Here is a 144,179-nt window from a genome sequence, read left to right as displayed (position 1 = left end):
CTTAGGCAAACACACTATTATTATTGCACATATTTATTAGTGTGGTTGCCTCTGGCAATCACAGTACTATTATCTCACATTATTATTAGTGTGGTTGCCTTAGGCAAACACACTATTATTATTGCACAAATTATTTATTATTATTATTATTATTATTATTATTATTATTATTAGTGTGGTTGCCTTAGGCACTACTATTATCCCACATATTGTTATTCTTTCTTTCCACCCATTTTTTGGACCGCTACTCCTCCCAGAGTTTTCACACCACATACACGTGCCATATGTCAAATTGACTGGCTTCTTTGGGAATCGTGTACTATTACTTTGTGGAAAGTTTCGCTGCACGGTTTTTGAGAAATATGACTTTTTATGGCCAATTTTTTCCCATAGAGATGAATGGGGAACGTGACGTCATACATATGTGAGCGGTGAAGTTACAGCATTGGTCGGCTTAGCACACGTGATGCAGTCCGCTCTACGTTCTCACCAGCCACCAGAAAGGATATAGCTGAATGCGGAAGTGAACGCGATAAAACGGTATTCCAAATGCAAAATTACAAATGAAAATGCTGTCAGCTAGGTATATCAACAAACATATGACTTAGGCATACCCAGAAGACCTCAATAATAATAGTATTTCACAAGATATTACGCAAATTCGTTGACGACGTTTGGTCAGGTGCAGCGTTTTTGAATGCTAGTGCTAACAAAGAGCGAATGCATTTAATGCGATGATGAGAGAACTTTCGGTTGACCTAAAACCGATATTCCAAAGCCAAAAATAGACGTGTTATGCATGGTTAGAAAGCTTATACTGTCACCTATTGAATAAATGAATTCTCAATCAAGCCAGACTGTACTAAAACGTGCAACAACGCCGTCAACAACACGTGTGCAGCAGCTTCTGGTCCGGTCTTACTCCAGAAAAAGACGTCAGCTTGTAATACCACACGCTGCTTTGGGTGTTCTCGAACTTTGTAGTACAAACTGGCTTGATCTACACTTGATCGATCCAATAGGTGACATAATAAGCTTTCTAACTATGTATATGTCAAATTTTACTTTTGTAACACCGTTTAATATCTCAGCGTATTGGAAACTTTGGTCTCATTAGAGCTGCATTACGCATTCAGTCTGTTGTAGCAGGGACAGCAATGATTTCTCACCCCAACGCGTTTGCTAAAGTACACAACTCCACTTGCATGTTGTTGATGCACCCCTTGCTTATACTTATTCACAGAAGCTGTATGCAACTATTTTAACACATATTTCTCGCCTCATTTTCGTTCTTGGAAATTTGTCTCGGCTAACACGTAATAGGCTACTCTGTCTATGAGTTGGTCTCAGACATAACAGATTAGACTCTGAATTACAGCCCAATTAAATGTTTGTCTGGTTAAAATGAGCTGAAATTCGCGCAAAATCATACGTCAATCAAATTAATCTCCCTAGCCCTGTCTTGCTTTTTTTTTTAATGGTGCGATCACGCAGTGTAGACGTAGGGTTTTTCCAAGACCCTCTGAACATGCCAGGTAGCTTTGTGATTCGCCGTCACTCGTCACCGCATACCGCGAGTAAAACACTGAGATCTCAAGTTTTGATGAAAGGATAATTTAGCTCTGAATATATGTTCGCAAATAAACTCGTTGCCGTGATGTTATAGCATGTACACAATACTCTGTCTCTGCTTATACTACAGAAACTGTTCGCTCTGTTCAGCACGAAGTCAACTTTGCGTTGGCGGCAACCACACTTCACAATTTCTGCAGGAATTGTCTAGTTAGTGTGGTTGCCTTAGGCATAGAGAATTAGGGGTCAGCTCATTGGACTCAGTAAAGACCTAGCAACCGCCTAGAACTCCATTGCAACCCCCTAGCAACACCCTAGCAACCGTCTACCAATCCTTAGCAACCACCTAGCAACATCCAGGAAACCACCTAGAACTGCATAGCAACCACCTAGCAACAACCGAGCAACCACCCAGAACTCTGTAGCAACCACCTAGAACACCATAGCAACAGCCTAGAACTTAATAGCAACGACCTAGCAACTCCATAGCAACCCCCTAGCAACACCCTAGCAACTGCCTAGAACTCCATAGCAACCACCTAGCAACACTTTAGCAACCACCTGTAACGCCATAGCAACACCCTAGCAACCACTTACAACACCCTAGCAACTGCATAGAACTCCATTGCAAACACATTACAACACCCTAGCAACCGCCTAGAACTCCATAGCAACCACTTAGCAACACCCTAGCAACCACCTAGCAACCCCCTAGCAACCGCCTAGAACTCCATAGCATCCACCTAGCAACACCCTAGCAACCCCCTAGCAACACCCTAGCAACCACTTAGCAACACCGTTGCAACCGCCTAGAACTCCCTAGCAACCACCTAGCAACACCCTAGCAACTACCTAGAACTCCATAGAACCACCTAGCAACACGCTAGCAACCCCCTAAAACTCCATAGCAACCACCTAGCAACACCATAGACACCACCGAGAACACCCTAGCAACCACCGAGAACAATCTAGCAACTACCTAGCACTGTTCACTCTGTTCAGCACAAAGTCGACTTTGCATTGGCAGCAACCACACTTCACAATTTCTGCAGGAATTGTCTGGTTACACTTATAATTACAAGATAAGAGAAATCTTAGGCCACCACACTTTTCAAACAACAAATTAGGAATATAAAGCCACTGACTATAATTGTTTTGACAAACATTGCTTAGTCCAATTGATCTTGAAAATTTGATTGATTGTTTGAAAATCTAAAGCATTAAAGCCCCCTTCAGAGTAACTTCTAATACATGTTTTTCTTTTAACATACTCAGTTTTGTTCTTCCATATGAAATTAAATAGGAGAGAATCAATGGCTGCACATGTCTTTGGATCAACATAAAGCAAGATTGCATGCCTGGCCAAAATCATCACCACATTTGGAGCTCCGCCCCTCTGCACTCTGATCGGTTGGGAAAATACAACTATCCCGGGAAGGTAGCTTCCTTCGTTTATGCATAGAACGTCAAGGCATCGGCCAGGCTCTGTTGAACGAAGTGAAAAAAGAGACTGGCTCACGAGGCTTGTCTATGGGTAGCCTGACGATAACGTGTGCTGACAATTGCTGCCACCCAGTCTGCGGCGGCGGTATTTATTTGCATTTATTGTCATTTTTTTCGTACGGGTTTAATAAGTACATTTTGTTTTAGGTAACATGGTCAACATTGGATCCATTCTGAAAACCCACTGGGTCAGTGTTCTTGTACCCCTTGGGTTTGTGATTGGGGTTTACCTGGACAGAGTGAACGATGGAAAACTCGCTGCATTCAGGAACAAGAGTGTACTGTACAGCAGGTATGTTTCACTGCTTCGTGCCTTATGAATTTCAAGTGTCATCACCAATGCATTTTATACGATTAATATGTTTTGATCATGGAGATATTAGACTCATTAACAAATGTGTCTACTATGATCCATAACTAAGATGTATCGCAAGTGTTTTATTATACATTATATATCTGCCTGTTAACACTTCGACTGCGGGACTCGCAAATCTAGAACAGCAGCTTTCAGTCAAATGACTGCTGCTCTTATTTTAACAGGAAAGGTGATGAACCATAAATGGGGACAGGCTATTCTTGTTACCAATAACATTTTTGTGTGTATTTGAGCCAAATTATATTTACATAACTTTGATATTTTGAAAATAACAATAGTCAGATTTAAGCACAGTCTGAAATATCACCCCATGTTAGTTTCACTTGTGAAATTTGTCTGCAATAAATATCAGGGCTCAAAAGTGCGACCATTTTGGTGGCATATGCCAGATATATTTGTGATGGATTTCATTAAAATAAATAAATATATGTCACATATATTTATTTATTTTAATGTAACCCATCACAATCTGAAAAAACGACTGTGCTGTTTTCCATATAACAATTCTAACCAACCAAACAGCTTCTTTTTACTTTCCTTTCTGCTGTTTTTGTTTCCTAAACCTGCTGTTTGCTGACTGCAGTTTTTTCCTCATGGTTATAATAAAATGAAATGAACAATCGCATAATTTTTGTGAACATCGATGGTTCTGTAGTGGAATCTCACTAACATGAAGGAAGAGAGACTGTAATTTATCAGGGAAAAAAATCTAACATACTCACATGGAGAGGTCAGAGTAATTTTAAAGAAGGAATGAGAAAACGTACAATATATAGGGAATATCTTGGGCTTTGTCCTGTGAAGTGGTTATAGGTAGCTGAAAATGATGAGCCATTACATTTGCACAACAACAGTTTTATTCACACATTTCCGAGATCTTCCGCTGTTGCTACAGATAACAGCTTTTCTAGCTTGCCTAGATGTTTTATACTTTTTTGGTTATCACTCTAAACTTTGAATAACTCAGAGTTCCTGGCCTTTTCCACTGAGGGCCTGCACAAACTAAAGAAAAGGTTGCTTGACTCTGCTTACTTTGGTAGCACAAAATCAATATCATGCTTATAAATGCATAAATATAACTCTGATTTAACTGTAAAAAAAATTATTTATTTTTTAAAGGTTATTTGGACCAGTGTGCAAAATTGGCGTTAGGAATTATTAGCGCTCAAACAAGTATGTTGGCTATGTTACACACCTCAGGATTTGAGGTGGCAATCAGAAATGGTATGATTCCTGGGATTAATAATAGTAATAATAATAATAATAATAATAAATTTATTTTATATAGCGCTTTTCATGAACTCAAAGATGCTTTACAATAAGTGGTACTTACATACATACAATGAAACATACAATTCAGAGACAAAAAAAAAAGGGGGGGGGAAGACAAACATCAAGGGAAAGCTAGGGAAAAGAGGTGGGTTTTAATGTCAGGGGGAGGGCATTCCAGAGTTTGGGGGCGGCAACTGAGAAGGCGCGGCCGCCAAAAGAACGGCGCTGAGAGGGGATGGTGGTGAGGAGGCCGGCAGTGGATGAATGTAACTGTCTGGGTGGCTGGTAGGGGAGCAGGAGATCAGAGAGGTAAGTGGGTGCGAGGCCATTTAGGGATTTGTAAACTAGGAGGAGGAGTTTGAATGTGATGCGTGATGTGATTGGGAGCCAGTGTAAATCTTTCAAGATAGGGGTGATGTGAGACCGGGAGGATGAGCGGGACAGTATTCTTGCGGCTGAGTTCTGAACCAATTGCAGTTTGTGTAGGAGACGTGAGGGAAGACCAGTGAGGAGTGCATTGCAGTAGTCCAGTCTGCTGGAAATGAAGGCGTGAATGAGTTTTTCTGCATCGGGATGGGTGAGAGAGGGTCTGGAGATATTGCGTAGGTGAAAAAATGACACCTTGACAGCGTTGTTGATGTGCTTTTCAAAGGAGAGGGATGGATCGAGTATGACACCGAGGTTGCGGACCAGGGGGGAGGAGGAGACAGGGGTACCGTCAATGGTGAGAGAGAAGTTGTGTAGTTTTGTGAGCTGGGGTTTTGGTCCGATGAGAATGATTTCAGTTTTTTCACAGTTGAGTTTAAGAAAATTGTGTTGCATCCAGGATTTGACGTGTCAGACAGGTTTCAATGATGGCAGTGGGTGGCTGATTTGTGGATGTAGAGCTGATATAGATTTGAGTGTCATCTGCATAGAAGTGGAAATTGAGACCAAAGCTGCGGAGGATGGGGCCAAGAGGAAGCATATAGATGGTGAAAAGGAGGGGACCAAGAACAGAACCTTGTGGGACACCCTGTGTGACAGTAGCAAGATTGGAGGTGTGACCATGGATAGATATGAATTCTGACCTATTTGTGAGGTATGAGTGAAACCAGTTGAGAGATGGGCCAGTGATGCTTAGGTGAGACAGACGGGTGAGGAGGATGTTGTGGTTGACTGTGTCAAAAGCGGCAGAGGATGAGAATGCTATGTGCACCGGAGTCAGAGGATAGGAGGAGGTCATTTACCACTTTGGTGAGGGCTGTTTCAGTGCTGTGATGGGGTTGGAAGCCGGACTGAAGGGGCTCAAAGAGGTTATTGTTGGACATGTATGAACGGAGTTGGGAAGCAATAACATTTTCCAGAAGTTTGGACATGAATGGGAGGTTGGAGATGGGGCTGTAGTTGGAGAGGGTGCTTGTGTCCAGGTCAGGTTTTTTTAAGGATTGGGGTGACGGCAGCAGTCTTGAAGATGGAGGGGACAGCACAGTGGGTCAGGGACAGGTTAATGAGCTTGGTGAAGTAAGAGCAGAGAGTAGGGAGGCAGGCTTTAAGCAGGGCAGTGGGGGCGGGATCTAATGAGCAGGTGGTGGATCTGGCAGAGGAAATGAGTTTGGTGAGTGAAGCACTGTCAATCTGGGTAAAGGTAAAACCAGGCGGGGGAGAAGTTGTGGTGGCAACAGTAGTAGTTCATCTCAAGGGGGTGTGGATGAGGTGAGAGTTTGGTGTATGTTGGTGATTTTGGTGTGGAAGAACTCTAGGAAGGAGTTGCAGAGTGATGGGGAACCAGATGTAGTATTATTTGCAGGGGGGTTGAGAAGTTTGTTAACAGTGGAGAAGAGGGTGCGGGGGTTTCCGTTGGAGTATTGGATTATGTTGGAATAGTGAGAGGATCGGGCAGCGATAAGGGCATCTCTGTATGTCTGAATGTGGAGTTGGTGGGCTTGGGCATGGACAGTAAGACAAGTTTTTTTGTGGAGGCGCTCCAGGCGACGGCCGGTCTGTTTCATGGCACGGAGTTCGGGGGTAAACCAGGGGGATGGAGTGGCAAAAGTGACCAGCTTAGTTTTGAGGGGGGCAAAAGAGTTAAGGGTACTGGATAGTGTGGTGGACAGCTGAATTGCGAACTCTTCAGGGGAGTGTACAGTGCGGTCAAGTGGTAGGGCAGATGTGGTTGAAGCAGCAAAGTGGGCAGGGTTTATGGAGTTGGTGGTCCTGAAGGATATGGTACGCGACTGTTTGGGCTGAGGGGCAGGGGTGGACAAGAGAAAATTAATCAGTCTGTGATCAGACAAAGTGAACAGAGAGCTGGTGAGGTTTGAGATGTTGAGACCGCTAGAACAGTCAAGGTCTAGTGTGTGGCCCTTGGAGTGTGTGGGGAAGTGTACATGTTGAGTAAGGTTGAAACAGTCCAAGACTACAGAGGCAGGTGTACACCGAGTGGAGTCGCCCAGTAGCAGTAGACGGGAAGACGGAACAGGCAGATGAGAGTAGTTCAGTTAATTCAGACAGAAAATTTTGCTTTGGTTTAGGGGGGCGATAGATAAGAACAGCAATGACATTGTGTAATTTAAATGCAATGTATTCAAAAGATGTAACAGAAATCGGGAGGGAGACTTCGGATCGGGTGAAATTAACATGAAAAATGATTGCGAGGCCGCCACCCCTTCCAGAGTGGCGGGGTTTGCAGTAGCTTAGATTGAGCTGATGTTATAGTGGCAGCGTGTATGTTACGACGACGCCCCTGGTGGAGGTATCGGGTGTGAAGAATACCATACTTTTTGCACTGGAGGAAGAGGAGTGAGTCAACAGTGTAGCGAGAATTGAGAGTGAGAAGTTGCGAAGGGCTGTACTGTAACATTGTCAGTGAAACCTGGGGGTGATAAATCCGGTCGTGGTTGCGGGTGTTCAATAGCAACAGTAGAGTAAGAAAACCAGAAAGAAGCGACTGTGTCAACAGCCGTAGCATAGCGGGCTAGTGGCAGCTGGCTAGCTGACATTAGCGAAGGTCCAACTTTCCCAGACAGGTGGGCCAGAGCAGATCGGGTAGCGCAAACACGGCTGGTAAGACGACTGCAATGAACCTGGCTAAACCGATCACCATGACCAGCCAGCTAGTCCGCACAGCAAGGGAGCAGTAAGCGTACTCACCATGAAGGCTAGCACAGCCAGCAGCTCGAGGACCGGGCGAGAGAGTGGAGACCGACTCGCTGGAACGGAGCCGGGTGATGAAGCAGGCAGCGTTGGATACCAACCGGTGCGGGAACTGACAGCTACAGAATCCGGGGCGGCGGAGAGGCAGACAGGATAGGCAATCCACAGGAAGAAATCCACGGCAAGCGATCGTCCGGAAGGGCGAAAATAGAGGCTGCAGCAGATGGCCGGATCCGGGGTCAGTAGCAGGAGAAAGGTGAGCCGGGGGTAGGAGGCTCAGCAGGGGATCCGGAGAGGAGCAGGCGACGCACACAGGGTTGTAGAGCAAGGCCGAGGGGTGGAGCAGGATAGCAGGTCGATTTGAATCGCTGAACGATTGCACATATAAAAAATAAAATAAGATAAAAAGCAAATGCAGAAGCGCTAGCTAGTGCTCTAGAAGATGTAAATGTGCTGTAGAGTAGGAATATGAACAGTATATTAGCAAGCGATTGCCATGAAATGCAGAGCCAGGAAACACACACAGCTTGGAGGGCGAGGGAGAAGAAGCAGTGGCGAGAAGCGGCAAAACACAGATGCGCACAACGTTCTCTTGACCGGAAGAGGTGAAGAACAATGATTATGTGGAAAGAAATGGAGACTTTCAGACTTCTGCTGCTGTTAAAAAAACTCTTCATCAGAAATGAAGAGAAACTACGGAAGCGCATTGCATTCACAAAAGAAAAAAAAATAGACGTCTTATCTCGTAATTACGTGATCAGGATCTCGTAATTATGAGAAAAGTTAAAGGACCATACCAGTGTTACTACATGTCATTGTCCATTGTCAACATCGGCCACATAGTTTACATAAACCTCAACCATTTTTCCCAAGATTTCTTTAGTTTTGAGATACCGTGTTTGTTTACGCTTTGTCCAGACATACGTCATTCACTGCCATTCATGTTGAAACGGTGTGGAAAAACACTCTACGAGACTTGACAGTTGCTAGGTATAGGTAATTCACCCTTTTGAAAATCACTACGCCGTTTATCTAAAATTACTGTATTACTCTAATACAAGCCATTCAAATTTGCGCATAATATCAAGTTCAAGAGCGTCTCATTTAGGCTACACCAGCCTCAATAACAAGCACCCTCTGTTTCTAGTTTCCGCACAAGGAACCCATGTTTCCTTAGCTGCATCCCATTGGCCAAAGTGTCTCTGGCTGGCTCTGATTGGACTTTCTAACCAGGAAGCGGTAGAGACACAAGTCTGAGGTGTAACTTTCAGCCAATCATTGACCTTGATGCTTGTGCTTGTTTTTTGAGGCATTTTCAATGCCGCTCAATGGACAAGAGCCATGGGCAGGAGACCCATGCAACCATTTGACGTCACTACCCAGAGTGCATTGCGACGATAATAACAATGGCGACCTACGAGTCTATTTTTATTTTATTTTAAATAACTAAAATCTTTTATACGGTTTTCATGACATGTTTATATAATTGAAGGCATTTAGACCTTTTAAGGCCTAAGTGTCTTAACAGGCAGGGTTCCTTTTAATATTTTTAATTCCTGAGAGTTTGTGGTCATTGTGGTTTTTTCTATAGGAAGCCCATAAAAGTGCCAAACTCGGTGCTATGTGGGGCATGCTGTCCTACCAAGGGGTAACTTGGCATACCTGCTATCCCAATTAAGTAGACTAGTTAAGTAGGCTACATAGCAGCTTCCAGGGTAGTATGGTGACATAATGACCTAAATCATTTGGAAGAGAAACTGCTTTTCACAAGCTTTTACTTATTTCTGAAACCTTTAATTCATTTATAATTATTTTTTCTAATAAACTTTGTTCAATAACAAGTCATGGCCTTGAATTAGCTACTTGAAGTGATGTTGCCGCTTAACCAGAACACATAATGAATCTTAGTCCAACTATAACGGATAGAGGACCCCAGGTTCACACTTCGACAACACTTGACTAATTTGTGAAACCCGTAATTCTTTTTGATTGTTTTTCTGATCAGCAGTATAGTCAATACATTGTGGGCCTGAAAGTAGATAATCAGAAGCCAATCCAAGTGTATCTGGAAGAGGGTCCCATGTGCTAACATTCACAATTTTTGTAACTAATTGTGAACAGATATACACTACTGTCCATTGTTAAATATAAAATTGGTGGTGCTCCTTAAATTTTGGTGGGTGCCCCAAAATCTTTGCTGGTGCTCATCATTTTGAGTTTGGGAGTGCGAGTGCTACTAAGTAAAGTTTGAGCACTGTATAAAGTAAAATAGTTTTTAATTTGGAATTTATTCCAGATAAATTGCCCATGAGTCGTGTCTCTCCTGTCAGCGTCTAGTTCCTAATTCATCGAATACAATTGGATAGCAAATTCAGTTCTCTAGCACCTCCCCAAGACACAGAGCAATGAGAAACTTTGCCGGAAATATTTCCAAAAACTGTTTTTGAGCGTGCTATAAATACAAATCTGTTCTGGGTGTAATTTTTGTGGTTAAGGCATTATTTTTTTACAATAAATAATATCAGAATTATTTAAAAGAAGTTATCTGTGCTTGAAAAGTATGGTGTTCGGAGTGTATTCTAGGGAAAAAGCTAGATAACCAAAAAAAAAAACATGATGTCCCTGTCTGTGTAAATGTCACTGTTATGCCACCTGAGTTGCTGTACCGAAAAGGGCAAAGCACAATTCTCTACAATGATGTGTAATAAACTATGTGAGTGCACGTGTGTGTGGGTGTTGTGTGTGCGTGTGCGTGTGTGTGTGCGTGTGAGTATGTGAGTGAGGAGTGTTGGATATTCTCCTACGTGGGGATGGTGTACCGTGGACACGTGTTCACGGAGAACAAAGGAACAAGATGGAGTATAAATGGAGGGGTTTTTGAAGCTAGACAAAGCTAGTGAAAAAACAATGGTGCATGAAGTGTACCAAATAGATGAAGGATATTGGCTATATGGCTATGGGTGTATGTTTTACGAGATCAACATGCCATGTTAAGACCAGTTAGTAATTAAAACAGATCACATGCAACATGTTCTGTGCGTGACATATATTAAAATTAAAGCAGCGCGGTAGATGGCTTAGAGCCAACTGAACATACAGAACGTTTACATTTATCATTAACCTCTTAAGGCACAAGCCAAATTTTGCCAATCCTTGCCCATTTAGGGGGTACCCTATTTAAAGCTTTATAACTCCAGACGTGAACACCACAGAGACTTGAAAAATGGCTTAAATGAAGCAAGACATTTGTACAATTTACAATACTAACACAGATTAGATTATATTCATAATTTTGGAAGAAATAAAGTGCCACAAATGCAATTGTTTTGACAAAAAATCCAAAATAAATTTGCACTTTTTAAGTTCGCAATGAAATACTGCGAGATTGAATATATGCAGGAGGTTAAACTATACATGTGCTAGGTCAAAAACTTCTTGACCACAAGTTCATAAAATCTAAGGGTGGATATGTAGAACTACTATAGATGTATGAAGCAAAAACTAAGCAGTGTACCCAGCATCTCCAAATCTATCCAAAATGTCTAAATTATGCATTGCTGTAAATCATAACATATCCATGTATTTCACTACAAATCAACTGTTTTGACTCAAGAAAATCACTGTTGCATAATTTTCAAATGGGAATTTCAAGCTTTCAGTCAGTACAGTGGTCTAAAATAGCTAGGTGTCCAGAAACATATCCAAAATCTCTCCAAAATTGAATAAAATGTTTTTTGTCCATTATAAAGCATATAAATGAGCCCCTTATGAGGGTTTAAGATGAAACATTGCTATCAGCAAAAATAATGCAAAAACATTGTCACACAATGCGGTACAGTACCTAAATGTGTAATAATTAACTCGTGTGTATTTCTATACTCTGTACTCTCGTATGTTTTATTGTATGGGGATGAGACAACATGAAAACAATTTTCACCCGTCCACCACGTTTTGGCAATGTTCCAGCTCTGACGTCATCACTGTTGCATGCTTCACAAAAACGATTACACTTCCGTCTAACGCTTACATTACAGTGTGAAATATTTACATTATATAACACCACTAACCTATTTAAAAATACTCATTTCAAAAAGAACGTATATAACCGAGATATTTTGAACGATAATACTTACATAGCAATGGTGAAATCTCCTCTATGTTCAGTAGATAGAGACAGAGAGACAGTATCAATTATATTGTTCTATTCGCTTCTGTTTTGCTCCAGAAAACGATGTCAGCTAGGTCTATCAGCAAACATATGGCTTAGCTATGTTCAGAAGTCCTCAATAATAATAGTATTTCCAAGAAATTACGAAATATCCTTGAACATGTTTCGTTAGGTGCATCGTATTTGTCTGCTAACAGAGTGTGATTGCGTAAGTGAATGCTATGCTAAGAATATTTTCTGTTACGCTGACCTATAAAACGCTATTCCGAAAGCAGAATTAGACATGTTATACATCGTTAGAAAGCTTATACTCTCGCCTACCGAATAAATGAATTGTAAATCTAGTCAGACTGTACTAAAAAGGGCGACGACGTCGTAAACAACAGGTGTGGTGTTACGCACAGCTATTTTGGGAGATACCCAGGCGTCACAGATGCGCCTATATTTCCCAAACGGATTGTCCAAGACAATATATGACCACGCAGTCTCCAAAGGGACATCTCTACACGTAAAACCAACAGTAAGGTTTTATATTTATTCAATATTTAGTCCCAGATATTGACTGTAGAATGACATGGTATCATTTTTAAAAACTTTTTCTCGTTTATTTCGTTATTCAGTGAGCAGCGTTTTCACTGCTGTATAGGCATATCTTAGGGCTATTGTCGGGTTTATCTTGTTGCTATGACGGAATACGATTTTTTAGTGGTGAAAGAATATTTTTATGAATGCCAAGATAGACAATATTGTCCATTATGTCAAGGGTGGGGGGTGTTTTTTAGATGAGACTGCAGGGAGGGGGTGTGTGTTAAATGAACGACGGGAGCGACAATGGTGGGGCTGCGAAACTCCGTTTTCGGCATAGTTGTCATGTATCGTCTACTAATGAAACTGAAACAACGCGTTTCTGTTTTCATCTCACACTTTGGTTGCAGTAGCACCGAATGTTTGAGTTTAGTAATTTAGGCACGCGGGCGTGCCCACCACTAGGGGCTGTGCGCTAAGAGGTTAAAACACAATAACCGTTAGCATAGTCATGTACATTTAGTCATAAATTACTATAATCAGTCCGTTGCTAATTATGCCCAGTTACAACCTTACTTGAGTCCTTTGGTTCCATTGTTGGAAATGATTCCTGGTTTCCAGTGCAAATTCCGTGAGTTTCTGGTTCCAAAAAGACGCAGCCTGATCCTTGTCGCAGGTAGCTTTTCTCGTGGGACTAGCTCTGCAGGATCCGTTGGACGTGCGTGGCTCTCCCGGTTCTTCTCCCGTAGCCGGTAGCTGAGGGTATACGTGCAGGGGTTAAATTGGGATTTGGGAGGTGGGTGAAATAAGGTACAAACCAATGAATGTCTCAGCTCAAAATAGTTGTATCTTTAATGTATTGTGCACATAATTGTAATTAAGGAAAACAATGTTTTAAAAAGAATATACTATTGTTGCAAGCTTTTACATAAAATATTTCAAGTTTATTGAGTGTCATTAATGCTGAGAATTTTTTTTACCCATGAAAATAATCTGTCGTCATGCTCTTTTGTCCTCCCTTTCTTCCTCCTTTATCCATTTTTCTTAAACTGTCGAATTGAAACAAAATAAAACCAGCAGTGGCTGGTGAGTTGAAAATTGGTGGGGCGCAAAACTTTCCTTTAAAATAATCATTGATCTCAAACTGTTTTAATTAATTTTCAGTGATTAACAAACATGCAAATCTGACTAATCAATTGGAAAGGGACACACAGCTTCTTCGCATTGTGTTAGGGAGATTAAATGATGAAAGCTATTTAGAAAAATCCATTTTAATCACTAAGCAGTGAGTATCAATACACTTAATCCACAAAATAGGCTACTCAATACTATCATATATAGCCAGCTCTCCCCAAATAGGTAGTTTTATTGAATAGCCTAGGACTTATAGCTTACATGTATTTTAATTTGCAGTGCACATTTTAATAAACATTATTTACGGATACATTCCGCACTTCTTTCTCCACACTTGTTTTCATGGAAAATATCTGCAATGCGTAAATTGTAAACCAAATTGAATTGCAGGTTTTGTTTTTCCTGGTTATTCTGAAAGCTAACACGGTAGATAACAGACTGGTGTATCTTGTTTGTTAAGTGTAGACTACTTGGTGATTAAAACTGATTTTTAAACGGACAAATTGAATTTATGATTTAATCCCCCTAACACGGTATGAAGATGCTGTGTGTTAGACTACTTGCCCATTAGTCTGATCGTTGGCACGCTTGATAATAAAGGAAAATTACTACTGAAAACCGGTTGAGATCAATGATTATTTTAAAGGAAAGTTTTGCGACCCACCAATTTTCAGCTCACCAGTCACCAGTCGCCGCTGAATAAAACGTTATGTGGGAAATAGCTATTCAGTCCTAGCTTAGCTGCTGACCAGCAACCTGATGATTTTGCTCAAGCAATCAAAGTTACCGTTAATAATAGCCGGTGTTCGTGGGGGCTGTTTATTCATCTCTCTTTAAAATGTTGCATAGATGAAATTACATGTTAATGAAATTACCTACCACGTCCGCTTCCAAACAATCAAGACAATCAACGATATTTTTCTTTCTGTGCCTGTCTATATAAACAATGAGTTTTTTTTCTTTGGATTTTTGATTGGTTGAGAAAGTAACTGGCTAGAGGGAACACATGGACAGGAGCATACGAAAAATGGACTGGATTGTCATAGTTATTTGTAAAACTGCCGGTCAAAATTATTTATTTATTTACCACCGCCGTCCAACCACGTCCACCCCCAATTTAACCCCGTATAATACGCACCTTGCATACTCTTCCTGGCATGTGGACTCACACGAGAGGGAGACGAGAGAAGAGTGGTGAGTCCAGGGAGAGAAAAATGGAACAGAGAGGGTGAAACAATGGCAACCTCTGTTTTATTGAAGGTTGCGCGTTTCGAATTTAGAGTAAGCCAATACTGTAACGGGAAAGCTGTGGTAGGAGGCATGGTTAAATGAGTCCCTTGGAGGTGGACATGTGGGGTTTGTAGTTTTAGTGCCTTTTGTAGTACATGGTACCTACAGTAGGCTATCTGCCTTATCAAAGCTTACCTGTGTGTTAAGAAACAAACAAAAATGGCTTCCCTCATTGATTTGGACCTTACCACAACTCACTTCAAGATATGTTACTAGGTTGCTTGTGTGTCATTGTTTATCCACAGGCTTTTTTCATGAATAAGGCCCTGTGCTTCCTAATCTGAGGATGTATGGCTTGTCTCATGTTATAAAACAAGCTTGCAGAGGAGGGGAGACTATTGTGCGACCTTTTTTTTAGCACAGTATGTCAGACAGCCTACAAGAGGGAAATCAATTTTAGATCTGGTGTTATGTAATGACTGACAGAATTTGTAGTATAGAGGTAATGGAACCACTTGGGACAAGTGATCATTCCACAATTAGGTTTGATGTATTTTGGCAAACTAAGAGCGCCCCATTTAACTCCAGGATTTTACATTTTAGGCGTGCCAACTTTAAAAAGATGCGATCGGACTTAAGTAAGGTAGACTGGGTGCAACTTCTTGATTGCAGGACTGTGAATGAAAAGTGGAGCAGGTTCAAAATGGTTATACTTGATGCACAGCGTAAATTCATTCCCAAGGTGCGGAAAAGTAAGTTGAAAAAGCAGTCTCCACAGTGGATGAATAAAGCTTTACGGAAGAGTTTGAGGAAAAAGAATAAACTGTTTAAGATATATAAAAATGACAGTACTGAGAGTAATAAGGCTGAATATTGTAGTATGCATGCTAAGGTTAACAAGACCAGGTTAAAACCTAGTATATGACTGGACCTAACAGTGTTTCCTCTAGGATTTTTTTCAGCAGCGGGGGGAAAGGGATTTGTTGTACCTGGGTGGTGTGCGCGTGTCGCCGGAGTCAGAGTGAATATCAATAGGTCATTCAAAAATATGAAATAAAATGACACTTGACTGCAAAACAAACATTAGGACATATTTATTGACATCTATTTATTCATACATAATGCCTCTTTGACCCACTACTTATAGAGGGCACTGTATATTAGCCTCAGTGGCAAAGTTTGCAGCCTGGCTGAGAGCCATGGATGGAACCTTGTCTTGTCTACCCATTTAGGGTCCCAGCCTGATAGCCTGTGCTTAGTCTTCGTTTTCTCTTCTCTCTCCTGTCCCCCTCCACTCTCCTCTCCACTCGTCTCTTTCCAACCTCTCTCCTGCTTCACTCTGCTCTCCTGCTCCACTAGCCTCCACTAGTCCTGCCTGTGTACTTGTCTAATAAGGTTACATTTGAGAATGAGTAACGTTAGATAATTCTCTCACATCACAAATATTTGATCACGCAACCAGTAAGAACATTAAAATATTGTAGTAGCCACCACTAACGTTACATATTTTAGAACTAGAAGGCATGTCTTTCCCTTCAAAACTTTGGGGCGTAACTAAGAACCTTGAGCCCCTCTCTAGCGAAAGTAACGTTAGAGTGAGAGCACATTATCGACCCCCCGAGGGCAGGACGTGTATCGACCACTAGTGTATTTACTTTGTAATTTATTAGAGAGAACTGGACATTGTTACCTATTCAAATGTAAGTCATGTAAAAATACACATAGTAAACTGTCTAAATGTGAAAAACCAACTTCATACATATACATTTAGTTATATTAATCCAACCTTATTTACGATATCAACTTTAAGACAAGCAACACGCTCAGAATTATCTCATCGCAACCCATTAAACCCAATGGCACAGACGTTGCTTCATAATTTCAAACTGCTTTCTGTATGGCTATTTTGCGTCCTGCAACTTGAATTACAACTGTGAATATGTATGGATTCCTGGACGTGCCGATAGTGACCACCCTTTCTCACAGGACACGTGCCTGGATTCCAGTTGTTTCTGCGAATTGCAGCGATCCATTTGCTTCTATTTTCTTTAGCTTTCGGCAGTCTGTAAAAAGATAGCTCCGATTTCTTGTTGAATCTGTTTGTACAGTCAATCGCACAACAGCTCTTTCCCATTTTAGATGTGTTTTTTGTGTTTTCGCAGCATTCAAGCTGAACGCTAACGCTGCCACTCAATAGTTTTTCTGCCACTCAGTGGGTGTAACCGCAGTGACTTCCACTTACTGTGACGTCATGTGCATACCCTCTATACTTAGATTTCCAAAAAGCATTTGATAAGGTACCACACGACAAACTCATTATCAAAATGAGGGCAGTAGGAATTACAGGAGGCATTTCAGAGTGGGTTCGGAACTGGTTACGGGATAGAACACAAAGGGTAGTAGGAGGGAGGGATCATATCTGCGCAGGGCATTGTGGGAAGTGGAGTTCCACAGGGATCGGTGCTGGGTCCACTGCTCTTCCTCATTTACATTAATGACCTTGACACGGACAGACAGTGGGCTTACATAATGTTTGAAAAAGTCGATTTATTTTAGTCCGGCTAAAACTAGACTTAAAAATCATGTAAACATTGTAGTATGACTGAAATCGTACAAAGTCGATTTTTTCAGAGTTGTACTAACATACCTAGATAATGCGGTTGGGGGTCGATTTACTACGGCATATATATGCTTCGATAGGCCAAAAATTAGCCTAGGCGTTCTGCGCACGATCCGTAATTTACATAGCAACTATACGCTCACTGTGGCCAAGCGGAATTACTAAAGATTCAGAAAATATATAAGTTTTAAAGATTTAATTCAATCTTCTACTGGGACTTTTGCCTTTTATTGAGGATGTGACAGAAAATTTCCGTGCCGCTGACTATAATCGAATGTTTTTCACATTTACCATTCGATTGAGCAAGTACCATTCAAAGTACATTTTTATGGGTTAGTGTTGTCCGATTGTGCTAGCTACTTCACATTAACCTTGTACAGCGATCAATAAAGGCTAACAGCACGTACCACTTAATTATTGTCACTTCTATCACCACTGTAATGAACTAAAAAAGGCGACAAACGACCTTTTCTGTGAGAAATGCATTGTCGAGCTCACGCGCATACACTGCTGGCGACGTTCTAAAGCTCTGTTTTGTCCTCCCTAGTATCATGGCGAGAAAAACACATTTCTGGACGGACAGGACCAACCTCATGCTATCGCAACTAAAGGAGTTAAATATCCTAAAATACATGGATGGAAGAAAAACGCAGAATGGTGAACTAGTCAAAAAAGTTGCAACAAAATTGGAGGAAGCAGGATTTATAAGAAGCCTTCGTCAGACACACCTTGGTCAATAAATCGATTCTTTCCGAGTCATGTATATTGGGACGATGACAATAATCCAATTAAATCTCATCTTTGGCCTAATCAAGCTATTAATATAGATCGATTTCAACTGTGCATGTAAATGCACTGATTGAAAGTACACTAGTTAAATTTGCAGATGATACAAAACTGGGAGGTTTAGCCAAGTTTGGAATCTACTAAAGTAACCCAAGAAGATTTAAACAGAATCCAGAAGTGGGCAGAAACCTGGCAAATGAAATTCAATATAACTACATGTTCTGGACTCAATTTAACTCTGTTGTTTATTGGTTTGACTATACTTGAGCACCCTCTAGTGGGGGTTCCAGTTATTGAAAGTGTGGCTGTTTACTTCCTATGGAACAGGAAGCAGGAAGTGTTATTCTGTTACTGCTACAGTGCACCACTTCTTTTATCTCCATTCATTCTTCTTTCTAAGTTTGTTAGGGGCAACGTCTGTGAGTACTTAAGATCATAATCACTATATCTAAGATATTAGAGCATTTTTTTTATGATCCAATCAATATCAAGAAATTTGTAGATATCTGCTCATTCTTTGTGGTTCCATAGCATGATTTCATTGTGGCTAGTGTATACTTACCTTTTACAAACCTATTGTGTTATCACAAGAGTTTATGCACATTGTGAGACCAGAATCATTGTTTATACATAGATTTTGTTAGTAACTGTCTAAATAGCACTGTGTAAGCTAGGCTACAGCTTCCATATCTTGTAACTCTATGCTTTGTGATTGTTGATGCAGTTTTATAGTTGATTCAGATAAAATCCATAAACAGCACCAGTGCTTCCTGTGGAGTCATTTGAGTCACTGTTTACGGGATGTCTAATGAGACCAGTATACTACATGTAAAGTTCTATATGTAGGGAATAAAAACATAGGGCATGATTACTTTTTGGGTGGTACAAAATTAGAATGTGCACATGTAGAAAAACACTTGGGAGTAATAGTTGATCAAGGCCTATCAGGATCTGGACAATGTGCTGTAGCAGTAAAGAAAAAAGCCAACAGGATGCTGGGGTACATAGCCAGGAGTATTGAGTATAAATCTAAGGAGATCATACTCAACCTATACAATACCCTTGTCAGACCACACTTAGAGTATGGTGTGCAGTTCTGGGGACTGTACTACAAGAAAGATATAGAGGCACTGGAAAAAGTCCAAAGACGGGCAACCAGATTGATTCCGGGTATAAAAGATAAGTGTTATGAGGAAAGGCTTGGGATGCTTGGACTTTTCAAGCTTAGTAAAAGGAGACTTAGGGGAGATTTGATTTCGGCTTTTAAATTTATTAAAGGGATTAACAAAGTGAACTACAGGAAATTATTCAAGTTGAGTTCGGTTCGCTGAATGAGGGGGCATAAATGGAAACTGGAAATGGTAAATTTCACAGACATTAGGAAATATTTTTTCACACAGAGAGTGGTCAATGTGTGGAATAGCTTGCCTGGTCATGTAGTGGAGGCAGAAACACTGAGGGTATTCAAGGCCTGGCTTGATAAAGTGTTAGATACTATTTTGCTATTAGGTAAACTAAGCATAAAGTTTAGTGGTAGGAATGGACGAGCAGTGTTGGGCTGAATGACCTGTTCTCGTCTTACGTTATGTTACATGTTTCCTTGATTAACGACTCAGTCAAGTTAAAAATGTAATTGAAATTGCTTATGTATACTGACATGTCGGAGCTGTTTGAAATCATTTCATAGTGCTAGGCTAAACATTTTCTGAGTAAATGAGCAAAATCCAAAATCTGTAACATTTATAGCGGCTCTCCCCTACTTTATACATTCATGCAAAAACCCCTACAATGTGTATATAGTTTATTCAATATATAATTTTACTTTTCACTGTGTCTCACTAGCTAGGTTTTAAGGTTTTAGCCTATAATAGGGAGGTCAAACTCGTTTTGGCGAATTTTTTCAGAAAAAATATTTTGACAGTTTATTTTTCATGTAGGCTATCATAAATGCTGTAATATAATTGGTATAATCAAAACACAAATAAATTGCTAACTTGCCAGAAAATTACATCTGCTGCTTAAATATGATTTTAAAAGTTAGCCGCTTCCCTCTTCCGTGTAATCGTTGGAGGGATGCACCTCTCCTTTTCACAGTTATTGAGAGAAAAAAACACCCATTTGTCAAACTAAAATACTTTATACCACACTGTAGACAAGATCTTGGTGAAGATCTGCATGTAAATATTTTGTTCTTCAAACAAGGTTTTAAATATAAGTAATAAAGTAATAAATAACCTTTTTAAAACATTTCGTATTGAGTTTTTCTTACAATCAAATGTGTAATATGTCTTCAATACAATTACATTTTTTATAATATCCCCATTGATTTCCGTGCAGCATTATTTGCAGGCACAAATGCTCATAAACAGTCAAATTAGTATAACGTTTTCTGAATGGAAAAAGTCAACATTTTTGAATGGTCAGTGCACTTGTGCAACAATTTAAAAGCTTTATCTACTCTAATTTTGTTAAGTTTTTTGTTAAATAACCTGTTAATGAGAGGCCAGATGCCAATTTTGTTTTATGTTTGTTGAATGCCGTTGAAATTAGGCTACATTGCAAGCTGGACATTCGGTTTAAAACAACAATCCTGTTTCATGTCTTTTTAAAACCAAAAGGTTAAGAGAACCACCTAGACAGTCAAGCATATTGTACACTACCCAAGCTACTTCAACAGAGAAGTCAGTTTCAAGATTTAGTCGGTTATGGCAGTGGCTTGCTAATGTTAGTTCTGCTGCAGCTCTGTAGTGATATTTGGCTTTAAATGAAAGCAGTGATTAACTTTTTTATCCAAGAGAGGTGACTGGCCAATACCGTTAATCTTGCGACACTGAAGCCAAGCGAAGACAGATAAGGAACTACTGTAGTTGTTCGAGAAATGTAAGGGAACTAAAGGTGGCCAAACTAAGTAGTGTCTACTTGTCTGTGATGGTTAATACCTGCCACAGTACAGTACATGACCAAAAGTATGTGGTCACCTGACATCCAACATCTCATCCAAAATTATGGGTATTAATGTTGAGTTTCTTCAACCTTTTCTGCTATATGTTGGAGCATTGCTACAGGGATTTGCTTCCATTCAGCCAGAAAAGCATTAGTGAGGTCGAGCAAGGCTTTCCAGTTGATCCCAAAGGTGTTGGATGGGGTTAAGGTCAGGAGTCTGTGCAGGCCAAGTCAAGTTCTTCCACAAAGTTCTCAATAAAACCATTTCTATATGGACATTGCTGTGAGTCCATGGGCATTATCATGCTGAAACAGGAAATGGCCGTCCCCAAACTGTTGGGGAAGCACAGAATTATTTAGAATGTGATTGAATGCTATAGCATTAAGATTTCCCTTCACAGGAACTAAGGAGCCTAGCCCAAACCATAAAGTAGCCCCAGACCAAGGGGTGTCCAGATACTTTTGGCCTGCCATATTTGTATTTATATGTGAAGTCTGCCATATTGGATTTTCTGCCATTTTCAATTATTTGGAAAACAAAATTTTCCTTAAATGTTTTTCCCGTTCTCACCAAATTTGGCATGATAACGTCCCTGTGTTAAATTGCAAAGAAAATTTCTGTTTGTCTAAAGAAAAGACATTTTGGCCTTATGGAGCCTATGTCCAAAGAAGCACGCCCCCTCGGTCCAAGATTCTTAAAGAAGATGAATATGAATATTCATAAATGTGCAATGTGCAAAATAGATTTGAACACACCTCCTCTAAATCCAGTCTTCAAGTTGAAATGCACATGGGTCTGAACAAAATACTATTAATGGTGTTGGCTGGTCAGCTTGGATCCTGAAGTTGCTGCTTTCAGCTTTATTTATGAGCACCAAGAGTACAGCAGCCCCTTTTGTAATTGTTTGAATTTTTCACTATTATAAGGGGGCTAAGCAGTGAAGCTGCTCAAACCCTGTTGTATTTTCTGGTTTTACTCCTATTCTTATTAGGGGTTCAAACACCACAGGAAGATGCAGGGCACCAGACTAACTTTTGACATTGGTTGCACTAGTGCACCTAACCTTTTCATTTAGGTGCACCAGCACATAATTTAGGTGCACCCACAATTTTTCACCGCACCTTTTGGCGCCGCAGTAATACATTTTAAATGTTACCTTTTTTGTCAGTTCCCACACATTGGTAATTTCTTAACGCATTATGTAAATGATTGTAAACAGGGATAAAGGTGCATATAAATGTTTTTTCTTTAAATCACAGCACAAACAAGAAATCGCAATAACCTCAATTGTCTAAAAAATAAACTTAAGTGCTGATGTTTAAAGTGCTTGATAAACTCAAATAAATAAATCAAGCTTAAATAACTCAAACAAAAGTGTGCGCTGCTCCCGGAGGAGTGCAGGGCGCGGTTTCACACATACACACTAGTGATGCACGGATTGGCTCTGGCGTCATCCGAATCCGCATGTATGCATAACCCCGCCACCCACCCAAACAAATTATTTTCTCAGATTTATCCACAACTTTTGCCCGATGGAAAACCAAAAAAGTTGAGTAGAGTCGAGTCGAGTTGAGCCGGTACCATGCGGTGGAAAAGGGACTTTAGAGACCCGCACCCGATCACACATTACCGTTATTTCTCATTATTTTGCAGCTGTTGCATATGACATACCCAGCACTTGACTCGTCATGGTTAAGTATTTCACTAAATCGCTCCCACACGGAACTTTTCTGTCCTTTTTTTTGTTTTTAATTCTCATTTTTTAATTTTCCCTCGGATCTTTTTTGCCTGCATTGCTGCTTAAGACGAATGGATACTGCAGTTGGCGCAGTCTGATTAGAGTCTAGTCTGCTAATTCGTGCTTGATGAAAAATGAAGCTTAAAATATGTTCACATTTTAGAGAATGTAATTAATCTTTTCCTCATTAATGATGTATTATTTCACCCACCCGCAACCCATCCGCTATTAACCAGAATGTTAATTTTTATGACTCGGCCCGCCCGATCCGCAGATTAACCGCGGTGCCCACGGATATAACTGTGAACCGCGCATCACTAATACACACATTATTAATAATAATATTCAGCGAAGAAGAATATCAGGGTCAGAGCCAATCAGAGGCAGAGTAGGGGCAGGTCTTCACAGAATGCGGGTGGGGAAAAAAAATAAAACGCTACACACATACACACACAGACAGACAGACCTGCGACCAATGAAAATGTTTAGTCGCACTTGACAGATTTTTGGTCGCATATGCGTCCAAAATGGTCACACTGTGGGGCCTTGAGATGGGTAAGTTCTTACTGAAAAAAATGATGGGGGGGAAAAAGAGTCAAAAGAGATGAGACTTTAAAAAATTCTTTACAAGCATAATATAGCCAGCTACCCAACATCTGTGCATTTAGTGTGATGTTCTAAATTGCTTTCAACTCATGAGAGTGACATGTATGACCTACTAGAAGCATGTTATTTGTTGTTATTATTAATATTACCCAGTTTAGTTTTGAGAAAATTATTGGTCCAATTTTTATCTACGAGTTTGCTGCTGTGTTACGCTCTGTTAGAGGCAATGTCATGCTAGGTCTGTCTTCACATATGTCTCCGATTCCCATGGACTCCTTTAAAGGTTCACACTCGTTTAACACTTTTAACATTAGTGTCCTTTATAGACAGGCTATTTAATGAAGTGGTTGTCTCCAAAGTTAATATTTTAGATTGATACAGTGCCTTATATTCGGACCCCTTCACTTTTTCCACATTTTGTTATGTTACAGCCTTATTCTAAAATTGACTGAATTCATTTTTATTCTCATCAATCTACACACAATATCGCATAATGACAAAGCAAAAACAGGTTTTTAGAAATATTTGCTGATTTATAAAAAATCAAAAACTGAAATATCAAATTTACATAAGTATTCAGACCCTTTACTCTTGTTTTTGTTTATATTATTATCATTATTATTATTATTTTATTCTGGGTTTTGGCTTAAAAGGCTTATAACGTCTGCTTGGACTGGTGAAAACTCATGAAAACTGGATGCACTGTTCAGGCTGAGGGCCCCTATGATCAACATAACAGCATAATATAATGACGAGAACAGGCCGTTCAGCCCAACGATGCTTGCCATTTTCCTAACTAAATTAGTGCTCTGATTACCTAGAGACTAGATAGTAGAGGCAGGAACTCCGGGGATTTTCAAGACTAGGCTTGATACAGTGCTAGATACTATGTGACCAGGCAGGCTATTTCACAGATTGAATACATTCTGCGTGGAAAAATTCTTCCTAATGTCTGTATGGAATCTACCTTTTGTTAATTTCCATTTTTGTCCCCTTGTTCTACTAACAGCACTCAACCTGAAGAATCTCTTGTAGTTCACTTGGTTGATTCCCTTTCTGAATTTAAAAGCATCAATCAAATCACCCGAGTCTCCTTTTACTAAGCTTGAAGAGGTTAAGCATCTTAAGTCTTTCCTCATAGCTTTTATCTTTCATACCAGGAATCAATTTAGTTGATATTTTCCAGATATTTTCTTTCTTGTATTATGGTCCCCAGAACTGCACACAATAAAAGTGTGGTTTAACAAATGTATTGTATAAGATAAGTACAACTTCCTTGGATTTATACTTAATACTTTTGGCTATATATCCCAGCATCCTGTTGCCCTTTTTTACTGCAACAGCACAGTACATTGAACCAGAAAGGCTTTGATCAACCATTACTCTGAAGTCTTTTTCAAACTGAGCACATTCCAATTTTGTTCCTCCAATAAAGTAAGCCTAATGTTTTTATTTCCCACATGCAGAACTTTATATTTGGATATATTAAATTTCATTTGCCAGGTTTCTGCCCACTTCTGGATTTTATTTAAATCTTCTTTGATTACTTTAGTAGCTTCCAAACTATTTGCTGCGCCTCCCAATTTTGTATCATCTGTAAATTTGACTAATGTACTTTCTATGTCCCTGTCAAGGTCATTGATATAAATGTGAAGAGCAGTGGTCCCAGCACTGATCCTTGTGGGACTCCACTTCTAACAGCTCCCTGCTCAGATAATATAGGCCTACCTCCTACTACTACTCTTTGTGTTCTACCCTGTAGCCAGTTCTGAATCCAGTCTGAAATACATCCTCTAATTCCTACTGTCTTCATTTTACTAACAAGTCTTTCAGGTGGTACCTTATAAAATGACTTTTGAAAATCTAAATAGATAATATCATACACCTTGCTATAATCAAAACACTTGGTAGCTTCTTCAAAGAATACCAGAAGTTTTGTCTGGCATGATCTTCCTTCAGGAGAACATGCTGGCTATCCCTTAGGATGTTGCTATTTTCAAGAAATACTTGGCTCTAATGATAGATTCCAGTATTTCACATATTATGCAAGTTAAACTTACAGGCCTGTAGTTTCCTGGATCAGTACGGTCCCCTTTCTTATATATTGGTATCATATTACCACATTTCCAGTCCTCAGGTATTTCTCCAGTTTCTAAGGACTGTCTAAAAAATACCTGCCAGTGGTTTAAAAATGATCTCAGCTAACTCGAGTACTCTTGGGTATATTCCATCAGGACTTGCTGCCTTGTTTGTCTTTAGTTTAAGTAATTCATGCAGTGCAGGGGCGACATAGCTCAGGAGGTAAGACCGATTGTCTGGCAGTCGGAGGGTTGCCGGTTCAAACCCCGCCCTGGGCGTGTCGAAGTGTCCTTGAGCAAGACACCTAACCCCTAACTGCTCTGGCGAATGAGAGGCATCAATTATAAAGCGCTTTGGATAAAAGCGCTATATAAATGCAGTCCATTTACCATTTCCATTTACTACTTTGTCCTATATTTTAATATCTGATAAGATTTTCTGAGTACTGAATATGCCTGGACAGTCTATTAGTAACCTCTTCTCGAGTAAAACTCTCAACAAAACTATTTAAGGCATCAACAATATCTTTATTCTTAGAATGCAATGCTTCTTCATTTCTGATGCACTTGATATCTTCTTTGACTTTACTTTTCCTGCTACAGTATTGAAAGAAATGTTTAGGGTTACTTTTTGCATCTATGGCAATTTGCCTTTGCTTCCCGTAGTTCTTTTTTAACCTTAGCACGCATATTACAATATTCAGCCCTATTACTCTCAGTGCTGTAATTTTTAGGTGGACCACAACAGCGGGGCCAGCCCTACAAACGCGAATGTCTGTGACTGACTGAGTAATGAAGTTACACCATTGGTCGGCCGAGTTATGAAGTTACACCATTGGTCGGCCGGAGAGGTCCAGCCATATACTAGGTTTTGTCCTGGTCTTGTTATATATCTTATACAGTTTTTTTTATCAAACTCTCCCATATGGCATTGTTCATCCACTGGGAGAGCGCTTCCTCAACGTACTTTTCCTTACTTTTGCAATAAATTTACTTTGCGCCTCAGTAATAGCCCATCAGTAATAATTTTGAACCTACCTCACTTTTCATTCAAAGTCTTGCAGTTTCACCCAGTCAATATTACTTAAATTTTCTCGCGTCTTGTTGAAATTGGCTCGTCAAAAATTTAAAATTCTGGCCATAGAGGAGGCCTTGTTAATTTGCCATAGTACATCAAATCTAACTGCAGAATGCAGCTAGTCCCAAGTGGCTCAATTACCTCTATGCTACAAATTCTGTCCGGATCATTACATAGTACCAGATCCAGCATTTATTTCCCTCTTTCTCTCTTTTTCCCAAAAAAAAAGGTCATTTATAACATCAAAAAATTCTTCCTCACTTTTCCCTTGTCCTGTCATCATTTCCCGATTAATAGCAGGGCAATTGAAGTCACCCATAATAATAGTCTCACAATCCTGACAGGCTTGTTTTATTTTTCCAAAGAGCGTTGCGTTCACACTACTGTCTAAAGCTGGCGCCCTGTAACACACTGCTATCATAAAGCCCTTTCATGTTCCCCTATGAGCTTTGTCCAAATATCCTCGGTAGGCACAAGCTGGTCGATTTCTGGAATTTTCTGCACATTAAAATTTTCTTTTACATAGAGAGCTACACCCCCACCTCTCTTACTGGATCTATCCTTCCTAATTAGTTTGTACTCTTCTATATTATATTCATTCCCATCCTCTTCTCCAAGCCATGTTTCTGTAATCCCAACTGTCATAACCCTCCCCCCCCCCCCCATTTATAGCAGCCCCAAGTTCCAAAAATGTTTTTTTTATACTTCCTGCACATCCTCTCCTGTTCCCTCACCCCCCGCCGTCCCACGCCATCCTTACTACAACTTTGCTTTAACAAGACTTCATTAGTGTTCACACTATTATATGAAGCCCTGACAGTTTCCATCCTGGCAGTCTGCACTTCCCTACCCTTTTCACTTTCTGACCTTCCTGCCCCCCAAGTCCCTAGTTTAAATAATATTTTGCTACCTTAAGCATATGCTGGCAGCAGTACCCCCTCGGTTCAGGTACAGCCCATTGTGCTTGTAGAAGTCACCCCTGTCCCAAAAGAAGTCCCAGTGCCCCATAAACCTGTACCCCTCTTTCATACACCAGGTTTGCAGCCACATGTTAAACCTCCAAATAAAATGTTGCTTTCCTCTACTTGCACGTGGTACCAGTAGTATTTTATAAAAAACTACCATGGAGGTTCTGCTCCTAATCTTTTCTGCTAACTCCACAAATTTGCCCTGCAGAACCTAAAATTTACCTTTACCTATGTCATTGGTTCCTACGTGAACCATAACCACTGGATCCCTCCCCGCTCTTGCCTGGAGCTTGTCCGCATGCTCCAGGAGATCTCCTACCTGGGCACCAGGCAGGCAACATATCGTACGAGACTCCTTTTCATGCAAACAGACTATGCTGTCTACCCCCCTAATAATTGAATCCCCCACTATCACAAACTCTCTTTTCTGAGAGGATGTGGCCACCTGGGTGCCCAGTGGCCCCTCAGTCCTCCCACTCTCAGGGTCAAGAGCCAGATCGAGTTCCTGCTAGGGTTGGAATCGATTGGACACCACAACCTCTGGAGATGTCTCCCCTGTGTGGTGTGCATGCCCTTTTCTGCGGCTGTGCCCCACTGTCACCCATCTATCTTTCCCTGCCTGCTCTGGCTTCTTCCCCCTTCACAGCTGTGGGGTACACACCAAATCCTTATAGGACACACTACTCAGTTCCTGGAACTCTGATAATTGCGAACTGTGGAGTCCAGCAAGCTGGCCCTCAAGATCAAGATTCTTGCTCTCAAGGTGCTCAACCAGTTGGCAATGGTGGCAGACAAACTTGCCCTGGAAATCGCTTTCCAGAAGCACGATCATCCTGCAACCCTCACAGCTTTGGCCACATTTTTGCCCCCAACTCTATCACCCTATCTCTCCCTATGTCTAGAGTAAGTTACTGCCAAAACGGAAGAACCAAGACCAAACTTTAAAGTGCAGGGGGCTCTGGACAACAAGCAACAGAAACCAGAGAGGAAAAATAAATAAATAAATAAGGCACTTTTATCTAACGTTAAGTGCTGAATAAGTAACAATAAAACGAACTACCCGGAGTGCAATCACTCCAGTTATAATAAACTAACTTAATTAGCTTTAGTAGCAATGACTGAAGGAACACTTGTATTAGGCAATATTTAAATTATATCCCAGAACAAAATACAGCCCAAAATTTAGCTGGGATAAATTTATAATAAACTTATAAATGCAAGTATATAAAAATGCCGAGACAGAGACACCAAGCCCTCAACTTAAAAGTGTGCAGGTGGCTCCAAACAACTAGCAGCAGAATAAATAAATAATTAAAGCCGCAAGCGGCGTTGGGAGGGGTCCAAGCATTGGCACTATCGCGCCCCCTATAGAGCGATTTTAAAATGGCTTTGTCCTCATGACATATCTACAGAATATCATGATAACTGTATGAAATATTGATGACTTATAGCCAATTTTGTGCGAAGAGACGCTGTCGGATGACTTGGTTGCATCGTCATGGATGTATTCTGGCCGCTTCCCGTAAAAGCCTTTACTATGTCGTCACTTAGATGGCCCAGCGTGTATGTAGAGCTGCAGCGCTTCCATGCTGCAACTAAAAAAGGCATCGCACTAGTGTTGTCACGATACCAAAATTTTGACTTTGATACCGATACCAGGTTTAGTATCACGATACTCGATACTGAAATGATACTGATTCAATACTCGGTACCTAACGATACTGAAATTACCTTAATAGATCAGAAACGTAATGTCCACAAGGGTTGACCTCATTTTTGAATTCACGGATTATTAAAAACCTGGTTTATTAACAACCTTTAAGTTGAATCCTGTTCAACATAACAATAAGCATAGGCCTATAGTGTTACAACACTAAACCATAGAAAACTATATTAAATATATTTCAAAAATTAAACAGTTGTAAAGTCTTAGCTTACTTGTAATATGGGGGTTTTGTTTAAACAAAAAATAATATCAAATACACACTTGAAAGCACAATACAATTCTGTAACAAACTTTTTCAAACACTCCTCACTCTTTCCACCACAAACAGGAAGTGCATGTCTGACCTAAGCAATCGAGCAGGAGAGCAGCAATCTCAAGCAAAAAAGTTCTAGAACTCTGACTCAAAAGACCTACTCTTGGAATATTACACAGATTGACCAGTTTGTGGTGCTATATTGATCAATCAAATACGCCATCTTTAAAAAGTCTTAACTTTTGAACCGATTGTTGTAGAAAGGTGGGACTAGTGTCCCTAGATCTCACTCCTCAAGCTGGACAATTATTTTTTCCTGTCAAATTTTCTGAAAAACAATTAACATCTCCAACCAATAGCAACTGACCGATTTGCATGAAACCTGCACTTAAATGATCAGGACACACTTCTCTTTAAACCTTATATAAAGAAAGTTTTCATGTGAAAAATTCTGGCTGCAGTGTTAAATTTTTGTTGTTATGCATGAATTATGCAAATGCCTTGGTTCAGTGGAAGAGGTTTATTTGGATTATTGCAGGGGCACATGTGGCACTGATTAACCACTTTGTGGCCATATAGCATTGAATTGAATTTTCACTACTTATACAGGCATAACTCTTGACCACATTGCCATACAGATATAATTCTAGGGCCCATAAATTCCACTTTGAGAATGAATTTGGCTTTTGCACTTTAACAGTGCAATTTTAAATTCAATTAAGAACACTTCAGCACCATCTACTACACCGATTATGCTATTTACATAAAACTTGCAATAATATCGTCAGTAGACTCTTAACCCATTTGCGCACATGCCAAATCTGGCCAATCCTTGCCAATTTAGGTGGCACCCTATTTAAAGCTTTATAACCCAAGATGTGAGCATCACAGAGACTTGAAAAACACTTAAATGAAGCAAGACATTTGTACCATTTACAGTACTAACTTAAGCCCTGTTTGCAGGGGACTAGTATTACCTGGGGACCTCTAGTAACTTGTAATAATTGCGGAGGTCGTCTGTGATCTTAATCCCGTGCAAATCTGCCATGTCCGTAATTTGTAAAGTAAAAATTCCACCGCAAATTAGTCCTGTGCGAATCGGAATCTCTGTGATTTGGGGTCGTATTTTACTGTTATGCAGAGCAGAGCCTTGACATTTTCAGTCATATCTGGGGGGATAATGTCAGTAAATTCAAGTAAAATATAGACTTCGCTTATCCCGTGCGAATGCGCCACACGAAACACAGACGTGGGGGGTAATTTCTAAATCACATGAGGTCCCCAGGTAATACTAGTCCCGTGCGAATAGGGCTTTAGATTAGTTTATATTCATAATTTAGGAAGAAATAAAGTGCCACAAATGCAAATGTCTCGGCAAAAAAAAAAATAGAGAGATTGAAAATATACAGCAGGCTAAACTATACATGTCCTGGTTCAAAAACTCATTGACCACAAGTGCGTCAAATTTAAGGGTGTATATGCAGAACTATTGAAGATCTATGAATCAAAAAGTATGCAGTGTACCCAGTGTCTCCAAATCTATCCAAAATATCTAAATTATGCATTACTGTAAATCACAACATATTCACATATTTCACTACAAATCAACTGACTCAACAAACTCACTGTTGCATCATGCAAGTGGGAATTACAAGCTTTTTGACAGTGCAGTGGCCTAAAATATTTAAGTGTCCTGAAACATCAAAAATTTCTCAAAAAATGAATAAAATGCTTTTTGTCCCTTATAAAGCATATGCATGTGCCCTTATGAAGGTTTAAGGTGAAACATTGATATCAGATTTTAAAAAATAATGCAAAAACATTATCACACAATGTGGTACAGTATTTAAATGTGTAATCATTAACCCTCGTATGTTTTTCTGTACTCAACAGTATGTGATGTTTCTTTGTATGGGGATGGGACAACATTAAAACAATATTCAACCGTCCACCATGTTTTGGGAATGTTCAAGCTGAGGTCACATCCGGTGCATGAAATACAAACACAATTAGCAAACCAACGAACACATATGTTACAGTGTGAAATATAAAATACCACTAACCTATTTAAAGACGCTCAGTTTCAAAAATAACATATATAACCTAAATATTTTCAGCAGTAACACTTACATTTGGCCAATGAAATCTTATATGTGTTCAGTAGATTGAGACAGACAGAATGAATGCTGTCGGTCCCCAGTTCTAACTTATCCAAATAACAGAATATCAGCTAGGTCTATCACTAAACATATGCCTTAGCCATGCTCAGAATTTCTCAAGAATAATAATATTTTCCCAGAAATGACGAAAGTCATCGATGAAATTTTGCCGGGTGCAGTGTCTTTTTCAGCTACCAGTCGCCTATTGGAACGATTAATTTTCGATCAAGCCTTATTGTAATACAAAGGACGACAACACCATAAACAACATGTGGTATTACGCACAGCTATTTTGGAAGGTACCCAGGCGTCACAAATGAGAGTATATTTCACAACGGATTGTCCAAGACAATATATGACTACTCCCTCTCAAAAGACACATCTCTACACGTAAAACCAATGGTGAGGTTGTATATTTATTCCATATTTAGTCACAGATATTGACAGTAGAATGACATGGTATAATATTTGAAAAATTCCTCTTGTTTATTTCAGTGTTCAGTGAGCAGCGTTTTTCACATCTGTACTCGCATACCTTTGGCTATTGTTGGCTTTATCTTGTTGCTACGACGGAATACAAATTTTTAGTGATAAAAGAATGTTTTCATGTATGCCCAAATATACACTATTGTCCAGTGTGTCATGCGTGGGGGCTGTAGTTACAGATGAGACTGCAGGAAGGAGGTGCTTGGTAAATGCACAACCAGCACGACAATGGTGGCGCTGCAAAACGTTGTATTCGGCATCATCTACTAATAAAGCTAGAACACTGAGTTTGTGTTATCAACTCATAATTTGGTTCCAGGAGCACAGAATGTCTGAATTGAGCAATCTAGGCATGCCGGCATGCCGACCGCTAGGGGCTTTGCGCAAAGTGGTTAAGAATGATGGCTGCAACGTTAAATTTTTCTTTTCCTGCAAAAAATGTGCAAATTTCATGAATTCTAAATCTGGTTAATTGCGTTTTTGCATGCACTACTTCTGTGTCCAGTCTGGAAATTACCATGTGAAAAGAGCAGAATAGAGCGTCTGCTAAATGCCTGTAATGTAATGAAATGAGTTTCCATGGTCGAGCAGCTGCAGCCTAAGCCTAAGATCACAATGTGCATTGCCAGGCGTCAGCTGGAGTGGTGTAAGCACATTGCCATTCGACTCTGGGACAGTGGAAACACGTTCTTAGGAGTGATGAATCGCTATTCGCTATCTGCCAGTCTGATGGACAAATTTGAGTTTGGCGAATGCCAAGAGAACGCTACCTGCCCGAATGCATAGTGCCAACTGTAAAGTGTGGTGGAGGAGGAATAATGGTCTGGGGCTGTTTTTTATGGTTTGGGATTGACTCTTTGGTTCCAGTGAAGGGAAATCTTGATGCTGCAGCATAGTGACATTCTAGAGAATTGTGTGCTTACAACTTTGTGGCAACAGTTTGGGGAAGGCCCTTTCCTATTTCAGCATGGCAATGCCCTTGTGCACAAATCAAGGTCCATAAAGAAATGGTTTGCCAAGTTTGGTGTGGAACAACTTGACTGGCCTGCACAGAGCTCTGACCTCAACCCCATTGAACACCTTTGGGATGAATTGGCCTGTCCTTATCACCCAACATCAGTGCCTGACCTCACTAATGCTCTTTTGGCTGAATGGAAGTGAATGGAAGTGAATCCCTGTGGCCATTTTCCAAAATCTAGTGGAAAGCCTTCCCAGAAGAGGTGGAGGCTGTAGAATAGCAAACCCCATATTAATGCCCATGGGTTTGAAAGAAATGTTCAACAAGCACGTATGGGTGTGATGTTCGGGTGTCCACATATTTTAGGCCATACAAATACATGTAGTGTACTTTGGTGATGCCAATCCAAGTACACACCTTGGTTCTGCTTGGTCAATAGGTGACGCCCATTGCCGGAGAAAATGTGAAAATGCCATAACTGATGAACCAAATGGCTTGAAATTTTGTAAGCTGTGTCTTAGTCCAGAGTAAGGAGTGTCTCAGTTCAAAAAACATGACCGCCATCCGCCCCTCGAATTTCAGCACTCATATGACAGACTTACTGGGGTCCTATATTTTTGGTCTGGGTCTCTATTCCTATGTACTACTGCTAACCCTGTACTAACACACAAAATTGGGTGGGAATCTGCCAGTAGGGGGTAGTAACAGTAATACAAACCTTCAAGTTTTTTCAACAAGGTTATTTCTCAGTCTGTTTGAAATAGTCTCATGAGCTTTGTACAAAAAGATTTGCCTTAGTAACCCACAATGTCCACCGTGTATTTCCGCCATTTTTAATTTTATGAAAATTCTTTAAAATCTATCTCACATTTTGTAATCCACAAAATTCTTCAAAATTATGCAGCTTACCCAGAGTGAAGATTTTGACCTCTTTTAAATAAAAAAAACATAAAGGTAACTCAGAAACTTCCCTCACTGAATGCAAGTGAATGTCACTTGACCCTGCCACGACCCAGCTCGTTGGCCGTGACAAGGAGGAGAATCAGAATCAAGTATAACAAAAGATATTTATTAACTAAGGTAAATAATACTTAAAAAAAGAAATGATTAAGTGTGTACATCAGTAATCAGTGGGGTGAGTGAGGGGATGCATGAGGGATGTTGTAAGGTGCGAAAACAAAATGCCACAAAAGGTTAACAAGTCTAACCTGATGAGTTGTTCGGCCTGCCCACAACTGTCCTGCAGAAGGAAGCAGACACAGAACAGGAAGGAGCCAAGCAGACCATCACAACCCGTAAATGCCGATTGAACACCAAGTAAATTTTACATTTGAAAACAAAAAATAAGTGCAAAAAATGCGTGTGGATATTTGAAAAATAATTTGATTTTTCTATACAAAGTGCGAGGTATTTGTGCAAAAGGGAAAACATGTATTCACCAATATGTATGCATTTGTACAAATTAGTGAACATTCATTTCATTAGCAAACATTCACAGATATGTATTTGTGGATAGTAAAACACAATTGTAATGTCTTATTTATGGATCATCATATGCACATCTGTTAATAATATTGAGACTAATATCTCCATAATATCAGATGTATGTCTTGATTGTTTTCATACACAAGGTCTTATTCCATGTTGTGATCAACGTACTTTGCATTGTAGGGAGCTGAAGCCAGGAGAAGTCGTCACATGGAAGTAATGGATTCTGACGGAGAACTATGATATTTATTAATTTTCCTTTTGATATACCATTTTGTGCAAAGAATGTTTGTTAGAATAGATGGCCTTGTATGTCTCTAAAAACAAGTTACTGTCAATCTAATAAATGTAATTCTTTTGGTGACTTGAGAGTCTTTTGTTCCTCATTTTGTGTGAAATGTTTGCATGAACAACAAAGGTTCATTCCTGCATCTGCATTCTCTAAATGTTGTAAATCATTTTTTATTACAATGTACTAATAATGCATTCTTTAGCTGTGTACAGAATTTGCAGTTGTAGAAACTGAGTTTTAATAATTGAATCAATCTTGACGAGCATAGTACAGAAAAAATAATTTGGACTCGTAGTTATACAACATATCTATTGCAGTGATGTGCTAATAATCATAAAATATGGTTTTACTCACAAGCAATGATTGAGAGTACAATTCAAACAATGTACAAGTGATTTTGAATGAAAATTATTTAAGATCTAGAAATTCCTCATTCCTCCCAAATACTTATTTCTGTTTTTCATCAAACCTTTGTTGATGACTTACTGCAGTTGAACCCTCAAGTGTCGACCATGTTCTCAACAACAAGAAATCTGTAATATTGAATTACTTCGCTTTTGTTTCATGTAGAAACTTTAAATTGCACGGTGAAGCCAAGCCCTCTAGCTACAAGAAGAGCCCACTCCTGTGGCTTCTATATTGACAAGCCAATTGGAGGAAAGTTTTTCTCTGAAGCAAACTAACCAGAGGTGGAAAATCCGGGTTAAAAAAGTAAAAGTCGTCCCCAGTATTTTGTTCCAATCACTTAGATTTGCTAATTAGCTTAATTCTTTAGCCAGGAGGTAGAACAAATTGGTGAAATCAGGTGGCTGAGTTCATGGGTGGAAGAAACATGTGGCAGGACTTTTTTTCTCCTGGACTTTCCACCTCTGAAAGCAACTTGCTATTCATGATGTACATAAAGGAGATAGGCTATGACCAGCTCCTTTCATCTCTCACAGTCTATATGATCTGTTTGGATCTGCTGAAGGCCATAGCACAAAAAACAAACATTGCTAGGTTTTCTGTTGCAAACAACCACCACAGACGGACCAGGATTCAGGAAACAGGAGGTGGCGACACAAACTGCGCAGAAGAGACGAGCCACACATTTTTCTTTTTTAATCTTTTACTATTTTATTATTTTTTATTTTATTATTCCTTTGGTTCTTTGATTGCAACCAGGAAAATGACTGCCCAGCCAGCACCGGACACTATTTTTGATAGCCATGGTAGCCACAAATTGGAGAAGTTACATCGCTGCCAATAAAATTGTTTGGTTATCAAGGTGAGTTGTGGATTTGTAAGTACATTGATTTACTTACGGTTTGTGAAATGAAAATAATAAATTTGGTCTGTTCATTCATTTTATTTTTTGTGTGGTCTAGGGTTTATTTGAAGGCCTTAGAGGTCTTCTATAGGTCTAATATTTCACTGTGAAGTTTTGTCATTTGTCCTTCATAGGAATGGCAAAATGACACCGTCTCCTAACATGGTTCTATGATAAAATAACACACAGGGCACGATTATGCTGAAAAAAAAATGATATGCAACATTTCAGGCCACATATACTTAATTGCAAAAATCTGACGTCACCAAATAACTAGTGACTTAAAGTAGACTGAAGTGCATGGACAAGTGCATCCATAGACAAGTACATTCAAATAGGTTAACCCCTTCTGTTGTGACCTCTTTTTAACAATAGTGTGAAAATGACATACCCAAAATGTCTATAGGCATAATCCTAGTCTGTTCTTTGGGAGTTTGTTTTCCAAGAGTCAGAATTACTCTAAATATTACTGCAACAAAGTAACAGGACACTCAAACAAGGTGGAACTGGGTGCATTTTTCCTCACCTAATGTTTCTCACCTGGAAACCGATGCTTGTGGCTGTGCCTGGTGAATTTATAAACACAGGGCCACAGCCAAAACAATGGACAAAATGGTATGTGGCAGTGTGTTTATGTGGCTCTTAAAATAAGCATATTATTTTGACTACATTCTCTTTCTGATATTTCTACCAATAGCCTAATATTAAAAATGTTATTAGTAGTAGTAGTATTTCTGTCTTTGCATGATGATGGTGCTGATGATCACATATAAGAAATAAATAGGCCAACATAAATTTTAAAAATGAGAATAGCCATATTTAATTTGCTCTTAAATTATGTTTCAAATGATGCTATGGTGCTGATTAAGGTGAAGTGGTGATGATGATAAACGTAATGTAAAAAAATGACAATTGTATGAATGTAAAATAATACATAAACCCAATTTATCAAGATTTTGTCATTTTTGCATGTTGACCATTTAATCAATCGGTCAATCAATCAATTTTATTTGTATAGCGCTTTTAACAAAGGAGCTTTGTCACAAAGCAGCTTTACAGAGAACCAGCCCCCAAAGAGTAAGCCTAGGGCAACAGTGGCAAGGAAAAACTCCCTGAGTGATAACAGGAAGAAACCTCGAGCAGAACCGGACTCAGAGGGGGAACCCATCTGCCCCGCGGCGGGCAGGCACTGGTTTTCTCAAGGTAAAAAATGAAATTAAATCGTAAAATGGTCATGAGGAAAACCGAGCTAACGGGTTTGATAGTAGCAGAGACTATATACTTTTATTCTGCCGTCTCTGATAACAATTTAGCTGGACTAGGTAGCTAATGGAAATTTAGGCTACCTTAAAGATCTGTGGCCGGTTGCATAAAACACCTTAAGTGAAATTTCCCTTTAAGTTTTCCCTTAAACTTAAGGGTTTTTTATGCAACACCCTTAAGTGTTATATAAGGGTTTCCTTAAGTGAAATGATGAAAACCCTTAAGATTTCCCTTAAGTATTGCATTTTCCCTTAAGTAATCCCTTAAAATCCGTTAAGTGTTGCATAAAACACCTTAACGACGATTTCCCTTAGTTTAATTTAAGGTTAGCAACACATTGCCTTAAGTTAAAAAAAACTGAACAAATGGCAGCCATTTTTGAGCCATTGGAGGAGGAAAATGTAGAAAAGAGCTGAAGAAAAGAGAAGCAAATGCATCACTGCAATTCTCAGAAACAACTTGAATCCAGGCACCAAAACGTGGATTTGCGGTTGTCATTCTGTGTCAGGTATGTTGGATTTTTGGGTAAAATCATACCTTAAGTTATGTACTGTCTTGACTACTCATCAATTAAATATTTAGCATCTTTCATTTATATTCTGTGTAACTGTAAATTTTTTGTCAGCATTTAATTAAAAAACATCCATGATGATGAGCCTTGTGTTCTTCAAACAAAGGGCGGATGGTTAGATAGTGTTAGCTAGCCGAGCACATAAATTAAGGTATGATTTTACCCAAAAATCCAACATACCTAACACAAAATAACAACCGCAAATCCACGTTTCGGTGCCTGGATTCGAGTTGTTTCTGAGAATTGCAGTGATGCATTTGCTTCTCTTTTCTTCAGCTTTCGTCAGTCTATAAAAAGATAGCTCCGATTTCTTGTTCAATGTCCATGGACCACTGGTTCTTTGGTAAGTTGTAAGGATCACTGTCGAGTCCAACTGCCTTTAATTTAAGCAGATAATCGTTTGTTTTACTCCTGGTTTTGCAGTTTCCTCTACTAAAGGCAGCCATGTCGCAACATGTTTTGCCACTCAGTCTGACTGAGGGGGCCTATTCGGGTGGGAAAGTGATGTCATTGCATACCCTCTATTTACAGTAAAATACTTAGTGGCAATCTCAAAGATTTTCATTAAAATAAATGTTTAAGTCACTATATAACGCTGAATTAGGTAACACAATGGTTATTGAACCTAAATTAATAACCATAAATTAATATTGTTATTATTATAATTTATGATTAAAGAACTGGGCGTCTATGGCTACATTTCTGGGAAAGAATCACAAGCGGCGCACAGTTAGTGACGCATTTTCCATCACCCATCAGTGGTTGGTCCGCCAGAGAGGGTAGGCGGAGATAACGCAACAGGCTCGCTCTTCAACTCTCTTGTGAGTGTGAGCGGCGTACGGTTATTTTCCGGTGTCTACTAGTGTTATGGAACCCTAAAAAGTTTTTGCGTAACATGATAGTTCATATTATTTGTTGATGTAGATTTCGTATTACATTTGATGACAATGTAACGTTACTAAATTAGTTATTTGCACAGCTAACGCTAGCTACCAGACCATGTCAAGAAAGGCAGCATTAGTTTAGACAACCTTGTGCACAGTCAGTAGCCATCTCTCTACGGAATAGGATTAGGGCCACGTGAAATTTATTTTTTGAGTTCTGACTTTAAAGTCAGAATTCTGACTCATAACCATGCTTACATTTCAGAACCCTCACTAAATTGGTAAAGGAGAAGCCGTGGAACTGGGATCTGTACCTCAGTGCAGCTATGTTTGGCTTGCGAACGAAGGTACAGATCACTACAAAGTATTCTCCTTTCTACCTGATGTTGGGCAGAGAAGCCAGATATCTGTGCGAGGTCCCAGAGACCTTTAGGGTGAGTACCCTTCTACATTTCCTTTTAGATTTATTTTGCTAACTTGTATCTAACAGGACTTTCTTTTCATTCAAGGTACCTGACAACATAGAGGATATTGTGGCAGGGGAAGAGAACATTTTAAAAATTGTTTCAGAAAATGTGGCTAGGGCCAATGAGGATATTGTGGCAGGGGAAGTACTTTCTCAGGGTTTAAAGCTACAAGAGAACATTTTAAAAATTGTTTCAGAAAATGTGGCTAGGGCCAATGATAAAGATAAAAAGAGAAGGGCAGAACAAGTGGGTGAGGTTTTTAAAGAGGGTGACTGTGGTGTGGGGATGGCTGGTTTAAGCAGCCACACCTGCCCTGGGTCAAGCTAATTAGACCTGGCCAATTGGATAATTGGTTAAGAATTAGATAATTGGCCAGGCTAATTGGACCCAGGAACAGGAGTGGCTGCACCTGTGCGTAGTGAGGTAATCAGTGCGCACAGGTTAAATCTGCCATCCCCACCCACACAAGGAGCCTCTCTGTCATGACAGTGTTTTAGATCTGCTCACTTTGGCTGTAACATCTTGCCAAACCCTTGTAAATAAATCTGGACTGTTGGAACATCATCTCCCTGTGTCTCGGTGCTGGAGGGCCCCTAGGAAAGCCACTTCGATGGCCTGCGGCAGGCGTGTTTGCCACAGTGACCTTGTATTATTGGAAAATATGAAAAGTAAAAAAATTAAAGGGGACAAGCTGGCAGATGACAGACTGGGTCCTTACAGAATTCTAAGGCTAGAGGGAAAAAGTGCTGATCTGCAGGCAGACCAAAGAATCATCCGGCAGATAAGCACAGATCATCTCAGCAAATTCATATCATGTGATAGTATGATTCCTTATAAATTACATACTGGCCCATCCAACACCACAGAAGACATTTCCCCTGCACCCTCGCCATGTTCATCCTGTTCAACCAAATCTGCCCCACCCTCGCCATGTGTTCCTCTGATTGAAGAATCAAACCCACCCTCCCCATGTGTTTCTGCCACCCCCCGCCAGTCATCAATCCCTCCAGCCTCTCCTGAACCACTAAATCTTGCAATGTGTGGTGACTGTAAGTATATTTGCCTTGTTGAAATGTCCATTTAAACTTCCACATCTGACCATGTAGTTGATAGATGAAATTTGGGCAGGGAGAAAAAAGGTCATCTGCAGCAAAGTTGGACCATATAAACTCTTCACTCATGATTTAATGAGTACTGCACCAGGAGAAGACTTTGTTGATGAGGTATATTCTTGCCTGCTACTAACCAAAATTTAGTGCTTTGGTTCATTACCAATGTTAAAAATAATTTGCTTATATCCAGGTACTGAATGCCTACCTATCACTAAAGATGAAGCAGAAAACAAAAACTGCTTTCTTGATTGACTGCTTTGCCATGACTGCAATTTGGCAGGGCAAATCAAAGTGTCTGAAAAATGAAAATCTTGCTCAGTTTTCACTTCACATCTTTTCACTTAGATGTTAATGCACTAGACATTTATTGGGTAACATTTTATTTTTCAGCTTGAACCAGACAAATTAGATCTTCTCATTGGTGCAGTAAATGAAAACCACCACTGGACGTTAGTGGTAAGGCTTAACACTGCATGCCATGAAATTATAGTAAATATTTTGATTGTCAAAAACCTATATTGTCTTGGCAGGCAATGTATCCACAGCAGAGAAGGGCAGTGTATCTAGACCCATTCGGGGCTCAGCCAGAAGCAATTGAGAAATGCAAAAATGTGACCAGGTAAGATTAATTGTAATACAACATCTGTTGACTTAAATGTTGTTAGGAGTTAATCTGACCACTGGATTTCTCCAGGGCATTTATAAGGACAAAAATAAATATATCACGCTGAACATGTGGAACTCTGCCCCATCCCACTATCAAAGGGCTATATTAAAAATGAGCATTTTCTTCCAGATTGAGTGCACCAGGGAGGACTGTGGACGCTGATACCATTTGGACTGTGTGGGGAGGCCTCAAGTGGAGGGGGAATGTTTTGCTTGCAGTGATGACTTATTTATTTATTACCAACAAATGTGAATTTGTGGTGGACTTAATAAATATATTGACTTCCCATTATGTTGTAATTTTATTTTGCATTTAGACTGTAGTGGTTTCAGTGCCTAGGTGTTATCAGGGTTCCCCCTGAATTGATGTATTTGTGCTGGGGTGTCTTTCATGAAATGACGCTACTTGAAACTGGCTGAAGGAAACTTTGACAAGGTGGACCCAACAAAGGTTTATAAGCACAGTAATATAACCAACTTAAAGTACTTGGTTCATTTTGAACCATAATCCAGTTAGATTTATACTTTAACTTTGCAGCTTTTTGTACATCAAGTAGGCAGACTATACTCAAGTACAGAAAATGATCGTAAAATACTCAGCTAGCAGTAAACCACTAGTGCTCTGTGGATGTATCAGTTACTTTAGACTTAACTGAAAAGTGGGCCAATTTAGTGCCAAAGTCAGACTATTTGGGCTATATTTAAATTTGACATGCAACTTATAGTTTTATTTATTTTTCGGTAAGGGGGTGCAGGCATTTACAGTTTCGAACGCTCCGCGCTATGACTGCATTATTAATATAAATAGACTGAGCGGGCGATTAAATTTAATGCAAGTGCTAATTTTAATCTGGTAGTTAGACAGCTATGTAGTGACGGCGCAGATTTGTTTCTCTTAAATATGGTATTTCTCCGTAACACTGTTCTACGCTAGCGGTAATCTCTGTCAAAGAATGTGAACAAGTCAGATATTCTTCACGGTAAAGTGAAATTTTCGGACAGCGTTTCCGATACGGTTTGTGTCGAAAGTGCCGTGACGAAAACAGCCAAACCACATCTGTCCAAAAGGTAAACAAGTCATGCAGTATTCACCATAGACATATATACGGTTTTCACGGTCGGGGAAAATTTTACGACAACGTTGCGTTAGCTAGCTAGCTAGCTAATGTAATTAACATAATCTAATGTCAGCTAACAATTAGAAAAAATGCTAGCTAACGCTACCGACTGGTACCGACCTCGCAAACCATCTCTCGAGTGCAACGCTTCCTTGTTGCAACGTAGCTAACTAAAGGCCAGTTCAGATCAATGATTCGCAACGAGACTGGATGCAACCTGCAAAATTCCAGGACGTCTTATTGTTAACGTTCTAAAACTGCACTTGGCGATTTGACAAGGTGGGTCTTTTGAGACCACAGGGCAGGCAACGGCTCTGCTACTAACCAGTTCACACCGCTGCAATTTTCTCTGCAACATTCTAAAACAGTTTCGTCTCGTTGCGAATTATTGATCTGAACTGGCCTTAATGTTACCATTATTTACATTACCATGAAGTTCATCAATATATTATAATGATCGGAATAAAGCCGTCTTTACACAGAGCATTAACCCCGGTATAGGTGGAGCAGAGCTGGGTCTGATTTCTGTGTAAAGATGTCAAGCCGGAGAAAACTAAATAAAAAAAATACGTCAGTATGGATTAGCGTTGTTATTATTTCATTACGCTTCTTCATATGTTCCTTCAGCCTTGATGCCTTTTTTTGATGAAATCTCTTTGTTTTTGTTTTATTCTTCTTGTTCTGATTGCTAATTTAACACTCAGCTGAGCTTTATTCTCGAACAGTTTAGCTAGCAAAACCAGAAACACCAGGGGTAACATTTTGCAAGGCAGTTGTTTCAAAAAATGTCACACAACAATCATTCACGAGAATTTTGAAGGACAACGTGGGGCCACTGAACTGATGGAGAAAAAATGAGGACCACTAGCCAAACGTGTGCTCTGTATTCCCATCCACATCCACACCATCGGAGAGAATATTCTCAAAGGCTGGCTTCATTGTTGGCAAAACCTGAAGTTCACTTCTCCCACGTAACGTGGACAAACTTGTGTTCCTCTCCCACAACATGTCAAGGTTGAAGAACACTGCATAACTTGGGAAAGTAAGACCACCCCCGTTAAATCATTCATTTTATAGGCCTATTATTTATTTTGTTGTGTAGGAAAAGCCTGAATACAAACATTTGCCTTTTCATCTTAAATAATTATAGGCTAATCCTAATTTGTGTTTAATTTGATTATTTAGCCTATTTAGGCTCTTTAACGTTTAGATTTATTAGTTATTTTTTAGGCTGTGTTAAAAGGGAAATAGCCTACATAAATAGTCAGAATATTCTTTTGAAGACGAGAGGTCAGTTATTAGTTCAAAGCAGGCCCAGGTGTTACGCTCGATGTATGCACCGATGGGCCTGGGGGCCCTAGTGGTGAACTCACACTGTAAGCACCCAGGGGCCTGGGGGCCCTAGTGGTGAACTCGCACTGTAAGCACCCAGGGGCCTGGGGGCCCTAGTGGTCAGCTCATGCTTTAAGCGCGGAGGGGCCCAGGGACCCTCACACTGTAAGCGCAGAGGGGTCTGGGGGCAGTAGTGGTGAGCTCACATTTTAAACACCAAGGGGCCCGGGGGCCCTCACATTGTAAGCGCTGAAGGGTCTGGGGAGCCCTAGTGGTTAGCTCATGATATAAGCACCCAGGGGCCTAGCGGTCAGTTTGCGCAGTGCGCACTGAGGGCCCTGGCGTTCAACTTCTTTCGAAAGTCTTGGGCCACACACCGCGCGCAGCTTGAGGCTTGGAGGCCCCCTGGCAGTCCGAGGCCCCGGGGCACTGGCCCGGTCCATAATTCAGCCATGCTGAGCACTGATATCAACGTTAGCAAACTGTCAAATGTTAAATACTGTTCTAGTGTGCTTGCTAGCTAGCTATCTAGTAAACTAAACCACTGCCAGCAAAGACCCTTATTCAGCACAACACTACAACAAAGTACAGCAACAATGAATTAAAAATGACATTTTAACAAGAATGAGCTAATATTCCTCCTCCACTGTCACAGGCGACTACAAATGCTCCGCAGAATGATATTGGAGTTAAGACATCTCCGTTGTTTATTGTTTATACCGTTGGACGGAAAGAGCGGTTGTCTGACAGTCGGAGGGTTGCCGGTTCGATCCCCCGCCCTGGGCATGTCGAAGTGTCACTGAGCAAGACACCTAACCCCTAATTGCTCCCAATGAGCTGTTTGGTACCTTGCTTTCACCGTTGGTGTGTGAATGGGTGAATTAGAGGCATAAATTGTAAAGCGCTTTGGATAAAAGCACTATATAAATGTAGTCCATTTGCCATTTACCATTTTATTCTGTCCAACCAGTAAATCAGAAATCAGGAAATTCTGATGGAGCGAATTAAATAAAAGTGATTGGCAGATTCAAATGGCGCAGAATGAAGTTGACCAATTTGGGTGGGCACTGCCCACCCCTGCCCACTTCTAGATCCGGCTCTGCTGCGAGCTGGGCTGCTGCTCCTCTTTGAGGATTTAGCCTCCACTCTACAATATATTGAGCAAATGTAAGATGGTCTATTAAAACTGTGCACCCCCTGAATTAAAAAAGAATAAATTAAACATTCTAAAATGTATCTGAAGTATGTATCTTTAATGTATTGTGCACATAATTGTAATTAAAGAAAACAATGTTTTAAAAAGAATGTATACTATTGATGCAAGTTTATTGAGTGTCATTAATGCTGAGAATTGTTTTTACCCACAAAAGTAATCGCTCATCCTCCTCCTTTGTCCTCCCTTTCTTCCTCCTTTATCCATCTTTCTTAAACTGTCGAATTGAAACAAAATTAAACGTTATGTATGTGGGAAATATTCAATCCTATTTTAGCTGCTGACCAGCAACCTGCTGATTTTGCTCAAGCAATCAAAGTTGCTGTTAATAATAGCCGGCGTTCGTGGGGGCAGTTTATTCATCTCTCTTTAAAATGTTGCGTAGATGAAATTACATGTTAATGAAATTAGCTACCACTTCCAAACAATCAAAACAATCAACAATATTTTTCTTTCTGTGCCTGTCTATATAAAAGACTGTTCCTCCTGAGTTTTTTTTTTTTTCTTCAGATTTTTCTTTTTTTTTTTTCCTGATTGGTTGAGCGAGTAACTGGCTAGAGAGAACACATGGACTGCAGCATACGACAAATGGACTGGATTGTCATAGTTATTTGTAAAACCGCCGGTCAGAATTATTTATTTATTTACCAAAGGTGGGTGGACGCCGGTGGAGCAGTCCCTCATTCTTCTCTCTTGTTCTGTAGGTGAGAGTCGAGTGCCTCCCAGCTGCATTGGCTCGGGAACTTCTTTGGTGTTTGGGCTAGGCAGGGGTCTAAAAGGGGACAAACAACGGTTGTACAGTCTTTGGGCCAGAGGTCTCTCCCTTAAACGATTGTCCAGGCGCAGAGCCATTTCAATGAGAGCCTCAAGACTGTCCACCTCCTCTCTGGTTGCCAATTCATCCTGGATGTGTTCTGATAGACCATGCCGAAAAACTGCCATCAGTGCTTCTTGATTCCAGCGACTCTCTGCAGCTAGAGTCTTGAACTGGATAGCATAGTCAGCCACACTGCGGGTGCCTTGTTGTAGGAGAAGGAGCTGGTTGACGGCTTCGCGACCACAGGCTGGGTGATCAAATACCCGCCTGAACTCAGCAGTGAATAACTGATAGCTTGCGCAGATCGGGGACTGCTCCTCCCAATTCCCAAACAGCTGTGGCCCAAGCTAGGGCCTTACCTGTGAGCAGGGTGATTATGTAGGCAATCTGGGAACGCTCAGTGGGAAACGAGGAGGGCTGAAGCTGGAAGGTCAATGAGTATTGGATTAGAAAGCCTCGACAGCCACTTGGATTCCCATTGTAATGCTCTGGGGCTGGAAGGTGTGGCTCAACTGTGGGACCTGGGGCTGGGACTGGGCACGTAGGAGAGGGAGGAAGAGGGACAGTAGCTGCATGGATTTGTGATGAAAGATGCTGGATGGTCTTGAGTATTTCACCAAATACCTGGTCATGTCTTGAAACGGCCGCCTCTTGGCGTGCAAGAATATCTTCATGGCGTTGCATCGAAACATCCTGACTGGTCAAAGCCGCCACCAGGTTTTGTAGGACAGGAACCTCGGTGGCATAGTTATCCTCTGCTGGGTTCATTTTTAGGCTCTTTCTGTCAGGACCGGGTCAGGATTCGATCCCCGGTCCTTGTGGTCAGAGTCAAGAGCTCTACCACTGGGCTAGGACTCAAAGACTGATGAACCCAAAAGCAGAGGCAGGCACCAGAAGTCTAGCGAAAAAAGGTTTTTGATTTTCCAAGAACAAAGAACTGGATTCCAAAAAACATGTAAGCAAGGAAGGCCAAAAAATTTCTAAATCCAAAAAACTCATAGAAAAAGAAACTAAACACAAGAGAGTTTTCAAGCACAGCAACAGTCCAACAAAAGAGATCACAAGGTAGCACTTACTCAAGGTAGACAGGACAAAGGCTGAGCAAAGACAGCTACAAAACGGGCAACTTAAATATACAGCACAATTAAGACACAGGTGGAACATATTACCACGACACACTCAAAGACAAAAAAAGGAAACCCAAAGTCAACAAAAGGATGAATTACAGTCCAGATCCTGACACATTCTTATTCTACTGAGAGGCATGATACAAAAATGTCCTAACCTAGATGCTTGATTAATGTATTTTTTTATTAGCTAGTGTTATCTGTATTAATTTCTGGACACTGCAGCAGCTTGTGGGACTGCTCCTCTCGATACATTCATAATCGTCATTAGAATGCAGCCCTCTTTGTCAGCTGTAGCGACTGTAGCCCTACTCTCAGTTTTGCTAGCTCAAATAATTCACAAAACCTTAAAAATAAACACTTTCCCTTTCGTTTTCATGGAAAAAAAAATCACCATGTTGTAGTATGGAAATGGAAGTAGTTGAATCACTCAAACATTTTAAATGCCCTAAAAAAATTTTTTTAATTCGCGCTGTTTTGGCGATTTGCCAACAATACCTTTTCCTTGTCTTTCGGTCGCTGAAGAAAAAAAAGTGACGCTTTGACAGACAGTGCGACCTTTGCGCGCTGCAAATCTTCCGACCACCTCAGAAAGGAGCGAGAAAGGAGCAAGCACAGAGCGCGGGGCCGAGGCTCTTTTTGAAAATAAATATGTGGATGCGACAGTATGGTTTTGAAAGCGCATTTAGGCAGAAATATTTGGGAAGTTTAACGTTTTGAATTTAAGAATTTAATATATAGGCTATGTACTGTAAAAAAATAATAAAATAAAATTTAAAATATATATATATATTTTATTTTATTTTATTATTTTTTTATTATGGTGGCAAGGCAAAACCTTACCAGCGGAAACGTTGATATAGCCTATATATATATATATATATCGTCATATCGCCACCTAAAGTACCGGAGTGTGCCGTATCCAGGCAACCGACTGGAGTGGTCGGCGTAGGCATGCATATATAACCCAAGCGGCCAAAACCAGACTTCGTTTTTGAAGCTCATTTCCTGGTGTTGTAGTTCCTGGTTGCTCACTAGCGCCACTACGGATGGCTCCAGTATAGGTGTTTTCATATCCGGTTTCCATGTAAGTCTACGGTACAAATGCGATCAAAATACAAAGTCAATAATTTTTTCTCACAAGAACAAATAGTCATAATAGGTGTATTTTATTGGTCTTATGACTGTCCATGGGTCGATTTCATGATTTATTGCGTCATTTGGGCACAGTGCCAATATTTGTTCTGGACCAATGAGGTACAGCTTGCGTCACTTCCGGATTACTGCGGAAGACTCAGCTACAGTAGGGGCTACAGTCTATTGTCACTGGGGTGGGCGGTGGCGCTTCTTGGCCTTGCCATTGCGGCTCCGGCTACGGTCCGCCTGTGCTAAGTCTGAAAATGCAGGCATCCCATTTCATGGTGATTTCATTATGGCGTGTGCTATTTACAGCTGCTCTAGACGACCATAAAATAATCCTCCTCTTAAGTTTTTCGGTATCCGAGTCATTTTTACTATTTCCTTTAGCCTACTTAACCAAATAATTACTTGGCAGAAAGCGTAATCAGCTTGCTATATTTGGTAGTCCAGTAGTAGCCTGTGCTAAAACAGTTCGCAACTTCGGCTACCAAGCCATTTGACTAGCTAGCTAACCTTAACCGGCAAACATTCAATCTGTCAAACGTGTTTGGCGGCTTGTCAGTCGTGTACATTCCGTAAATGTCTACCTGGGCCATGCTTCACGCATGTGACAAAGCTACTATAATCCCGATTTTGGGATAAACACCTTTTCAGTTTCACGAAGCGAATTAAGAGTTTCAAGGTTCATTTGCTGAATATACAACACACGATGAAATCACACACACAGAATTTAACGAAATTAACCATCTTGGCATTTAGAAAGGAACATGTTTTTAGCATTTAAGAGACCGACAAGCTAGGCATTTAAGACAGTGGTTCTCAGAATCGGTTCTGGGGGCTCCTTGCGTATATTGGCTTTTCTCCATTGGTTTTGATGATTTACAAGAAAAAATAATAGCCTAATAATAATTAGAAATTCAACGTAGGCTACATTATTTTTGTCTTCATGCACCAGGTGGAAAACTTGCCGTACAAAGTGCGTTGTCATATTTACACGCCTGCAGATCAGTTATTAAAATACTTGGTAGATTTGTTAATCACCGCTGAGTGTTAATTTTTGTTCGGTAGAAAGTGATTTGCGAATGATCGGTCAGCTAGCGTCACCCAGCAAGTGAACACCACAAACGGCGATGGAGTAGCTAGTAGTAGCAGGCTCATTATCTGACTGGCGAAAACCTACGACGATAACTTGCTCGGTTAACAGCAGATCTACCAGACAGTTATACGAAAATTTGCCTAGTCAAATCACCAGTAGCCTACACATCTCCGATTGATTGACCATCAGTGTAGTCAATGTTCTTCCCCTGTGGTTCATATTGCTAACGCGTGAGCTAACCACGGACAGCCTACCTAGCTCACTGGCAAGCTGATATGCTAGCTAAGCATATTCGTTTTGCTGAGAAACATACATTAAAGATAACTGAACATAGCCTAATTGTATTTTTAATGTCATACATATAACGTGATTACATGACACAGTACAGTCACGGATGGAAATTAAACTCCGTAAACATCTGATAATATATTTTAAAACATAACGGCAGACAGTCAGCTAGCCTCGTTCAGGTTGAGAGGCTTTTCCGCACCGGACTGTCAATCAAATTGTTAAAATCACAAGACCGCTTAACTCTATGGTTTTGGCTCCAAATCGAGAAAATGGCCGCGCCCGCCATTGAGCTTCAAAACGTGTTTTAGAGACCCACGGAGAGTCAATGGGTGACGTCACAGTAGCTTTGTCCATATTTTTTACAGTCTCTGATATAACCACAGCCGTAGATATTGTTTATATACGGTTTCAACGGTAACAACATAAACAAACGTTACTGCGCATGTGCGTTGTTCTGGCCCTAACTTGACTTCCGGCAGACTTCCGCAAACAATCAATAACAACAGAGTCCCTCTAGACTATTTCTGATAACAAGCAAAGTAAATAACAAGTAAATTACGTTAGCTAGCTAGTTAAAACTATGTCTAGCCCGTATTATTTGGGGTTACCAGTCGAAGAAAAGAACCGTTACTTGGCCAAACTGAAATGCGATAATGTTACATTACCAGAAAATCAAGTGACAGATAACTGTTCACAGTATTGCACCTTGCTGAGCATCATACATTCCTTACATAAGTCATAACTGTTCTGGGTTACATGCACATTCATTCCTGTATAAAAAGTGCACTCTTTCTATGATATTGCTTAAAAACGATGATTAGAAGCACAAACTGGGGCTAGTGGGCAGCATGTGTAGCCAATGCAATTACTGTAGGTTATTTATTTGTATAGCATGTATTGATGGGAAAACATCGTGGCTCTTATAGTTTGGGTCATCTTGCTAGGTTACCACAACAAAAATGATCAGGCAATGTAACGCTGTCAAGTCATTGGAAACAGGTATCATAACCTTAGTAAAAAACGTAGCTAAAGCGTATGAACTACTAGCATTGAGCTAACGTTACTGTGCATAATTTATAAAATGTTAGCTACGTTTAGCTAGCTAGCTAGTTGGCTAGCTAACTAGAATGAATTAATTAAGCTACAATCAATTTAGTTAGCTAATTCATAACTATTTCAGGCGTGTTACTGGTCAGCTTAGTTATCGCTTATTATGAGTTTGTTACCTGAAACAAAGTGCTAGAGTGAGAGCACCTATTCGACCACCTTCGTCCGACAGACAGGAAAGCGTAAACTGATTCGCAACTATAGGCGAAATATCGGTAACAACCTGTACCTAGTTATGTAGGAAAAATATCCTTGTTATCCTCCTGTGGTTATTTTTTCAGTACTTTCACGTTTTTTGTGTGCCAGCAAATAAGTCAGACGTGGTCCAGCGCTAGAATTTGGTTGCTAAGGGGACGTGTATCGACCACCCCATATAAATGAATGGAACTTGACATAAATTTGCTAGTATCCTGTCTTGCATATTGGAGGTTAATATGAGAAAGGGTGGTCTCTCATCAGCACGTCTAGGAATCCGTACATATTCACTGTTGTAACCTAAGTCGCAGGACGCAAAATAGCCGTTAGGAAAGCAGTTTGAAATTATGAAGCAAAGTCTGCGCCATTGACTTTAATGGGTCGCGATGACATAATTCATTGTCTTAAGTTGATATAGTAAATAAAGCTGTATTAGTATTACTAAATGTGTATGTATGAAGTTGATTTTTTAAAATACAGTTTATTATGTGTATTTTTACAGGACTTACATTTTAATAGGTAACGATGTCCAGTTATTTCTCAAAAGTACGAAGTAACAACGGGCAAGCACCAGCTATGAAAATCGCAGGGATTCATCAATTCGTTTCACAATTTCCTAGTGAGGTTACAAAGTTAAATTATGTATTTTTATTAATTTTCGAAATATAGTTTGTTCCTGAGGTCAGGTTGCACCCCACAGCACAACAACCTGAGCCCAACATCAGTCTGTTCATCAGTTTAACTTTCACTCCATTTGTAATCGGTGCCATATTAGCCAGTAAACACAAACCCAATAATAAACAAACACAGACCGGAAGTTAACTTAGGGCCAAGCGCATAACCTTGGCAACGCGCGTGCCACCGATGAAACCGTCTATATATGTATAAGACAATATCTACGGCTGTGATTATACATGCATGTCTACGCCGACCACTCCAATCGGTTGCCTGGATACGGCACACTCCGGTACTTTAGGTGGCGATATGCACCTTGTACATTGGTTAAATCCCGCCATTAACAAAAAGAAGAACATTTGAAATAGCAGTTAGGTAACATAATCGCCAGATAGCTTCTCGGTGTAACGTTATTCATTTTATACTTTGACGGCAAGAAAGTATCCTTGACCTGATGAGTTCATGGTATGCTACTATTATTCTGTGGTGCATATAGTTAGGTAAGTAACCGTGCTAACTAGCAGATAAATTCACCTAGGCTACGTTTCCAAGCTAACCTTAGCTGCTAGCTAGATTCCTGGTTTCCTTGCTAGCTAACGTTATATGTTCAAAAAGCGTATCTTAAAGTTACTTTGGGTACCGCAGAAGCGAGTTTACAAAGGTGGATACGTTTTGTTGTAGATAATTCAATTGGTTTTCTAAATCGTAAGGTCGCATAGTTCAGTAATATAGGTAAGGTAATATGCCGTTCCATGTGATGCTTAGTTTTACTCGCTTTTTACAACGAAACTAGAATTTTGCCGTTTCTTACTCTACGCTGTAAATCGTGCATGTTAGCTCACGGTAGTTAGTAGAAATCATAGATACTTAACGTTAATTTAGGGTAGATATCTATCTCAGTAATTCTGAAACCGCATGCTGGTATTGTTTCAAGCAGTCTGTTACTCAGTTAAGGTTGCTGAACAAATGTGTTCAACTTTTTCCTTAGAATTTAAAATTAACGCAGTATAGGTTTGGTTCATTATCATTTGCTTTGTCTTTGAATTTTTCATTTTCTATCAAATGGTTAATTTAAATGGCCAGATGTCTACACTTTCACAATTAAGAGCATATTGATTTACCTCAGTCTATGTTGATCAGTTCAATTTTTATTTTTTATGTGATTGTTTACAATGTAGCACAGTGTGAATGTGGGTCTTTTATTCTTAATACCATGCGTTGCTCTTTCTGACATAGTGCATCTTAAAATGACAAATAATCCCATAAAACGTGTCAAGTGTCCAGTTAAAAAGAATAGCCTGTTAAAATTTTGGGATTGAAATTGTGGTTGGAACAAAAACAAACATATAGAAGTATATTTGAGAACCACTAAAGTAGCTAGCTGCATTCTAAACGAAAATGTATGTCTAGAGTATTAGTTTTTGAGTTTTAATTGAAATAAAACAAAGCTTATTTCATGGAAAAAAAAGGCTTGTTTACTTCCAGCAGATGTACTGCCAGTACAACAACTTGAAGTGTGTGTGAAGGCGTAAAATGTTAGTGCATGATGGTAATATTTTGAACAGCTGTACTTGTTATTTCAGTGTGAAGCATCAGCCGCAACTTAATTGATGAAAATGACATCCATTATCAAGCTGACTGCCCTCTCCGGTGTGCAGGAAGAATCTGCGCTTTGCTACCTGTTACAGGTGGATGAGTTTCGTTTCTTACTTGACTGCGGTTGGGATGAGAGCTTCTCTCTAGACATCATCGATGCTATAAAAAGGTATTCTTTTTAAAGCTCCTCTTGATTCTTCTCTTTTCTTGTACAAAATGGGGCTTATTGGTTGTAGAGGAGGAAGGTCTGTGTGGACTTGTGTTATCTGTAGGGTTCCCACACATTCTGGGATTTTCCATAGTGCTTGAATATTCTTGCGGCTTAAGTTCCATCCTTACTGCTAAGGATTTTCACTGAGTACGTTAACCTTTTGACAACATGATCATTTGTAATGAGGGTGGTAATAAGATTGGAAGTTGTCTTTGGGGGGGAAATCGTTGCATTTTGCATTTGAAGTACTGTGAGAACCTGTACTTAGTCAGCGCTGATATCTGGTCTCTTGGTACGGTCTCTCAAGGCATGTTCATCAAGTGGATGCAGTCCTCCTCTCCCACCCTGATCCCCTACACCTTGGAGCTTTGCCGTATGCTGTAGGGAAACTAGGCCTTAACTGCACCATTTATGCCACCATTCCTGTGTACAAGATGGGACAGATGTTCATGTACGACTTGTATCAGGTGAGATGATAGCAGCTGTGTGTGATACTGAAGTCAGGTTCCCATTTCTAAAATTTCTTCCCATCTCTATTGTTCCATAGAAATGTGTTTGTGAAAGCTCAGCTAATACTATAACTGGTAAGGTAACGTTAACACAAATTTTTTTTTTTTGCCGTTCACTTTTTGTTCAACCTCTGCTTTTTGTATTTGAGCCTGAGTTTGTAAGAGAATCATAAATTACACACGCAAAGAACACCTTAAACATTTTCAGTGGATTAAGAATATAAGGAGATGTTTGATGATTTCAGAAACCATTTCCCAGATGTTTAAGTTTGTGTTGGACTTGTTGATTGACAGACAACAAACAAACAAATTTAAGCATTTTTAGTTCTTCACAACAGGGTTTTCTGTAACAGTTTTACAAACTGAACCCAGAACCCAGAATGGGGGACAAACGCATAATACCTGGACATTTGTGGCTGGAAGTTAAATGCAACATTGAGAATATTCATCAAAAAAGGCGGACTGAATAAAAATGATGTGTGGGGTTCATATGGGAATGTAAATGACTGAAGGCACCATTCTGTCCCTTGTTTCATCAGTCTCGTCACAATACTGAGGACTTCACCTTGTTCACCCTGGACGATGTGGATTCTGCCTTTGACAAGATACAGCAGCTAAAGTACTCTCAGATAGTGAATTTGAAAGGTAAGAATGCTGAAAAACATCAAAAGCTGTTTGTCAGGTTGATGTCTGTGTTTTGAAATGGTGTTTGGATTAGCTTTCTTGTAAAACAATGGCAGATTGTTCAGAGAAGTGTCTTTTGCAGGGAAAGGGCATGGCCTGTCCATCACCCCACTCCCTGCCGGTCACATGATTGGCGGAACCATTTGGAAGATTGTGAAGGATGGGGAAGAGGAGATTGTGTATGCTGTGGACTTCAACCACAAGAGGGAGATGTAAGTGTACCATGGAAGTTAGGGGTGGTAGTCTCTAGGCACCTCACAATTTGATTAAGATTTCGATTAATGCAATTAGCACCATTCTCAAAGTATCTTTTTTTTTTTTAAATTTCTATACATGACACATTTTTTTTCTTAGTGTGTCACCACTACTTTTAAAACAATGCATAATCATCAATGTCTAACATAACATATATTTTCTAACATAAAATAAACCCTTAGATGAATTTACTTCCATTATATTTTACAATATAGTAACAAATGGAAGTGTGCCAACTGGCAGGTTACACGTGTCAGCATATTTTCCAGCAAGAAAAAGAAATGAGCCTGTAGTAGCTTCTTTGGCTTAAATTAACATGTCCTAAATTGCCCCTTTGTGATTCAAATACGATGTGCATTCTTGTTTGACATCTTTGGTCATATTGGCTCAATGGCCGCAAAATGCATTTAGACCTGCAGATTAAATTTCTCCATTGATTTTTATTTATTTGTTTTTATTTATTTGTTCTGTATGCATTGATTCAATTTTCAAATGTGACTACTAGGGGTGGACCGATCATGAAATCAGCCGATTCTGATAGCTGATTTGTAAAGTTTAAAAAAAAATTTGTTACTTCAAAGCAACAGGTGACGAAGAAAACCTAAACATTGTTATATTGTTGTCGTAGCTACACAGTGAAGGAGCTCTGATTCAATGTGGCTGTCTTTTCTCAACTGCTTCCAGAAGAGTGCGTTTTGACGGCTTCACACCATTATCTGCCCCAGAGCCTTATCATAAGGAGACGTTTCAGTGCAACGTGGGCGGAATGACATCTACCGAAGTCATGTGTGTTAGAGTCGATTTCTCTAGTAATCTCCTGAAAAGGTGTCAACGTGTTTTAAATTTAATCTGAATCACCTTTATAAAATAATGTAGAAAATACAAATATTGGACATGTTGCACTCAGACCTGCCAACCTGCATGCATTTCGTGTACCAACCACGCAATTGTTGGTCAAAATACGCAGGTACGAAATGCTAGCTGAAACTACGCAAAAAAAAAAAAAAAAATATATATATATTATTGTAATTTAATTACGAAAAACAATCAAATAGTACAAAACAATACAGTACATTTATTCGGTATTTGAACTACATCCCTCGAACTGTGAATTGAACCAGATGCTAACGACCTTGTGCTTTTGGTTCTGTAACCCCTCCCCGACCCACTCAACATCCACTGATACGCAGCGGTACTTTATTATCCACCGAGGCGTAACGCTGCATTGCTGAGGTAAAATGGGAAGTGGGGAATAATAATCAACAAGAACAAAAATGTGACCGTAATGTTAACATATAAAACGTTAAAACATGTTCTGTAACTTTACGAGATGATGCATTTCAAGGGGTATATTGTAATGAGATAAAATAGTGTATATAGTTAGCCGTAGCAGTAGCTCGCATACGATTTAGCCTCGTTAGGAGACGTGCGAATAACTGATGGAGTAATTTAGCTGCAGTAACTCAAACGCTATGGAGACTCCGTGTTCAAACTTTGAATCGCGCACGCTCTGTTGGAGCAAAGTGACCATTGCAAAGGTGTTTGACTATAGACTGCTAACGTAGCAAATAATTCCTATTATTGCAGCCAGTCACCCGACCAGCCTTGCAGTTAGAAAATAATCATGACGTCAGATGACGAGGATACTAACAAGAGCCGCGTTTCCACCGCAGGAACTATACCCCGGAACTAGGAACCTTTTGAGGAACTCGGTGCGTTTCCACCGCAGGAACTAGGGTCTAAATTTAGTTTCGGGGGCTTTGTTTTACCCCCCAAAAGGTTCCTGCTCGGGGGGTAGTACTTTCCGAAAGTACAGGAACCTTTTGGGTGTAGCTTGCAGCGCTGAACATTTCTGATTGGTCGAGTACTCGCAGCATTTTTTTGTGTCTGTTTTCAGGCGCCATGTTTGAAAATATGCAGGCGCAAACCGATTTATTTTCATAATAACTTCAAATCAAACTTGTATGTTATGCGGCGCAGTAGCCTACTTTTGGTTATAGCCTGCCAACGTCTTGGAATTATAAAGTGTGCTCTTCTGTTCTTTTCTTGCTTTAGTATTCGTTTTATAAAATGCTAAGCATTCGTGCTGGGACAGCATATTACGTGCTAAAACATTCAAACGGATTAATTCGGTTGCTGAATATTTTCTTCCGGATTTTCTTTGTTAGCCCGTTGTAATTGACTCAAAACGTTTGATACAGTTATGTGAGGTATGCGGTAGTTCTGCGTAATTCACATTGGTGATACAGTAAAAGCAAACTGGAAATCACCTTCCGCACTTTTTGTCAGGGTAAAATAACAGGTTAATTCTAGTAATCGTACCTTTAGCTTTTTCAGACTGCCATAATTTTACTCTGCCATTCTTCAATTCCACAAAAAGACCAGGAAGACTATGGACTAATTTATGGTGCATGGTTCGCATCTGGAGGGCACACTTCGCTGATCGGCTAGCAGTAACTTCGAAGGAAAACAAACGGTGGCTGTACCACTACTAATTTAAATTTTCACGCAAGTCCGAGTTTTCGTTCTATTCTTGTCATTTTGCGATTAGCCTATATAGAATTGACGATGAGAAAGTAATCAAACAGCAAATTGTTTACAACGTGTGCATGTTTTCTGCTGTTGTTGCCAGTTATATTGGAAATGTGAATGCATTCTGTCGCTTCGGATGTCAAGACATGAAAGCGAATGTTCGCATAAAAACATAATGAATGTGTTTGAGAGGATATATAAAACAGTTACAATCTGACTATTGGCCTGTTATATACTATTTGTTGCATAACAACGGTCCAAGTTCAACTACCAATGACATTTTTGCTTGACAACGGTAAAATATGCCCAAACGGCTGCAGAAGAATATTTCAATTCCATGTGATTAAATCGATAAAAATCAATAAATACAAAAGTAACCATATATAGTCATTGTTGGTAACCCGTTGTATATAAGTGGAATAAACCCTTCCGGGCTGTCCCGGTTATTAGAAAATAATGTAGGCTACTTTGGTGGTAGTATGGGGTTACAGAAGAAATCATATGACAGATGGACCGACGACAACGTCGCTTTTTCATACGTCAGTGGGCTAATTTGCCTAATCTTCGCGGGACTTTAGACCCCGGTGGAAACGCAGACAACCATTGGCTGAAGGAACCTTTTAGTTCCTGGTGAAGTAGTTCCTGGGACTGAAAGTTCCGGGTAATTTTGGTGGAAACGCGGCTAAGGAGAGAGAGAGAGCAGCAGACCTACTAAAAAGAAGCGAGTCCATGCCCCCCAGAAGTTCCTCGCAAAATATCAGGAGCAATGGCCGTGCCTCCGCCCCTCAAAACGTCCGTTTTGCACATTGTGCAATTATGATTTTGACATTAGCCACCAAGGAGCTTCAGGTAATAATTTAGCTAAACCTCTAGTTACAAAGGCCTACATTCCTAGATAATTTTGAATCAATTGAATACTTTTTTTTTTTCATTCGGCCTATTTGTGTGCCTATATAAGCTGATTCAATTATTTGTTAAATAAAAATGGAAATCATGAACTTGGTTTTATTCATAATTGACAGTGTTTTACATTGCAACATGTTTTTTTTTTTTTTTTTTTTTTACAACATAAGTTTCTGTAAATACTTGAAAATGAAAACATATGTTACAATATACAAAATAAATTATTTCAATTTTTATTAAATAATTGAATGCAATTCACTTAGCTGATGGTTATCAGTTTGTATAAGCCCACATATCATATAATGAAATATTAATTATGAAAAAATTGTTTTAAACAGGCATACTCAAACTTTTGACTTGCAAGTGTATCATAATATAGCCCAGTGCAGTGCAAGTGATATTTTAGAATCAGGTCAAATTATACGATTTTGCCTGATCACTTCAACAGTCAAAACTAGAATTATGAAGAAAGGCTTGTGTGTGCGTGCAAAGCGAAGTGGTGCAAAAGCATGTGAACTAAGCGTTACACTGACTATTGTGGTACTCAAAATATTTTCCTAAGGTTGGCAGGTATGTGCACTGGCTGATTATTCATCAGACTATTATGAGGATGTTGTCGAGCGGCTTCATTTTGATGGCTGCCTATATTTATTTGAACTGGAATACCAAGACAAAGACAAAATTTTATCTGTGTGTGCACATAATAGTGTAGCAATCCTGCAAGTTCAGACAATTATTTTTAATTTTGACAAATTTATTTAAACATCCACATTCATTTTCTCTTCCCAATAACATGTTTAGATAAACTGGACTTGCTGGAATGTACATTGAATCTGTAGCCTTAATATACCCCATAGACACAGACACCGTGGTGAAGCTACTAGAGGAAAAAAACGTCTAAAAAGCCAAAACTTGGCAATGAAGCAGTTACATAAAGTACTATCAGAACCTAAAGGATTGATGAAAAACTTTGCAAAAATAAAACCCAGGTTGAAAAAAACAGACTTGTAATATCCGCTTCCCTTTGTATTGTTTTCAGTCAGCTGACATTTTGGGAAATAATCATGATTATATCGCACAATACTTATTGGGTTTTCTGCAAAGCTGCTGGAACCCTCTCTTTTTCTTTTTTTTTCTATGTGGAAAATGCTTGTAGCTCCCAGATGGTATGTTGAAAACTCTTGAAACTTGGGAGGCATGTTATGGATCTGTGAAATTGCAATCTGTTAGAACATAGCAGCAATTGACCGCATGGTGGCACTATAGACCAATTTATAACTTTTTAACATGCACTTGCAGTGGTTTAGAGTTTCATTTGGTGCTGTCTTCCCGAAAGGTCTTCCCAACTGAGGCAAATTTGCAAAAATAAATTTGTTGTTTGAAATAAAAATCTGAAGTGCTAGGCAAAATATTTTCCTGAGTAAATGAGCAAAATCCAAAAACTTACATTTATAGCGACTCTCCCCTACATTAAGCATTCATGTGACCCATAGAAACAAAAAAAGGTTTCCTAATTTTGGAAACTTTGTACACATCCTGCTTGTTTCCCCAAAATGAATGTTTTGTACGTGTTCCACACCAAACATATTCACAACCATGTAGGCCTATTTTGGGCTTTTGTCCTCAGTGCTTTGAGTTATAATTGTGCTTTTTGAGTAGGCCTATTTACATGCATTTGGTTTCACTAATATTAAAGATTTAATTAATTGCTTGTTATATTGCATACTTACTATACATATTCTTACTAGTGTGTTTAATTCAACAACCCAGTGCCTCTTGCATACATGTTATTTTTCTTACTCTTATTTTCTTTTTGCCGAAATTTCTGTCCTCTACTTCTCCTTATAGCTTTTAAGCTAGACATGCGGGGCAACATAGCTCAGGACGTAAGGGCGGTTGTCTGGCAGTCGGAGGGTTGTCGCTTCGATCCCCGCCCTGGGCATGTCAAAGTGTCCCTGAGCAAGACACCTAACCCCTAACTGCTCTGGTGAATGAGAGGCATCAATTGTAAAGCGCTTTGGATAAAAGCGCTATATAAATGCAGTCTGTTTACCATTTACATGCCATTCCAACAAAATGGCAACAGTGGCAAATGTTGAGCTATAGTACATGTGATTCTATTTCAGCCAATTGGACAGTTAATTGGAAAGACACCCTTTTTTATGCCTGCGAAGCAAGCCACTAAGTGTATTCATAACAACCAAATGCGTATAATAGTGGCAGTGAAATGATAACATTACATAACGTAACATAAATGACGAGAAGAGGCCATACAGTCCAACAATGCTTGCCATTTTCCTAACTAAATATGTGCTGATTACCTACATTCTAGATGGTATCTAACACCATATCAAGCCTAGTCTTGAAAATCCCCAGTTTCTGCCTCTACTACAGGCTATTGACTAATCTCTGTGGAAAAATTATTTCTAATGTCTGTACAGAATTAATTTCAATTTATGTCCTCTCGTTCTACTAACAGATCTCAACCTGAAGAATCTCTTGTAGTTCACTTTGTTGGTCCCCTTTATGAATTTTAAAGCCTCAATCAAATAAGCCCTGAGTCTCCTTTTACTAAGCTTGAAGAGGTTAAGCATCTTAAGTCTTTCCAAGCTTTTATCTTTCATAACAGGAACCAATTTGGTTGCTGCTCTTTGAACCTTTTCCAGAACCACTATATCTTTCTTGTAGTATGGTCCCCAGAACTGCACACACTACACAGTGTGGTCTAACAAATGTATTGTATGAGTATAACTTTCTTGGATTTATACTCAATACTTTTGGCTATATATCCCAGCATCCTGTTGGCCTTTTTTTTTTTTTTTTTACTGCTACAGCACAGTCGGTAGAACCTGAAAGGTTTTGATAAACCATTACTTGCAATTCTTTTTTAATTTGAGCACATTCCATATCACCGCAGACAGGCATCATACATTTATAAAAGAGGATTTTCGGTTGCAAACTGGCATTTAGCGACTGGTATTTTGCAGCCAGTCGGCTGTGTTATTGTAATCTAGCCAATATAACTACGCTACATTAATATTTTCAAACTCTATAAATATCACACCCCTAACCACAAAAATGCTATGCTATATGTTATTTGTTATAGTTAAATTATTCACCGGCTAAAAACATTATGTCGAGACCCTGTCCATCCGTCCGTCATCCGTCAACAATTTGGTTTCCGCTCATTTAACAGAAAACGCCTTTGTCGCCTTTGGTGGTTATTTGGACTTGTCCACACAAAGGCTGGTTTCGATCAGTGACGCCACCACTCATTCAATATGGCCGCCACGGCCGCCATCTAGAATTTGGTTTCCACTCATTTAACAGAAAACGCCTTTGTCGAGCGGGCAGATTTTTTGGTGTTGAATTGGACTTGACCACACAAAGGCTGGTTTTGCTCGGTGACACCACCGCTCATTCAATATGGCTGCCACGGCCACCATCATGAATTTAGTTTCCGCTCATTGTCGCCAATCAGGCAGATTTTTTGGTGTTGAATTTGATTTGACTACACGAAGGCTGGTTTTTATCGGTGATTAATGTTTTCTCTTCTACTCTCATCGGATTCTTCTGTTAAATTTTAGTATATTAACAATAAAAACATTACTTAATACTTCAATCATTGTGTGGCTTTTTGATTTTAGGGGAAGGGAGCAGAGAGGAGGAGAGCATGTTATACGGGGGGTGGGGGGGTTACCTACATTATGTGGTTCACAACATATGGTCGGGGGCATATGCCATGCTCTGCAGTGGCCTTGTTAATAAGGTTACAAAAAGACTTGCTGAGAAGGTTACATGGTTTCATTGTTGTGAAGATGCTTGATGTTAATGTATTAGCTTTTCTTTCTTTGTTAGCCTTGAGAGATATATGGCTGCAAGTAATATGATAGCTAAGATGTATCCTTCCTACAATCTCCCGACCGCTCCTAATCTTTATGAATACTAGTGTATGTTTATAAATATGCTAATTCTGATATATTATTGTAAGCCTATGCATACAAACAAAAGAAACAAAACAAGTTTGCAACAAAGTTGCATTTCTGTTAATTCTGTGCAGTTTTACAATAAATTATTGTGCCAGAAAGTACCTGTAACTTCATTACACAAGAGTGGAATTTCATTGGAGCAGTTTACTATCTGCTAGCTAACTCGACCAAATGAATGTGTGATAAGAGGAGAATTGGACCTGTCGCATTTGCTTTGATATGGTTCTTTTTATTTTGTGAGCTAATTGGCCAGATGTCCCGGCATTCTTCAGTAGGCTTCTGAAAGTTGTAGTACATCAGGTCGTAAGTTTTCCACAACTCTGGCGCCTGTTACCATTTAGCTACCTCCAGATAAGTTATTTGGGTATCTTGGCTTTCAAACTGATATTAGTCGATGAGAGAAAATGGAGGCCTCAATAGCTCAACTGGTTTTTGTTAGTGGTAAATCTGGCAGAACACCATGTAACTTGAAACAGTTTTGGAAACATTGGGTAGTCTTGCTTTGGCATACAGCTTGTTTAATCGTGTGAGGTAAACCGATATTGTTTCTTGTAACTTGGCATAATTTTGATATCAATACTTTTAATGACAGGCCTAAATTTTGCCAGTTTGAATTAATTATTTTTAGACAGTGCTTTGTATGTGTGAGTAACTTTTTTTTTGAGCCATTTTGAACGTTGGTAAGTATAGCCTGACCGATGCCAGATTTTTGGGTCCGATGCCGATCCCGATTTTCATTGAATGAAGCCCACCGATTACCGATGTTTTGACCGATATTTTGTCAAAGTGCAACATTTTCAAATCAATTTGAAAAACGTATATTTTATTAAAGTTTCTATATATAAGAACATTTAACTTATAAACAAACAAATAAAAATAAAAATGAACACACAAAGAACTTTTTAGATAAAAAAGTAAAAGATGATATTAAATTAAATATATATATTAACACCATCTTTAAGTGTGTGAAATCAAAATAACTCCACAACTTGCTTTTACTCCTTTCTTTTCCAGCCATCTATAAAAAATTAATTAAAAAAAAAAAAAAGTTTTCCAGTTTCAAACATGTATTTTTATGAATATTATTATTGTTGTTGTTATTCATTTGTTATTATTATTTCTTAGTATATATTCTCAGTACATTAATTGTATTTTCTTATTTTATTACTACTACATGATCTCAAAGAGTAAGACATTATCTAGCAGAGCTAATGAGTGAATCAAGTGTAACGTTAGATGAAATTAAATTGACTGGATGAAATACGTGAAAAAACTACAATGCGCTTTGTGCAGGTTACCCTGCACAACTGTTGGTTGATTCACTTCTCCAACAGCAATCCTTCTCTCATGTTATCACGACAAAGCTAGATAACATGGCTTAAAATGATCCATGTTAGAAGTGTTTTATCTGCGTTTTTACTGTCTGGTTAGCTTGCTACGATGACGCGTGACTAGATGACACACTCGCCTGCAATAACGCGTTGGTTATTGACACAGCATCATATAGTAGCTAATATCATTATCTCAGATAAAAAAACAAATGTGTGATGCATTCAATGACCATTTTATTTTGGCTGGTTATTTATTTGAGAATACAGCGATGTCCTCTGGAAATGTAGATCCTACGCTGCTTATGTGCTCACTGCCACTTCATAAAGGCTTGCTAGCCAGCTAGCTTGCTAAAGTGAACCAAATATGTTAGCTAGCTCGCTCGCTTGATAATGAGGATTGATAAACATAGTGGTCGTATAAACGCATTTAATGACGGAGTGTGGCACAGTGGGTAAGGAACTGCGCTTGTAACCGAAAGGTCGCAGGTTCGATTCCCGGGTAAGGACACTGCCGTTGTACCCTTGAGCAAGGTACTTAACCTGCATTGCTTCAGTATATATCCAGCTGTATAAATGGATACAATGTAAAGTGCTATGTAAAAAAAGTTGTGTAAGTCGCTCTGGATAAGAGCGTCTGCTAAATGCCTGTAATGTAATGTAATGTAATGAAAAACTTTCACAAAATATACATACCTTTATTGCAGCAATCGAATCTGTGCAGACAAGTCTTGCAGTGGAGAATATTGAATGAGGCACGAGTGACAAACGTCTTATTACAGAAGTAGCGCGTCAGCTGCTGCAGTTCGCACTTGTATTAGAGCTCCCTCTACTGGATAATTCTAGTAAATAGCAATTACAATGTTCGAACAGACAAGTACAGATAAATAATAATTGTTTTTTTGTTTATTATACTTATTAAAAAATTGGGACACATCGGCGGCATAACTGCCGATCCCGATGTCGTCAAAAAAGTTAAATAAGGGCCGATATATCGGTCGGGCTTATTGGTAAGCTACCTGGTGAGCTACCAGTGAAGGAGAATAATGAATGTCAAAGTTTTGCTCTTTTAAACAAGTGCACTTCCATATATGTCATATTGTGCTTGCATCCAATGTTTTTATTGGCTGATTTACCTTAAATGAAAAGGCGAAATCCCATTAGTGTGGGGATTTGTGTGGACGTGTGAAGTTGTTTGTGAATTCTGTTTGTTGAAATGGGGTCAGAAGGTACAGAAATGAATGTTTTCAAGGGCTGTGAGTCTGGTCACTGCGGTTAACCCTGAAAAGTGTCTATTCAAGATTAGGAGTGGGTGCCTCACGCTACCACATGCACATACTTCGCTGATCAATTATTCAATTATGAAATTTTGACCATAGGAAATAAGAGAGAGAAAATAAACCAATCGACCCCAACCCCAGTCGCTTCTATTGACGATCTCCCCCCCAAAGCACACATCAGTTTCATGCAGGTGCAGCCATCGGCCCTGCCGTAGTGCCCCTGTGTATATAAAGAGTGTTGGGGAGTAATTTAACTACATGCAGTTAAACTGGTTGTTTATTACGTTTGCAGCAGTTTGTTGGTAGTTAAACTACATACATTTTGTAACAGTTGTTAGTGATTTATTTTGGTCATTTTGAGGTGTAGTTAACCCTCTGGGTTCTAGGCTTATTTTCTCAATTTTTTGTTGCTTTTGGAGTTTTGCTGTTTTGAAAATTTTATTGCGTCCCTAGATTCTGAGCACTGGAAAACAAAGAGCCCATATTGTTTGTTAAACTACGTGGTCGCTCCCTGCACTTGGAACTGTACTTCCCTCTAGGGTTTTCAACACACTTGTTCCTGGTTTTGGTTATTCACTTTGTTGTACGTCGCTCTGGATAAGAGCATCTGCCAAATGCCTGTAATATAATGTTTGTTCTAGTTTTGTTTCTCACCTCTTACATGAACTTTTTCTGTTTGCACTATGTGATTGTAATTATAGTAAATATACATATTTGCGAGACGATATTGTCTGATAATTTTTATGCAGAGTGCACTTTGCATCTTTTTCTATAAATATTTGGAACTTCAGCTCTTCTCCGAATGAGCAATAGGTTTTATCACTGAAACTAAATGTTGAAAAGTTGGCTTTGCTGAACAACCTTAGATTTTCATTTTAATTTCACAAATAGTAAGTAAATATATATGCTTATAGTGGGTTTAGCCCTTCTTGATAAGCAACTTCATTGCTGGCGATTTCATAAAACTTCTGAAATTCATGGCTAGGGTCTCCAAACTTGCTTCCAGTGCCTGCTGGGAAGTTTTTTTCTTGGTCACCATCGTAGGACCAAAGGAATAATAATAATAAAATATAAAGCAGTTTTTAAAGCAGGGATTCATAACCATATTCATTGAAGTCTACCATACTGTCTGTGGTCGAGTAGATGTATGGGATTGAATCGTTCTGTAGGTAGGCGGGGGCCGTCTTGTTTGCTGCAGTGTAGGCGAGGGTCAGGACTATGAACCTGATCCTGGCAGCGACCAGTAGCAGTGGAGTGACCTCAGCAGAGGAGTGATGTGGGAGAACTTGGGAAGGTTGAAGATGAGTGTGGCACCATCATTTTGAATCATTTGTAGAGGCTGTATGGCACATGCTGGCAGGCTTGCAAGGAGGGAATTGTATAAGTAAAGACAGGAGGTCACCATAGCCTAGTAGCTGGGTAGTGCATAGTCAGGTATGGTCGAATCCTCCTGATGTGTTGTACAGGAGGAATCTGCAGGACCGTGATGTTGCCTTGATGTGGTCCTTGAGGTCCAGCTGGCTGTCCAGGACCACCTCCAGGCTCTTTGCTGAGTGAGAGGAAGTCACTGTGGTGCCATCAACCTTGATTGAGAGCTTGCGTAGTAGGGAGGAATTGTAGGGGATGAACAGTAACTCATTCTTTCGGATGAGACGTTAAACCGAGGTCCTGACTCACTGTGGTCACTAAAGATCCCATGACACTATTCGCAAAGAGTAGGGGGTTCCTCAGTATCCTGGCTAAAATCCCAGATCTGACTCTCGCAAAAAAAAAAAAAAAAACTTGCCACTTAATCATCCCCTGATTTAATTGGCTAAAAAAAAATGTTCTCTCCCTCCAGTGGAGCTGCTCAGTGGCCAACAATAGAGGATTGTGAATGTGGGGTGAATGTGTTTGAGTGTGAAGCAGGGCGTTCCTGCAAAAGAGCATCCGTGCTCAGTGAACCTACCCTGGGTAAATAAAGGTTAAATTAAAATAATTTAAAAAATTGTTGTTGAGACCCAAATACCTAATGCTCACTGTTTACCTAAAAACTATTGTATTGTTTTTACCAAATTCTTACTGTAAAGCATCTTTGTGAGACTAAAAAACACGATACAAATAAAGTTGAATTGATTCCTTGGATAGACATTCAGGCCTCTGAACAGCGATGCAAATTCCAAATGTTTTTTTTTCTTTTCTTTTTTCCTTCTTTCTCTCTCTCATAGACACCTGAACGGCTGCTCTCTGGAGATGGTGAATCGGCCTTCCCTGCTCATCACAGACTCTTTCAACGCCACCTACGTGCAGCCACGCAGAAAACAGCGTGATGAGCAGCTCCTTAGTAAGTCCAGCCAATAAAGCACTTCTTAATTCAGTTTATTTGTCCTCCAGAGAAGGTCCAAAGAAGCTATGGTGTGCAAATGAAGCACCCTGACTTTTGTGTCTTCCACTTCACCCGCCTCCCACTCAACCACCCCCCCAGCCAACGTGATGGAGACCTTGCGAGGCGATGGAAATGTGCTGATCGCCGTGGATACAGCGGGCCGGGTTCTGGAACTGGCACAGCTGTTGGATCAGATCTGGAGGACAAAGGATGCTGGACTTGGGGTTTACTCGCTCGCCCTCCTGAACAACGTCAGCTACAATGTGGTGGAGTTTTCGAAGTCCCAGGTCCGCAGCACCATTCTTTCTATAGACCATGTCTTTCCCACGTTCTCCCCATTCTTCCCTGTGCTCTTTATTTCACTCACTCTTCCTCTTAATTCAAAGCATACTGGAATCGGACACCCCTTATGTTCATGTACATTTGAGGCCAAAAGTTTACATACACTAAAGCCGGACACCCAACCACGCGTAGCGACCACGCGCGTAACTGAAGCGTAGTTGAAGTACTGTTATTACAACGGCAGCGGGCGACGTCCTCTACACCAGATGCAAACGCGTCGCGAACCGGCTGCGAAGCTTGTGCGACACAAGCGAACTGAAGTGTAGTTTTTCGCTTCTGTTCTATTTTTTCGGGTTGTCACGCGTCACGATGACCTGTTTATACACAGAAATATGCTCTAAAATGCTAGGTATACATGCTCTGATTTATATTTCATCCTTATATTCGGCTACTGGGGGTGTGTCCATAGTTCCCTCCCAGATATTTTATAAGCAGCCAAAAAAATACAAGCCTTTTCGTTTTTGTATTGTCCTTGCAGAAAAAAAAAAACTGGAACCTGGGGAAAAGGCAAACTTAGTTTCGCTATCTTATTTTGCGGAGGGGGTGGGGTAAATTTGAAAATACACCACAGAAAGACGTAGCCTATTGAATGATGTAGAAGTGAATGCACCGAGCAGCAGTTTGTTAGCTTGAGTGTTGGAAGGTAGTTTTTAACCAACCATTGCTCAGCCTATTTGACTTCTCCGATGTCTTCGTTCGCCGTGCTTTCAAAAAGGGCTTGTTAATAAAAATCAGATAATCCACAGAGCTTTAAAAAATCATTATTTAGTGGTCTTGCCGATGAAAATGCACCTATTTTATAAATGAAGTTGTAAGCAAGCTTTTATTGCACTTGTACTTCAAAGCTTCCGGTGTTCATGGCGTTGTGGTGTTCATATCCCTTCAAGATTAAACTGTTACGCTGTCTTTTTGATGATTAGCTGATTTTTACTAAATCTGATCCTATAAATGTTTTGACGTGAATGACAAGATGACACGGGAATTCCCAATGGTTCATTACGGATTATTTATTATTATTATGATGATTACATATTCTTCATAAAATTAAATTAATACCGTTTGAGATTGATTATTATGCAGGCTACGTTGCGATTTAAGCTTATGGTAATTCTTGAAAGCGTTTACTTTCTCACGTATTTACATGAGTTAACGAAATATTACCAAATTAACAAACTGAAAAAGGTCTCTCACCAAGTATTCACTTAACCCATAATCAACAGTCGTGAACAAATGTGAAATACACGATGTAGAGCTACTAGGAATATAGAGCTTTAAGCAAGCCTTTGCGCGACACAAACGGAACCAGTGTAGATACGCTACGCGCCGCGCCGCTTACGCTTACGCTACGCTTGCGGTGGGTGCCCGGCGTTAGGCTAAAGAGCTCAAACTCAACTCCACACATTTCATGTTACCATACATTTCTTTTGGCAAGATTCCAGAAATCGATGTAAGAAATCAATTTTATCCACGGAAATGGCTATATAAAAAGGCTAAATAAATGTCGTAGTCGCGATCGCCGTCGTAGACGTCAGAGGGAAATGTCACTGACAAAGTGACATTTTCCTCTGACGTCTATGACGGCAATCGCGACCACAACATTTCTTTTGCCTTTTTGTATAGCCATTTCCGTGGATAAAATTGCATTTATTACTATTTTCTGTTAAAACATTTAATTCATATCCAGGGAGATAGCTAATTACTTGCAAGTTAGATGACGTGTAGCCAATTACTAATACAATTGAATTTCAGGCTGGAAAATAACCCATTAAACCAGAGAAATTTCTGAGTTGTCTTAGAATCTTTATCGCCAACGAATGTAGCAAGGCTGGCTGTGTCGGCACTGCAACGGACGCTGCAACGAAACTTTAAGTAAGGCACAATGGGTATAACAACTGTTTTAGAATGTCATTGCGTCACCCGGATCATTTTTGTAGCCCGGATCAAAATTGGCGTGATAGAATATAATGAGAGCCCATGAATGAGAGTGTAGCGGCACCTCTTTTGTCGGCTTCAAATCCAAAATGTTGCCATATTGGCGCAGTTTTCGTTTTCTTTGACAGTAACTCCATGTCTCCAAAAAACACATGAACTTTCTAGTAAACACACCGTGCGCCGTGCGCATCGTTTTCCCCCCCACCCACCTTTGATTGCTCTACTGAAACTTGATCTCCTTGTTGCTGGCCTCGGCACTAAATTGCGCACGACCTGTCAATATATACATTTTTTTTTGCACTCAGACACTCGTGGCTCCATTTATAAACAAACGTAATATTATGTTAACATTGTCATATTGCTTATTACTAATGCAATACAAGTTGGATTTAGCGCCGTCGGCACAGGTTGCTGTACTGTAGACGAGATCTTGGTGAAGCCTAGATAATGGGCACTACACTACATACCTGATTTTCTGTATCTTTTCAAGCAATAGATGGGCTGTAACATCAATTTCTTCATCAATTTCTTTGATGACAGATTGTCCGATTTACACCTTTAATTACTAATTTGCAAAACAAAAGGAACCTGCTTGGTGCAGGGTGAACGGAGATCTCCAAGTAAAATTTAGTTAAGATCATTTCACTCACTTTCTTACAAATCTCTGAGCAAATTGAACATTTAACATGTTTCTATGGGTTTTTACATGAAAATGTGGTTGTTTAACCTCTTCACACCGGCATGCTGAGATTGCTGAACTCAGACATTCAGTGCTACTACAACAGAAATTTTGGTTTTGGAATATCGGTTTATAGGTCAACCGGTCATCACATTAAATGCATTCACTCTTTGTTAGCACTAGCATTCAAAGACGCTGCACCTGACGAAACGTCAACGAATTTGCGTAATATCTTGTGAAATAGTATTATTATTGAGGACTTCTGGGTATGCCTAAGCCATATGTTTGTTGATATACCTAGCTGACAGCGTATTCATTTGTAATTTTTCATTTGGAATACCGTTTTATCGCGTTCACTTCCGCATTCAGCTACATCCTTTCTGGTGGCTAAGTCGCCAGGAAACCTCATTTGAACAACACAATCCGTACATGTACGTCTTCGTCAAGGTCTTATGTACATTGTGGTATAAAGCATTTGAGGTTTACGAATATGTGTGTTCTGTAATTATGACGAAAAGGGAGATATGCACCGTCTCTGGGTTCTGAATACCCAGTAGATAAGCCAGGTGAAAACGGAGAGCGGAATGCATCACGTGTGCAAAGCCGACCAATGCTGTAACTTCATCACTCACATATGAATGACGTCACAGTCCCCATTCATTCTCTATGGGAAAAATTGCCCCAAAAAAGTCATATTTCTCAAAAACCATGCAGCAAAACTTTCCACAAAGTAATGGCACACGATTCCCAAAGAAGCCGGTCAATTTGACATATTGCATGTGTATGTGGTGCGAAAACTCTGGGAGGAGTAGCGTTCCAAAAAATGGGTGGAATAATAATAATAATAATAACTAGACAATTCCTGCAGAAATTGTGAAGTGTGGTTGCCGCCAACGCAAAGTCGACTTTGTGCTGAACAGAATGAACAGTGGTAGGTAGTTGCTTTGATGTCTGAGGCAGTTGCTAGGGTGTTGCTAATATGGTTCTATGGAGTTATAGGTGGTTTCATGGAATTCTAGGTGGACGCTAGGGTGGTGCTAGGTGTTTGCTATGGAGTTTCAGGTGGTTGCTATTGAGCTCCAGGTGGTTGCTAGGGCATTGCTAGGTGGTTGCTAGGGTATTCTAAGTGGTTGCTAGGATGTTGCTAGGTGGTTGCTATGGAGTTCTAGGCGGTTGCTAGGGTGTTGCTAGGCAGTTGTTATGGTGTTCCAGGTGGTTGCTATGGTGTTCCAGGTGGTTGCTAGGGTGTTGCTAGGTGGTTGCTATGGAGTTCTAGGCGGTTGCTATGGTGTTGCTAGGTGGTTGCTAGGGTGTTGCTAGGTGGTTGCTAGGGTATTCTAAGTGGTTGCTAGGATGTTGCTAGGTGGTTGCTATGGAGTTATAGGCGGTTGCTAGGGTGTTGCTAGGCAGTTGTTATGGTGTTCCAGGTGGTTGCTAGGGTGTTGCTAGGTGGTTGCTATGGTTTTCCAGGTGGTTGCTATGGTGTTGCTAGGTGGTTGCAATGGAGTTCTAGGTGGTTGCTAGGGTGTTGCCAGGCATTTGCTATGATGTTCCAGGTGGTTGCTAGTGTGTTAGGTGGTTGCTATGGAGTTCTAGGTGGTTGCTAGGGTGTTGCTAGGGGGTTGCTAGGGTATTCTAAGTGGTTGCTAGGATGTTGCTAGGTAATTGCTATGGAGTTATAGGCGGTTGCTAGGGTGTTGCTAGTCAGTTGTTATGGTGTTCCAGGTGGTTGCTAGGGTGTTGCTAGGTCGTTGCTATGGTGTTCCAGGTGGTTGCTAGGGTGTTGCTAGGCAGTTGTTATGGTGTTCCAGATTGTTGCTAAGGTGTTGCTTGGTGGTTGCTATTGGGTTCCAGGTGGTTGCTAGGGTGTTGCTAGGTGGTTGCTATGGCATTATAGCCAGTAGCTAGGGTGTTGCCAGGCATTTGCTATGGTGTTCCAGGTGGTTGCTAGTGTGTTGTTAGGTGGTTGCTATGGAGTTCTAGGCCGTTGTTAGGATGTACTAGGTGGTTGCTAGGGTGTTGCTATGGAGTTCTAGGCGGTTGCTAGGTCTTTTCTGAGTCCAATGACACGACCCATAGTTCTCTATGACAAACGGTTCAAAAGTTATGAAATATCAATCATCGGCCAATCAGGAAGGGGGGCGACGCTGATCTACACCAATGGACAAAGGACTCTCTACCATGTCCAATGAGGCATTGCACAATTTGTGGGCAATTTTTCCACATAGAGATGAATGGCAGAATGTTCAAACCTAAAGAGAGACCAGAGTACTGCTGCTAGAAGACAGAGCATTGTGACGTCACAAAGGTGAGAAGACAGCATTGTGACATCACAAGGGTGAACATTCCGCCATTCATTCTCTATGGGAAAAATTTCCCAAATAAAGTGGAATTTCTCAAAAACCGTGCACCGAAACTTTCCACAAAGTAATAGCACACCATTCCCGATCAAGCCGCTCGATTTGACATATTGCACGTGTACGTGGTGCGAAAACTCTGGGAAGAGTAGCGGTCCAAAAAATGGGTGGAAAGAAAGAAAAATAATATGTGAGATAATAATAGTGTGTTTGCCTAAGGCAACCACACTAACTAGACAATTCCTGCAGAAATTGTGAAGTGTGGTTGCCGCCAATGCGAAGTCGACTTTCTGCTGAACAGACTGAACAGTGGTAGGTAGTTGCTATGATGTTTGGGGCAGTTGCTAGGGTGTTGCTAGGTGGTTCTATGGAGTTCTAGGTGGTTGCTATGGAGATCCAGGTGGTTGCTATGGCATTGCTAGGTGTTTGCTATGGAGTTATAGGCGGTTGCTAGTGTGTTGCTAGGCAGTTGTTATGGTGTTCATGGTGGTTGCTAGGGTGTTGCTAAGTGGTTGCTAGGGAATTCTAGGTGGTTGCTAGGGTGTTGCTAGGTGGATGCTATGGAGTTCTAGGTGGTTACTATGGTGTTGCTAGGTGGTTGCTATGGAGTTATAACCGGTTGCTAGGGTGTTGCTAGGCATTAGCTATTGAGTTATAGGCGGTTGCTAGGGTGTTGCTAGGGTATTCTAGGTGGTTGCTAGGATGTTGCTAAATGGTTGCTATGGAGTTATAGGCAGTTGCTAGGGTGTTGCTAGGCAGTTGTTATGGTGTTCCAGGTGGTTGATAGGGTGTTGCTAGGTGGTTGCTAAGGAGTTCTAGGTGGTTGCTATGGTGTTGCTAGGTGGTTGCTATGGAGTTATAGCCGGTTGCTAGGGTGTTGCTAGGGTATTCTAGGTGGTTGCTAGGATGTTGCTAGGTGGTTGCTATGGAGTTATATGCGGTTGCTATGGTGTTGCTAGGCAGTTATGGTGTTCCAGGTTGTTTCTAGGGTGTTGCTAGGTGGTTGCTATGGTGTTCTAGGTGGTTGCTAGGGTGTTGCTAGGTGGTTGCTATGGTGTTCTAGGTGGTTGCTATGGTAATGCTAGGTGGTTGCTATGGAGTTATAGCCGGTTGTTAGGGTGTTGCTAAGCATTTGCTATGGAGTTCTAGACGGTTGCTAGTGTGTTGTTAGGTGGTTACTATGGAGTTCTAGACGGTTGCTAGGGTGTTCTAGGTGCTTGCTAGGGTGTTGCTAGGTGGTTGCTATGGAGTTCTAGGTGGTTGCTAGGGGGTTGCTATGGAGTTCTAGATGGTTGCTATGGTGTTGCTAGGTGGTTGCTATGGAGTTCCAGGTGGTTGCTAGTGTGTTGCTAGGCATTTGCTATGGTGTTCCAGGTGGTTGCTAGTGTGTTGTTAGGTGGTTGCTATGGAGTTCTAGGCGGTTGCTAGGGTGTTCTAGGTGGTTGCTAGGATGTTGCTAAGTGGTTGCTATGGAGTTATAGGCGGTTTCTAGGGTGTTGCTAGGCAGTTGTTATGGTGTTCCAGGTGGTTGCTAGGGTGTTGCTAGGTGGTTGCTATGGTGTTCCAGGTGGTTGCTAGGTGGTTGCTATGGAGTTACAGCCGGTTGCTAGGGTGTTGCTAGGCATTTGCTATGGTGTTCCAGGTGGTTGCTAGTGTGTTGCTAGGCGGTTGCTATGGTGTTGCTAGGTGGTTGCTATGGAGTTATAGCCGGTTGCTAGGGTGTTGCTAGGGTATTCTAGGTGGTTGCTAGGATGTTGCTAAGTGGTTGCTATGGAGTTATAGGCGGTTGCTAGGATGTTGCTAGCCAGTTGTTATGGTGTTCCAGGTTGTTGCTAGGGTGTTGCTAGGTGGTTGCTATGGTGTTCCAGGTGGTTTCTAGGGTGTTGCTAGGTGGTTGCTATGGTGTTGCTAAGTGGTTGCTATGGAGTTACAGCCGGTTGCTAGGGTGTTGCTAGGCATTTGCTATGGTGTTCCAGATGGTTGCTAGTGTGTTGTTAGGTGGTTGCTATGGAGTTCTAGGTGGTTGCTAGGGTGTTGCTAGGGGGTTGCTAGGGTATTCCAATTGGTTGCTTGGATGTTGCTAGGTGGTTGCTATGGAGTTCTAGGTGGTTGCTAGGGTGTTGCTAGGGGGTTGCTAGGGTATTCTAATTGATTGCTAGGATGTTGCTAGGTGGTTGCTATGGAGTTATAGGTGGTTGCTAGGGTATTCTAGGTGGTTGCTATGGTGTTGCTAGGTGGTTGCTATGGAGTTATTGCCGGTTGCTAAGGTGTTGCTAGGCATTTGCTATGGAGTTATAGGCGGTTGCTAGGGTGTTGCTACGGTATTCTAGGTGGTTGCTATGATGTTTCTAGGTGGTTGCTATGGAGTTATAGGCGGTTGCTAGGGTGTTGCTAGGCAGTTGTTATGGTGTTCCAGGTTGTTGCTAGGGTGTTGCTAGGTGGTTGCTAGGGTGTTCCAGGTGGTTGCTAGGGTGTTGCTAGGTGGTTGCTATGGAGTTCTAGGTGGTTGCTATGGTGTTGCTAGGTGGTTGCTATGAAGTTATAGCCGGTTGCTAGGGTGTTGCTAGGCATTTGCTATGGTGTTCCAGGTGGTTGCTAATGTGTTGTTAGGTGGTTGCTATGGTGTTCCAGATGGTTGCTAATGTGTTGTTAGGTGGTTGCTAGGGTGTTCCTAGGGGGTTGCTATGGAGTTATAGGCGGTTGCTAGGTCTTTACTGAGTCCAATGTCGCGACCTATAGTTCTCTATGACAAACGGTTCAAAAGTTATGAAATATCAAACATCGGCCAATCAGGAAGGGGGGCGAGGCTGATCTACACCAATGGACAAAGGACTCTCTACCATGTCCAATGAGGCATTGCACAATTTGTGGGCAATTTTTCCCCATAGAGATGAATGGCAAAATGTTCAAACCTAGAGAGAGGCCAGAGTACTGCTGCTAGAAGACAGAGCATTGTGACATCACAAGGGTGAGATGACAGAGCATTGTGACATCACAAGGCTGAACATTCTGCCATTCATTCCCTATGGGGAAAAATTGCCCACAAAAATTCAAATTTTTCAAAAACCGGGCAACCAATCTTTCCACAAAGTAATAGCACACCATTCCCGATGAAGCCGCTCGATTTGACATATTGCACGTGTATGTGGTGCGAAAACTCTGGGAGGAGTAGCGGTCCAAAAAATAAAAATAATATGTGCAATAATAGTGGTGTGATTGCCTAAGGCAACCACACTAACTAGACAATTCCTGCAGAAATTGTGAAGTTTGGTTGCCGCCAATGCAAAGTCGACTTTGTGCTGAACGGAGTGAACGGTTTCTGTAGTATGAGCAGAGACATAGTATGGTATACATGCTATAACATCACGGCAACGAGTTCATTTGCAACACACATATTCAGAGCTAAATTAACCCTTCATCAATACTTGAGATCAGTGTTTTACTCACGGTATGTTGTGACCAGTGACGGCGAATCATAAAGCTAGCTGGCCACTTCAACCCTATATCTGCACTGCGTGAACGCACCATTTTAAAAAGCAAGACAGGGCTAGGGAGATTAATTCGATTGATTTATGGTTTCACGTTAAGTTCAGCTCATTTGTACCATTCAACTAAAAACATTTAACTGGGCTGCAATTCAGAGTTTAATCTGTTACCTTAGATACCAACTCATAGACAGAGGATAGCCTATTACGTGTTAGCCGACCCAAATTTCTAAGAAAGAAAATGAGGCAAGAAATATGTGTTAAAATAGTTGCATACAGCTTCTGTGAATAAGCATCGGCTGGTAGCCAGTACTAGTAACTTCTGTTATAACGAGGGGTGCATCAACAAGCAAGCGGAGTTGTGTACTGTAGCGAACGCGTTGGGGTGAGAAAGCGTTGCTTTCACTGGCTGAATGCGTAATGCAGTTATAAAGAGACCAAAGTTTCCAACACGCTGGAATATAAAACGGTATTACAAAAGTAAAATTTGACATATTATACATTGTTAGAAAGCTTTTTCTGTCACCTATTAGATCGATGATGTGTAGATCAAGCCAGTTTGTACTACAAAGTTCGACAACACCCAAAGCAACATGTGTGGTATTACAAGCTGACGTCTTTTTCTGGAGTAAGACCGGACCAGAAGCTGCTGCACACGTTTTGTTGACGGCGTTGTTGCCCTTTTTAGTACCGTCTGGCTTTTTTGAGAATTTGTTTATTCAGTAGGTGAGAGCATAAGCTTTCTAACCAGGTATAACACTTCTAATTTTGGTTTTGGAATATCATTTTTTAGGTCAACCGAAAGGTTTTTAATCGTTGCATTCAATGCATGCACTCTTTGTTAGCACTAGCATTCAAAGACGCTGCACCTGACGAAACGTTGTCAACGATTTTGCGTAATATCTTGTGAAATACTATTATTTTTGAGGAAATCTGGGTATGCCTAAGCCATATGTTTGTTAATATACCTAGCTGACAGCATTTTCATTTGTAATTTTTCATTTGGAATACCGTTTTTATCGCGTTCACTTCCGCATTCAGCTATATCCATTCTGGTGGCTAAGTCGCCAGGAAACCTCATTTGAACAACGCAATCCGTGCATGTACGTCTTATTCAAGGTCTTACCTACATTGTGTGGTATGAAGCATTTGAGGTTTACGAATGTGTGTTTTCTGTAATTACGACGAAAAAGGAATTATGCACTGTCTGGATTCTGAATTTCCAGCAGGTCAAAACCTAGTGACGACTGCATCACGTGTGCAAAGCCGACCAATGCTGTAACTTCATCTCTCACATATTTGAATGATGTCACATTACCCCTTCATTCTCTATGTGAAAAATTGTACAAAAAAGTCATATTTCTCAAAAACCGTGCAGCGCAACTTTCCACAAAGTAATAGCACACGATTCCCAAAGAAGCCGGTCAATTTGACATATTGCTCATGTATGTGGTGTAAATCTCTGGGAGGAGTAGCATTCCAAAAAATGGGTGGAATAAATAATAAATAAATATGTGAGATAATAGTAGTGTGATTGCCTAAGGCAACCACACTAATAATAATAAATATGTGCAATAATAGTAGTGTGTTTGCCAAAGGCAACCACACTAATAATAATATGTGAGATAATAGTTGTGTGATTGCCTAAGGCAGCCACACTAATAATAATAAATAATACGTGCAATAATAATAGTGTGTTTGCCTAAGGCAACCATACTAATAAATATGTGCGATAATAGTCGTGTGATTGCCAAAGGCAACCACACTAATAAATATGTGCAGTAATAATAGTGTGATTGCCTAAGGCAACCACACTAATAATATGTGAGATGATAGTAGTGTGATTGCCTAAGGCAACCACACTAATAAATATGTGCAGTAATAATAGTGTGATTGCCTAAGGCAACCACACTAATAATATGTGAGATAATAGTAGTGTGATTGCCTAAGGGAACCACACTAATAATAACTAGTCAATTCCTGCAGAGATTGTGAAGTGTGGTTGCTGCCAATGCAAAGTCGACTTTGTGCTGAGCAGAGTGACCAGTGCTAGGTAGTTGCCAGATTGTTCTCGGCGGTTGCTAGGGTGTTTTCGGTGGTGTCTATGGTGTTGCTAGGTGGTTGCTATGGAGTTCTAGGGGGTTGCTAGGGTGTTGCTAGGTGGTTGCTATGGAGTTCTAGGCCGTTGCTAGATGGTTCCTAGGTGGTTGCTATGGAGTTCTAGGCAGTTGCTAGGATGTTGCTAAGTGGTTGCTATGGAGTTGTAGGCGGTTGCTAGGGTGTTCTCGGTGGTTGCTCGGGTGTTACTTGGTGGTTGCTATGAAGTTCTAGGGGGTTAGTGTGTTGCTATGTGGTTGCTATGGAGTTTTTGGTGGTTGCTAGGGTGTTGCTAGGCAGTTGCTATGGAGTTCTAGGTGGTTGCTAGGCTGTTGTTAGGTGGTTGCTATGGAGTTCTGGGTGGTTTCTAGGGTGTTCTATGGTGTTGCTATGTGGTTGCTATGGAGTTCTAGGCGGTTACTAGGGTGTTTACAATGGTGGCAACCCTATAACAACAGTCAGCAAGCTGTCTAACTGTTACCGTAGACATCCTATGTATCACAGACAGACGTGATAGCGTTAGCCAGCCCGCATAGTACCTACCTCGAGCGGTTCGACCAACGATGGGAAAACGGTGGGTACAACTCCAGGCTTTGGACGGTTGCCTTGGTTATCGGTGGCTTCAAAGTGGTCGCTGCATAATCTTAGTCCTCGTTTGCGAACTTCTTCAGCTGTTATGTTGGGGTGTCTGATTACATCCAGCCATGTCTGGCACAAAGTTGCATCGCGTGGAAAACTATGAAAATGTGCTTTCAAGTCAAGTTTAACGGGGGCATTATAACAACCGGGTACAATGCACCTCATTATTACACCGATATCGCATCAAACAAAAGCTAGCAGACATTAGTTTGTTCAATTTCAACACTAAGTTAACAATGTTTTGCTTCGTCTGTATTTCGCCGCGAAACAAAATCGAAAACAAAAAAATAGAAACCGTACTACTATGTGCACTTGCGCTAAAAACAAATTTCTAATGTTAGACATTTAAAATGAAATAACTAATCGAAAAATGAAGGGCGACACATTCATTAGAAGGACAATATCAGTCATAGAAGTGTTATTCCCCTTTAACTTACATTTAGTGCTTTATTGATTACTTACACTGACATAGCTTGGAATGTTTAGCCAAGGTCTGGTACTGTTTTCCCTCCCAACTCTGGTGGTGTTATGTTCTCTTTCATTGTAGTTCACTAAAGATAAGTGTGAGAGTGCATGCTAAGTGAATGTAATGTAAGGTAATGATGAACATTCTTTAGTGTACTTTGATTATTATACCTGTAGTAACATGAATGCTTTTGTGCATCTCTGCCTTGCTTTGCTCTGCTCCTGGGATGCTTTCCTTCTCGATGTTGTGTTGTTGGCGGAAAATGCATTCACTATCATGGAAGGGAATCTGTTGCAGCCAAAACTTACCTGTTATGTTTTTGCTTCACATCAGGTGGAAAACTGGTATTATAGTCAACTCGTATGGGCAGAGTGAGATGATGAAATTGTGATTAGATTGATACAATACTATAACCAGTGGTATTGGCACACTGACAGACTCAGCCATGTAGAATATTCCATCTTGTCATTCACCCTCATTCTGTTGTATTTTAATTGTCAAATAAAATCAACCAATTAGGTGGAGTGGATGAGTGACAAGCTGATGAGATGCTTTGAGGACAAGCGGAACAACCCCTTCCAGTTTCGCCACCTGTCCCTGTGTCACAGCCTGGCTGACCTGACGCGGGTGGCCAGCCCCAAGGTGGTGTTGTGCAGCCAGCCTGACTTGGAGTCAGGTTTCTCCCGTGAACTTTTCATACAGTGGTGCAGAGATGCGAAGAACTCAGTCATCCTGACATACCGGACCACGCCTGGCACCCTGGCCCGCTACCTCATCGATAATCCAGGGGAGAGGATCCTGGACCTGGAGGTGAGGCAATGGTGTAATAATTAATATCTTATAACCCCAATTAGATACCGGAGTCTAAAAATATAATTCACGGTACACTGCTGTAACATATACACCATTATAAAGCTAAGACACCTCACACTTTGATGCAAAAACCCAGTCTTGATTGGTAAAACCACAACGCATATTCATTATGCGTTGCTTCCATTTGGCTTAAAGCGTTTGCATTTGAAAACAAGCATTTGTATGTCTGTAAATATAATGTCAAATTCAAAAAGTGCCATTTAAGAAAAAAAGAAGCAACTTCTTACCTTACAAAAAGAGGAAAAATTATCTTAATTAGAAAACAAGCTTCTACCTGAAAAAATGGACCCTCTTTAAGATCTACCCATCGTGACTTTTTCTCGGAAACCCTGTATACGTGTTATACAAAACGTGTTGTCATTTTCAAGCTCATTTACATAGCTTTCAAACATAGCTTATAGCTTTTCTCTTCCTGAAATGATGTCTTGGCTATCCTGCTGCATACCCAGTTAATTTCACTTTACACTTTCACATTGTGCCGGAGTAGAAGCTTAGCGCATGCTTTACGAATTGTTTATCAGATCGTTGTTTGTTCATCGACAGATGGTTGCATAAAAATTAGAGCTTGACCGATATATCGGTTTGGCCGATACATCGGCCATTATTTGACTTTTTTGATGACATCGGGATCGGCAGTTATGCAGCCGATGTGTCCCGATTTTTAAATAAGTATAATAAACAAAAAAAACATTGATTATTTATCTGTACTTGTCTGTTCGAACGTTGTAATTGCTATTTACTAGAATTATCCAGTAGAGGGAGCTCTAATACAAGTGTGAACTGCAGCAGCTGACGCGCTACTTCTGTAATAAGACGTTTGTCACTCGTGCCTCATCCAATATTCTCCACTGCAAGACTTGTCTGTACAGATTCGATTGCCGCAATAAAGGTATGTATATTTAGTGAAAGTTTTTTAATTAAATGCGTTTATACGACCACTGTGTTTATCAATCCTCATTAACAAGCGAGCAAGCTAGCTAACATATTTGGTTCACTTTAGCAAGCTAGCTGACTAGCAAGCCTTTATGAAGTGGCAGTGAGCACATAAGCAGCGTAGGATCTACATTTCCAGAGGACATCGCTGTATTCTCAAATAAATAACCAGCCAAAATAAAATGGTGATTGAATGCATCACACATTTGTTTTTTTATCTGAGATGATATTAGCTACTATGTGATGCTGTGTAGCCAACGCGTTATTGCAAGCGAGTGTGTCATCTAGTCACACGTCATCGTAGCAAGCTAACCAGGCAGTAAAAACGCAGATAAAACACTTCTAACGTGGATCATTTTAAGCAATGTTATCTAGCTTTGTCGTGATAACATGAGAGAAGGATTGCTGTTGGAGAAGTGAATCAACCAACAGTTAGCATGGGTAACCTGCACGAAAGCGCATTGTAGTTTTTTTCACGTATTTCATCCAGTCAATTTAATTTCATCTAACGTTACACTTGATTCACTCATTAGCTCCGCTAGATAATGTCTTAAGCCGCGTTTCCACCGCAGGAATTATACCCCGGAACTAGGAACCTTTTGAGGAACTCAGTGCGTTTCCACCGCAGGAACTAGGGTCTAAAATTAGTTCCTGGGGCTTTATTTTACCCCCCAAAAGGTTCCTGCTCGGGGGGTAGTACTTTCCGAAAGTACAGGAACCTTTTGGGTGGAGCTTGCAGCGCTGAACATTTCTGATTGGTCGAGTACTCGCAGCATTTGTGTTGTATTTATTTTCCGCCATTACCCGCCATGTTTTAAAATATGCAGGCGCAAACCAATTTATTTTCATAATAACTTCAAATCAAACTTGTATGTTATGCGGCGCAGTAGCCTACTTTTGGTTATAGCCTGCCAACGTCTTGGAATTATAACGTGTGCTCTTCTGCTCTTTTCTTGCTTTAGTATTCGTTTTATAAAATGCTAAGCATTCGTGCTGGGACAGCATATTACGTACTAAAACATTCAAACGGATTAATTCGGTTGCTGAATATTTTCTTCCGGATTTTCTTTGTTAGCCCCGTTGTAATTGACTCAAAACGTTTGATACAGATGTGAGGTATGCGGTAGTTCTACGTAATTAACATTGGTGATACAGTACAAGCAAACTGGAAATCACCTTCCGCACTTTTTGTCCGGGTAAAATAACAGGTTAATTCTAGTAATCTTCCCTTTAGCTTTTTCAGACTGCCGTAATTTTACTGCCATTTTTCAATTCCACGAAAAGACCAGGAAGACTATGGACTAATTTATGGTGTATGGTTCGCATCTGGAGGGCACACTTCGCTGCTCGGCTTCGAAGGAAAGCAAACGGTGGCTGTACCACTACTAATTTACATTTTCACGCAAGTCCGAGTTTTCGTTCTATTCTTGTCATTTTGCGATTAGCCTATATGGAATTGACGACGAGAAAGTAATCAAACAGCAAATTGTTTACAACGTGTGCATGTTTTCTGCTGTTGTTGCCAGTTATACATATAAATGTGAATGCATTCTGTCGCTTCGGATGTCAAGACATGAAAGCGAATGTTCGCATAAAAACATAATGAATGTGTTTGAGAGGATATATGAAAATCAATAAATACAAAAGTAACCATATATAGTCATTGTTGGTAACCCGTTGTATATAAGTGAAATAAACTCATATGACAGATGGACCGACGACAACGTCGCTTTTTCATACGTCAGTGGGCTAATTTGCCTAATCTTCGCGGTACTTTAGACCCCGGTGGAAACGCAGACAACCATTGGCTGAAGGAACCTTTTAGTTCCTGGTAAAGTAGTTCCTGGGACTGAAAGTTCCGGGTAATTTTGGTGGAAACGCGGCTTTTCTCTTTGAGATCATGTAGTAGAAATAAAATAAGAAAATATAATTAATTTAACTTACTGAGAATATATAATGAGGCTGTGTCAATAGCTAATGCGTTATTGGGAGTGAGTGTCATGTCATCTAGTCACGCGCCAGAGTGCATTGTAGTTATTTTCACCACCAAATTCGTATGGACAGGAAAGCTCGCTAGATAGTCTTACTCTTTAGCCGCGTTTCCACCAAAATTACCCGGAACTTTCAGTCCCAGGAACTACTTTACCAGGAACTAAAAGGTTCCTTCAGCCAATGGTTGTCTGCGTTTCCACCGGGGTCTAAAGTCCCGCGAAGATTAGGCAAATTAGCCCACTGACGTATGAAAAAGCGACGTTGTCGTCGGTCCATCTGTCATATGATTTCTTCTGTAACCCCATACTACCACCGAAGTAGCCTACATTATTTTCTAATAACCGGGACAGCCCGGAGGGGTTTATTCCACTTATATACAACGGGTTACCAACAATGACTATATATGGTTACTTTTGTATTTATTGATTTTTATCGATTTAATCACATGGAATTGAAATATTCTTCTGCAGCCGTTTGGGCATATTTTGCCGCTGTCAAGCAAAACTGTCGTTGGTAGTTGAACTTGGACCGTTATGCAACAAATAGGATATAACAGACCAATAGTCAGATTGTAACGGTTTTATATATCCTCTCAAACACATTCCTTATGTTTTTATGCGAACATTCGCTTTCATGTCTTGACATCCGAAGCGACAGAATGCATTCACATTTCCAATATAGGCTAACTGGCAACAACACCAGAAAACATGCACACGTTGTAAACAATTTGCTGTTTGATTACTTTCTCATCGTCAATTCCATATAGGCTAATCGCAAAATGACAAGAATAGAACGAAAACTCGGACTTGCGTGAAAATTTTAATTAGTAGTGGTACAGCCACCGTTTGTTTTCCTTCGAAGTTACTGCTAGCCGAGCAGCGAAGTGTGCCCTCCAGATGCGAACCATGCACCATAAATTAGTCCATAGTCTTCCTGGTCTTTTTGTGGAATTGAAGAATGGCAGAGTAAAATTACAGCAGTCTGAAAAAGCTAAAGTTAGGCTACGATTACTAGAATTAACCTGTTATTTTACCCTGACAAAAAGTGCGGAAGGTGATTTCCAGTTTGCTTTTACTGTATCACCAATGTGAATTACGCATAACTACCGCATACCTCACATAACTGTATCAAACGTTTTGAGTCAATTACAACGGGCTAAGAAAATCCGGAAGAAAATATTCAGCAACCGAATTAATCCGTTTGAATGTTTTTAGCCGCATTTCCACCAAAATTACCCGGAACTTTCAGTCCCAGGAACTACTTTACCAGGAACTAAAAGGTTCCTTCAGCCAATGGTTGTCTGCGTTTCCACCGGGGTCTAAAGTCCCGCGAAGATTAGGCAAATTAGCCCACTGACGTATGAAAAAGCGACGTTGTCGTCGGTCCATCTGTCATATGATTTCTTCTGTAACCCCATACTACCACCGTAGTAGCCTACATTATTTTCTAATAACCGGGACAGCCCGGAGGGGTTTATTTCACTTATATACAACGGGTTACCAACAATGACTATATATGGTTACTTTTGTATTTATTGATTTTTATCGATTTAATCACATGGAATTGAAATATTCTTCTGCAGCCGTTTGGGCATATTTTGCCGCTGTCAAGCAAAACTGTCGTTGGTAGTTGAACTTGGACCGTTATGCAACAAATAGGATATAACAGACCAATAGTCAGATTGTAACGGTTTTATATATCCTCTCAAACACATTCATTATGTTTTTATGCGAACATTCGCTTTCATGTCTTGACATCCGAAGCGACAGAATGCATTCACATTTATATGTATAACTGGCAACAACAGCAGAAAACATGCACACGTTGTAAACAATTTGCTGTTTGATTACTTTCTCATCGTCAATTCCATATAGGCTAATCGCAAAATGACAAGAATAGAACGAAAACTCGTGAAAATGTAAATTAATAGTGGTACAGCCACCGTTTGCTTTCCTTCGAAGTTACTGCTAGCCGAGCAGCGAAGTGTGCCCTCCAGATGCGAACCATGCACCATAAATTAGTCCATAGTCTTCCTGGTCTTTTCGTGGAATTGAAAAATGGCAGTAAAATTGAGTAAAATTACGGCAGTCTGAAAAAGCTAAAGGGAAGATTACTAGAATTAACCTGTTATTTTACCCGGACAAAAAGTGCGGAAGGTGATTTCCAGTTTGCTTGTACTGTATCACCAATGTTAATTACGCAGAACTACCGCATACCTCACATAACTGTATCAAACGTTTTGAGTCAATTACAACGGGCTAACAAAGAAAATCCGGAAGAAAATATTCAGCAACCGAATTAATCCGTTTGAATGTTTTGGTAGCCTACGTAATATGCTGTCCCAGCACGAATGCTTAGGATTTTATAAAACGAATACTAAAGCAAAAAAGAACAGAAGAGCACACGTTATAATTCCAAGACGTTGGCAGGCTATAACCAAAAATAGGCTACTGCGCCGCATAACATACAAGTTTGATTTGAAGTTATTATGAAAATAAATTGGTTTGCCGCTGCATATTTTCAAACATGGCGGGTAATGGCGGAAAATAAATACAACACAAATGATGCGAGTACTCGACCAATCAGAAATGTTCAGCGCTGCAAGCTCCACCCAAAAGGTTCCTGTACTTTCGGAAAGTACTACCCCCCGAGCAGGAATGTTTTGGGGGGTAAAACAAAGCCCCCAGAACTAAATTTTGACCCTAGTTCCTGCGGTGGAAACGCACTGAGTTCCTCAAAAGGTTCCTTGTTCCGGGGTATAGTTCCTGCGGTGGAAACGCGGCTTTAGAGATCATGCAGTAGGAATAAAATAAGAAAATATAATTAATGTACTGAGAATAGATACTAAGAAATAATAATAACACATTAATAACAACAACAATAATAATATTCATAAAAATACATGTTTGAAACTGGAAAACTGATTTTTTTAAATTAATTTTTTATAGATGGCTGGAAAAGAAAGGAGTAAAAGCAAGGTGTTGAGTTATTTTGATTTCACACACTTAAAGATGGTGTGAATATATATATTTAATTTAATATCATCTTTTACATTTTTTTTATCAAAAAAGTTCTTTGTGTGTTTAAGTTAAATGTTCTTTAATATAGAAACTTTAATAAAATATACGTTTTTCAAATTGATTTGAAAATGTTGCACTTTTTGACAAAATATCGGTCAAAACATCAGTAATCGGTGGGCTAGGCCTCTCCAAAATCGGGATCCAAAAATCTGGCATCGGTCGGGCTCTAATAAAAATCACTGCTGCAGTGATGAAGGGCACTGTTATTGTAAATCGTTTGATTTAATTGAATATTTTTGTAATTTTTCTGCTTGAGCACTCACCCTGTTGTGATCAGGGTGAGATCTGTATGTGTGTCTACGCCTGAGGCTGTTGGTGAGTGACAGAAGTTCCCTCACTTCACACTTCCCTGTGAAATTTCTTTTTAAGCTTTGACAACTAATAAAAGGGGTGGTGGGTCCCTCAGTTCATCCACCAGCTGGTCAGTGGAAGATGGGCTCCCCCTCTATAGACAGGTTTTTCTCAAGATTTCTTCCCATTGGGGAGTTTTTTCCTACCACCGTTTGAGGGTTTTCTCCCTGCTGGGAGTTTTTTACCTTACGTACTTGTTATTTGGGCGTTCAGGCCTGGTGTTTGCTTTTTTTGCAGTGTCTCTTGCCTTGCTACTCTGTGAACCATGTTGCTTGGTTGTTTATAAGTGAATTTAGTTTGTGTGGTAAGTAATCATTATGAGCACATTTTGTACATAGAAGCTCTCCAAAAGGTCACTGTTTACTGAAATACAAGGCTCAGTCGAAAAGAGAATGGGGGGAGAAAAGAAAAAGAGTATTTGTTTTGTTGGGTTCCAGAGGGTACCACCCTCCATGGAATTAGCATCTGGAAGTGGAATATGGGTCGGAAAAAATATATACACAATATTCCAATTCGGAGAGGTTTCTTGCCATTTGAAGAGGTTTTGCCTCCTCAGCTTGCCAGGTGACTCTTGCAGCCCCTGAAATTCTTCGCAGTTCCTCGTCACCAGCTCTGGCATCATCAAAGTCCTGTTTCTTTAACCTACTGCCTCAGAGTAGAGTGACTAATTCCATCCTGTGGAACCATTGTGCCTGCACCTGTTCAGTGTAATCTCCTTTAGGCAGGTTGGCAGTGATCCTCTGAAGACGCTTTGATAAGATGATCACTTCAGAAGCTGACATATTTCTGAAAAATAACTGGGAGTGGGTGTTAACGAAAAAGCATAATAACCTAAAAAATCTGAATCAATTTTGAGGTACTCAGTAATATTTATCAACTGTAAAATACAATTATTGATTTAACCCCATTAATGCGCATGAAATACTCTTCCATACTAAAGTGTTCTCAGTTTTGTCAGTGGATTATGGAGTCTTCTGTTATAGCAGGTGATTTAAATAGTTGTCTTAACCCTCGCTTGGACAAATCACATAAACGGCCATGGTTTGGTGTTGGGCTTAGTCAGTCTTTACTTAGTTGCTGTACTGATATTGACTTCATAGACAGGTGGAGGTCCCTTCACCTTACTGAAAAGCAGTATACTTTTTATACTTTAAACCTCAAATCGGTCGTAGTCCCTTGATGCGGAGAAGGCTTTCGACAGGATTGAATGCCCTTGTTTACGATGTGTGTTTTCCTAATTAAATCTAGTGGATATCTCTTCTGTGTGCTTCTCCATGTGCCTCAGTCCTAGGACGTCCATGATTTCCTAGGGGTGTCCAGCCTCGCCCCTTTTGTTCGCTCTTGCCAGTGGGCCCTTAGCCAAGGCCATTAGGAGTGTCCCAGTGGTGACCGGTATAAAGGTTGGTTCTGACCCGCATAAAATTTCCCTGTATGTGGACGATATCTTACTCTTTCTAAGCAGTCCTAAGGAGTTTATAGCTTCTTTTTTTAAAGATGATTAAATTCTCAGGTTATAAAATCGCTTACTCTGAGGCCCCTGACACCTAATATGTCTTGGCCCCCATCCAGCTCTTTTCATGGGTCATCTTCTGGATTTGATTGTCTAGGTATTCATATTACCCCTACCCATTCCGTATTCATATTATTCCTACCCATTCCAATCTCTATGAAGCTAGCTTTATTTAGCAAAATTAAAGCGGAACTAGCTTGCTGGACTGACCTACCATTATTTTTTACCCAGTTTTAGGCTGGGTAAATCTTTTTAAAATGAATATACTTCCAAGGTTGCTTTATCCCTTCCTGATGATCCTGGCACTTTTGCAACAAAGGAGCTGCAGCAAAAATCATCTGGGTTTGTTTTAGTTTTGTCATATTTTCCTCATTTAGAATGCATGACTAATTTATCATTGTTCCAAAAGGGTATTTTCATCACAGTATTGTCTTCATTGTTGTCATCAATAAAAGTGGGTGTTGACAAAAATTTTTCGAGAACAATGCTGATTGTCAATCACCTTAACCCTCTGGGGTCGAGAGCTCCGTCGGCGGAGCTCGACAAGATGAAATTAACTTTCGTTTCTATTTGGATGATTAACTTCACGTGCTGTTATCATACAGACGCAACAAAAACATTGTCAGAAACCTTAGAATTGCGACTTTCCAATGCGCCCATTGGCAAATAATATGAATTGTTTTAAATGTTCTAAATTTGATTAATTAAATCGTGTATGCTTCGTTAAACTTTACTCATTACTATGTGAATTTCACTCAGCAGGAAGTCCGCCCAAATCGCATTCATATGTTAACAACATTATAATTACTCTCCATAGAAGGAGACTAAAGGAGGGGCGATGCGAGATCCATGTGAGAAATGCCAAGTCTGCGAAAGCGGGATAGAATGTCAAAGTGTCGCCTAATTCACTTCTTTTGAGGTGAACATTTCGTTTAATTTTGGAAAATGGTCCGTCCGGAAACTGACACTGCTGAAGAGCGGTGTCATTTCGAACAGCGAACTGATCCAGCTGAGGATCAACTTCATGCGTAAGTATATTTCTTATGATCATATTGGTAAATGTGTACTGTATTGCAACGTATCTGTGTGTTTGTAGGAATATCCAGCAATATGCGCGTTTGTAAATTCCCACACGATTCGAACTATTGCATCTCAAAATTATAGGCTAGGCTCTCTGCGTCTGGTTGTGTTAGAAGTATCAGGTAGACTGTATGTTTTTCGATCATATTGGTAATAAATAGCCCGTGGCGTGGCTAAGATTCTAAAACTGATGTGCTCGCACAATCGATATTAGCATACTGTAAGTAAATTCGGGAAATAGCAATATAATAACCACTTTGCTAAACAGACCTAGCCTACTTCAGATTGAGGCATTGTTATTGATGAGTTGCGTGTAGTTGAGCTGGAATAGCAATGTTTATTTAGTTTAGCTAATGTTGTTTCGTTGATAGCTTGCGTTATTTGTAAATGTGTGCTGTATTGCATTCTCTGTGTGTTTGTAGGAATATTCACTAATATGCGCGCTTGTAAATTCCCACACTACGAACAATTCTCTGCGTCTGGTTGTGTTTGTTTGGTTCTTTGTTTGTATATGTGACAGGTGCTGGTGTTTTGGTCCGCAAGTAGGGCAAGGTCATTTTTCAGTTTTTTACAGATTACGAAAGTGCAGATTATAAGATTTCAAATGATGTGTCATACATTGAAATCTGAAAATAGTTGAAGAAGATATGCTTATTTGAATGTTGGTACTCCTAAAATCAAGTAGCAGAGAAAATCCCCTTGAAAGATCTTGAACTTTTCACACTTCTCACAGGGAGATAATGGGTGGGAACAATAGCTAGTTAACTCCAACCCAACCACTCCCCCACTAGAGTACCTGTAAATCCTTGCCCATTTAGGGGTTATCCTATTTAAAGCTTTATAACTCCAGATGTGAACACCACAGAGACTAGAAAAATGTCTTAAATTAAGCAATACATTTGTACCATTTATAATACTAGCTTAGATTATTTCTTACAAAATTATGAATATAAAGTAAAGTGCCACAAATGCAATGGTCAAGGCAAAAAATCTAAAATGAATTTGCTCCTTTTTTAGTTCGCAATGAAATACTGGGAGATTGCGGGTTAAAGTATACATGTCCTGGATCAAAAACTTCTTGACCACAAGTTCATAAAATCTAAGGGTGGATATGTAGAACTACTAAAGATCTATGAAGCAAAAACTAAGCAGTGTACCCAGCATCTCCAAATCTACCCACAATGTCTAAATTATTAACACTGTTCTAAAATAGCTAAGGGTCCAGAAACAAATCCAAAATCTCTCCAAAAAGGAATATAATGCTTTTTGTCCATTGTAAAGCATATGAGCCTCTTATGAAGGTTTAAGATGAAACATAGATATAATTTAAACATAGGCTAATGCAAACATATAGTCACACAATGCTGCACAGTACCTAAATGTGTAATAATTAACTCTTGTATGTAGCCTATTTCTATACTCTGTACACCTATGTTTTCTTGTATGGGAATGGGACGATATAAAAACATTTTTCAGCCGTCCACCATGTTTTGGGAATGTTTCAACTCTCTCCTCAGCATTGTTGTATGCGTCACAAAAACCATTACACTACTAACTAACGCTTACATTACAGTGTGAAATATCCACATTACATAATACCACTAACCTATTTAAAGACACTCAATTTCTAAAATAACGCAATAACCGAAATATTTTGAGCAGTAATACTTACATAGCAATGATGAAATCTATGTTCAGTAGATGGAGACAGAGACAGTAAATCAATGACAGTTATATCCGCTTCTGTTTTGCTCCAGAAAACGATGTCAGATAGGTCTATCAGCAAACATATGGCTTAGCTATGCCCAGAAGTCCTCAATAATAATGGTATTTTCCAAGGAATTACGAAAAATCGTTGACAACGTTTCGTTAGGTGCAACGTCTTTTAATGCTACCATATAGAGCGAATGCCATGGTAAGAATATGTTCGGTTACGCTAACCTATAAAACGCTATTCCAAAAGCAAAATTAGACATGTTATACATCGTTAGAAAGATTATACTCTCACCTACTGATTGAGCGTCCGCCATTTTAGCAACCTCACACAGTAAACAAACAGGCTACTACCACACGGCTTTATTTATGGGCGGTGGCTTGACCGAAACAAAGTGACAATAGCCAACGAAATCAAACATGCTAATTAAACTGCACCCCCATCACGCCTCCAAAACCCGGCTGTAAGAATCACTAAAACAAGCCGACTTTGCTGACAAATTATAAGTATTTAACTTTCGTAATATGAAAAAAAAGGAAAACAGTAAAAAAAAATTTTTTAAACTCCTAGCGCGATTTCAAGATTTGCGACTTGCGGACCTTTTCTCCAGCACCCGTCACATATGATGTAACCATGTCACATTTCCTATGTTTTGTTTTCATTAGTTAGTGGTTTGCCCCTTTTTTGTAAAGCACAATCAATTTTCACCTGTTGAAGGAAATGTGCTATATAAATAAAGTTTGATTTGATGTCACATTTCCTAACAATTTTGTTTTTATCATATTTACAGAGATGCTGATCAGGTAACACGGCCTAGTTCACCACTAGCTAAGAGGCCACGCAAGCGTTGCAAGAGTACACCAGTCTCATCTCATCTTCCATGCGTATAGTTTGCTTCAATAAATGTTCTGAAAATCAAAAGATGTCTTTGTTTCTGTCTTCTAAATGGCTCACTTTGTCTTAGTGGTGGGGAGGCATGCGGCCAGGTGTGAATAGCCTACTTAGCTGGCAAGTCGTCCTACCCAATGCATATTCATTACAGAAAGGTCATTTGCCCTCCCATTCTCACCTGGTGTTGAAAAATAGTAGTCACAACACTAACTTTTAGCAATGTATTTTATATTTCTCATTGGATTTGCTAAAATATTTTGTCATCTTTTGATACCCAAGACCTTGATGAACACATTTCAGTGACCAAAAGTCTTAGTCACAATTGTTCAGTGTGCTTTATTACAACATTCCTGTGCATGTTCAAAACTACTGTTTACAGTTTGTGTGTTTTTAGAGCAGTTTACAATCCACACATGATTATGACCTACTTACTGCTGCCATATTATTGTAGCTGAGTCTGTGCTGAAAACAAAGATACGAAACACTTTGGAATCACTGTATATAAAGTTGATGAAATTTACACAAATGTCAGAGCATCGCACAATCACCAGTGTGCCTCATTTTACCCTTAGACCCCAGAGGGTTAATATCAAAACAAATTGGCACAGTATGTCAATCAGCCCACAAGGGGGAACTCAATTCTGGATCTGGTGCTATGTAATGATCCGGACATAATTTGTAGCATAGAAGTAATTGAGCCACTTGGGACTTGCGATCATTCTGCAGTTAGACTAAATTTTTTTTTTCATCAATATATTTATTGAATTTTCCACAAAATACAACATAAATATATACATGTACTGCATACATGAAAATTACACCCATATACATACTTATACATACCTATATATATATGCCTACATAAATAAATATATATAAAACAACAAAAGACAACAAAAAATAATAATAATGATAATAATAAAATATATATATATATAGCCGCAAGCGGCGATTCCAGGGTTCAAGCTAACACGGACTGTTAGAAGGTGAAAGCTGCGAAGTGCAATAAGAACTAGTCAGAATCAGAGTAATTGTAATAGTCAAGTCCATTTATACATACAAGTAATTTGACTTGACACTATGTTCATTCTCAATGAATAAATGAAAAAGTTTAATTGCACAATAAACTAACAGTAGCATAGGACCATCATCATCAGGTCATACAAGAACTATAAGAAAAATAGTCATCATATCATGCAAGAACTAAATAAATAAATGACGGTTTGATTGTGTCTGCATGAACACTATTTAATGATAGGTATTGGGTTTTGGAAAAGAGAGCCTTCAACACACAATTATTATTAATGGCTATATTTCTGTTTGTAATTGTTATTTATTTTACTGGTACACTTGAGGTGCCACATAATACCAGGATATATCCATATATACTCATTTGAGCTAAATCCAGTTCCAATTTATATTCTTGAATAGTCATTATTAGATGTGAAGCACCTTTATAACCGGCAATGTCACTAACTCACTCAGTCAGTAATTCAGTCAGTTAATTAATGGTTCTTGAGGCAGATTTGTAGAGTGAGGATAGATGGATGTCTGTAGCAAGTTTCGTGTAAATCAGACTCACGGCGTAGTTACGACTTTTCAGAGTTCAAAATTTTGACCTTTAATTATAGCACCCCCATCAGGCTGATTGGGGTCATATTTCTTGGGCAGCACTTGCACACAACTTCCAATCAATGGGCAGAATTTCATGTCTGTACCATTTACCATCTCACAGGAACTTGTGCAAACATTTCTGAAGAAGATTAATAATAAACCAGCACAAAAGCAAAAACAATGGGGCTTGAACCCGTAAATAAGTTTTGTTTTTTTAAAAGGCACTTACAGTGAAGGCACTTGATTATGAGAATCCATTCCAAATATTACAATATATTCATCCAGGTGAGTAGCTTAAATTACCACATTTTTGTAGAGGGTGTAATTACCCTACCCCAGGCTCGTCCATCATGTGAGATAAATCATTGTTCTTGATATAGTGTATGAACCGGCCCCACACACTTTGAAGCTTCTCTTGTTTATCTTTAAGAGTGTACGTGATTCTTTCTAAAGGTAAACATAAAGATAATTCCTTAAACCATTTTGCAATACTTAGTCTACACTTCAATTTCCATGTTAAAGCAATCACTGTTTTTGCTTGTAAATAACACGTCTATAAAGATGTGTTCGCTACGTTTTATATTATGCCGATTTGGATAGAGGCCAAGTATGAAAAACTTTGGCTCCAACTCTAATTTGATTGATAAAATCTCCTGCACTATTAGTCTAACCTCCTCCCAAAATTCCCTTATTCTTCGACATTGCCATATACAATGGAACAGTGTACCCTTATCTTCACCATATCTGGTGCATAGGTCTGGAATATTGATATTAAATTTATTAGGTTTTTTCTGGTGTAATATACACTCTCATTAGCCAATTATATTGCAAAAGTTTTAAATGTGTATTAGCCATCTGTGTTTGGGCTACTTTGCATGCACTGCTCCATTGTTCCAATGTTAATTCATCCTGTAAATCAACATTCCAACTTTCAGATATGATACCCTTTCCAAAGGGGTTTTTGATTAGGACTTTCTCCAATAAAGACAGAGGAGGAATCAGCATGGATTGTTTTTGGTTAGCTCCGATAAAGCTCCTGAGCTGCAAATATTTGAAAATGTGTTTACGAGGGATATTATGTTTAATCACAAGTTCCTCGAATGTTAGAAGACTCTCATCATAATCTCCAAAAATATCTTTCAACTGTCCTACTCCCCTGTCAGCCCATATTTTAAAGCCCCCAACAGTTCTACCTTGCACAAAATTATTATTGCCCCAAATTGGACTAAAGCGAGAGAGAGTAGATGCTTCCTCCAAGTCTTTTTTTACCTCATACCATACACCAATCATATTTCTAACTATAGGGTTGGGTGTTATCTTTTCAAGGTTTTTGGGATTATCCGAGTAGATATATGTGGGAATTGGTAGCTTTAAAGAGTATGACTCAATATCTTTCCATGTTGGAGAATTTTCTGCTGTGTAATAAAACATTATAGTTCTTAGTTGAGCTGCCCAGTGATACCACAGCAAGTTAGGACATTGTAACCCTCCCCTATCATAAGGTAATTATATACACATAGTCTGGGGCATCTATTATTAGGGGTCCAAGCAGCGAAGCTGGTGGAACCCTATTGTATCTGTTAGGATTATTATTATTATTATTCTTATTGTTCTCTGCTAAAAGTATCTGAGACTCAGCAACCATAAGTCCTAGAGCAACCAAATTTGGTAGGTGGGTTCCTATGGCCCCCCACTACTCAGGCACTACAAATTACCTATGTCGGCCATATGGTGGCGCTATAACTTAAGGGTCATGTTTAAAAGGTCATAACTCGCACATCATTAGTCAGATCAACACAAAACTTCATCGACCGATGCATCTGAATGCGCTACAACTTTGCTATTGGGAGCACCTATGTCCGCCATATTGTTTGCCCGCCATTTGGACTTTTTTATTAGTTGGGGTGCGGAAGAGCTGTAGCTCCATATCTAAAGTGTTACAACATCTAGTAAACTTCTTTTCGGCAAGTGCCTAGAAGATATCCATAGCGACGCAACTAAGTAATCGGACACTGTCAGGTCTAGTTTTTATCAATATTATCTATCTGGGCATTCATAAAAATATTCTTTCACCACTAAAAAAAATTGTATTCCTTCATAGCAACAAGATAAACCCGACAATAGCCCTAAGATATGCCAATACGGCAGTGAAAACACTGCTCACTGAGTAACGAGACAACGTTTTAAAAAAAATGATACCATGCCATTCTACAGTCAATATCTGGGACTAAGTATTGAATAATTATACAACCTTACCATTGGTTTTACGCAGACATGTCCCTTGAGACTGAGTGGTCATATATTGTCTTGGACAATCCATTTGTGAAATATACGCGCATCTGTGATGCCTGGGTACCTTCAAAAATAGCTGTGCGTAATACCACACCTGTTGTTTACAGCGTTGTCACCCTTTTTAGTACAGCCTGGCTTGATTGACAATTCATTTATTCCGTAGGTGGGAGTATAAGCTTTCTAACGATGTATCACATCTGATTTTGCTTTTGGAATAGCGTTTTATCGGTCAGCGTAACTGAAAATTTTCTTATCGCATTCACTTGCGCATTCACTCTGGGGTAGCATTAAAAGACGCTGCACCTAACGAAACGTTGTCAATGATTTTCATAATTTCTTAGAGAGTACTATTATTATTGAGGACTTCTGGGCATAGCTAAGCCGTATGTGATGGGTGCTGGAGAAAAGGTCCGCAAGTCGCAAATCTTGAAATCGCTAGGAGGCAAAAAAGGTTTTTTAAATTTTTTTTTACTGTTTTCCTTTTTTTCATATTACGAAAGTTAAAGTGTTGAAGAAGTCACTCAATAGAATAAACAACATTTTTAGGGTCACTAAATACTTATAATTTGTCAGCAAAGTCGGCTTGTTTTAGTGATTCTTACAGCCGGGTTTTGGAGGCGTGATGGGGGTGCAGTTTAATTAGCATGTTTGATTTCGTTGGCTATTGTCACTTTGTTTCGGTCAAGCCACCGCCCATAAATAAAGCCATGTGGTAGTAGCCTATGTTTGTTTACTGTGTGAGGTTGCTACAATGGCGGACGCTCAATCAGTAGGTGAGAGTATAAGCTTTCTAAAGATGTATAACGTCTAATTTTGCTTTTGGAATAGCGTTTTATAGGTTAGCGTAACCAAACATTTTCTTACCATGGCATTCGCTCTATATATGGTAGCATTAAAAGACGTTGCACCTAACGAAATGTTGTCAACGATTTTTCGTAATTCCTTGGAAAATACCATTATTATTAACTAGCTTGTGTCTACAGCTGCAGTTTCTCGCTGCAATTACTAATATTGAATATAAACAAAAGACGCAGTTTGTGCTGTAGTCTGCCAATGTCGAAATAAATAAGGTAGGCTACTCTGCGCGCAGCATGCAAGTAGCAGGGATGGCGAGTTGATATTTCATTTTTTGTTTTCGTTTTTATGTCGTATTTATTATTTGAAATATATATTATTATTCTATCTGTCTCTGAGGCGCTCTGAAATGTGCATTCTCTGCTAAACTGAGCAATGGATTGGAATGTGTGTTTGACGTAGTGTTGCACGGTATTCCGAAACTTCAGCACTTTCTCGGTACTTAAAAAAAAAAGACCAAATCCCCTGATTCTATGGGAGCCTTACTCCATAAACATACAGGACATATTTATTCTGAAAAACAACAAAGAAATACAAAAATAATTTTGTATTTTCTTTATTCTGTAGTGATTATATGTACTTCAGATACTGGATGAAACCATATTTCTTTTCCCAATTGTTGAGAATCCTTTCCTGTGTGGAACCAAGTTGAGAAGGGTGAAGTAACATACTGAGGACCACTTTCCAATGAAAAGATTTTTAATACGATGCGCAAAGGGAGACTCGCCACGGTGCCACAACAAGTGTTCTGTAGGAATCTCAATGAGACAGTCACAAGTGAGGGTTTAAGTATACTTTTGAGAGGTGTGGTTATTGCCATGCGTAAACATTCCCAGGAAGGAATACACATTCCAACAGACTTCCCGGGGACACCCAAATGGCCTGCTGCCGGTGACACCCCTTTGATCTGTGGCTATTGTATATCCTTACAAACAGTGATTGATTGCAGCCATTTGCCTCTAACAATAGGAAGCAGTTACAGAATGTGAGTGTGTGAATGTGTGTTCAGATGAGGTTAAGACACAGGAAGGAACTTAATTGTTCAAACCTATCACAATCATACTCCAGGATGTATTCAACACTAGAAACATTTTGAGGGGATTGAACAAAGCTGTAACATTGGAAAAACACTAATACAAAGAAATCTTTGCAAAAATGCAAAAAAGGTGCTGTATTAGCCATCCCAAGTTATCACACCGCTTTAGCACTGAATATTGTCTGCCCACTGCATTTTTTCATCGACTCATTAAAGAAATAAAGGCATTTTGTGCCACTTTCTTCTCAAAACCCCCCTGCCAGACAATAGGTTACAGTTGCTGATACTCAGGTGTGAATGGGTTGCTCTCTGCTCTGGCATGTTATTTTGCAACTTAATGAATGATGCTTTGATATAAATTGCTGGGTCAAGCACTTTCAAATCTAATTTTGCACATAAAACTACACAAAATTAATTCACTGCAATTGTTTGATGAAACTGATTTACTTTGATTGTTGACTTCATAGTGGGGTTCGATGATCATGGGCATTGTAATCATAGAAATGGAGATAACACCTCTGACACATTCAGTTTTTCACTGAAATGGCATATGAGTGGAATTCGTTCTGACTGAAGAAATGACGTTTTTCAAATATTGCACTTTGTATTTTTTTTTTTAACTACTTCATTTTGTGTTTTGCTTATTTGCATATTTTAGCACTTTTCTCATTGTGCCTGTTATGAGGTTGGGCACATTTTCTCTTATGTGAGAAAACCAATATAAATTAGAAATAAAAATGTTGAAATTGATACAGTAGTGTCCTTTATTTAAATAAAATAGTTTTGCAAAATAATATTTCATAATCTTTACAAAATTAGGTAGCTGTGAGTGCTGCCTGTTCTCTTGCATACATAATATTTTTATTCTTACTCTTCTCATTTTCATTCCTCCGCAAAACAATAAAAAATCATTTAAACATTGCATACATTAGTTGCATGAAAAAATGAGTACCTCATCTGGTAATAGCTAAACAACTGCTGAAGCAACCATGTTAAAGTTGGTTAAAGTAATTCATATACTTTACATTCTAGTTATTGTAATGCGATTGTGTAGTGATGTGACTTAAATTTAGTAATTAACTAAATTAAATGTAAACATTAATTCAGGAGCACTCACAATGTTTCATTTGTTGTTTTGTTCTTCCTTAACCAGATTAGGAAACGGATGAAGCTTGAAGGTCGTGAACTTGAAGAATACCTTGAAAAGGAAAAGCTGAAAAAAGAGGCTGCTAAAAAGCTTGAACAAGCTAAAGAGTGAGCTTGTGCCAGAATGACCAAACTCAATAAATTACATAAAGTTTGACCCCTCAAGCACTCACTACATGCTGTATTTCAATGTGTGTTTTACACTGTTGTTTTAAATATCTGCTCCGTAAAATGTATCTGTTTGATGTTTGGCTATTTAGTATGATAAAAATTCATAATACATTTTGACTAATATTTCCAAGGATTTATAAGCCTGAGAAGGTTCATTTTATCTGAAAGTATAAATCTATATAATTTATGAAGGATGTAAATAAACAAATATATTTAGAAGGAAATTTTATAGTCTCTATACATACAACAATAGCACCTGTGATGCAGTTCTATAGTTACAGCACAATCACTAATTACATATTTTATCTATTGTGAAAGTACACATTTGTTGCATTGTAAGTGTTTTTTGCCGCAGTCAAAATTAAGTCCAACCAATCACAACCATAAGTGCTAGCTGGCTACCACTTATGCTTGTGATTCCCCCTGGTAATCATGATATGAACTTCAAACACTGAAATGTTGACTGCATGGTGCAGATACAACGTACCTACCTCTGTTGGTACAGAGTTCTTCAACTTGTACACATGTATTGGTGCCACCAATGTAAAGTAAGACTAAATAGTTTTTGTACCAATTTGCTGATGTCTGCTAAGATTTCAGCATGAGATTCCAGTTCCTGCGGGAGTCTTCATAACCCAGATTAGAGCCAATGAACATGTCTGAGCACAGCCTGTGCAATATGGAAGGGAGAGTGCAAACACATTCTGCTGTGTGTCCTCACAGGGTGGATGTGGACTCCAGTGACGAGAGCGACCTGGAGGATGACCTAGAGCAGCCAGCGGTGACAAAGACCAAGCACCATGACCTGATGATGAAGGGTGAGGGGGGCCGCAAGGGCAGCTTCTTCAAACAGGCCAAGAAGTCCTACCCCATGTTCCCAACCCATGAAGAGAGGATCAAGTGGGATGAGTATGGGGAGATTATCCGGTATGTCTTCATACTGTCCATCAAAGGTGGTGATTGTACTGTTGTAGTGTTTTGGTATAGAGTAAAGTCTTATGATTGGTTCTTGCCATTCATTTAAAGCATGACATTACCAAACCTGTAAGGGGTTGGTTACTTCAAATGATCAGAGAGTTTCATATACTGGGAAATATACCCTCTGTGTATATTGAGAGTGAGGTTTCATGAACCCCAGGATGGGTGAAGCTATTATGTGTTACCAATAGGGATGCACTGTAAATTTCTGGCCAATACTAATTTCCAGTTATTTGGGGGGGAACATCAGCTGATGCCGATAGTTTGGTGATTTTACTTTAAAGTTTTTTATTAGGGGTCCAAGCAGCGAAGCTGGTGGAACCCTATTGTATCTGTTAGGATTATTAGGGGTCCAAGCAGCGAAGCTGGTGGAACCCTATTGTATCTGTTAGGATTATTATTATTCTTATTATTATTTTTTTCCGCTAAAAGCGTCTGAGGCTCAGCAACCATAAGTCCTGGAGCAACCAAATTTGGCAGGTGGGTTCCTATGGGCCCCCACTACTCAGGCACTAAAAATCACGTACGTCGGCCAGATGGTGGCGCTATAACAAAGGGTTTCGCGTAAAAGACCATAACTCCTACACCATAGGTTAGATGAACACAAAACTTCATCGACCTATGCATCTGAACGTGCTCTACAACTTTGCCATTAGCACCACCTATGTCCGCAATATTGTTTGCCCGCCATTTAGACTTCTTAGTTGGGGCGTGGCAGTTTTCTCCGCTAAAATGTCTGAGGCTCAGCAACCATAAGTTGTAGACCAACCAAATTTGGTAGGTGGGTTCCTATGGCACCCCACTACCCAGGCACTAAAAACACCTATGTCGGCCCGATGGTGGCGCTATAACAAAGGATCATACTTTAAAAGGTCATAACTCCCACACCGTAAGTCAGATCAACACAACACTTCATCGACTGATGCATCTGAATGTGCTCTACAACTTTCCTATTGGGAGCACCTATGTCCGCCATATGGTTTGCACACGATTTGGACTTTTCATTAGGTGGGGTGCGGAGAAGCTGGAGCTCCAAATCCAAACGGTTACGACATCAAGTAAACTTCTTTACGGCAAGCGACAACCATGGCGACGCAAGTAATCCGACAGCGTAGGGTCTAGTTTTTATCAGTGAAAGGACGGTCTGACACTGCCATCTAGCGGGCATGCTAGGATAGGCTACCCAAGTTTCTTAGTAAAAGCTGTCTGAGAGGATGAATAATGACTTTTCTTTGGCATGGATCCATTTGAAGACAGTATCGGGTGAGTTTGTTAAGTCTTTAAATCTGTCATTATGGTGAAAAAAAGCTAAACCATTTTATTGGTAGTTTTTGAGTTTCTGTGCAAACGCGCGAAAACACGCTGGTATAATAAAACAATGACGGTAATACATACATAGTCCGCTTCGTTGCTACCATAACATAACAGGCTATCTTGTGTCTACAGCTGCAGTTTCTCGCTGCAATTTCAAACATTGAATATTCACAAAAGACGCAATTTATGCTGTACTCTGCCAATGTCTAAATAAATAATACGTTACGGTAAAGCTTTGAGAGGATGAATCATTACTTTTCTTTGACATGGATCCATTTGAAGACAATAACGGGTGAGTTCGTTTACTCTTTAAATCCGTCATTATGCTGAGAAACAGCTAAACCATTTTATTTATGGGTTCTGAGTTTCTGTGCAAACGCGCGAAAACACGCTGGTATAATGAAATAATACCGGTAGCCTAATACATATATAGTCCGCTTCGTTCCGTTGCTACCATAACATAACGACCTAGAGCTGCAGTTTCTCGCTGCAATTACTAATATTGAATATAAACAAAAGACGCAATTTATGCTGTAGTCTGCCAATGTCTAGATAAATAATACGGTCCGTTTGAAGACAATATCGGGTGAGTTCGTTTAGTCTTTAAATGCGTCATTATGCTGAGAGAAATCGTATTCTCAATTTAATCTCTAAATTGACTGTAAGATTAGGTTGTAACTATGTAGTTGTTTAGTAGGTGACTTAACTCGTCTTAACTATTGCTTGTATTTGTGCATGGACTGCGTTGTTGCTGTTCTTGTCTGTGTTAGTGTTAATCAGTGTAACCTACAGGGTTTAAGTTGAACAATGCGGTTGTTCCCTGCACTTAGAACGGTAGGCTACTGCCCTCTAGGGTTTTCGACACACTTGTTCCTGGTTATGGTTATACATTTTGTTGTACATCGCTCTGGATAAGAGCGTCTGCCAAATGCCTGTAATGTAATGCAATATTCCGTAGCAACAAGATGAACCCGACATTAGCCCTAAAATATGCCAATACAGCAGTGAAAACGCTGCTAACTGAATGACGCAATAAGCGAGACTAACTTTTAAAAAAAAATTACCACGTCATTCTACAGTCAATATCTGGGACTACACATTGAATATATATACAATCTTACCATTGGTTTTACGCGTAGAGATGTCCCTTTTGCGAATGAGTGGCCATATATTGTCTTGGATAATCCGTTTGTGAAATGTCGGATTTTTCAAAAATAGCTGTGCGTAATACCACACCTGTTGCGTACGGCGTTGTCGTTCTTCTTAGTCCAATTTGGCTTGATTGACAGTTCATTTATTCAGTAGGTGAGATTATAAGCTTTCTAACGATGTATAACATGTCTGATTTTGCTTTTGGAATAGCGTTTTATAGGTCAGCTTTACTAAAACTCTTCTCATCTGCCAATGTCTAAATAAATAAATTAACGGTAGGCTTCTTTGCGAGCAGCACGCAATTCGCGAGTTGATATTCAGTCTTTCTTCCGTTTTTCTCAATGTCGTATTTATTATTTGCAATGTGCATTCATGGTTATTATTCTATCTGTCTCTGTGGCGCTCTGAAATGTGCATTCTCTGCTAAGCTGAGCAATGGATTGGAATATGTGTCTGAGGTAGTGTTGCACGGTATACCAAAACTTCAGCACTTTCTCGGTACTTAAAAAAAAAACAAAAAAACGGTTTCGTATTTGAATTTTCCGACGTTCGGTATTTCTGCGTCAAATGTAAAAGCCAGGGAAATGTGTCTCCCGCATTACTGATTTAGAGGATGAAAAGTGTAGTTTGTCAGAATCTTCGCTAGATGGCAGTAGCAACTAAGGTTGCCAAGTGAGGTGACCTGCGCTTGTGCATTCTCTTCCCTGATACAGCGCAAGCTTTGACTCAGTTCACTTCAGTAGCAATAGGTGTTCCAATTTGGAAATATTTTATTATAGATAGATGCTGTATTGTTATTACAATATGCTGTTTTTAAATCTATTTAAAGGTGAAAGACCTGTTTTAAAGATTCTTTAGTTTACAACTGTTCAATTTCAGAAATATATTTAACATATTTCTCCATTGTTCAGTGTTGTAACACTATAGGCCTATGCATATTCATATGTTGCAGAGGCTTCAACTTAAAGGTTGTTAATGAACCAGGTTGTTCATAAACCATGAATTCGAAAATGAGGTCAACCCTTGTGGACATTACGTTTCTGATCTATTAAGGTAATTTCAGTATCGTTAGGTACCGAGTATTTTATCAGTATCGAGTATCGTGATACTAAACCTGGTATCGGTATCAAAGTCAAAATTTTGGTATCGTGACAACACTAGTGTGGCGCTTTTTTTAGTTGCGGCAGGGAAGCGCTGCAGCTGTACATACACGCTCGGCCATCTAAGTGTTACGACATGCCATCTAAATGTTACGACATAGTCAAGGCCTTGACGGAAGCTGTCAGGACTCATCCATGGCGACGCAACTAAGTCATCAGCCAGCGTCTCAGTACAAAATTGGCCATAAGTCATCTATTTTTTATACGATCATCACAATATTCCGTACATATGTTGGGTGAAGGCATATGACCATGAGGACACAGCCATTTTAAAATCGCTCCATAGGGGGCACGATGGTGCCAATGCTTGGACCCCTCCCAACACCGCTTGCGGCTTTAATTATTATTAGGGGTCCAAGCAGCGAAGCTGGTGGAACCCTATTGTATTTGTTAGGATTATTATTATTATTATTCTTATTTTTCTCCGCTAAAAGTGTCTGAGGCTCAGCGACCATAAGTCCTGGAGCAACCAAATTTGGCAGGTGGGTTCCTATGGGCCCCCACTACTCAGGCACTAAAAACCACGTACGTGGGCCAGATGGTGGCGCTATAACAAAGGGTTTTGCATAAAAGGCCATAACTCCCACACCATAAGTTAGATCAACACAAAACTTTATAGATCTATGCATCTGAACGTGCTCTACAACTTTGCCATTGGCCCCACCTATGTCCGCCATATTGTTTTCCCGCCATTTTAACTTTATCGTTGGGGCGTGGCAGCTTTCTCCGCTAAAATGTCTGAGGCTCAGCAACCATAAGTCCTAGAGCAACCAAATTTGGCAGGTGGGTTCCTATGGCCCCCCACTACTCAAGCACTAAAAATCACCCATGTCAGCCAGATGGTGGCGCTATAACAAAGGGTCGTACTTTTAAAGGCCATAACTGCCACACCGTAAGTCCGATCAACACAAAACTTCATCGACCGATGTATCTGAATGTGCTCTACAACTTTTATTTTGGGACCACCTATGTCCGCCATATGGTTTGCCCGCCATTTGGCCGTTTCTATTAGGTGGGGTGCGGAAGAGCTGTGGCTCCAAATCTAAACGGTTACGACATCGAGTAAACTTCTTTACGGCAAGCGACAACCATGGCGACGCAAGTAATCCAACACCGTAGGTCTAGTTTTTATCAGTGAAAGGACGGTCTGACAGTATCACCTAGAGTGCATGTGGCGGTAATACATATATAGTCCGCCTCGTTCCGTTGCTACCATAACATAACAGACTATCTTGTGTCTACAGCTGCAGTTTCTCGCTGCAATTTCTAACATTGAATATTCACAAAATACGCAATTTATGCTGTACTCTGTCAGTGTCTAAATAAATAATACGCTACGGTAAAGCTTTGAGAGGATGAATCATTACTTTTCTTTGACATGGATCCATTTGTAGACAATAACAGGTGAGTTCGTTTACTCTTTAAATCCGTCATTATGCTGAGAGAAATCGTATTCTCAATTTAATCTCTAAATTAACAGTAAGGTTAGGGTTGTAACTAGTTAGCTGTTTCGTGGGTGACTTAGTTAATGCACTCGTCTTAACTATTGCTTGTACTTTCGCATAGACTGCGTTGTTGCTGTACTTGTTTGTGTTAGTGTTAATCAGTTTAACCAAGTCGGACTATGCGGTTGTTCCCTGCACTTGGAACGGTAGGCTACTGCCCTCTAGGGTTTTCGACACACTTGTTCCTGATTATGGTTATACATTTTGTTGTACATCGCTCTGGATAAGAGCGTCTGCCAAATGCCTGTAATGTAATGCAATATTCCGTAGCAACTAGATGAACCCGACATTAGCCCTAAAATATGCCAATACAGCAGTGAAAACGCTGCTAACTGAATGACGAAATAAGCGAGACTAACTTTTTTTTAAAAATTACCACGTCATTCTACAGTCAATATCTGGGACTACACATTGAATAAATATACAATCTTACCATTGGTTTTACGCGTAGAGATGTCCCTTTTGCGACTGAGTGGTCATATATTGTCTTGGACAATCCGTTTGTGATTCCTGTTGCTTACGGCGTTGTCGCCGTTTTTCGTACGATTTGGCTTCATTGACAGTTCATTTATTCAGTAGGTGAGAGTATAAGCTTTCTAACGATGTATAACATGTATGATTTTGTATTCGGAATAGCGTTTTATAGTTCAGCGCAACGGAATATGTTCTTATCGCATTCACTTGCGCATTGTGGCGTAGCATAAAATACGATTCACCTAACTAAACGTTGTCAACGATTTTCGTAATTTCTTGTAGAGTACTATTATTACTGAGGACTTCAGGGCTTAGCTAAGCCATTTCTTTGCTGATAGACCTATCTGACATCGTTTTCTGACGAAAACAGAAGCGGGTAGGACTTTGTCATTGATTTTCTGTCTCTATACTAGGCTACTAAACACAGATAAAATGTCATGTTGCTATGTAAGTATTACTGCTCAAAATATTTTGGTTATATACGTTCTTTTCGTTATATACGTTCTTTTTGAAATTGGGTGTCTTTAAATAGGTTAGTGGTATTATATAATGTGGATTTTTCACACTGCAATGTAAGCGTTAGTGTAATAGTTTTTGTGACCCATGGAACAGTGATGACGAGAGTGTTGGAACGTTGCTAAAAATGTGGTGGACGGTTGAAAATTATTTTAGTCCCATCTCCATCCGTCATTAGGCTACGCTGGGAATTAGCTAAACCATTTTTATTGATAGTAATTGAGTTTCTCTGCAAACGCGCGAAAACACGCTGGTATAATAAAACAATGACGGTAAATATAGCCTATATATATAGTCCGCCTCATTCCGTTGTTACCATAATATAACAAACGTTCTTGTGTCTACAGCTGCAGTTTGTCGCTGCAATTACTATTGAATATAAACAAAAGACGCAAATGCTGTAGTCTGCCAATGTCTAAATAAATAATAAGGTATTCTTCGCGCAGCACGCATATGCTAGCAGGAATGTCCAGTTGATTTTTCGTTTCGTTTTTTTTAATGTCGTATTTATTAGGCTATATGAAATATGTATTATTATCTTATCTGTCTCTGAGGCGCTCTGAAATGTGCATTCTCTGCAAAGTTGAGCAATGGATTGGTATATGTGTCTGACGTAGTGTTGCACAGTACACCGACACTTCAGCACTTTTTCGGTACTTAAAAAAAAAAAAAAAAGAAACGGTTCGGTATTAGAAATTTCCGACGTTCGGTAGTTTTGCGTCAAATGTAAAAGCCAGGGACATGTGTCTCCCGCATTACCGATTGAGAGGATGAAAAGTTATGATTTGTCAGAATCTTCGCTAGATGGCAGTAGCAACTAAGGTTGCCAAGTGAGGTGACCTGCGCTTGTGCATTCTCTTCCCTGATACAGCGCAAGCTTTGACTCAGTTCACTTCAGTAGCAATAGGTGTTCCAATTTGGAAATATTTTATTATAGATAGATGCTTTATTGTTATTACAATATGCTGTTTTTAAATCTATTTAAAGGTGAAAGACCTGTTTAAAAGAGTATTTACTTTACAACTGTTTAATTTTTGAAATATATTTAACATATTTTTCTATTGTTCAGTGTAACACTATAGGCCTATGCATATTAATATGTTGAAGAGACTTCAACTTACAGGTTGTTAATGAACCAGGTTGTTCATAAACCATGAATTCGAAAATGAGGTCAACCCTTGTGGACATTACGTTTCTGATCTATTAAGGTAATTTCAGTATCGTTAGGTACCGAGTATCGAATTAGCACCGTTTAAGTTTCAAGTCTCATTTCAGTATTGAGTATCGTAATACTAAACCTGGTATCAGTATCAAAGTCAAAATTTCGGTATCGTGACAACACTAGTGTGACGCCTTTTTTAGTTGCGGCGCAGAAGCACTGCAGCTGTGCATGCACGCCGGACCATCTAAGTGTTATGACATGCCATCTAAGTGTTACGACATATTAAAGGCCTTGACGGGAAGCGGCCAGGACACATCCATGGTGACGTAACTAAGTCATCCGACAGAGTCTCTTAGCTCAAAAATGGCCATAAGTCATCAATATATCATACGATCATCGTGATATTCAGTAGATATGTTGGGTGAAGGCGTATGATCATGAGGACAAAGCCATTTTAAAATCGCTCCGTAGGGGGTGCGATGCTGCCACTGCTTGGACCCCTTCCAACGCCGCTTGCGGCTTTAATTATTATTATTCTTATTATTTTTCTCCGGTAAAAGTGTCTGAGGCTCAGCAACCATAAGTCCTGGAGTGACCAAATTTGGCAGGTGGGTTTCTATGTGCCCCCACTACTCAGGCACTAAAAATGACGTACGTCGGCCAGATGGTGGCGCTATAACAAAGGGTTTTGCGTAAAAGGCCATAACTCCCACACCATAAGTCCGATCAACACAAAACTTCATCAACATATGCATGTGAACGTGCTCTATACCTTTGCCATTGGGACCACCTGTGTCCGCCATATTGTTTGCCCGCCATTTAGACTTTTTAGTTGGGGCGTGGCAGTTTTCTACGCTAAAATGTCTGAGGCTCAGCAACCATAAGTTGTAGACCAACCAAATTTGGTAGGTGCGTTCCTGTGGCCCCCCACTACTCAGGCACTAAAAATCACCTATGTCGGCCAGATGGTGGCGCTATAACAAAGGATCATACTTTAAAAGGTCATAACTCCCACACCGTAAGTCAGATCAACACAAAACTTCATCGACTGATGCATCTGAATGTGCTCTACAACTTTCCTATTGGGAGCACCTATGTCCGCCATATGGTTTGCACACCATTTGAACTTTTTCATTAGGTGGGGTGCGGAAAAGCTGGAGCTCCAAATCCAAACGATTACGACATCGAGTAAACTTCTTTACGGCAAGCGACAACCATGGCGACGCTAGTTTTTATCAGTGAAAGCACGGTCTGACACTGCCACCTAGCGTGCATGCTAGGATAGGCGACCAAAAGTTTTTCAGTAAAAGCTTTCTGAGAGGATGAATAATTACTTTTCTTTGGCATGGATCCATTTGAAGACAGTATCGGGTGAGTTCGTTTAGTCTTTGAATCTGTCATTATGCTGAAAAATAGTTAAACCATTTTATTGATAGGTTCTGAGTTTCTGTGCACACGCGCGAAAACACTCTGGTATAATAAAACAATGACGGTAATACATATATAGTCCGCTTCGTTCCGTTGCTACCATAACATAACAGACTATCTTATGTCTACAGCTGCAGTTCTCGCTGCAATTTCAAACATTGAATATTCACAAAAGACGCAATTTATGCTGTACTTTGCCAATGTCTAAATAAATAATACGCTACGGTAAAGCTTTGAGAGGATGAATCATTACTTTTCTTTGGCATGGATCCATTTGAAGACAATATCGGATGAGTTCGTTCAGTCTTTAAATCTGTCATTATGGTGAGAAATAGCTAAACCATTGTATTGATAGGTTCTGAGTTTCTGTGCACACGCGCGAAAACACGCTGGTATAATGAAACAATGACGGTAGCCTAATACATATATGGCCCGCTTCGTTCCGTTGCTACCATAACATAACGACCTACAGCTGCAGTTTCTCGCTGCAATTACTAATATTGAATATAAACAAAAGACGCATTTTACGCTGTAGTCTGCCAATGTCTAAAATAATACGGTCCATTTGAAGACAACATCGGGTGAGTTCGTTTAGTCTTTAAATCCGTCATTGTGCTGAGAAATTTTATTCTCAATTTAATTTCTAAATTGACTGTAAGCTTAGGGTTGTAACTAGGTAGTTGTTCCGTAGGTGACTTAGTCTTAACTCGTCTTAACTATTGCTTGAATGTTCTCATAAACTGCGTTGTTGCTGTTCTTGTTTGTGTAAGCGTTAATCAGTTTAACCAACTGGGTCCAAGTTGAACTATGCGGATGTTTCCTGCACTTGGAACGGTATTTCTCTCTAGGGTTTTCGGCACACTAATTCCTGGTTATGGTTATACATTTTGTTGTACGTCGCTCTGGATAAGAGCGTCTGCCAAATGCCTGTAATGTAATGTAATGTAATGTAATGCAATATTCCGTAGCAACAAGATAAACCCGACATTAGCCCTAAAATATGCCAATACAGCAGTGAAAAGGCTGCTCACTGAATAACGAAATAAACGAGACAATTAAAAACAAAAATTATACCATGTCATTCTACAGTCAATATCTGGGACTAAACATTTAATAAATATACAATCTTACCATCGGTTTTACGCGTAGAGATGTCCCTTTTGCGAATGAGTGGTTATATATTGTCTTGGATAATCCGTTTGTGAAATGTCGGATATTTTCAAAAATAGCTGTGCGTAATACCACACCTGTTGCTTACGGCGTTGTCGTTCTTCTTAGTCCAATTTGGCTTGATTGACAATTCATTTATTCAGTAGGTGAGAGTATAAGCTTTCTAACGATGTATAACATGTCTGATTTGGCTTTTGGAATAGCGTTTTATAGGTCAGCTTAACCGAAAATTTTCTGATCTGCCAATGTCTACATAAATAAACCGGTAGGCTGCTCTGCGGTCAGCACGCGGGTCGCGAGTTGATATTAAGTCCTTTTTTTAGTTTTTTCTCAATGTCGTCTTTATTATTTGAAATGTGCATTTAGTGTCATTATTCTATCTGTCTCTGTGGCGCTCTGAAATGTACATTCTCTGCTAAGCTGAGCAATGGATTGGAATATGTGTCTGACATAGTTTTGCACGGTATACCAAAACTTCAGCACTTTCTCGGTACTTAAAAAAAAAAAAAAAAAAAAAAAAACGGTTTCCTTTTTGAATTTTCCGACGTTCGGTAGTTCTGCGTCAAATGTAAAAGCCAGGGAAATATGTCTCCCGCATTACTGATTTAGAGGATGAAAAGTGTAGTTTGTCAGAATCTTCGCTAGATGGCAGTAGCAACTAAGGTTGCCAAGTGAGGTGACCTGCGCTTGTGCATTCTCTTCCCTGATACAGCGCAAGCTTTGACTCAGTTCACTTCAGTAGCAATAGGTGTTCTAATCTGTAAATATTTTATTATAGGAAGATGCTGTATTGTTATTAAAATATGTTGTTCTTAGATCTATTTAAAAGTGAAATACCTGCTTAAAGATTATTTCGTTTACAATTATAAAATTTTAGAAATATATTTAATGTATTTGTCTGTTGTTTAGTGTTGCAACACTATAGGCCTATGCTTATTAATATGTTGAACAGGCTTCAACTTAACGGTTGTTAATGAACCAGGTTGTTAATAAACCATGAATTCGAAAATGAGGTCAACCCTTGTGGACATTATGTTTCTGATCTATTCAGGTAATTTCATTATCGTTAGGTACTGAGTATCGAATTAGCATTGTTTACGTTTCAAGTATCATTTCAATATTGAGTATCGTGATACTAAACCCGGTATCAGTATCAAGGTCAAAATTTTGGTATCCTGACAACACTAGTGTGATGCCTTTTAGTTGCGGTGCAGAAACACTGCAGCTGTGCATACACGCCGGGCCATCTAAGTGTTACGACATGCCATCTAAGTATTACAACATAGTAAAGGCCTTTATGGGAAGCGGCCAGGACACATCCATGGCGACGCAACTAAGTCATCCGACAGCGTCTCTTTGCACAAAAGTGGCCATAAGTCATCAATATTTCATACGATCATCATGATATTCAGTAGATTTGTTGGGTGAAGGCGTATGATCATGAGGACAAAGCCATTTTAAAATTGCTTCATAGGGGGCGCGATGGTGCCAATGCTTGGACCCCTCCCAACGCCGCTTGCGGCTTTAATTTTCATTTTAATTGTTCAACTGTTGAACTTGCCATTCTAAAAAAATGATTTTAATTACTCAGCTTTAACCTCTCAGTGCAAAGCCCCTAGTAGTCGTCACACCGGCGTGCCTAGATTGCTCAATTCAGACATTCTGTGCTCCTGCAACCAAATTATGAGTTGAAAACACAAACTCGGTGTTCTAGCTTTATTAGTAGACGATTCAAGACAACTGTGCCGAATACGGAGTTTCGCAGCGTGTCACCATTGTCGTGCTGGTCGTGCATTTATCAAGCACCCGCTCCCTGCAGTCTCATCTGTAACTACACCCCTTGACGCATGACACACTGGATAAGTGTCGATCTGGGCATGCTATACATGAAAACATTTTTTTACCACTGAAAATTCATGTTCCGTTGTAGCAACAGGGCTCCAGACTAAATTTTTACATTGGTTGCATTGGTGCGCCTAACTTTTTCATTTAGGTGCTCCCAAAATTTTTCACTGTGCCTTTTGGCGCCACAATAATACATTTTAAGCGTTACCTTTTTTGTCAGTTCCAATACACATTGGTAATTTCTTAACACATTATGTAAATGATAGTAAATGGGAATAAAGGTGCAGATAACTGTTTTTTCTTTATTTAAATCACAGCACAAACAAGAAATCACAATAACCTCAGTGTTTTAAAAAATAAAATTAAAAAGTACTGATATTTAAAGTGCTTGACAAATAACTCAAACAAAAGTGCGCGCTGCTCCCGGAGGAGTACAGGGCACAATTTCACACATGCATGCCTTATTTTTTTTCCCCACCCTCATTCAGCAAAGAAGAATATCAGGGTCAGAGCTAATCAGAGGCAGAGTAGGGGTGGGTCTTTGCAGAATGCGGGTGGGAAAAAAAACAAAAAACACTACAAAGTATTAGGGCCACATTGAGGGGAAATAAATTCGGAGATTTCGAGAATAAGGTCGTAATATTACAAGAATGAAGTCGTAATTGAGAAAAAAAGTCATAATATTATGAGAATAAAGTCGCAATTTAATAAGAATAAAGTCATAATATTTCAAGAAAAAAGTTGTAATATTACAAGAATAAAGTCATAATTTTACGAGAAAAAAATCATAATGGTACGAGAATAAAATCTTAAAATTTTGAGAAAAAAACATATTTTTTAGGAAAATATATTACCAGCACAAAACGGGTGAGAGGACAGTTTAATGGCAGCCTGAGCCTGCAGTTTCCTCCAAGTCCGTGTGGTTCTTTCTTCGGAATAGACAGTTTCTTGCACAATAATTTCAATGTCCTGATTCTTATGATAAGCCAAAAGATTAAGTATTTTGTTATTTGTGAAACCTATACTAAAGTATAACTTCACAAGATGCTCCACCTTCCTCATTTTAATGCAGGTGGCAGGCTGCTCTTCTGATATTTCCCCTCTAAAATAACACGTAGCCTAAAATTACGACTTTATCCTCGTAATATTATGAATGTTTTTCTCGTAAAATTAAGACTTTATTTTCGTAATATTATGACATTTTTCTTGTAAAATTACGACTTCATTCTCGTAATATTACGACCTTATTCTCTAAATCTCTGAATTTTCCTCTGTGGCCATAATACAGACCTGCTTAATGTCAGGCACACATGTGCGACCAATGAAAATGTTTAGTCGCACTTGACAGATTTTTGGTCGCATGTGCAACCAAAATGGTCGCACTCTGGAGCCTTGAGCAAGATAAAGCCAAAAATAGCCGAAGGTATGCCAGTACAGCTGTGAAAAACGCTGCTCACTGAACACTAAAATAAACAAGATGAATTTTTCAGAAATTACATCGTCATTCTACTGTCAATATCTGCGACTAAATATGGAATAGATATACTACCATATCATTGGTTTTAGGCATAGAGATGTCCCTTTCTAGACGGAGTGGTCATATATTGTCTTGTGAAATATACTCTCATTTGTGACGCCTGGGTACCTTCCAAAATAGCTGTGTGTAATACCACACATGTTGTTTTCGGTGTTGTCGTCCTTTGTAGTACAATCTGGCTTGATTGACAGTTAATCGATCCAATAGGTGACACAATAAGCTTTCTAACAGTGTATAATATGACTAATTTTACTTTTGGAATAGTGTTTCATAGCTCAGCGTAACTGGAGGTTTTGTCTCATTATAGCTGCATTACGCATTCAGTCTGTGGTAGCAGTAAAAGACACTGCACCTGGCTAAATGTTATGAGTGACTTTATCGAATTTCTTGGAAAATACTATTATTCTTGAGAAATTCTGAACATCGTTAAGGTATATGTTTGCTGATAGACCTAGCTGATATTTCTGGGCTAAGTTAGAACTGGGGACAGGGTGTAAAATTGGGCCAAATGCGGGTGATTTTGCGGAGTGGCTGGTAAATTTGTGAGGCTCACACGCCACAGTGGCGGATGCCCAAACTTTGTCTGTACTGTGTTATCGCGTTATTTACATAGGAAGTAACCTGGCAACCCATTTCGCGTCACGGCCCCGAGACAATATTTCAATGAGAAGTGGTGACGTGATCAGGTGTTCGAGCCGTCTAGCAAAAAGTATTGGTGGGGTGCAAAACTTTCCTTTAAACCAATCATTGATCTCAAACTGTTTAAATTAATTTTCAGTGATTAACAAGCATGCAAACGATCTGACTAATGAATTGGAAAGTGACACAGCTTCTTCGCATTGTGTTAGGGAGATTAAATGATAAATGTGATTTAGAAAAATCAGTTTTAATCACTAAGCAGTGGCGGAAACTTCCCTGATTTTCCTAGAATATCAATGCAATTAATCCACAAAATAGGCTACTCAAAATCATATATAGCTTGCTCTCCCCAGATAGGCAGTTTTAGCGAGTATAGCCTAGGCCTTATAGCCTACATTTATTTTCATTTGCAGTACGAAATTGTGCACATTTTAATCAACATAATTTGCGGATATATCATAGACCGTATAAAAATAGGGATGTACTTTCTCCGCACTCGTATTCATGGCAAATATCTGCAATGCGTAGATCTTGAAGTGCAGGTTTTGTTTTTGCTGGTTATTCTGTAAGCTAACACTGTAGATAACAGACTGGTGTATCTTGTTTGTTAAGTGTAGACTACTTGGTGATTAGAACGGATTTTTAACGGATAGATGAATTTATGATTTAATCCCCCTAGCTGTGTGTTAGGCTACTTGCCATTTGATTAGTACGATCGTTGGCACACTTGATAATAAAGGGAAATTAATGAAAACAGGTTAAGATCAATGATTAGTTTAAAGGAAAGTTTTGCGCCCAACCAATTTTCAGCTCAGTCGCCGCTGCTTTAATATAGATTTTTCTAAAGTGACTGGTAAAAAAAGGTGAGTGGCTGGTAGAAGTTGAGAATCTACCAGACACAGTGGCTAGTGCATAAAAAAGTTAATTTTACACCCTGACTGGGGAGCAACAGGATTAATTCTGTCTCTATCTCTATCTACTGAACACAGATAAGATTTCATCATCCAAATGTAAGTGTTACTGGTGAAAATATTTCGGTTATGTACGTTATTTTTGAAATTGGGTGTCTTTAAATAGATTAGTGGTATTTTAGAATGAGGATATTTCACACTGTAACGTAAGCGTTTGTTGGTTTGCTTGTAGTTTGTGTCCAAACTTGTTCAAACTGATCAATCACTGGCAGCTAATGTTTGCTAGCTAGCTATGAGAGGGCAGTAGCTATCTAGTTGATTATTTCAATAGAGTTGATGCAATAATATTATGTTGGATTATGGAGGAAATGTTCAGCTATATCAATACTATGTGGCACTATTAGGTTGTACTATTTACAACCCGAGCAAGAGACATACAGTAGCATTGCGGTTCTGCAAGAAAACCAGAAACTTACTTTCACTTTGCAATGCCTTGGAGAAGAAAGATAAAGAAAACCAGTCTCCAGTATCATCACGTCAAGTGTCCCAGGGAACAACATAGTTCCACAGATTTATGTTTTGGAACAGTGTATCGCAGAGGTTTCAAAGCGCAAATGATTATTGATTTCCAAATGTTATTTTTGGCATTTTAAAAAAGCACTTAAAATGCCAACAATTTTGGCAACAATTATAGGGGAAACATTGAATATAATGTTTAGAAACACGGAAAACAAAGTGCAATTATTTTGTATCTGACAGGCAAATGAAAACAATTATTGTATTTCAAATAAGCAATAGACTTGTTTCCCTTTGATTGACAGGGCATAATCAGAGCTGTTCATCGGTTGTTTTAAAAACTATCAGCCAATGGCCAATTGTGCAAATTGTTAATTTATCGACAAATATAAATCGTTGGCAGATACCTCGGGACATCCCTTACTTATACTGTTTCAGGTCAAAAATATTGCAGAAGAGATTCCTCATCTGTGGGACACCCTAATAAAGTTAGGAAGTGGTTCTGTTATAGAAAGCACTCCTATATTGGTCACTCCACCATACTGGGATTCACGCAGCCTCATTCTCTCATCTCTAGTATTCACCTCAATGAACATCTATAACCATTATCCCTATAGCCACAGGGAGGTACTAAAGTTAATGGTTCCTTCACATTTGCCATTCCAGGCCAGAGGAATTCTTAGTTCCAGAACTCCAGGCCACTGAAGAGGAGAAGAGCAAACTAGAATCAGGAATAGCAAACGGAGATGAACCCATGGATCAGGACCTCTCTGATGTCCCCACCAAATGCATATCCACAACAGAGACCATAGAGATCAGGTGAGTCTGTCCACTTTATGAAGGGTCCCAGGAAGAGTTCATAAGGAGTTTGTGTCTTTATGCAGACCATAGGGGTTAAAGTTTGTCTACTTGATGGTGCATAACCAGACATTAACTAGCCATGTAAACTACCTAGTAGCTGCCTAGTTCCTGCTTGCCATGGAAGGTGTCAATTCACCAGGCTTTCTGAAACCTATCTGAATAACTCAGAACAGGGTAAAAAGTATGCATTTTTCCTGTGGACCACGGAGTTAAATTACTTATCTAAGAAATTTATTTCAGTGTCTCCCCCATATGGTCTTGTTACTTTTGAAGTTACACTAATTTTCCTTAGCTGTGGTACTGAATGGTTTTCACAAAACCAGTAAAGCGTTCCTAATGCAGTTCAGTTTTTCCCTTATTCACTGATCTGAAAAATTAGATCAAATAATGGAAATTGCTTTGTGAATAATTTTGAGCCATTCCAGATTTTTCAGGTAGCCAAATTAGCACCGCATGGGAAGGTTGCCTTCTACAATTTTGGCTCACAAAATGGATTGAGAAAGCATATGTTTGCAGCCGTCTGGGTATAAGCACCCGCCTACCACCGCAGAGACCCGGGTTCAATCCCCCGCAGCGGTACTTCCGGCTTGGTCAGACATTGGTACGAACACAATTGGCAGTGTTCACGGGTGGGAAGCCGGTGAGGGTATGAGTCCTGATCATGGCATTAGCGACTCCTACTGGTTGGTCGGGGTGTTCAGCAGGGAGGGGATCTGGGAGAGATAGCGTGAACCTCCGCGTGTGTTACGCTCTCCCAGTGAAACTCCTTGCTGTCAGGTGAAAAGAAGCGGCTGGCGACTCCACATGTATCGGAGGAAGCATGTGGTAGTCTACACCCTCCCCAGACCAACAGAGGATAGCGCATCGACCAAGACTGTGATACACACGGGGAATTGGTATGACTAAAATTGGGGAGAAAATGGCGGGAAAAAAAAGAGAAAGCAAATGTTCATGTGGCACATATGTCCCAGTGCCAGAATTGCATACATCGATTATGAGGGTCGCTCGGACGGAGATTCCATCAAGAAGATCATTAACCAGATGAAGCCAAGGCAATTGGTGATTGTGCACGGGCCCCCTGAAGCCAGCCTGGACCTGGCCGAGTCTTGCAAAGCTTTCAGCGGGAAGGACATCAAGGTGTATACACCCAAGCTGCAGGAGACCGTGGATGCCACCAGCGAAACACATATCTATCAGGTGCGTCTGTGTTTGCCTGTTACTAACTGGTATTAGTCATTTTGCAGTGAGGTAGTGAGGTAGATTTGTCTGTCTGTGTTGGAAGAGTTTTGTATAGTTGACAGAAAAGATGTGCCTGCGCATTACAGCAAACAATAAGAGAAGGAACTCAACAATTGTGGTGAAATACTGAGACTAAAAGGAATCCAGGAAAGACTTCCAAAGTGGACTGATTCCTGGAAAAGGTGGAGTCGGGGCTCTCATTTATGATAAAGGCAGAGAACAAACTTGTTCTTACGCTCAGGCTTTAATCCATGAGCAAAACTGGAAACTAACATTTTGTCTTCCTCGGAGTTACCCGCACATTCCAAAGAGGGCATGTATATAGCCTAGTGCCCAATTAAGAATACTGATCATAATATGATCTTGCAAAATAAAGAAAAACAAAAAAAAAATATAGACGCAAGCGGCAATTCCGGGGTTCAAGCCAACATGGACCGTTAGAAGGTGAAAGCTACAAAGTGCAATAAGAACTAGTTAGAATCTGAGTAATTGTAATAGTCAAGTCCATTTATACATACAAGGAATTTGACTTGACACAATATGTTCATTCTCAATGAATAAATGGAAAGGTTTAATTGCACAACAAACTAACGGTAGCATAGGACCATCATCATCATTTCATACAAGAACTAAACTCCTCAAAAAAAGTTTGGAAATTTTTGTTTGGGCGATCATATCTCTCTTGTTACTGTATTATTAGCATTGCATATTATATCATTGGAAATCCTGTTAATTTCCCTTTACAATGATGTCCCATTTGTAAGGATCATGCATTTGTGGGATGAGCAGCGCAGCTGATTATGTGGGTGGGGTCCCAAGTGAAATGTGCCAAATTTCCCTGCCAATGTCTCAAACAGTGTATTCTCCTGTTGGTATTGACTCTATTGTTTTTGAGTTGTTTGGGGGGTTGGATGATTGAACTCTCCATCAGTAACAAGGAACAAACAAGTCATATTGGTAATTTTACGCTTTATTCATTGAACAAACAGTCAGGAGCCTAGCCTTAGTAGCAGGTGGAAGAACCATACGCAGCTACAACAGCCTGGCACCTCCTCCTCATGCTGGTCACCAGCCTGGTCACACGTTGCTGTGGGATGGCATTCCATTCCTCAACCAGGATTTGACGCATCACAAAAGGGGACTTTTTTTTGTTGGCTAGCCGATAAAAATATGCCGATACCGATAATATGAAAAATGTAATTCAGTCAGTTAATTAATGGTTCTTGAGGCAGATTTGTAGAGTGAGGATAGAGATGGATGTCGGTAGCAGGTTTAATGTAAATCGGACTCACGGCGTAGGGGTTATAACTTTGCAAACTTCAAAGTTTTGACCTTTATAGCGCCCCCATCAGGCCTATTGGGGTCATATTTCTTTGGCAGCATTTGCACACAACTTCCAATCAATGGGCAGAATTTCATGTCTCTACCATTTACCATCTCTCGGGAATTTGCGCAAACATTTTTGAAGAAGATTAATAATAATCCAGCACAAAAGCAAAAACAATAGGGTTTCAGCCCTTCAGGCTTGAACCTCTAAATATTAAAATAATAACCAATGATATAACTTGCGTAAATTCTTTTAGGTGGTAGGCTCAAGGATTCATCCGAATAATAATCAAACCTATGGTTTAATAAAATATAATTTATTAAACAACCAACAAACAATCAAACTAAAATCATTAAAGGCTAAATAGAAAGTGAAATAATAGCGGAACTAGACTGTTTTGCATGTGTCTAGTCATTTGTGTTCTCCAGCACACGTGGGGCAGGGAACAAAAGCTCCTCTGTTGGAGCAAACTTATGAATCAGCTTTTAGCATGTGCTGCTAAAAGCTGGCCTGGAATTCAGGGGAACGGCGTGAATAAAGGCTACTGAAGTTAGCTACGTCTAACTAATTTCAGCATACCTTTCACTTCTAAATATACAACACCATGTGTTGAATGAGTATGGTAGTGCATGAGATCACGTGTTCAGATCTCGGTTAAAAGGACGGCGGAGTGTAAGCTAATGTCAGTCAGTACGTTTAAATGCACAGTTGAAATCGAGCTAGATTAATAGCTCGATTTGGCCTAAAATGAGATTTAATTGGATTTTTGTCGTTGTCCCAATATACATGACTCGGAAAGAATTGAATTATTGACTGAGGTGTGTCTGCCTAAGGCTTCTTATAAATCCTGCTTCCTCCAATTTTGTCGCAACTTTTTTGAATAGTTTGTCATTCCGCGGTTTTCTTCCACCCATGTATTTTAGGATATTTAACTCCTTTAGTTGCGATAGCATGAAGTTGGTCTCCTTGTCAGTCCAGAAATGTGTTTTTTTTCCGCCATGATACTAGGGAGGGCAAAACGGAGCTTTAGAATGTCGCCAGCAGTGTATGCGCATGAGCTCGACAATGCATTTCTCACAGAAAACGTCGTTTGTCACTGTTTTTTAGTTCATTACAGTGGTGATAGACGTGACAATACTTAAGTGGTACTGTGCTGTTAGCCTTTATTGATCGCCATACAAGGTTAATGTGAAGTACAATCGGAAAGCACTAACCCATAAAAATGTACTTTGAATGGCAGGCTACTTGCTGAATCAAACAGTAAATGTGAAAAACATTTGATTGTAGTCAGCGGCACCAAAATTTTCAGTGACACCCTCAATAAATGGCAAAACTCCCAGTAGAAGAATGAATTAAATCTTTTAAAGTTATATATTTTCTGAAACGTCATCAATTCCGCTTGGCCACTGTGAGCGTAAAGCTGCTATGTACATTACGGAACATGCGCAGAACGCCTAGGCCTATTGTAGTCCGATTGAAGCGTATACATGCCGTAGTAAATTGACCCCGAACCGCGTTATCTAGGTATGTTAGTCCGACTTTGAAAAATTCGTCTTCATACAATTTCAGTCGGACTACAATGTTTACATGATTTTTAAAAGTCCAGTTTTAGCCAGACTAATAACAATAAATCGACTTTTTCAAACATCATATAAACCCACTCACTAATAGGGTATATACGTTAGCTATGCGGGCTAGGCGGCTGTAGCTAATTAAGAGACGCGATATAATCTAAACACAAATATTACATACAATCCATGACAATTCCTTAAAAACAAAGAACAAACAGAAGTTTCCTAAGCTAGTTGCTGCCTGGATGTTTGTCAGTCTTACTGGGAAGTGCAGATGACTCTGTAGTGCTGGCTTGTCCAAGAGAGCTGACCTCAGCACCTGCTGTGAATCTTTTCCTCTGTCAGTAGAAAAGTTGGTCCTCGTTCTGGTTCTCTTTCGTCCTGGAGCTGGAAGTTACTTTGCTTGGTTGGAGGAAAGTACATGGACTACACGCGTTTAACTTTAACGTTACTATGTTGCAGAACGATAGCAAGGGTAAAGTTTAGTAAACGAATTGATCCCTTGATGGATCCGTTTCCTTAGCCTACTTGCAGTACAGCTAAAATATTTACTTTTAGTTATAAACTCCAGGCCCACCATGTGTCTTGCTCGTGCCCGGGACAAGATGATCTCAAAAGCCCCCCCCCACCCTCCCATGCGCAAAAGATGAAATACAGCAACAAACTGAGACATGCTATCATTTCCAACTTTAATGCTTTGACGTCGTCCATGGATTTAGATTTCACGAGATTATTCCAGCAGATTATTTAAAGGTTAGAGGGCCCTTTTGGGCCCCCCCTTGACCCAGGGCCCGGGACAACTGACTCTGTGTTCCCCCCGTGTTGGCGGCCCTGATAAACGCCAGTTGTGGCTATAACTGGAGAGAGAGCCTCTCTCTGTGTGTTTCTTTACAGGTAGGACTTAACTTTCATTAGGCCTGTGTCCTAAGAGAGTGCCTTGTGCACGTCTCTTCAGTCAGGCAGCAAAGAGCAGAAGGGGTGAGGACTGTCAAAAAAGGCACCTTTTACAGGCAGCAACAGGAAGTACCCAGTCCATGTGATCAGTGTCTGTGACCTTGTGATCATCACGTGACGTCATTGCACCAAAATGGCGCCCAGTCCTTACATACCTAAATGTGTAATCTTTAACTCTTGTATGTTTTTCTGTATTCTCCAGTATGTAATGTTGCCTTGAATGGGGATTGGATGACATTAAAACAATATTCAACCATCCCCCAAAACGTTTTGTCGATGTTCCAGCTTTGTCAAATCCAGTGCATAAAACACAAACACGACTGAGCTACCAACTAACGCTTACGTTACAGTGTGAAATATCCCCATTATAAAATACCACTAACATATTTAAAGACACTCAATTTAAAAAATAGCATGTATAAGCAAAATATTTTGAGCAGTAATACGTACATATCAAGGATGAAATCTTATCTGTGTTCAAAAGATAGACAGAGACAGAGAATTAATGCTGTTCTCGTCTTCTACCATGTGCAGTGTCTTTTACTACTACCGTAGACTGAATGCATAAAGCATCTATAATGAGACAAAACTTTTGGTTACTCCAAGCTATAATACGCTATTCCAAAAGTTAAATTAGACATATCATACATCGTTAGAAGGCTTATTCTGTCACCTGTTGGAAAGAGTAATTGTCAATCAGATTGTACTACAAAGGACGACAACACCATAAACAACGTGTGGTATTACGCACAGCTATTTTGGGAGGTACCCAGGCATCACAAATGAGCGTATATTTCTCAAACGGATTGTCCAAGACAGTGAATGACCACTCAGTCTCAAAAGGGACATCTCTATACGTAAAACCAATGGTAAGGTTGTATATTTATTCTATATTTAGTTGCAGACGGTAGAATGACATGGTATAATTTTAGAAAAATGACTTGTTTATTTCAGTGTTCAGTGAGCAGCGTTTTTCACAGCTGTACTGGCATACCTTCAGCTATTGTTGGTTTTATCTTGTTACTATGATCGAATACAATTTTTTAGTGGTAAAAGAATGTTTTCATGTATGCCCAGATACACTGGACAATAGTGCCTATCTTCTGTGTGGGGTGTAGTTACAGATGAGACTAAAGGGTGGGGTGCTTGGTGAATGGACGACCAGCGTGACAATGGTGGTGCTTAGAAACTCTGTCTTTGGCATAGTAGTTCTGAATCGTCTACTAATAAAGCTGGAACACAGAGTTTGTGTTTTGAATACATAATTTGGTTGCAGGAGCACAGAATGACTGAATTGGGCTATCTAGGCACACTAGGGGCATGAAGGGGTTAAAGAATTATTGGATCAGTTGGACGGGTGCCTGTGTGTCTTTTGCACATGCTACTTTAACTTTTTTTTCCCCCAAATTACAAAAACCCAAACCCTAGTTTTCATTTGTTGTTCATTATAGTCATTGACAAGAACTTCATTAAACTTCCATATGTACACTTGGTGTAGAAATGTATTTGTCCTGAATTCAAGCTAGTTCACTTATACACAGCATTCATAGTTAGCTAGTTGAGCGTCTGCTATAAAGTTAACCCTATCGACTAGCACTGAAGGACATAGAATTAAATAATGCGGAAAAAATAGCCAAATTGTCAAATAGTACAACGGTAAAAGTATCTTTAATGTCTGTATTGTTTAGCTAGGTAGGTTATTTTTTTCGTAAACCCAAATTAGCACTGCTGTAACGCATACACTGTTGTAAAGCATAGACTCTTCATACTTTGATGCAAAAAACCCAGTCTCGATTTTGATAAAATTGGATGATGAAAGAAGTTAAACAAACAAAACCAAGTCAGTAATTTGTGTTGTTTTAGGCTACAGGTATTATCCGTTTGAATAGTTTTTGTGTTAAGAAATAAACAGGGATTTCCCATAAACAATCATTTCCCTATTATTGTGATTAATAAATGCTGAGTTGTGGCAAATTACATCCACGAGAAAGTGCTTTATTTATTTGCGCATTAGGCGAAAGAAACTGCAGGGGGCTCATTTATAAAATGAACTTGCGTGCATACGTCAAGTGAAGACCTGGCGTAGAGCCAAAGCTGTTTCCATGGTCAAATCGAGTCATGTTGAAATTTTATAAATCACTACTTTGACGTGATTTTCTACGTATGCGCCACACAGTTGATCTAAAATACGTTTTATAAATGAGGCCCCAGATGTAGTAACCTAGTATGAAAGTTGACCAATGTCCTCTATTCTACTGTCCGCTTGTGGAAAATAACGCACAGGCCAGTTTAGAGGGAGTGTCACGTGCATTGCGCCTGACAATAAGCAGCTAATTTTTGTTAATTATAGGCAAATGATATTCGAATATATTTGAACGCTAACTAATTGCAAAAGCTAATATTCAAACTCAGTTTCATGGCACTTTTGACAGCCTTACACTGCAGTAGTGCTAAAAGGCACTATATTATTGTAAATCGATTTTATAGATTCGATTTTATATTTTTGTCATTTTCCTCCTTGTGCACTCTCACTCTGTTGCGATCAGGATGTTTACTGCTGACAAGCTGTCAGGGAGCTGAATACAGGTCTGAGCACACAGCAAGGTAAAACCAAGTGGTGATTGTTTTTAAGTTAATTTAGTTTGTGTGATAACTATTATGAACACATTTTGTACATAGAAGCTTTTTAAAAGGACAGCTTTTGACTGAAATACAGGGATTAGTAAAAAACAGAGTATGGCTAAATAAAGAATATTTGTTGGTGGGGTTCCAGAGGGTACCACCCACAATGAAATTAGAATTTAGAAGAAGTGGAATATTGCTGGGGAAAAATATATACACAATATTCTAATTTGGAGAGGTTTGGTGCCATTTGAAGAGGTTTTCTGGAGATTTGGGCCCAACTTTGGGAGAACGCATGTTAAATTTTACTGCTTTGTTCAGTCCACTCCAAACTTTTCCCTGGTGTTTACATTCTGGGGTACGATTTGAAAAAGGTCTGGTTTCCCATATCAGAAGTACATATAATTGCTTCAGAATAAAGAAAATAAATGATTTTTTGATTTCTTTGTTTTTCAGAATAAATGTGTCCTGTATGTTTACAGAGGGGGACTACCATAGGATCAGGGGATTTGGTCACTTTGGGACAAATGTTGTCTTTATTTCAAGCTTTAAACCATGTCTGTATTGTATATAATTTTTAGATAATGGGGTTTATTTAAGACAGGGGATTCTTACAAAAAAAACCTGGATTTTAAGTGGGGTTTAACCTCTTAAGGCACAAGCCAAATTTTGCCAATCCTTGCCAATTTAGGGGGTCCCCTATTTAAAGCTTTATAACTCCAGACGTGAACACCACAGAGACTTGAAAAATGGCTTAAATGAAGCAAGACATTTGTACAATTTACAATACTAACAGATTAGTTTATATTCATAATTTTGGAAGAAATAAAGTGCCACAAATGCAATTGTTTTGACAAAAAATCCAAAATAAATTTGCACTTTTTAAGTTTGCAATGAAATACTGAGAGATTGCATATATGTAGGAGGTTAAACTATACATGTGCTAGGTCAAAAACTTCTTGACCACAAATTCATAAAATCTAAGGGTGGATATGTAGAACTACTACAGATGTATGAAGCAAAAACTAAGCAGTGTACCCAGCATCTCCAAATCTATCCAAAATGTCTAAATTATGCATTGCTGTAAATTATAACACATCCACGTATTTCACTACAAATCAACTGTTTTGACTGTTTTTTGCATAATTTTCAAATGGGAATTACAAGCTTTCAGTCAGTACAGTGGTCTAAAATAGCTAGGTGTCCAGAAACATATCCAAAATCTCTCCAAAATTGAATAAAATGCTTTTTGCATATAAAGGAGCCCCTTATGAGGGTTTAAGATGAAACATTGCTATCAGATTAAAAAAATAATGCAAAAATATTGTCACACAATGCGGTACAGTACCTAAATGTGTAATAATTAACTCGTGTGTATTTCTATACTCTGTACTCTCGTATGTTTTCTTGTATGGGGATGAGACAACACGAAAACAATTTTCACCCGTCCACCACGTTTTGGCAATGTTCCAGCTCTGACGTCATCACTGTTGCATGTTTCACAAAAACTATTATACTTCCATCTAACGCTTACATTACAGTGTGAAATATTTACATTATATAACACCACTAACCTATTAAATAACGTATATAACCGAAATATTTTGAGCGGTAATACTTACATAGCAATGATGAAATCTCCTCTATGTTCAGTAGATGGAGACAGAGACAGTATCAATGATATTGTTCTATTCGCTTCTGTTTTGCTCCAGAAAACGATGTCAGCTAGGTCTATCAGCAAACATATGGCTTAGCTATGTTCAGAAATCCTCAATAATAATAGTATTTTCCAAGAAATTATGAAATATCCTTCAACACGTTTCGTTAGGTGCATCGTATTTGTCTGCTAACAGAGTGCATGCGTAAGTGAATGCGATGCTAAGAATATTTTCTGTTACGCTGACCTATAAAACGCTATTCCAAAAGCAGAATTAGACATGTTATACATCGTTAGAAAGCTTATACTCTCGCCTACTGAATAAATGAATTGTCAATCAAGTCAGACTGTACTAAAAAGGGCCACGACGCCGTAAACAACAGGTGTGGTGTTACGCACAGCTATTTTGGAAGATACCCAGGCGTCACAGATGCGCCTATATTTCCCAAACGGATTGTCCAAGACAATATATGACCACGCAGTCTCAAAAGGGACATCTCTACACGTAAAACCAACAGTAAGGTTTTATGTTTATTCAATATTTAGTCCCAGATATTGACTGTAGAATGACATGGTATCATTTTTAAAAACTTTTTCTCGTTTATTTCGTTATTCAGTGAGCAGCGTTTTCACTGCTGTATAGGCATATCTTAGGGCTATTGTCAGGTTTATCTTGTTGCTATGACGGAATACGATTTTTTAGTGGTGAAAGAATTTTTTTATGAATGCCAAGATAGACAATATTGTCCATTATGTCAAGGGTGGGGGGTGTTTTTTAGATGAGACTGCAGGGAGGGGGTGTGTGTTAAATGAACGACCGGAGCGACAATGGTGGGGCTGCGAAACTCCGTTTTCGGCATAGTTGTCATGTATCGTCTACTAATGAAACTGAAACAACTGTTTTCATCTCACACTTTGGTTGCAGTAGCACCGAATGTTTGAGTTTAGTAATTTAGGCACGCGGGCGTGCCCACCACTAGGGGTTGTGCGCTAAGAGGTTAAGGGGTTAAGGATTTTTAAAAAAACGTATTATCATTTTTGTGCATTCTTGCTGCTTGCCATGCCTGATTTTCAGTTGCCATTCATGTATGTTTCTTTGAAAATCTCTTGAAGTCTAGAATGAAGCCTGTAGTAGCCCGTGCTCAATTTTGGCACCTGTGATTTTGCTGCAAAATAAGAGAGCAATTTGCTGTAATTTTAATTGATAATGATTGAAGTCCAATAATCATTGTTATCCGTGTGTGTATGTATCTGAAGGCATGTGTTGGTCTTGCAGGTACGACTGAAGGACTCTCTTGTGAGTTCACTGCAATTCTACAAGGCTAAGGACACAGAGCTTGCCTGGATTGACGGGGTGCTGGATATGCGCGTGATAAAGGTGGACACCGGTGTGGTGGTGGAGGAGGGTGAGATGAATGAGGAGGCAGAGGAGGGCGAGCTGCCCATGGAGGTGACTTCCAGTCTGACAGCAGACCACAGTGCCGTGGCCCAGCAGCGTGCCATGAAGAGCCTGTTTGGAGAGGATGATAAGGAAGTGTCTGAGGAGAGTGATGTCATACCCACCCTTGAGCCACTAACATCACAAGAGGTGTGAACAGAAAATGGTTGGTTATACAGAAAAAACAAGAAAGGATATAGGACAATCTGGGAGATAGGATAAGCATTTAAAATAACAAGAGTAAAGGGAGAGGAATATAGGGTAATATGAGAGGAACAAGGTTTAGGGAAATAGGAGAGAGGGTAACAGGAGAGAATGGATAAGAGTTTAGGGTAAAGGGAGAGGGAATAAGGGTTTAATGTAACAGGAGACTGGGGATTAAGGTTTAGGGTGACAGGAGATGGTGAGATAAGATGTACGGTAACGGGAGCGAGGGAAGCGGGCGGGGTTCATGGTAACTGGAGAGAGGGGAGCAGGGTGTAGGGTAACAGGAGAGAGGGGAGCCAGGTTTAGGGTAACAGAAGGGAGGGGAGCAGGGTGTAGGGTAACAGGAGAGAGGGGATCAGGGTGTAGGGTAACGAGAGGGGAGTGTTATTTTGGGTAACAGGACAGAAGGGAGCAGGGTTTAGGGAAACGAGATCAGGGTCCAGGGTAATGGAAGAGAGGGGAGCAGGGTGTAAGGAAACAGGTGAGAGCAGAGTAGGCTTTAGGGTAACATGAGAAAGTGGCATGGGGTTTAGGGTAACAGGAGAGGGTGTAGGGAAATGGGTCAGAGCTAAGTGGCATTTAGTGTAACGGGAGAGAGGAGCTGGGTTTAGGGTAACAGGAGCGGCGGTGGGGGGGTTTAGGGTGACAGGTGAGAGTGGAGTGGGATTTAGGGTAACAGAAGAGAGGGGAGTGTGATTTTGGGTTACAGGAGAGAGGGATTGCAAGGTTTAGAGTAAGGAAAGAGGGGTGCAAGATGTAGGGTAACGGGAGAGAGGAGCACAGTTTAGGGTAACAGGAGGGAGGGGAGTGGGATTTAGGGTAATGGCAGAGAGGGGGGCAGGGTGTTGGGTAACTAGAGATTATTGGGAATGTTAGTAAGTGGAAAGAAGGCAGTGGGAATTAGGATAACAAGAGAGGAAGGAGCTGGGTTCAGGGTAACAGGAGGAGGGGGGGCTGGGTGTAGGGTAACAAAAGAGTGGAACCAGGGTGTTTGGTAACGAGAGAGGGGAGCAGGGTTTAGGGTGATGAGAGAAAGGGGGCGTGCAGTGTTTCGGTAACAGAAGAGAGGGGAGCAGGGTGTTAGCTAACCAGAGAGGGCATCAGGGTTTAGAGTAACAAGTAAGAGGGGAGTGGGATTTACAGTAACAAGAGAGGAACAGGGTGTTGATTAACCAGAGAGAGGGGAGTGGGGTTTAGGGTAACAGGAGTCAGGGTTTCAGGGTTTTTGGTAGAAATGGTCGTAAGATTTGGGGTAACAGGCAAGTTTTGCTATGTTGTGAACGTATTATTGTTTTTTTTCCACCTCACAGATCCCAGGTCATCAGTCTGTTTTTATCAATGAGCCTCGCCTGTCGGACTTTAAGCAGGTTTTGCTGAGGGAAGGCATACAGGCTGAGTTTGTCGGAGGAGTGCTGGTCTGTAACAACCTGGTTGCAGTTCGCAGAGTGAGTTTCAGGCTAGTGGAATATCTGTAGCATAAATAATTATGGATAATCCCATATTAAATCAGTTTCTCTGCCTTTTGTTTTGAAAATCTCACAGAAAATTGAAATCAGATTTGGTACCTACAGGTATGCAGTACTTATATTTGACTAAAATACCGGCACTATACATATTTCGCATTTGTTACATGAAATCTCCTAATTTAATAAACAAAAAAACTTCAAAAACTAAATTCCAATATTTGCTAAAGTGGTTTAATCAGAGATAAAGGTTGGAAAAGATAAATGCAGGTACTGTTAAAAAAAAAAAAAAAAAAAAAAAACTATTTAGTGCATACAGGCAGGAATTTGTAACTGCCTGTCATGACAAGGCCAGGGTTCTGGGGGCCACTGGTGCCCCATCAGGGTCCAGGGCAGGCTATGGTGGGGGGACAAGGGGAGCAGAGCCTCCTGGAAGCTCTAGCATTTGCATCATATTTAGGGATAAAAGGTGAATTTCCTTTCCCGTAATTTGAGGTATATGTAAGGAATAAACCACAACAGGCTGTCTCATTATTGGAAAATAATGTACGACCGAAACTGTTTTGCCCCATCACCACCCTGAAGTACATTATTTTCCAATAAAGGAACAGCCGGGAGTGGTTTATTCCATTTGTAAAACGGGTTACCGACAATCCTATATATTAGTTACTTTTATATTTATTGATTTTTATTGACTTAATCAGCTGAAATTGAAATATTCTTCCTCTTTGGATCTTTGGGCTTATTGTTTTATCATTGTCAAGCAAAACTTGTTCTATTTGGACCATTGTTATGCAAAACTCTGGTTGGTAGTTCTAATTGCACTGTTGTTAAGCAAAAACCTCTGGTCGTTAGTTCTATGAAAACAATCATTCTATCTGGAAAAAATAGTTCCTTTTTGTTTCATACTGTACAGTTAGCACCAATTTTGGTCATTTTGCCATTACATTATTTAAGAAAATAGCTTGAAACCATAATTCAATCACATTCATCTCCCTAGCTGTCTTGCTTTTTAAAATGTTGTGGTCACGCAGTGTAGACAGTGTCTTTCTAAGACCCTCTGAAACTGGGTTAGAATGCCAGCTACCTTCATGAAAAGTTTGTTGTCACTTGTCACCTCGCCAGTATTACAAATCAGCTGGGTTTTCGGTCAATGGTCTCACGGCATGCTTGTTATCCCGGCTAGCTAACAATTGAATTATATTCAAAACAGCGGTTACTATAAACACAGTTGTTCACAAAGATATGGAAAGATAATGCGTCCCTGTAGCCATGAGTTAAATATGGAATTACTATTTTACTGTCCAAATAAGGGACGATTCCATATTTTGCGGAATAGTTGGCAACTCTAACTTAAGCTAGCTACAGTAGGCTAACTAAACCCGTGATTCAACGTTGCCATCATTTGTGAAATTGGACATTGAAAAGGGGAGGGGATGTAACAATAATTCAAAATCAAAGAATAATGTTGCCGTTAAACTGCTTCTGAATGTTGGATTTTGTAGCGCATTGATTTTAGAACTGTTAAAAATTGAAAATTAATGCACACCCTGGGACCAATCAGAATCAAGTATTTAGTCAATGCGTTGCATAAATGTATGTATTTGTAATTGAAAGAAAATGTAGAATGCAAATAACTTTGTTGAAAAAAAAGTTTTATTTCAGTGACTTCAGTTTTCACTATTTCAAATACTACAATTGATTAGTATGTAAAATATAATTCAGCTAGGGAAATAATGAAATAAATATTTTGAAAGTGAGAGCAATTTTTCCAAATTTTTTTTTACAAAAAACAGTTTAAAAAAGGTTATGTAAATTGACTAGCTAGCTTTTAAAATATTAATATAGCAGTGACTAGCATATAATGTAAAACTTCAGACATTTAGAAATTTTAATGGTGTTAATTCACTAGCTACAGTTGAGGCCAAAAGTTTGCATACAACTAGGCTAAAGACATTCAAACTCAATTTTTCAAAACCCCACACATTTCATGTTACCATACATTTCCTTTAAGTCAGTTACGGTATCCACTTTATTTCCATAAGAGGTCATTTCAAATTAATAGCTAAGAGAAAGATTTATTTCAAATTTAATTTACAATAACCAAACATATGGCCAAACAGTTACATTTTTGTTTCATCTGACTAGAAGACACTCCTCCCAAAGGCTAGGTCTTAGTCCTGGTGATCACCTGCAAACTTCATTCTGGCTTTTTTATGCCGGTCTTGGAGTTAGGGCTTCTTCCTTGTGTGACAGCCTCCTCAGGCCATGGCAATGAAAGATTCTCTTAATGATGGATGTAGATATTTTGGTACCTGATGCCTCCTTCTTCACCAGTTCCTTTGTTTTTGTCTTGGGGTTCAGTTGAAACTTTTGGATCAAAGTCCGTTCAGCCCTGGGAGTTCATTTGTGCCTCCTTCCTGAATGATGCAGTGTCAGTGTGGTCCCAAGATTTTTAGCATACAATTGTTTGTACAGATGCTCGTAGTACCTTCAGTTGTTTGGAAATTGCTCCTAAGGAGGTCTTGGCTGAGTTGCTTGGATTTTCCCATGGTATCAAGGGCAAAAAGGCAGTGGCTCTAAAGGTAGGCCCTTAAATACAGCCACAGGTGCCAATTAACTCCCAATTAACTACTAATTATGACAATTGGCCGATCAGAAGCAAATAGATCAATTCCTGGAATCTTCCAGACTGTTTAAAGAGACAGTCAACTTGGTGTATGTAAACTTTTGAATTCCCACTGGAATTCTGATATAGTGACTTAAAGCTGAAATCAATCCATCTTTAATCGATTGTTTTAAATGTTTTAAAAATTTAAAAAAACCTCTGATGTGAACAAAGTAGATGCCCTAATTGACTTGCCAAAAGAAATGTATGGTAACATGAAATGTCGGAGTTGTGAAAAACTGAGTTTGAATGCCTTTAGCCTTGGTGTATGTAAACTTTTGGCCACAACTGTAGTACAATTACACTTAAAAGAGTAGTGCCTAGCATCTAAAACATAGGACAGGTTTGTAATTCCTGCACCCTGGAGAATATTTAACAGTTAAATGCATCTGGTGCACTATGAGAGAAATATTAAGAGGCTACATCATTGTATCACCTTTTAAGATGCTTGAGCCATCAAAGATATTAAGTAAAAGCTATCACATGTGTTGCACTGGTTTGTTTAAAGTGTTTGGTATCACTCTCTGATATTGCAGTAAACAATTTGGCACAGCATGCTACGTCAGATTTAGAGAGAACATCTACGTAAAATCTTGATGATGAATGAAAGTTACAGTAAATTCAAATAGCTAAAATGTGTAGTCAACAGGTTTCAGTTAGAGATTATCTAGCATGGAGATATTTTAACTTCATGAGCTTGATTAACATTCAACATTCATAACTTGATTAAATTCAGCTTTGAATCAATTTTTATAATCAACATCACGTTACATATCTCAGTTGGGATATTGCTTTTCGAATGTGATGCTTGAAATTACATTGCCTAGTTGTACAGTATACAGTAATTGTGTAGTTAACTATTTAATCGTCTATTGATGGTGACTGCTGATGGCAGTTATGGGTAGGGCAATACTCTTTGCATGTGACACTTGGGTACCTGATCTTTCCATATTACAGCCTTGCAAATACATGTGAAGTGAGTGTAACCTAAATTTAAAAAAATAAATGTGTATATATATATATATCAAATTACCACCATTGTTTAATTTCTCTTTTGAGCTATTGAAAGTGGTCTCATAATGCTTATGAATGTAATTTATTTTTATTCAAAATATTTTGCCCTTTTGTTTTTCAGACAGAAGCTGGGCGAATTGGCTTAGAAGGCTGTCTGTGTGATGACTACTACAAGATCCGTGACCTGCTCTATCAGCAATATGCTGTGGTTTAGGAGCAGGCAGGTTGCAGCAGCTCTGTGATAGGCTTTCACAGGGTTTTGTCCCCATTGGGATGTCTGCCCCCATCTTATTACAGATTTGTTTTTGGTTTTTGCTATAGTTTGTACTATCTTGCAGCAGATGCCATCCCCACCAAGACCCCTGTTGAAATAGAATTTTCCCCTCAGGGTAAAACTCTGAACTCTAGAAACTTCAGCAAATAGTATCCCATACATGATGGTTATGCCCTTTTTAAAAATAAAATATACATTTGGAATGAAGCATTTATGAGCAGTGTGTTTCTACAAGAGGGGTCTTACAAGAAAATGCCATGGTGAGAGATGGACAGAGAACAGTTAGCTTTTGGTTGTGCTCACACATCAAATGAAATTGCAACCATATCGTGACAAACTTGGTTTCCTGTCTCAAAGTTGATTTCATTAAACTCCAAAACCAGAGTCATTCATAATCTTGAGACCAAGATGATACACAACACTTACCATTATTGTCAGCCTTATAGTGATATTCAATGAATCCTTTTTTTGAGGGTGGGGTGGACACCCACCTGTAATGAAAGGGGGAAGTCAAACTGAGAGACTATTACATACATTGTCAATTCATGCATAATGGAGAAACTTTATGTAGGGTACCAGTTTAGAACAGTGATGCGTTTATTGTGTGTGTGTGACGTATTCACATTTACGCACTATTTAAACAGTAGTTTCTATTTTTATTGTATGTGTCTGCCTTGTATTGTGTGACAGTTATAAGTTCAATATAGAAACTTGTTTGCAACTTACTTTTTTGAAGCACATAACTACTTTGAAATTCATGGTTGAGCTGTTAAAGGCATACGATGCTGGACTTTTCATCCTGTATTTACGATCAAAGAAGTCTCCTCCTCCATCTTCAACCCCCCGCCCACTCACACCTGAGTACCCGACCAAGCCACAGAGACGCAAATTCATTAGAAACTACTGGTAAATTTCTCCCATCAATTACTGGGACAGGACATTAGACTACATTGTGCGGTCAGAACCACAAACCGGGCACATAAAAATAATTTGAAAACTGGGCATTCTGGTCAAAAACCAAATGGCTGGCAACCCTAGCTGCATAGCTAGAGTTAATATTACTTCCAGGTCCAACAGAAGACAAGCCAGCTCCATGTCTTCGTGTCCATTTCATCCCCTTGGCAAACCTTTTCTGACGGCACCAATAAAAAGCATTTCCTAGGTTACAGTAACTATTTCTTGATGGAGCCCTGTCTTTTTGGTTCGCTGTATCTGGGCCATTACAGTGGCTAGCTAGCTATAATAACACAAACTCCATTGAAATCTGATCCCAAACAACATGCTCTGTAGCTACACCCACCCTCCCCATACCATGCACAAAAATGTTCCTAACACGTTTTATAGTAACAAATACAGGTAAAGGTGCACGAATTTGGTGAAAATGCGTGAAGACTGAAATTGCCAGTAGATCATAGACATGCTTTAGCATGGCTATGTTATAATGTTTCTAAGTTAAAAATTATGCATAGCATGCCTTTGATGAGTGTTTCTTGTCTAAAAAAGTGAAACTTAACTTGTCAACGTAAACACGCCGGTGTCCTGAGATTGCTCAAATCAGACATTCTGCGCTCCTGCAACCAAATTATGAGTTGAAAACACAAACTCTGTGTTCTAGCTTCATTAGGAGATGATTCAGGACAACTATGCCGAATATGGAGTTTCAGAGCACAACCATTGTTGTGCTGGTCGTCTATTTACCAAGCACCCCCGCCCTGCAGTCTCATCTGTAACTACACCCCTGACGCATGACACACTGGACAATAGTGTCTATCTGGGCATACATAACATTCTTTTACCACTAAAGATTTGTATTCCGTTGTAGCAACAAAAAAAAGCCAACAATAGCCGAAGGTATGCCAGTACAGCTGTGAAAAACGCTGCTCACTGAACACTGAAATGAACAAGAGTTTAAAAAAAAAAATATATATATATATAATGTCATTCTACTGTCAATATCTGCGAATAAATATGGAATAAATATGCAACCTTACCATTGGTTTTACGTGTAGAAATGTCCCTTTCGAAACTGAGTGATCAAAATATTGTCTTGGACAATCCCTTTGTGAAATATACACTCATTTGTGACATCTGGGTACCTTCCAAAAAAGCTGTGCGTAATACGTGTTGTTTTCGGTGTGGTCATCCTTTGTACTACAATCTGGCTTGCTCAATAATTAATCCATCCAATAAGCCTTCTCCGGAGGGTCGCCACCTTGCCGTGGAGGAGAAGTTTGTGAGTACCAAAGATCCCAAGAGCGATGCCGTCTGGAGTTTAGCTCCTGGTAGGGTCACCCTTCATAGTAAGGTTAAGGGGGAGGTACCAGACAAAGCGCGACCCAAGAAAGACCTCAACGACGGAGCAGGCGGAGGATGGTGTCCATCGCTACAACGGCTGTGAAGGTGGAGGAAGGTTGCAGCAGGGGGGGACCTACAACTGTCATGGAGTTGGTTGCAGGTCTGTCTCTGTCAAGGATCGTATAGTGGCTGTTCGTACACCAGTCTCTTCACGTTAAAAGAAGTCACGCACAGGCGTTCACCTGTAGGGGATAACTCAGACTGCACACCCCAATCCCAAGCCCTGTGGTGATCAGCAAGGGGCGACGGGAGCAGGACCGAGAAGACTGGAAGCTCCTAGTCACAAACTGGCACACAGGTGGTAGGTGAAGTTTGAGTTGCTGGATTCTTGGATTGAGGCAGGAGAATTCTTCGGTGCCATCACCCATGACTGAGCAGCCCTTTTTAGGGTCCACACTGCTCACCCCACTAGGGGAGGGAACTAGAAAAGGTGCCCTAAAAAATCGTCTGCCTCACCAACTTCCTGGCTGGATTACCACATCCAGTGGGATCTCCTCTATGCGGTCGAAAACACAGAAATGAATTTCGGAGCCTGGAATGTGCGTACTCTTCTAGACAGTGACTCCTGCGAACAGCCAGAGAGACAAACAGCCTTTGTAGCAAGGGAATTATGGAGGTCTAACATCGACATTGCAGCCATATCTGAGACCAGACTGGCAGGAGAAGGACAACTGAGGGAGGAAAAGGGAGGATACACCTTCTGGAAAGGAAAGCCTGCTGGTGAACCCAGGATACACGGAGTTGGCTTCGCCATCAGAAACAACCCGGTCAGTCAGCTTACTGAATTGCCCCAGAGCATCAGCGAATGCCTCATGGCAGTTCAGCTAAAGCTGGACAGCAACCAGATGGCCACTGTTGTGAGTGCATATGCTCCCACTCTGGACGTCAAGGAAGCTTTCTATGCCAGTCTAGACAACATCCTGTCAGGCACCCCAAAAGAAGACAAAATCATCTTTCTGGGGGACTTCAATGTCAGAGTTGGTCGGGATTACAGAACGTGGAGTGGCACTATTGGGAAAGAGGGTGTAGGAAACATCATCCCCAATGGGGTTCTCCTCCTGACCAAGTGTGCAGAACACAATCGTATTATCACCAACACCCTCTTCATAAAGAAAAACAAATTCAAAACATTCTCACTCCAAACATTGGCATCTGATTATGTCGTTGTCCGAGCCAGAGACAGGCGTGATGTACATCTAACGAGGGCAATGACCAGTACAGATGGATGCTGGACAGACCATCGTCTCATCCGCTCAGCTATGGCCATTAGACTAATGCCCAACAGAAGAGGGAAGAAAAAGCAATGCCACCCCAGCCTAAACATCAGGAACCTGGAAATGCCTGAGACACGGGAGCTCCTCCAAGCTGCACTATGTGACAGCCTGCCACCAAAGTACCCTGATGATGTAGAGACACAATGGAGTTCACTGAAGACCACCATCCTGAACACTGGCCGAGATGTCCCTGGTTTAAACACAAAGAGAAACCAGGACTGGTTCGATGACAATGATGAGGAAATTGAACATTTTATTTCCAAAAAACGGCAGGCCTTTTGTGCCTGGCAGAAGGACATCACTTGCCAAACCAAGAGGGAAGCTCACTCCAGAGCCAAGGCCTTTGTCCAATGCTGGGCAAGGGAGCTTAAAAACAAATGGTGGACAGAGAAAGCCTATGAAATTCAAAATCTTGCAGAAGCAGGTGACACAAGGGGTTTCTTCAATGCCAGTAAAGCTGTATATGCACCCAGCTACCGCGGATCTAACCCCCTCTGGTCTAAGGACAGACAAAAGATCCTGAAAATGGATGATGAGATCAACGCCTGCTGGAAAGAATATTTTGAGGAACTGTTAAACCAGAGAACAACGGTTGATGAGGAGGTCCTTGACAGAATTCCACAGTGTCCTGTGAAGGAAGGCATAGGTGACCCACCGAGCTAGTTAGAGGTTCAGGATGCCATCTCAAAGATGCAGAACAACAAAGCTGCGGCAACAGTCCTCTGGAATGGCAGTGAGACCGAACCTTTCAAGGTGGAAACTGCCATAAAACAAGGATGCATCATTCCCCCACCCTTTTCACTAGGGTTGGATATCGTTTGGATTTTTCCGATACCAGTGCCAAAACCGATTCCTAAATGGTGCCTGAACTGATACCTTCTTTAAAATGAAGAGCAAACAACTACTTTAAGCACTTCACGCACATGCTAAATCTGGCCAATCCTTGCCCATTTAGGGGGTACCCTATTTAAAGTTTTATAACTCCAGATGTGAACACCACAGAGACTTCAACAATTGCTTAAATGAAACGAAACATTTGTACCATTTACAATACTAGCTTAGATTACTTTATATTCATAATTTTGGAAGAAATAGTGCCAAATTCAATTGTCTAGGCAAAAAATCTAAAAAGAATTTGTTCTTTTTGGCTGGACCGCGAGAGAGAGAGAGAGAGAGAGAGACCGCGCATGTCTGTGACGTCGACCGGTAGTCCAGCCATTTATTTATTTAAAAGGGACAACACACAGTAATCAGCATTTCCACAGTTGCGTCAAATGGTACAGTGCCAGAGTTAGCTCAAGAGCTAATTATCACCTCCATATATTAGGTTTTAGGGGAGGGTCGGGGAAGCAATGGAAGACAGTGCCAGAGTGCATGTTACTCTTAAGTTTATAGCTAAACCATTTTTATTGATAGTATTTGAGTTTCTCTGCAAACGTGCAAAAACACGCTGGTATAATAAAACAATGACGGTATATATATATATATATGTAGTCCGCTTCGTTACGTTGCTACCATAATATACCAAACTTTCTTGTGTCTGCAGCTGCAGTTTCTCGCTGAAATTACTAATATTGAATATAAACAAAAGACGCAATTTATGCTGTAGTCTGCCATTGTCTAAATAAATAATACGGTGCTCTGCGCGCAGCACACAGGTTGCAGGGATGGCGAGTTGATATTTAGTTTTTTTCTCAATGTCATATTTATTATTTGAAATATGTATTATTATTTTATCGGTCTCTGAGGCGCTCTGAAATGTGCATTCTCTGCTAAGCTCAGCAATGGGTTGGAATATGTGTCTGATGCCTTTTTGGCTGGACCGCAACAGCGGGCCTGCCCTACAAATGCGAATGTGTGTGACTGAGTGATGAAGTTACACCATTGGTCGGCCGGATGACCTGTGTTCCAGCCATATACTAGGTTTCGACCTGGTCTTGTTTAGTTTGCAATGAAATACTGGGAGATTGCATATATACAGCACGTTAAAGTATACATGTCCTGGATCAAAAACTTCTTGACCACAAATTCATAAGATCTGAGGGTGGATATGTAGAACTATTAAAGATCTATGAAGCAAAAACTAAGCAGTGTGCCCAGCGTCTCCAAATCTACCCAAAATGTCTAAATTATGCATTGCTGTAAATCACAACAAATTCACATATTTCACTACAGATCAACAGTTTTTACTCAAGAAACTCACTGTGCATCATTTTCAAGTGGTAATTACAAGCTTTCTGGTCTAAAATAGCTAGGGGTCCAGAAACAAATCCAAAATCTCTCCAAAAAGGAATATAATGCTTTTTGTCCATTGTAAAGCATATAAATGGGCCCTTATGAAGGTTTAAGATGAGACATTGATATCAGATTTAAACATAATGCAAACTGTTGTCACAATGCTGCACAGTACCTAAATGTGTGATAATTATCTCTTGTATGTATTTCTATACTCTGTACTCTCGTATGTTTTCTTGTATGGGGATGGGACGATATGAAAACAATTTTCAACTGTCCACCACGTTTTGTTCCAACACTCTCCCCATCACTTTTGTATGGGTCACAATTATACAATTATAACTATTACACTACTAACTAACGCTTACATTTACCGTGTGAAATATCCAGATTATATAATACCACTAACCTACAGTCCCCTCCAAAAGTATTGGAACAGAAAGTTCAATTCCTTTGTTTTTGCTATACACTGAAGACAATTGAGTTTGAGGTCAAATGATGTACATGAGATGACAGATCCGAATTTCAGCTTTTATTTCCTGGTATTTTTATCTAGATTTATTAAACAACTTAGAACATATCACCTTTTGTATCAGACAACCCAATTGTTAGGTGAGCAAAATTATTGGAACATGTGACTGACAGGTGTTTCTTGTTGCCCAGATGTGTCCTGTTAGATTGACTGGTTAAACAATAAATAGTTCTGAATGTCTACCCTTGGTTTTAGCCTTGGGTTTTGCCTCTGAAGACTGCATTTGTGTTATAAAAGATAAACTAACATGAAGACCAGAGAACTGTCTTTGGGAGAAAAGCAAGCAATTTTGAAGCTTAGAAAAGAGGGGAAATTGATCAGAGCCATTGCACAAGCATTGGGGATAGCTTGTACAACAACTTGGAATGTCCTGAAAAAGAAAGAAACCACTGGCGTACTGAGCAATAGACATCGAACAGGTCGACCAAGGAAAACAACAGCAGTTGATGACAGAAACATTGTGAGAGCTGTGAAGAAAAACCCCAAAACATCAGTCAGTGACATCACAAACAATCTCCACAGGGCAGGGGTGAAGGTATCTCAATCAACCGTTTGAAGAAGACATAGAGAGCAGCAATATAGAGGCTATACCACAAGATGCAAACCACTCATCAGTAGTAAGAATCGGAAGGCTAGATTACAATTTGCAAAGAAGTACAGAGATGAGCCACAAAAGTTCTGGAACAAAGTTTTATGGACTGATGAGACCAAGATTAACCTCTACGAAAGTGATGGAAAGGCCAAAGTGTGGAGAAAGAAGGGATCTGCTCATGATCCAAAACATATAAGCTCATCTGTGAAGCACGGTGGAGGAAGTGTCATGGCTTGGGCTTGCATGGCTGCTTCTGGAGTGGGCTCACTAATCTTTATTGATGTAACTCATGATGGTAGCAGCAGGATGAATTCAGAAGTCTACAAAAATATTCTGTCTGCCAACTTACGGAGAAATGCGTCCAAACTAATTGGGAGGAGCTTCGTCATGCAGCAAGACAATGACCCAAAACACACTGCCAATACAACAAAGGACTTCATTAGTGAGAAAAAGTGGAAGGTTTTAGACTGGCCAAGTCAATCACCAGACCTTAACCCAATTGAGCATGCATTTCACCTCCTGAAGAGGAGATTGAAAGGAAGAACCCCCCAAAACAAACATCAACTGAAAGAGGCTGCAGTAAATGCCTGGAAAAGCATCACAAAAGAAGAATGCAACAATTTGGTGATGTCAATGGGTCGCAAGCTTGATGCAGTTATTGCAAGCAAGGGATATGCTACCAAATATTAAGTGTTATTTACTTTCATTTGCTTAAATACTCTCTGTTCCAATACTTTTGCTCACCTAAAAATTGGGTGGTCTGATACCAAAAGGTGCTATGTTCTAAGTACTTTAACACATCTAGGTGTAAATACCAGGAAATAAAAGCTGAAATTCTGAACTCTTCTCTCATGTTCATCTTTTTTTCTCAACCCCAAATGTATTGAATGTATTGCAAAAACAAAGGAATTGGCCTTGCTGTTCCAATGCTTTTGGAGGGGACTGTATTTAAAGACACTCAATTTCAAAAATAACGTATATAACCGAAATATTTTGAGCGGTAATACTTACATAGCAGTGATGAAATGTTATCTGTGTTCTGTAGATAGAGACAGAGACAGTAAATCAATGACAGTTGATAGCAAACATATGGCTTAGCTATGCCCAGAAGTCCTCAATAATAATAGTATTTTCCAAGAAATTGCGAAAAATCGCTGACAGCGTTTTGTTAGGTGCAGCGTCTTTTACTGCTACCACAAGTGAATGCGTAAGTGAATGCGATAAGAAACTTTTCAGTTACGCTGACCTATGAAACGCTATTCCAAAAGCAAAATCAGACATGTTATACATTGTTAGAACGCTTATAATCTCACCTACTGAATAAGTGAATTTTCAATCAAGCCAGACTGTATTAAAAAGGGCAACACCGCCGTAAACAACACGTTGGGTATTACGCACAGCTATTTTGGAAGGTACCCAGGCATCACAAATGCACGTTTATTTCACAGATTGTCCAAGACAATATATGACCACTCAGTCTCAAGAGGGACATCTCTATGCATAAAACCAATGGTAAGGTTGTATATTTATTCAATATTTAGCACCAGATATTGACTGTAGAATGACATGGTATCATTTTTAAAAACTTTATCTCATTGGTTGAATTTGCATCGCGATTTCCTGGAGGGACTAAAAAGTGACACCAAAATTTGCGTAGTGATTCAGTCCAGTCGGTGCTGGCCATATAGGAACCGGTGCCATTAAGGTACCGGTTTTCGGTACCCAACCCTACTTTTCACAGTCTTCATTTCTTCACTTAATCGGTCACAGTTTACCCCCCGGTGTCCAGATCATCTATAGAACAGATGGCAAGCTGTTCAACTTAAACCGTTTTAAGGCCAAATCCAAGATCTTTCACACATCCATCATGGAGCTGCAATATGCAGATGATAACTCTATCGTCGCCCACACAGAAAAAGATCTTCAGTGCATACTTGATGCTTTTGCCAGGGTGTAAACACTCCTTGGTTTGGCCATGAACATAAAAAAGACCAAGGTTCTCCATTTCAACCCCCACTGGACACCTCCGCACCCCTGCCACAATAACAATTGACAATGTAAGCCTTGAAAATGTGGACCAGTTCCCCTACCTTGGAAGTCACCTGCCCTCAAGGGCAGACATCGCATCTGCTGTGCCAGTGGGGCTTTTGCAAAGCTCCGTAGAAGAGTCTTTGAAAACTCTGACCTGCTTGCAAAGACTAAGCTGCTGGTCAGTTATCTTGTGAACATTTTTATATGGTGCAGAGACCTGGACTACCTACAGTAGTACTGGGGGGGGATCTTGAACAATCAGATGTCTATTAGAACCAGCGTTTACCGCCCTCAAACTGATGGGTTGGTGGAGCGGTTTAATAGAACTTTGAAGACAATAATTTGTAAGTTCACCAGCACTGATATTTGAAATTGGGATAAATTAATTGATCTCCTCTTATTTGCTGTGAGAGAGGTTCCCCAAACCTCTATGGGGTTTCCCCAATTTGAGGTATTGTACAGGCAAAGGCCCCATGGCATTTTGGACCTGTTAAAAGAAACTTGGGAGGAGGGTCCAAGCCAAAGTAAAAATGAAATTCAATATGTACTGGACCTACGAGCAAAGCTACACTCATTAGGACAAATTGCACGCAAACATTTTCTCCAGGCGCAGGAAGGCAGAGACTGCAATATAACATGGGAGTTCAATTGCGAATATTTAAACCGGGAGACAAAGTCCTAGTGTTACTCACATCATCAGCATCGAAATTACTTGCTCAGTGGCAAGGACCTTTTGAGGTCACACAGCAAATTGGGGATGTAGACTATGAGGTTATTCGTTCTGACTGGGGTGGAGCACGTCAGATCAACCATCTCAATTTGTTAAAACTGAGGAGAGAGGTAGACCCTGCTTTGCTTGCTACAATGGAAGTCAGGTCAGATGAGCTGGGACTGGAAATTCCTAATTTGGGAAAAACCTGCCCAGTTCCAACTGACAGCCATCTGACTCTGGAGCAGCAAACAGAGGTAGCTCAGTTGCAGCAAGAGTTTTCTACGTGTTGTCGCCCCTACCAGGAAGAACTGACCTTATAGAACACCACCTACATACCCCCCCAGGCACTGTGGTTAGAAGTCACCTGTATTGACTGCCTGAACATAAAAAGAGGAGGAATTGGGCAAAATGCTGGACATAGCAGGGCTCCAGACTAACTTTTTTACATTGGTTGCACTGGTGCGCCTAACTTTTTCATTTAGGTGCACCCAAAACTTTTCACCGCGCCTTTTGGTGCCGCAATAATACATTTTAAGCATTACCTTTTTTGTCAGTTCCCAAACACATTGGTAATTTCTTAACAGATTATGTAAATGATTGTAAACAGGAATAAAGGTGCAGATAAATGTTTTTTCTTTATTTAAATCACAGCACAAATAAGAAATCGCAATAACCTCAATTGTTTAAAAAATAAATTTAAAAAGTGCTGATGTTTAAAGTGCTTGACTAACTCAAATAAATAAATCAAACTCAAATAACTCAAACAAAAGTGTGCGCCCAGAGGTTGAACTGAATTTTATGGTACTACACTGTCATAAGAGTGAAGTTATCGAATAGTTTTCCCAATAAAAATTCCCCAAAATTATGCAAAAGCACATTTTTCCAAACTAAGTGTTGTAGTATACCCAACAGGAGACCATTGATGTGTGAAGTGATTTTGGGGACACTACACTGTATAAGAGTGAAGTTATTGAATATTTTTGTAGTATCTCTTTTCGTTGCACTTTTTAGACGGTCCCTGCACACTCGTTTCACAGCCGGCTGTACATAGAGACCAATGTTATTTGTCCAGCTCGGATGACAGCTCGTTTTGGCTAAAATTAGGTTGTAGCTCATTGCCTACCTTACTACGGTACTAACGAGGCGTCGTTTGTGTTTTAACAACGTTTTGCTTATGAGTTATTGATCCGGGAAATTCGAATCTGTGAATATATTTCCAACTTTACCCAACTTCATTCCTCTGACATAGCCTTGGGTTACTGTTGCCAGTCTCAAGTCGAAATGACACAATTACGTCGTGATCTCGAGAAAACCAACTATCTCGTGATAACGCAATAATTAGTGATCTCGAGAAAACGGGATAAAACATAAATACGCATACAAGGCACTTTCGGCTTCCATACTAATACACACATGCCTTATTTTGTTTCCCCAGCCGCATTCAGCAAAGAAAAATATCAGGGTCAGAGGCAATCAGAGGCATAGTAGGTAGCAGTTCTTCGCAGATTGTTCCAAGGCCAGATGAGTCAGTTAGTTTCTACGTGGATTACCAAAAGGTAAACGCAGTTTTGAAATTTCATGCCTATCCAATGCCTCGGGTGGACGAGCTGCTGGATCGGTTGGGCACTGCTCGTTTTTTTGCGACACTGGATTTAACCAAGGGCTACTGGCAGATTGCCTTATCTCCAGGAGCAAAAGAAAAATCAGCTTTCTGCACTCCCTTTGGATTACACCAATTTGTCACCCTCCTGTTTGGTTTGCAGGGGGCACCCGCTACCTTCCAGCGGCTGATGGATGACATCATCATTCATAATAACGATTAGCCAAGGTAGATGCAGCATTTGCGAGCTGTCCTAAAGACATTGCGGAGGGCGGGACTCACGGCAAACCCCGGGAAGTGTGCATTTGGGTAGAGGGAGTTACGGTATTTGGGGTTCCTCTTGGGGCGGGGACAGGCTAGCCCATTGGTGGATAAAACTGCCGCTATAGCTGCTTGTCCGCAACCCAAGTCTAAAGAACAAGTGAGGTCGTTCTTGGGATTAGCTAATTATTACCGTCGATTTATTCTGGACTTTTCAAGCCTTGTGGGTCCCTTGACCATCCTCACTCAAAAAGAAGCTCCTGATCCGGTCCAGTGGACAGAGCAGTGGCAGGCAGAGTTTTTGAAAATAAAAGCGTGCT

At 39.9% G+C, this 144,179-nt stretch overlaps 2 protein-coding genes and 1 long non-coding RNA gene across 5 annotated transcripts in view; 2 read left to right on the top strand and 1 right to left on the bottom strand.

Moving 5' to 3' along the window:
- Nucleotides 1-35,167, top strand: part of LOC135257884 (NADH dehydrogenase [ubiquinone] 1 beta subcomplex subunit 1-like) — a 417,122-nt gene extending 381,955 nt beyond the window's left edge. Inside the window, exons 3-4 of the mRNA XM_064341111.1 lie at nucleotides 3,223-3,367; nucleotides 34,987-35,167. Of these exons, the coding sequence (XP_064197181.1) occupies nucleotides 3,228-3,367; nucleotides 34,987-35,023 (177 nt within the window). The 5' untranslated portion in view covers nucleotides 3,223-3,227 and the 3' untranslated portion in view covers nucleotides 35,024-35,167. The remainder of the gene's footprint in view (nucleotides 1-3,222; nucleotides 3,368-34,986) is intronic.
- Nucleotides 35,168-44,371: 9,204 nt separating this feature from the next.
- On the bottom strand, nucleotides 44,372-47,464 carry LOC135257887 (uncharacterized). Of its 2 annotated transcripts, XR_010330798.1 has the most exons (4): nucleotides 46,472-47,464; nucleotides 46,207-46,380; nucleotides 45,679-45,802; nucleotides 44,375-45,247 (listed from the first exon to the last, which is right to left on the bottom strand). It is a non-coding gene; the product is annotated as an uncharacterized LOC135257887 (long non-coding RNA). The 2 variants fall into 2 exon arrangements; XR_010330797.1 differs by having other exon boundaries at nucleotides 44,372-45,247; nucleotides 46,207-47,464.
- Nucleotides 47,465-51,796: 4,332 nt separating this feature from the next.
- Nucleotides 51,797-132,474, top strand: cpsf2 (cleavage and polyadenylation specific factor 2). 2 transcript variants are annotated; one of them, XM_064341058.1, is made up of 15 exons: nucleotides 51,797-51,978; nucleotides 53,137-53,243; nucleotides 53,593-53,752; nucleotides 54,334-54,439; nucleotides 54,561-54,690; nucleotides 66,973-67,088; nucleotides 67,230-67,417; nucleotides 79,647-79,937; nucleotides 98,502-98,602; nucleotides 99,389-99,592; nucleotides 115,639-115,791; nucleotides 116,805-117,030; nucleotides 126,480-126,791; nucleotides 128,159-128,293; nucleotides 132,115-132,474. In XM_064341058.1, exons 3-15 carry the CDS (start codon nucleotides 53,720-53,722, stop codon nucleotides 132,205-132,207), a joined length of 2,088 nt encoding a protein of 695 aa, XP_064197128.1. In that variant the 5' UTR covers nucleotides 51,797-51,978; nucleotides 53,137-53,243; nucleotides 53,593-53,719; the 3' UTR covers nucleotides 132,208-132,474. The 2 variants fall into 2 exon arrangements, with proteins under 2 accessions (XP_064197128.1, XP_064197127.1); XM_064341057.1 differs by having other exon boundaries at nucleotides 53,062-53,243.
- Nucleotides 132,475-144,179: the final 11,705 nt, after the last annotated feature.

This window comes from Anguilla rostrata, chromosome 6 (genome assembly GCF_018555375.3).
Source record: "Anguilla rostrata isolate EN2019 chromosome 6, ASM1855537v3, whole genome shotgun sequence".
In the NCBI taxonomy this organism is placed as follows: Eukaryota; Metazoa; Chordata; class Actinopteri; order Anguilliformes; family Anguillidae; genus Anguilla; species Anguilla rostrata.
Note: the sequence above shows the minus strand (reverse complement) of the source record. Positions and strands in the feature narration are given on the sequence as shown.

Excerpts from the sequence above, each read along its gene's own strand:
- cpsf2 (XM_064341057.1), top strand. The coding sequence starts at position 53,089 with ATGAAAATGACATCCATTATCAAGCTGACTGCCCTCTCCGGTGTGCAG. Across the intron at positions 67,418-79,646 it reads TGGAGTTTTCGAAGTCCCAG|GTGGAGTGGATGAGTGACAA; the intron begins GTCCGCAGCACC and ends TCAACCAATTAG. Across the intron at positions 117,031-126,479 it reads GCGAAACACATATCTATCAG|GTACGACTGAAGGACTCTCT; the intron begins GTGCGTCTGTGT and ends TTGGTCTTGCAG.